This window comes from Pygocentrus nattereri, chromosome 7 (genome assembly GCF_015220715.1).
Source record: "Pygocentrus nattereri isolate fPygNat1 chromosome 7, fPygNat1.pri, whole genome shotgun sequence".
NCBI classification, from domain to species: domain Eukaryota; kingdom Metazoa; phylum Chordata; class Actinopteri; order Characiformes; family Serrasalmidae; genus Pygocentrus; species Pygocentrus nattereri.
Genome location: NC_051217.1, coordinates 32,379,045 through 32,521,619, shown reverse-complemented (window position 1 = coordinate 32,521,619; position 142,575 = coordinate 32,379,045). Strand labels below are relative to the sequence as shown.

Below are 142,575 nucleotides of genomic sequence, written 5' to 3'. Positions count from 1 at the left end.
CAAACATACATATATATGTGTATATATATATATATATATATATATATATATATATATATATATAAATGTAAATAAGGAGAATAGAGCACCTAACAGAGCTTCAGAAGATGGACTAAGGAGGTGAAGCTAAAAAGCAAGTAAATCAAGAGGTGAATTGGGGTCGCTGGGTGACAGACATGAGAATGAAGATCACAATTTGCGTAGGCTTTTTTAGAGGATCGCTCTGTGGCCACAGCACAAACAATATCCTACATAATTTAGTGGAACTTTGTGGAACATAGCGGAACCACAGCACTTCCCCATCACACACTTGGTCAAATGTTTTGCATCATCACACAGCTCTGTTGAAGCTGAAGCTGTAGATTAGCTAGCTAATGTCTGAACAAACTCCAACAACACCCAAGCAGCTCTGAAAAAAGCCCAAGAACTTGAGAAAAAGCAAGGAGAAAAGGGCGATTTTACCAAAATACCACGTGTGTGTGTTGAGAGGAAAATAAACAGACTACTCTGTAAAATATCCACTGTGTGTAACACTTTTCAAAAGGACTTAATGTATTGAATTGAGATTTTAAGAATATCATTAGTCTGTTCTGCTTACTGTTGGCCTTTGAGCTATAATGCACTTAAACCACTTTAAACTGTTTTCATAAGTTAGTTTGGCCACTAATAAATGTAGAACTACCTCCCGATTCAGATACAGTCCTTGTCTGAATCTCAAGGAATTTTGGGTAAGAGTCTGCTGCTGATGAAGTCCTCTCCAAATGGCAGCACTATGAGCGCATAGAAGACTTGTGAGTGCAAATAATGACCGTCGGAGTGCAAATGCATCAAAGTGGGCAGAGCTTGAGAGGCGAGAACTCAGGAGGTGGATATGTACTGCAAAAATACTGTATCATGTCAAGTGACATTATTTTAAATCAAGCAGGCGTATCTAACATCTCTATTTTTGAGAAGGCTGTAAGAATACTACACAATTATTTTGGGGTTTTTTTTTAAGTAAAATTATCTCACCACTGGGCTGAAGACCACAAGCAGGTCGCATAGCACCCCTTGGTGGTCCTTGGACCTATACTGAGGGGAGCCAATGGTCTCTAGTTGGCCTGTGATGGCACCTTGTCATAAAACTCAGTGAAAAGAATTGATTTAACAATAAAAAAAAAGAAATATAAAACGTTTTCACACAGTTAACAACATTAAAATATACCCCACAATAACAGTGCACAAAGGCAGGTTTGTCCGTTTTTTTGCCCTTTGCCTCTAGAAACACCTGACCTTTCAGTTGTCCACTTGCACCAATATTCTGCTGATATTCCATGGTCACTGATACACATCACTCATGTGACAGGGTAGGCCCATACATATTACTGTGTTGAAAATCCACAAAACAATGAAATTTTTAAGCAAAAATATTGAGTTTTGTTTTCTTGTGGGACTTCAGGCTTTCTAGTGACAAACAAGTGGGCCTTAAAGTGGAAAAGGTTGAGACTATTTACTTATATTAAGGCTCATACTAGACTAATGCATATATCAGGCCTTTTAAGGAACAGAAATAACCCATTTCTGATTTCTGTTCTATCCAGTTTAGGAACTTTATGTTGGGATTGATGTGCAAGAACTGAAATGTTTACCTGTTTCTGCTGAGAGAATTTTAAAATTTTGTTTCTGAGCCCAGCTTACAAATTAAGCAAGTACAATTAAACAGCTATGATGGGAGTCAACTTCAATGCAACTGCTACACAAGTATGTTTCCATTTCAGCAAAGCAGTTGTTGAAAGGAAGAGAAGAACCACTGCATTTTAAAGCAGCGGTTTCACAGGAAATTACACCAAGGTTCCACCTGTATGCGATATTGATAGAGCCAATCTTGATGGCCAATACATAAATCCCTAATTTTGTTTTGTATTTTTGTTTTGTATAGTGTATAATTTGCCTTGCCTTGCTTCAAAAATCATTAGGCAGGCAATAGATTAAGCATAGACTCATAAGAAGTTTTAAGGGTGAATTATCCTTTGACATTGGAGTTTACTTCAAAACTAGGCTTAATTCATGTCTATGAGACTAGGCCTATGTCCATTACTGACCTGAATTTTTAATAAGCTGCTTTATGAAGAGACTGTGATGCGAATGTTGACTGCAGAGAGAGTTAGCAGAAGTGACTGATTAGCTGTTCAGTAGAGTGAACTTCAAAGATGCTGTCAATTATGAAAACATCACTAGTTGGTAAAGGAAAGGCTTGCATGTAGCTCTGTGTGTTACTCAAACACATACTTTAAACTGACATATCCATCACCTCTAGTGTGTCCTAGGATATTTACTGCCATCACTTGTATCACTCATTTTAAAACAGTGACTCTGGGAAAGTCAGGTGAAAAGCAGGGATCCAAAACTTTCTGAAAAGGTTGCTCGTAATTACTGTGACTAGGCTGCTGTCTGATCTATTTTATTGTGATGGTTTGCGGAGGGAATACTGGCCCGCCTGGACCACTTATTGAAGATGTCTTTAACAGCAGTACAAGGTGCTCAATGGGCTGCACATTACTGACCCGTGACATGTGCAGTTGCTTTATGTCAAATATTTCTCTTTGAACTGCCATTCACTCTCTCCATGTTCACTGAGTTAGAAGAAGACTGTCAGCAGTGTCGCTCTGTGAGATGGGAACTATATTTAAATGTTCTGTATCACTTACTTCAGTATTTCATGTGGGCTGCTAATAAGCTACTCATTACAGATCCACCAGGATGCTGTTCCACCTCTCATGTAGGCTGTGAGTCATAAAGGTAATGAAATATTGAAGCCATTATGGATTAATTGGAATAGGTGTTAATAATATGGATACTATGTGATATAGGTATACACACCAATAAGCCCACACATTATGACCACTCCTAAAAGGGAATAATGTAAATTATCTCATATTAATAGTGCATGTCAAGGTCTGGAATATGTTAGACAGCCAGCGAACATTCGCTTCAATGTGTAAGATGCGGGCAGGTGCGAAGACCTGGGTGACTTTGGAAAGGGTCAAACTGGGTTGGAACAAGGCTTGGTGGGTGCTCCTAGTCAACAGTACCTACCGACAGTGGTCCAACCATGAATTGGTGACAGGGAGTTGGCCATGGTCAAAAGCTCCTACAGTAAGAACATGTGTATCGGAACTGCACCTTGCAGCCATGGATGATGGTCATCTGGTCAAATGGGTCTTGTTTTCTTTGTTTCTGGACAACCAGATCCATGTCCACCAGAAAGCACTGTGAGAAGAAGACAAATTGATGGAGCGAGTGTGAAGTTCTGGGCAATGTTCTGCTGGGAAACTCTTGAGCATTCATGTGGACGTCAATTTGCATGTACAACTTACTTGAACATCATAGCAGACCATGTATATTCCATTATCACAGTGGTATTTCCCAATGGCAGAGGCCTCTTTCAGCAGGATAATGTACCCTGCCACACTACTGATATTCTTAAGGAATGGTCTCTGGAACATAATGAAGAGTTTGCAGTGATGCCCTGGCCTTTAAGTTTTTCAGATTTGCGTTTGCGTACATACAAGAGTACATAAATTTTTTAAGATGTTGAATTCTTTATTATTTTCTCTATTTCAAATGTTTCTAAAGTTTCTCAGGCTCTCTGTTTTCCTGTGAAATGATTAAGAGAGGTCAGATATGATCCAGTAGAGAGCGAAATTATGCAGGCAGAACTGTGGAGCACTCATGTTAGATGCTCATGACAAGGGCCACTTCGGCCCTTTGATCTGCACTCTGTTGGCTGCAGGCCCGGCAATTTCCTGCAACTGGCTACAAAAAAAAAATGCTTCCATTCTTCTTTACAGCACATCATAGCTAATAATGATTTTGCAGACAAGGTCAAAGAAGCAAGTGTTGACTCACAGGTTGTCACAGGTTTTATCACTGTTGGCCTGTTGTTTGACTCATCCTCTTCATCTTTCAGTGTTGTGAAGATTTGTGATTAGCATGCCTGCTATCTGATCTCAGACAGCAGGAAAATGTTGTCTGGCCATGTGTGGAGGTTAATTACCTCACTCTTCTGTACACTCTAAACATCTAAACAATTTCACCTGTCAAACCGGATATTTCTCAGTGAAATATGTTGAGCAACTTAAGTATTAATTAAAGTGAAACTTTAATTAATGAAAGTGAATCTTCATCAACTTTATGAGCTTCTGGAGGCTAATGGTAGTTAGTATTAATACATTTCGACAATATTTTGTACAGGCCTACATTTTCATGAATAATGGCACGCAATCAGCTTAATAATTTTGTTTACTTCATTTTTATTTCTCGTGAATGTGTACTCTTGAAGACTGTTGATGTGAGCATTTACCTTTTCTTGTAAATGCCTGAAGGCACACTTGTTTGCCAGTAAGAGAGACCAAGTTTCCAACTCTAGAGGTGAAGGATGCCTAAGAATGTGAGCTATTTGAAAGAAGTCTGCTTGGAAGTAAGGCAGATAAGATATGTTGTACTCAATTCTTTCCCCACCCTAATGGCTCAACCACACATTCACTAATACACATTTGACAAAGCAACATATGACCAACCTTGAATTGAACTTAACTGAATCATTGTCACCTGAAAAGTGTATGATTCTTGTTAGAACATTTGCTGTGATTTCATCACTAAAAATGACTGTTATGAAACTGCATCATTATCACTATCACAGATGACTCCACCGCACATTGTACACATAAAGGAAACATTTTGCTGCTGTAATCACTTTCCCAATACTTTTTGTAGTATTTATGCTCCAGCTCTTTCGTCCAGTCTTCTAATCAGTTTTCCTGATCAGAAATGAAAAGGTTCTTCAGAATACACTATGACATAAAATGCAAATAGTCTCTCTCAGTCTCGGCTCTCTAACAGGGTAGACATTCTCCTCATCTATATGTTGAATCTCTGCTGTTGTCATTGTTGATTATGTATTTACCCCTTTTCTTTCCATATTCATGCTTCTACAAGCTTCTTTTGACCAGCAGCTCCCAGGGTTGGGCCTCAATGAGAATGCTGACGTTTTTGGCCTGGGTGGACCTCAGTATGAAAAGTCATACCTATTCAAAATATGTAAATAAAAATGAAGCGTTCACAAATGACTGACTGTACTTCTCTTTTGTGGGGTTTTATCTTGTAATCACACATCATCACTTCCTAGCGTGTTGTTAAGCCAGTCTATTTTTTCTGTCTGAAATCAGATTATATACTGCTTTAAATGAAGTACTTTTCTTTATTAAATACGTTTTTAAAAGGTTACAGGTGTTTGTGTTCATAGCTCCTTTGAGTTCCAAGCATAACTCAAACACTTTGTCTACTTCACCATAACCAGATGTTCCACCTGGTGCATTAAGTCTTTTAGGATAGACCGTTCTCATCTTAGTATTTACGAGTGAGTTTCAGTGAAGCACAATATGTACAATCTATCCTGTGTTATAATTCCGTGGAAAGCAGAACAAGACTTTCCTACTTGACTTATCTGGTGACTGACTGATTTTCCTTCAGATGTAACTATATATAGACATATAGTCTGTGATTTTGGACCTCCTGACTCTGGGTTTGACTTCCTACCCTTATGAAAGAATGGGCTTGAGATCTGGTGCCATTCTAAAATCCATAAATAAATATCTATATGCAAAAAAACAGAGTCAGTAGCCTGAAAACTGCTTTATATATACAATGCTCAATTCCAAAAGGGACAGTATGCTGTAGTAACTTATGTTTCACCTGTATTGCATTGAAAATAATATAAAAAAGAAAAAGAAAAAAAACTCTTTTGGGAACATATGCCTGGGACACATTCCAAAAAATGTTAGTACAGGAACATGTTTACTAGTATGTTAAACCAACCTTTCCTTTTAAAAGCACTCAGAAAGAACATTGGTAACTGTCGACACCCTCCAATTTCTGCTGTTCTTCCATTGTACAAGTCCATTATATGAGGCCTCCACTGTCTCATTTTGCACTTCATAATGGGCCGCTCATACTCAGCAAGAGACAAGTCTGGACTGTAGGCAGGTCTCACACTTGCACCCCCTAATTATGCAGCCATGTTATTGCACCACATGCAGAATGTTTCTTGTTGTTGCCATGTTGAAATATCAGTAGACTGCAAATGTTGCTCCAAAATGTTTTTACCATTTACCATTAATGGTGCCTTCACAGATGCGCATGACATTGGCATTAAAACATCCTATTTTATGACAAACACTGGCTTTGAAACTTTATGCTGGTAACAATCTAACTGATCTTTTTTGGCCCAGATTACACAACACGTGATATTTCCATAAACAATCTGAAAGGTTGACTCATTAGAACAAAATACATATTTCTACTGGATACCAGCCCATTTCAGATTAGCTTGAGGTCAAAGAAGTTGGACGTTAACATTTGTTTCTGGACGTTAACATATGGGCTAAGGTACACGGTACTGCCTTAACTTGCATTTGTGGGTGCAGGCATCAATTTCAGAATGAGTGTATATTTGCAAAAAACAATAATTAATATCTTGTCTTTGTAGTGTTTTCACTGAAATAGAATTTGAAGTAAATTTATGTATCACTGCTTTCTGATTTTTTGGAATTGAGGTTTGTACATCTGTACAATCTGAAAACAATGTTACCAAAACCATACTTGTACTGGCTAAAGGTGAAGTCACAGTTGCTCTAGGCATTTGAAGTACACTAAAAAGGAGAGCACTGATTTCAAGATGATATGTTCTCCACTAGATTAACTAGTGGAGGGATCTCAGTCAGTTTTAAAAACTAAAACAATTGAAACAGGTGTTCATTTGGTGAATCATCATAAAGGTTAAACAATCAATATATATATTTGACTCCACAGAAAAATTGTCTAGTGACCTCTGTCTGATAGCAAAACTACTACAGGGAAAAATTCAAAAATGAGTGTATAAGACAGACAAACAAATGTCTTTACAAGGTAAACAAGGCAACTTCAACAGTTACATAAAGTGAAACTGCTCCTAACATCTTGAAGGCAGATGTTGGCAGACTTTCACTAAAGGCATCAGTGGATGTCTTAGACCAATTAATCTATAGACGACAGGGTTAAAAAGGATAAATAAATGATACTCCCCAGCTCTAATGTAGATGAAAGTGATGGCAAAGTTGCTGCAGAGTGAGCTCCATAAAAGTTTCATGAGAAACAAGGGTACAAGTGCTGTGATATTTTTACTGTGCTTTGGAACAGGGACAGTCAGTGCAAAAAAAAAAAAATCCAAGTAAAGTGTGGGGGGTTAGACAGGAACCTGTGCAGGTCATGATGGATGTGACGTGGAATGTTTCAGAAGATTCCTGAGCCTGGGCTGTGTAAATGTGCATAGGTGTACGTATGTAAGTAATGCTGTCAGAGCGGTCGGTACATCCGAAGGCGCCACATTCTCTTGGCTCTCCCACGTCTCCTCAGCAGGTTACCAGACTCGACCCACAGGCTTGTCAGCCAATCAGCTGCCTACCCAGCATTCCTCAGACTTAAAGCTTAAAGAAAACAACTGAAAAAGAATCCTTGGCATGATACGACTGCCCTCCACCTCTCCTGTGCTTTAACACACATTTTACAGCAGCGGTCAAAGAGTAAAGGCCCTAAAGAATCAGTCACTGTCTTAATTAGACACATTAGGCATGTAGACATGGCAGTGGAGCCCATGGCAGAATTACTTGTGGGACCCACATGTGTGTAGGCCTCTGACACTTGCTGTAACAGAAGGTGGATGGTGATCACACCCCCGCCCACACACACACACACACACACACACACACCCTTTCTAAGCAACCTATCCTTCTGGGTCACAGGGGGAGCTGAGCTGGAGCCTATCCCAGCAGCCAGTAGCCATTGGGTGGAAGGCAGGAAATGCCCTGGAGAGGTTGCCAGTCCAGTGGATGGTGACCATGTAGTCAGGGCACTTATTTTTGCTGCCCAATGGAAAAACTTTTCTTTCTGTTTTCTTTTTCTCCAAAATAGTAACTTTAGAGGAGAAGTTCAAATCTTCCAAATCTTTTAATGAAAGTTAATGTAAAGAGGTTTTAGTCCAAGTACTTTTGGAGCCTTTCTATTGGTCAATTCATCATAAATATTTTTGCTGGTGTGTTTAAATGAAGCAGAAAATTAAATATCAACAAAAATGGAAATATATGGTTTTTTGGTTTGCTTTTTGGGTTTGTTGGACAGCAACAATGTGTACAAAGCATCCTAAGTTTCATATTCATTAGGATAAAAGGCAGAAACTGATGCTGGGTCAGCACTCGGATTTCCTTGTAAGTGGTAACTGAGCTGCTTGGTTTCTGTGCCAGTGAGTTCATCTTGTTGCAATGAGTCAGAATTTTGGCAATGCAGTCTGACAGGTAGTTTAAAATTCATTGGTCACATTGCAGAATGACCCAAACCAGCAGAGGGACTGAAGATGTCACAGAGAACTTAGCGTGAATAACAGTCTGTTAGTGAGAAACTTGGCAACCTCTGAAACCTGATCGGATCTTTCCGCATTCTTAGGCCAGTCGGGACTGAAATACGATGTAGTTACATCAATGCTGAGCGAAGCTCTCAGACTGAGTGCTGATCTAGGATCAGTTTTTATTTGCTGTGTTCTCTTTCTAATTTCATGAAATCATGGAGCTTTTCTGAACCTCTGTGATTGAGACTCTGGGCCACGCATCCTGGTTTCAGAATACCCTGTGAGCTGTTAGAATCCTTTACACTGTAATATTAACCCATCAGGAAAACATTAAATATAATTAGTGACTACTGGACACCACCAGGAACCACCAGAAACTATAATGGTTTCTACATTCCTTGAGTTCCTTGTTCACCACTTCCAATATTGGCACCCGGCATAGTCTTTGACTGTTGTAGCTCATTTGAGACTACAAATAAGTGAAATACATATTGTTGTGTATACACTTTGTCTTTTTTGCTGGATCACCCAGTGGCTAATCCCCTGTACCTGATGCCCATGACTGAAAAGCATAACCTGATATAAACAGTAGGTGGCAGTATACACCTAATTAAATGAAGCCATGTGTACATCCCCAACGCGGGGCTGACATTAATAATAAAAGTAAAGTGAAAACATATCCACTGACACATGTTACAGGTCGTACAAAAACAACAAAAACTCTTGCTAACAACCGGTGCAGTAACACAGTGCAGAGTAGTGTCTGACAGCGGGTTCGAGCTCAGGCCGTGCTGGAAAAAAATATTTTTTCACTCTTTCAGGTGAGGAGAAAATCATTAATCACTAGTATCTCATCACTAAGTGCACCAGAATGTAAACTACAATGGCAATTTTGATATCAATTGATACATTTGGAAATATCATGTTCACTAAGTTCACTTTAGCTAGCTCGGATGCTATAATGTTAGCATTAGCAAGACAAAAAAATTTCAATTTCTTTTAAAAATGAATTTGATAACAAATCATTGATGAACACTGATGTACTCATAGCTTTTCAAAACCCACATGGCAGCATGACTCCATCCATGTAAAAGTGGACTCCATACATGTAAGTGTGTGTGTGTGTGTGTGTGTGTGTGTGTGTGTGTGTGTGTGTGTGTGTGTGTGTGTGTGTCTTTTTAAATAAATAACTTGGACAACAGAGTTGATGACTTCTCATGAAAGTGTGCCATCTGATGGACATAACGTTCAATAACACACCAAATGTCTTATCAGCAGTACAAGAATTATATATTCTAAAACATTTCAACCACATCTTCATTATTTCACCGTAATATTTGTGTATTCTGCTTCAGAGGAAAGTGAATGACCTACACCAGATGAATTGCACTGCAAGCAATTAAGCAATGTTGGCAGAGAGAGAAAATTATCATTACTGATTTACATTTAACTGCTTTAAAGAGAATTTTTATTAGTGAGTAACATCCAGCCTCCGCTGCTCATAGAATCATATAACAGGATCTAAACTAAAGGGCTTGCAACAAGGTCAAACTACCACAAGTTTTGCAAAATGTAATTTAAACAGTGTATGTGATGAATCAGCAGAGTATATCACAGGGTGAAAAAGTCCCTTTACATTAATTTAATATTGCTGGTACATTACAGTGCAGCTGTGCAGATATGACTGGAGCATTTTATAAATTTTATCTGTTGGCTTTGACTGTGAGATGGCAGGACCTTGATACGAAGGTTTCTGTAAACATTAACTGGCAGAGATGAGAGAGCATGCGCACACATACTCACCCATATATACACACAAACATTTCTTATACAGAGAGTTAGATCGCAGACTCAAACTGGGAGAGAAGATGGCCTCCAGGATCTGTAACAGTGTTTTGGTGACCGGCTCTAACCGTGGCATTGGACTGGAGTTGGTGTGTCAATTGGCCGGGTCACCCTCACCCCCAACGCTGATCTTCGCCGGGTGCAGAGACCCAGCAGGGCCCAGAGCACAGGTGAGAGAGAGACAGAGAGCAAGAGAGAGAGAGAAACTGTATAAAAATAACAGGATTACTGGTTCATTCAGCTGTGATATAGAAAGAAAAACAGTTTGGTTCTTATCACTGATGACTATGAGAGAGAAAGATAAGCATTTCTGCGTAACTGCAGTACCTGCATTAGTACCTGTAGAAAGACAGACGTGGGTGAAAGTGTAAAAGGCTTTTTCATTGCCCATTAACTACTGTCAGTCTCCTCTGCAGGAGCTCAGAGTGCTCGCTCAGAAGCACAAGGATGTGATTACCATCATTCAGCTTGGTAAGGAACTGGAATTCTGCAATTTCCCCCTGGGATCAATAAAGGAATCTGAATCTGAATACCATTTTGAGCATGCCCTTCCATATTAAAATGAAATTGATATCAACAAATCATTGACGTACACTGATGTACTAATAGTGGGAAACCTGTACAATGCTTTTCAAAAGCCACATGGCAGCATGACTCCATCCATGTAAAAGTGGACTCCATAAATGTAACAGTGCAGACAGTCATGTTCTATTGCTGCTATTACAGTAGTTCCTAACCCTGGTCTTGGAGAACTGCTCTACACAATTTAAATGGGAATTCTCCTGATTTGCCAAGATTTCTGCATAATTCAGTCATTGAGATTGAATGGTTAGATGACCCATTGTAGAGAAACTTAATATATCCGATTAGTTAGTGATGGGGATAGGAACCAGGGTTCGTGAGGTCAACCATGCAAATGTAACCATATTATTTACTATCCAAAATAAAAAGTGAACCTACTGGGGATGCACAATGGTATCTGAATCATCTTGGTATTGCCAGACATTTGCTTAAGAATATGCTGCGCTGGACTGATATTTAATGATGCATTAATTGTGCTGTGAAAGAGTAGAATGTTTAGGGCTACTGTGCTAAAATTTTACAGCATTTGTAACTCTCTACAAATAATTGTTGCATTTCTACACTTTCTACATTTTACAAATGCTTCAATATCTGCATCAACATCTGCAAAAGCTTAACTCAAAACTATGGCTAAACAGGTATTGTTTTTTTTTTTTACAGTTCCTTACATTAGCTAACCAGGTAAGAGTGAGGTAAAAACCTCAACATACTGGATCATTATTTTGGATAATATGATGATAGTACCAAGACAGCCTAATTAAATTACACCAAAACGACAGGTTCTAGCTATTAAATTTATAAAGGGCAAAGTAAAAAGATTTGGAGTAATATAGTGGTAAATAACAACATACTCAACATACTCAATTTGCATCATGAAAGAGTTCTTTTTGAAAAGGGTTCTAAATGGCATCAAAAATGGGCTCTTCTATTGTAACAAGTTTGACATGGTAACAATAGCAGAACCATTTTATGATGCAACGGACCCTTTAATCACGCAAAGGGTTCTTTCAGTGTCAATGTTTCTATATAGAACCATTGAAAAACGGTCTTTATTAAGAGTGTAATAGACAGGCACATAATATATAAGACTGTATACCATATAACTACCCAGTACTTAAAAGGCTAAAATAAATGGGTGTAAAATGGTTCCATGTAGCACCAAAAAGGGTTCTTCTATTGTTACAACAGCAAGCTTATAACAATAGAAGAACACCTTTTGGTGCTGTATACAATGATTTTCAAAAAGGTTCTACATCGAACCATATGCTACAAATTTTTCTTCAGTCTGAGGGACTTTTTCACCATGCAAAAAAACATTTAAACATGAAATAGTTCTTTGAGTGTTCATAGTTCTGTATAGAACCATTGTCTTTATTAAAGAATGCTTAAAGAACCTTCTTTGTACAACGTGTTGGGTATTCCAGTGTAATTTAGCATGTAATACTTTGTTGGGTATTTCAGTGTATTTCAGAATCACAATACCTAAAATAATTAACTAGTACTTTGGAGTTTGTACCGCACATTTACTTGGTCATTATCTAGACCATAAGGGACTCCACTTCCTTTAACAGAGAGTCACCTCTACCTTTTATTCCATGTGTCCACAGACACCTCTAGCCCGGATAGCATCTCCCAGGCTGCTAAGATAGTGGGAAGCAAGTTGAAGGATGGCAGTTTGAATCTGATCATCAACAATGCCGGCGTGAATGTCCATCTAGAGCTGTCAAACACTGGAGACAAGGAGATGGTGGATACGTACCGGACCAATGTGGTGGGACCCATGTTTGTTGCAAAGGTCAATAAGCTTTAAAAGCAGCTTTGTCAAGCTCACAAAAGCTGCTGTGTTGTCTGGTGTGCCTTATCTGGATTATGTAATAGTATTTACAGAAACTGCTTAATGGCCTTTAGTAGTAGACAATCTGAGACTTGCAAAGTAGTGATGACAAAGCAAAATTCTGACATGCATTTAAAATCTGATTAGTTCCTCATGACCTTCCTCTGCTGAAATTTAATGTTGAATGGTGGTGACAGGACTTCCTCCCATACTTGCGCATGGCAGCATCACAGGCCGCTGATCAGACGAGCATGTCATGCCGGAGAGCAGCTGTCATCAATGTCTCCACACTGGTGTCTTCCATCCAGAAGTGCCCTGAGACGTTTGCCATGGCCCCAATGTATGCATACCGCATCAGCAAGGTGACATATAATAATTGTACACAGAATATCTCTCATTATGAGAATCATCCAAGCCACAATTATAATGGCAAGGAACCCAATAGATTTTGTGCTGTAATGATGTCGGACTCCAGATATCCATAACTTGTGAACCAAGGCCAGACTGACAGGAATGTGGAGATCTTACATGCTACCTGATCACTGCCAGCCAAGGCTGAGTTTGTGTGCGTCTTAAGTTTTGAACTGCTCTGTTGTTTTAGGCTGCCCTGAACATGCTGACTAAATGTTTAGCTGAAGATTTTAAGAAAGATGGAATTCTTGTCATGGCAATTCATCCCGGCTGGGTGAGAACTGACATGGGGGGTCAAGAGGTGAGTAATTAGACAAGCTGAGCGTGACTTACTCCACCTGCAAGTAAAATGTTAGAGCTTTTGCATTTGCTCTATTTATTAATCATGTATTTGGTTTTACAGTGAGATATAGCCATTGTCTTAGGAAAACAAGCCCTGATTAGGACATGGGTGGACATTGTCATTGTTAAAGCTTGTAAAAGGTTCATCCTCTTATTTTACCCATAGGCCCCTGTTCTGCCAGTAGACAGTGTGAAGGGCATGCTGAAAGTGATCTCCTCCCTTACTGAGGAAGACAGTGGAACTCTACTGGACTGGGAAGGCAACGGCATCCCATGGTGATACTGAAGAAGTAATACAACAAGGCATTTCCATTATTGCACTATACATATACTATTGTCTTGAAACATGTTTAAAATGTTAAACAATTTTGATTAGCTTGGTGACATTTTGGATTTTTCATTTTGGAAACTTAGGAGTGATTCAGCCCTGTCCTTTATTCTATAAACGCTGCAAACAAAAGGAATAAAACAGCACAGATAATTGTCATTTTTAGGCATTGACCAGGTTTGGTGTACAACGCAAACAATAAGAATGTAAACATTAATGCACTCTACACACTTAAAAAACGGCTCTTCAAGGGTTCTTTAGTAAAGAAAATGGTTCTATATAGAAGCATTCTTTAGGTTGATGGACAATGCACTTTAGATAGTTCTATATAGAACCATTTTATAAATCATTCTATATAGTACCAAGAAGGTTTCTTCTACTGCATTCCGTTGTCATTTGTTAAGTACTGACACCTGGAAGTTACTCTAAAGTACTGATTAAAGAATATGAAGGATACATATGTATAAATGTATATATTGTTTTGTATATATATATATATATATATATATATACATATATATATACATATATATATATATACAATATATCCTTCCTTTTCTTTAATCAGTACTTTAAGTAAAGTAACTTCCAGGTTCCTAACTTCCAACAAACTTTATACATATCTTAATGGAGATTTTAAAGGTCTGTGATAAGCCGCGCTGGTGGCATCTGACCCGATTTTCCCTGCTATCAAATGGCATTCAACGCTGATTCAACAATCCTTCCAAAGTCTGTAAACACTAGCCAGAAAGCTATTTAATTCATCGTTTTGATAGTTTTCACAATTAAATGTAGCTCAATATAATTTCTATAATAAGGGCACAGTTCAATATTCTGGTGACCGGCTCTAACCGTGGCATTGGACTGGAACTGGTGGGTCAGCACTGATCTTTGCTGGGTGCAGAGACCCAGCAGGGCCTGGAGCACAGGTGAGAGACAGAGATAGAGAGAGAAAGAGAGACAATGCTATATACAATGCAAATTTTATAGATGAATTCATAGATAATCTATATATGATTTCCACAAATTTTAACGCGTATATATATATATATATATATATATATATATATATATATATATTTAATAATCCATCCATCCATCCATCCATCCATTATCTTCCGCTTGTCCGGGGTTCGGGTCGCGGGGGCAGCATCCTAAGCAATGAAGCCCAGACCTCCCTTTCCCCAGCCACTTCCACCAGCTCTCCAAGGGGGATTCCGAGGCGCTCCCAGGCCAGCTGGGCGATATAGTCGCGCCAGCGTGTCCTGGGTCTTCCCCGAGGTCTCCTCCCAGGTGGACTCGCCTGTGACAACTCCTGAGGGAGGCGTCCAGGAGGCATCCTAACCAGATGCCCGAACCACCTCAGCTGGCTCCTCTCGACGTGAAGAAGCAGCGGCTCTACTCCGAGTCCTTCCCGGATGACTGAACTTCTCACCCTATCTCTAAGGGAGAGTCCAGACACCCTGCGGAGGAAACTCATTTCGGCCGCTTGTATTCGCGATCTTATTCTTTCGGTCATTACCCAAAGCTCATGACCATAGGTGAGGGTGGGAACGTAGATCGACCGGTAAATCGAGAGCCTTGCCTTATGGCTCAGCTCTTTCTTTACCACAACAGACCGGTAAAGAGCCCGCATCACTGCTGACCCAGCACCAATCCGCCTGTCAATCTCCCGCTCCCTTGTACCATCACTCATGAACAAGACCCCGAGATACTTGAACTCCTCCACTTGAGGCAAGAGCCTATCCCCGACCCAGAGAGGGCTCTCCACCCTTTTCCGCCTGAGAACCATGGTCTCGGATTTAGAGGTACTGATTCTCATCCCAGCCGCTTCACACTCGGCTGCAAACCGATCCAGCGAAAGCTGAAGTTCGCGGCCTGATGTCCCCAATAGGACCACATCTTCTGCAAACAGCAGCGATGTGACCCTGAGGTCACCAAATCGGACACCCTCCATCCCTTGACTGCGCCTAGAAATTCTATCCATAAAAATTATGAATAGAATCGGTGACAAAGGGCAGCCCTGACGGAGTCCAACTCTCACTGGGAACGAGTCTGACTTACTGCCGGCTATGCGAACCAAACTCCAGCTTTGTTTGTACAGGGCCTGAATGGCTCGTAGCAAAGAGCCATGTACCCCGTACTCCTGAAGCACCTCCCACAGAATACCCCGGGGAACACAGTCGAATGCCTTCTCCAGATCCACAAAGCACATGTGGACTGGTTGGGCAAACTCCCATGAACCCTCCAGAATCCTGGAGAGGGTGAAGAGTTGGTCCAGTGTTCCACGACCAGGGCGGAACCCGCACTGTTCCTCCTGGATCCGAGGTTCGACTATAAGCCGGACTCTCTTCTCCAGTACCCCTGCATAGACCTTGCCAGGGAGGCTGAGGAGTGTGATTCCCCTGTAGTTGGAACACACCCTCCGGTCCCCTTTTTTAAAAAGAGGCACCACCACCCCAGTCTGCCAATCCAGTGGCACCGCCCCCGATGTCCACGCAATGTTGAAAAGACGTGTCAGCCAAGACAGCCCCACAACATCCAGAGCCTTGAGGAACTCAGGGCGGATCTCATCCACCCCTGGAGCCTTGCCACCAAGGAGCTTCTTAACTACCTTAGCGACTTCGGCCTCAGTAATGGACAAGCCTATTCCCATGTCCCCAGACTCAGCCTCCTCACTGGAGAACGTGTCGGTGGGATTGAGAAGGTCCTCAAAGTATTCCTTCCACCGCCCAATGACGTCTTCAGTCGAAGTCAGCAGCACACCATCTCCACTATATACAGTGCTAGTGGCACACTGCTTTCCCCTTCTGAGTCGCCTGACGGTTTGCCAGAATCTTTTCGGAGCCGACTTAAAGTCAGTTTCCAAGGCCTCACCAAACTCCTCCCATACACGGGTTTTTGCCTTGGCAACAACTGAAGCCGCAGATCGCTTGGCCTGTCGATACCTGCCAGCTGCCTCTGGTGTCCCACAGGCCAACCATGCACGGTAGGACTCCTTCTTCAGCTTGACGGCATCTCTCACCTGGGGTGTCCACCACCGGGTTCGAGGATTACCGCCCCGACAGGCACCAACTACCTTACGGCCACAGCTACAGTCAGCCGCTTCAGCAATGGAGGAACGGAACATGGCCCATTCTGAGTCAATGTCCCCCACCTCCCCCGATATCTGGTCAAAGTTCTGACGGAGGTGTGAGTTGAAGATCAATCTGACAGGTTCTTCTGCTAGACGTTCCCAGCAAACCCTCACGATGCGTTTGGGCTTGCCTGGTCTGACCGGCATCTTCCCCCACCACCTGATCCAACTCACCACCAGGTGGTGATCAGTTGACAGCTCAGCTCCTCTCTTTACCCGAGTGTCCAAAACACATGGCCGCAAGTCCGATGACACGACTACAAAGTCAATCATTGAACTGCGGCCTAGGGTGTCCTGGTTCCATGTGCACTTATGGACATCCTTGTGTTCAAACATGGTGTTCGTGATGGACAAACTGTGGTTTGCACAGAAGTCCAAAAACTGAACACCACTCGGGTTCAGATCAGAGAGGCCATTCCTCCCAATCACACCCCTCCAGGTCTCACTGTCATTGCCCACGTGAGCGTTGAAGTCCCCCAGTAGGACAATAGAGTCTCCAGGAGGAGCACTTTCAAGCACCCTTCCCAAGGACTCTAAGAAGGCTGGGTACTCTGAACTGCTGTTCGGTGCATAAGCACAGACAACAGTCAGGATCCATTCCCCAACCCGAAGGCGTAGGGAAGCTACCCTCTCGTCCACCGGAGAAAACCCCAACATACAGGCACCGAGTCGAGGGGCTATGAGAAAGCCCACACCTGCCCGCCGCCTCTCACCATGGGCAACTCCAGAAAAGAATAAAGTCCAGCCCCTCTCAAGGAGATTGGACCCAGAGCCCAAGCTGTGTGTTGAGGTGAGCCCGACTATATCTAGCCGGTATCTCTCAACCTCGCGCACCAACTCAGGCTCCTTCCCCGCCAGTGAGGTAACGTTCCAAGTTCCAAAAGCCAGTTTCAGCAACCGAGGATCAGAACGCCAAGGCCCACGCCTTCGGACACTGCCCGATCCACAACACACCGAACCCCTACTACTGCCCCTCCCATTGGTGGTGGGTCGATGGGAGGGGGGACTCATGTAACTCCTTCGGGCTGGGCCCGGCCGGGCACCATGAGTAAATGCCCGGCCACCAGACGCTCGCTGGCGAGCCCCTCCCCCAGGCCTGGCTCCAGGGTGGGGCCCCGGTAACCCTGTTCCGGGCAGGGTACACAAGTCCTGTTTTTCTGTCTTCATAGGGGTTATTATGGATCACACTTTGTCTGACCTGTCACCTAGGACCAGTTTGCCATGGGAGACCCTACCAGGAGCTTTTGCTCCAGACAACATAGCTCCTAAGATCATTCAAGCACGCAAACCCCTCCACCACGATAAGGTGGTGATCCAAGGAGAGGTATATTTAATAATTCCAAGGAAAAATTATTTAAAGAAAATCTGTGTCATATTAGACTCTTTCAGACTCTCTCAGCATATTACTGGGAGCACACACTACCATGGTCACAATCTGGTTGTGGTTATCTCAAAAGGTCTCAACATATCAGTCACTGTTAAGGATGTTGCTGTGTCAGATTACTGTTTTCTTTGAAATGTGGACCTCACTAGGCATCACAGCCAGACACATTTGCTTAAAGAACTGATTTATAAATGATAGCACAGCTCCACTTTTCTTGAACAAAATGTGCTCTGCACCATGCAAACCATCTGATTCTGTTGATGCCCTGCTGGATAGCTTCAAATCTGAGCTGAAACCTTTATATATGAGCAGCTTTCAGCTCAGTTTAAAACACAACAGCTCTGCTTCACTTCTCTACAGTAACTGGACCTTCTTACCATAAGTGAATTTTTTAAATTAGATTTTCTTTTTCAAATCAAGTGTTTTTATAATGTTTTAATTGTGTTTTTAATTTCTATTATCCTACACCTCTTTAAATTTTGTTTTAATTATCTGTGTATTTTCTCATTTGTAAAGCACTTTGAATGACCGCAATGTATATAAAACACTGTAACCCTGTTTCCAAATAAGCTGGGATGCTGTGCAAAATGTAAACAAAAACAGAATGCAACCATGTGCAAACCATTTAAACCCTATTTTTAATCGAAAATAGTACAAAAACAACATATAAAATGTTGAAACTGAGAAATTGTTTTGCTTTTTGAAAAATAAATGCCCATTTTGAATTTAATGCCTTTTTGTAAATGGGTTTATATGTAAATAAGTTCGCCTTGCTTTTAGATGAGTGCAACATTGAAAGAAACGGTTGATTGAAGGGCCAGCTTTTTTCACCACAAAAGGTCAGCAAATGAGGAACAGAGATAATAAACTTATGAGGAAATTCCACCAATTTCTCAAACGATCTGCATAATTAAATGCTTAAGATGTAAACAAAGTCATATGAACTGCTCCATTCCAGACAATTTTCCTGCTCATAGTGGTGGTCATAGGAACCAGATGTCAATGAAGCATTTAACCCAATAAAAATACATACTAAGGCTTGTTATTTAGCAATTATACAGGCTAAAATGTAAAGTGGCTTATTTATTCTTAGGTTATAGAAGTGTGCAATAAATATTTGGTCCCACTGGTGGGTCTTGGCCATTTAAGGGGTTAAGGCCTCTAAAAGCTCTCTCAACAAACCTTATTACATTAAGTGGTTTCAAATATACTGCCTGAGAAATTGTTTTGAGATAAGATTTTGGCCGTTCACCACCACTGTAAAGAAACTGTACGTTGGTAATTTTCACTACAATGCACCATTTTACATCAGGCCACTTTGCTTATACTTCAATGACTGATTAATGCAGAAATTTTGAGAAAGCAGTGGTGCTCCCCTTTAAAGGCTTTGGGTTCTTGGCCTTCTTTCTTTCCTTAGTAATATTGTGGATAGTGACAGTAGGTTAGAGGGTAATTTTCCTACTTCACAGCAGCCCTATGACAATATGGCCTATAGTGACAAAACAAAAGCAACGCATTAGAGAGACTGAGTCACTTTTCAGTTACCTTCCCTTTCTGGACGAGTAGCCTTGTCCTCCGTGAGGTAAGAAGTGTCAACTTGAGCTGATGATTTGGGGACAAATGTGTCGAATAGTCAGTGACTGCCCCTCCTCCATGCAGTTCTAAACAGAGATTCTATGAAACACAGCTACAGCTCTATAAAAGTGATCATTAAATGTAGCTATCTACATTTTCTTGCAAACTATTTAATGTTTCATTCTGAAGTTCATTAAACTCTGTGAAGAAGTAAGTCAGGGTTGCACAGCTCCAGTCCAGCACAGTTTAGAGATTTCCCTACTCAGACACACCCATTTAACCTGGCAATTCACAGATGAGTATAATCAGGTGTGATGGAGCAGGTAAATCATGAAACTCTGCTGGACACCGACCTTTCAGGACTGGAGCTAACATTAGCTAGCTTTTTTTTCCTGTGGTGCTTTGCATTAATACTGTATGGACTTACACACAGCAAACACTTGCTGTGTAAGATCACCCTGGTGATTAAGGCTGAGTTAGCTGACTAAGGCCCAATTCCATTTCACCACTTGCCTCTACCACTTAGCCCTTAGCCCTCCATTTTGTTAGGTGGGTTAGGGTGTCCCATGTTGAGATAGAGGGGTAGGGCGAAGTGTTAGGGCTACATGGCCCTCCAAACAGATTTTTCAGAGGCTCATCCCAAACAGAATGTTATGAGAAAAAAGCCAGTAAGATAGCTGCGCAAATAACCAAAGAACCCCACAAATGTATTTTCTCAGTTAAAAAAATACAATAACCATTTCACCGTTTCAATGTATTGTGGTCATTTTCTTCATAAAAAACACAAACAATTACTAATAGCATGCGAATGTCTCAGTAGCTAACTAACTAACTTTCCCATTCCACCTGAAATAGTCCGGCAGTATTGACACCACAAGAGTCAGAATGTAACTGCTGCACCATTTAAAGTGAAAATCTGAACAAAAAGCTGTTGAATAGCTGACTTCAGCTTTGTAACACAAAAGAATTAGCAGTGGGCGATAATAAATAACTGTCTTATCCCCCTCTTTGAAAGCATATGATGCCCTAAATGTAATTAAATTAAATTAAAGCCCAGCAGTGAAGAGCTGGACTTTTCCATTTTCCCCTCTCCTATCACTGAAGATGGGCTGGGCCGTTTTTTTTTTTTTTTTTCAGTTCCAATGGGTTAGGGTGAAACTTGAAAACAAGGGGTAGGGCTAAAAAGAAGACATGGGATTGGTTAAATAATGGTTCTATATATAAACTTTTGGAAAATGGTTCTATATAGTACCAAAAGGCTTCTTCTATCGTTGCAAGTGTGACATCATAACAATAGCAGAACCCTTTTCAGTGCCATATATAGAACACTTTTCAGTGCAATGTAAAAACAGTCTTACATAATAACCCTCATGCTTTGAAAACATATCCCTGTGTTTACTCAACAGCTCTTTGGTTTTAGTCTCTCTGCTCTTCTGTAAATTGCTCAAGGCTTGTCCACCTGGCTGATGCACTTGCGTCTGTACCATGAACTCTTTAACCAAAACTTCTACTGTGTTCTCACCCACTACCCCCTACTTTGCTTCTGTTCCACACATCTTGTTCCATCTTGTTAGAGCAACTAACCCAACATAGGCATGTGCACCTGACAGGCTATTTATACAGGCAGTAAATCCATCTCTGATCTAGCTGAGACTTTTCTTAAACTTACTAGTCCTGGGGACCAAAACAAAGCCCAACTGTCCCATATCATCTCCAGAATTAATACAATTTACTTATATCATTTAAAAGTTTGTGCCACACTTATTTTTACCCTCTAACCAAGAGCCCAAACTATAATTCCTTCCATCCATCCATCCTCAACCGCTTAACCAGGTCCGGGTCACGGTGGCAGCAGCCTAAGCAAAGAGGCCCAGGCCTCCCTCTCCCCCGCCACCTCCTCCAGCTCTTACGGAGAGATACCGAGGCATTCCCAAGTGCCTCGTACTTCCCTCCTTCCCTCCAACGTGTCCTGGGTCTTCACCAGGGCCCCCTCCCATTGGACATGTCTGGAACACCTCCCTAGGGAGGCATCCAGAGGCCATCCTTGCCAGATGCACGAACCACCTCAACTGGCTAAGAGTCAGAACGTAGATTGACTGGTAAATTGACAGCCTCGCCTTCTGGCTCAGCTCTCTCTTCACCATGATGGACCAGTATAGGGTTCACATTACTGCAGACGCCGCAGCAATCCGCCTGTCAACCTCTTGCTCCATCCTTCCTTCACTCGTGAACAAAATACCCAAGATATTTAAACTCCTCCACTTGGGGCAAGGATTCACTCCCGACCTGGACAGAGCATTCCGCCCTTTTCCGACTGAGGACCGTGGTCTCAGATTTAGGGGTACTGCTTTTCATCCCAGCCGCTTCACACTCGGCTGCACACTGGTCCAGAGAGAGCTGGAGGTCCTGGCCTGATGACGCTAACAGGACCACATCATCAGATGTGAAATCCTGAGGCCACCATACTGGACACCCTCCGCTGCTTGGCTGTTCAGAGAAATTCTGTCCATAAAAGTTATGAACAGAATCGGTGACAACGGACAGCCTGGGCGGAGTCCAACCCTGACTGGAAACCAATCCAACTAACTGCTGGCTATACAAACCAAGCTCCTGCTCCATTTGTACAGGGACTGAATGGCCCGTAACAACGAGCCCCTCATCCCGTACTCCCAGAGCACTCACTACAGGATCCCCTGAGGGACGCAGTTGAATGCCTTCTCCAAATCCACAAAACACATGTGGACTCCCACGCACCCTCCAGGACCCTGGTGAGGATAAAAAGCTGGTCCAGTGTTCCACGACCTGGGCGAAACCTGCATTGTTCCTACTGTAGCTGAGATTCAACTATCGGTCGGACTCTCTTCTCCAGTCCAGTCTCTGCCACCAAGGAGTTTTCCAACCACCTTGGCTATCTCAGCCCGAGTGATGGATGGACCCTCGCTCGGATCTCCAAGCTCTGCCTTCTCTGGGGAAGGATCGTTGGTGGGATTGAGAAGATCCTTGAAGTATTCCCTCCACCATCCAATGATGTCCCCAGTCAAAGTCAGCAGCCCCCCAACCCCACTGTATACAGTGTTGGTCGGGAACCACTTTCCTCTCCTGAGGTGCCTGATGGTTTGCCAGAATCTTCTCGGTGCCTGTCGATAGTCTTTCTCTATGGCCTCACCAAACTCCTCCCACACCAGAGATTTTGCCTCAGTAACCACCGAAGCCACAGCCCGCTTGGCCCTTCGGTACCCATCTTTTGCCCCCAGAGTCCCACAAGCCAACCAGGCCTGAAAGGACTCTTTCTTCAGCTTGACGGCTTCCTTTACCCGAGGTGTCCACCAGCGGGTTCGGGGATTGCCACCACGACAGGCACCTATGACCTTGCAGCCACAGCTCCAATCCGCTGCATCGACAATGGAGGCACGGAACAGGGCCCACTCGGACTCAATGTCACCGGCCTCTGTCAGTATGCGGTTGAAGCTCTGTTGGATGTGGGAGTTGAAGATCTTTCTGGTAGGTTCCTCTGCCAGACGTTCCCAACAGACCCTCACAACTCGTTTGGGTTGGCCAGGTCTGTCCGGTATTTTCACCCACCATCTGATCCAACTTACCACTAGGTGGTGATCGGTTGACAGCTCCGCTCCTCTCTTCACTCGGGTGTCCAAAACACATGGTTGCAAATCCAATGACACAACTATGAACTATGAAAGTCTAACCCCTCTCGAGAGAATCTGTTCCAGAGCCCCTGCCATGTGTTGATGTGAGCCCAACTATATCTAGTTGGTATCTCTCAACCTTATACACTGGCTCGGGCTCTTTCCCTGCCAGAGAGGTCACGTTCCATGTTCCGAGTTTCAGTGGCCAAGGATCGGAACGCCAAGGCTATAAATCTTGGTTATATCACTATAATTCCTGGTTATTTTTTAATTATATCTGTCCCTACTAATCTATGTACTGAGGTAGGCCCTGTGTCTTTTATCAGTACATCATAGTTAGGCATCAGTTGACCATTCAAAATAACCAATACAGGGCTTTAACAATGCAATCAGTGTGGCCATCTGTGAATATGTCTCGAGTTCAAGATGTTCTTACTCTTGTAATACTCACTTCAACCACTGGGTGGGATTCTACTGACTCTCCACCTGCAGGCCCCACATAGTCAAACCAGGAATAATATGTCTGTAGCTGCACCTTTCTTCCCACAATTCCTTTACCTCTCTTTGTACTAGAGATCTTAATTTATCCATAATTTCTTCTCTTACTTGTCCCCAGATCTCCTGTCTTAAATTATTAACAAACTAGCGTTTATTATTACTAGACCAGCGTTCAGTCTATTTACTTTTAATTGCATGAACTGCTGCAGAATTTGCTTGGGTATCATTTTCTTCTGTTCCTCAATAGAGGGCAGTCTCATCAGCTTCTATGCACTTAACATGTGGATTTTGCCTAAATTTATTGGAGAAAACCTGAGTTTTCTGCATTCTGAATGCATGTGTTGTAGAGGAGCGTAGCAGACATTTTAAAAGTGAGGGGGACACAGTTGTAAGTTAGCTTCTGCCCACCCTGGCACACTCACACACCCACACTCCACCTGGGAGGATCAATGATCAAACTTATCATTGAAAGATATAGAATTGAAGAATATGTAACATATTTTAAATACAACAGTGTTATATCCATGTTCACTTTAATTTCAAATTTTATTTTGAATATTTATTCATACCGCTTACAATCAAAGACAAAATTAGGTAGGCTATGTCAACATAAGTTTTTTATAAAATAATAAAAGAAAAAACTAATAAATTAAGCAAGGCACAGACTTTTGTGTTCCGCTTCATATCTGAATAATAAACAAATCAGCAGATCATTCCTTAAAATTAAATAACTGGGATCAGACAGTTGTTTAGATTTAACTGGCATTTCAAAATGATGCTTGATGTCTGTGTCCACTCACTGTCCACTCTGATATCCTTACATTGTTGACCCACCTTGTAGATGTAAATTTAGAGACAGTAGCTCATCTGTTGCTGGACAGTTTGTGGTTGGTCATCCTGTAGTCCTTCATCTGTGCCCAGAAAATTTGCACTCTACCCCAATCTACAAGACGGTGCACAAACTTTCTCTCTCTCTCGCTATATATATATATATATATATATATATATATATATATATATATATATATATATATATATACACACAGTGGTGCTTGAAAGTTTGTGAAACCTTTAGAATTTTCTATATTTCTGCATAAATATGACCTAAAACAGATTTTCACATAAGTCTTAAAAGTAGATAAAGAGAACCCAGTTAAACAAATGACACAAAAATATGTGAACTCGTAGGAGTAGCAGTTCATTTAAAGGTGAAATTAGAGTGTTTTCAATCAATGGGATGACAATCAAGTGTGTGTTGGCACCCTGTTTTATTTAAAGAACAGGGATCTATCAAAGTCTGCTCTTCACAATACATGTTTATGGAAGTGTATCATGGCCCGAACAAAGGAGATTTCTGAGGACCTCAGAAAAAGAGTTGTTGATGCTCATCAGGCTGGAAAATGTTACAAAAGCATCTCTAGAGTTTGGACCAATAAAGATCACTTCAAGAGCAAGGCGTGTAACAGTCGGTGAGGTCACAAAGGATCCCAGGGTAACTTCTAAGCAACTGAAGGCCTCTCTCACATCGGTTCATGGGTCCACCATCAGGATGACACTGAACAACAATGGTGTGCATGGCAGGGTTGCAAGGAGAAAGCCACTGCTCTCCAAATAGAACATTGCTGCTCATCTGCAGTTTGCTAAAGATCACATGGACAAGCCAGAAGGCTATTGGAAGAATGTTTTGTGGATGGATGAGACCAAAATAGAACTTTTTGGATTAAATGAAAAGCGTTATGTTTGGAGAAAGGAAAACACTGCATTCCTAAATAAGAACCTTATCCCATCTGTGAAACATGGTGGTGGTAGTATCATGGTTTGGGCCTGTTTTGCTGCATCTGGGCTAGGATGGCTTGCCATCATTGATGGAACAATGAATTCTGAATTATAAATGTCAGGACATCTGTCCATGAACTCAATCCCAAGAGAAGGTGGGTCATGCAGCAAGACAACGACCCAAAGCACACAAGTTGTTCTACCAAAGAATGGTTAAAGAAGAGTAAATTTAATGTTTTGGAATGGCCGAGTCAAAGTCCTGACCTTAATCCCATTGGAATCTTGTGGAAGGACCTGAAGCGAGCAGTGAACGTGAGGAAACCCTCCAACATCCCAGAGTTGAAGCTGCTCTGAATGGAGGAATGGGCTAAAATTCCTCCAAGCTGGTGTGCAGGACTGATCAACAGTTACCGGGAATGTTAATTGCAGTTATTGCTGCACAGGAGGGACACACCAGATACTGAAAGCAAAGGTTCACATACTTTTGCCACTCATAAATATGTAATATTGGATAATTTTCCTCAATAAACAAATGACCAAGTATAATATTTTTGTGTCATTTGTTCAATTGGGTTCTCTTTATCTACTTTTAGGACTTGCGTGAAAATCTGATGATGTTTTAGGTCATATTTATGCAGAAATATAAAAAATTATAAAGGGTTCACAGACTTTCAATCACCACTGTGTATATATATATATATATATATATATATATATATATATGTGTGTGTGTGTGTGTGTGTGTGTGTGTGTGTGTGTGTGTGTGTGTGTGTGTGTATTTTTTGTTGTTTACTACAGTAAACAAAATTTATATCTTTTCTTTTCTTCTTTTTTTTTGAGTTTTAAATAAAGCCATTCTCTTAAAACCTTTACTTCATCCATTCACTTGTTTTTATTAGCCAGGGTAGTTCAAAGCTTACAGATTATTTTATTACTATAGACCTGAAAACCATTTCAGTGGCTCTGAAAGTAAAAATCCCATTCTTTTTCTCCATAGACATTTCAGAAGATCCTTGTAACTACCTACCCGTTGTGTTCATTGTAATCAATAAAATGAATCAAGGCTTGGAGGGTTATGGACACTACTACAGAGAATTTAATAATAGTAACAAGGAAGAAACCAATAAGAAAAACTGCAGCTACAGAGAAACTAAAAATACGACTTGGGGTAAAAGACAGATAACAGAGGGCCTAGCACAAAATGCTTAAAGCAGGTGCTAATTAACTTTTTTTGTGTGGTCTCCCATACCATGGCTATGGAGCCCTGCTGGTGACATCATGTATAAATAAAAATAATGCATGGCCACAACTTAGTAAGACATGGAAATGAGACTTCTAGGTGCATCCACGTCAAAATAATCGCACTTACAGTTGACAGATCTAGCAGAGCCAACATTTCTACTAGCAATGCTTGTATAAAGAGATTGCATGGACATGTATTTGCCTTTATACACCTGTTAGCAAAAACTGTGACTGAAACACCAGGCCTCAATTATCTGGGGGGGCTAGTGGACACACAAGCCTGACTAGCAAGCTGCTCCATCATTAGCCCAAACTAAATGCTGTCATTACCTCTTCAATTCCATACATATGTCTCTCTGATGGTTGCTGTCTCAATAACAACCTGGACTAACATTGACCGAGACTGTAAGTGACTACTCAGTTAGTGATGAGTGGTTGGTTACTGAAAAAAGCTTGATTTAGAGATTCAGGTAAAGGGCTACAGTTAGCATGTTTTACACTGCATGTATGTTGCGTGATCTGATTTATTAGTATCACACCAGTGAAAAGACTATCCCAGAATATCTTAATATTTCCAACTGAAATACTGGCATCATGGTCATTTTGACATCAGCATTTTTTACTATTGCTTGTCAATCCACACTGCAGGTGTTTCACTTACTGTGGCTACATTCCATCAACTGGCAAGCATGCGTCTCTTAACCCAGTAGATGGTATTTGTATTGTCTACTGCCAAAACCAACACTGCGTTTAAGTTCCAGCATCTGCGCCAATGCCAATACCGTATTGATATTAGTGCAATAGTGAGAAGGCTGTACAATTAGTGTGAGTGGAGCTAGTAAAGTAAAAAAAACAAGCTTAGATATAGTCACTCTTTTTCCTTCCTTTTAGATCAGTTAAGCCTACTGTGTAGTTTAAAGAAATGATAACATCCTAACATGACACAACCTGTGTAAAACTTATAGTGCGGATACTATCATGTTGTTTTGTACTAAAACTCTACAATATGAGGTTGTGGACATGTTACAGAGCTGAAAGCCAGCTATAATAGGCTAACTTGGAGAGCCTTGTCCAAAATCTCAGTAACAGAATATTAGCATTAACTCTACATTACTCTTTCATGTGTTCACAAACAGTGCAAGCCTGGCACCCTGGCCACTAAAACAAATGGGAACAAGTTGAATTATGGTAGTTTGCATCTGATTATCAACAATGCTGTAGTAAACAACAATCTAGTGCTGTCAGGAACATGAGAGAAGGAGATGGTAGATGCGATTTATGTCAGCGCTGGACCAACATAGTGGAACCAATGCTTGTTGCAAAGGTCAGCAAGCTTTCAAAGTGGCTCTGTCAACCTCACAACAGCCAGTTGTGTGGTTTGGTGTGCCTTATCTGGGTTATGCAATAGTGTTTGCAGAAACTGCTTCATGGTCTTTTATCAGTTATGTCTCTAAGGAGTTGCTAAAATCAAATTATAACTGTTGGCTGCAAGACCTCTACTTATACCTCCACAAGACAGCATCAAAGCCCACTTATGAGATGGACATGTCCTGCAGACAAGGAGCACCACACTGCTGTCCTCCATCCAGAGGACTATTGCTAAGGCCCAGCTTCATTTAGTCATCCATGAATAAACTGGAGACGCACCTCATGGGGTGCAGTGGCAACGCTGCCGGCTCACAGCAAGGAGGGTCTTGGATTGTTTCCCTGCCCAGACGACCAGGGTCTTTCTGTGTGCAGTTCACATTTTCTCCTCGTGTCTGCATGGGTTTCCACTGGTGTGGGACTCTTAATGCCTCAAAAGTCTGCAAATGGTTGGTGAAGGAATCAGCAAAACTAAACCTCTCATGAATAGCAAACAATCAGGCCACATTAATATATGCCAATAAAGCCATTTATCAAATAACCAGATACTCAGAACCTGAGAATCAAGGCCATATGGGTGTGTAAACCATGTCTCTTTTTTTGACTGCCCTAAACATGCTGACTAAAGATTGTCAAAAAGACGGAATTCCTGCTATGGCAGTTAACCCCCGTCTGGGTTAGAACTAGCATGGCAAGTCAGCAGGTACATAACAAAACAAGTCAATCTGAACAAACCACTCACGCCCTCTTTAAATAAAAGGTTTTAATCATGGCTTTTGTTCTATTTATTGGGTACACATATGGCCCTTGTTACACAAGACACAGTCGTTGTATTACAGATGCAAAGCTGATCTTTACTTCTTAAAGTCAACTTGAAATCAAATTTGAGTTTTTCCCTGGTTAGTTCCTATCATTTAATGGAAAACTGAGTTTAATGTAATATGTAAACAATATGAAAAGTAAGCTGCAAGAAACCTGCCTGTATTGATGTTTCAGTAATGGCATGAAAAACTTTACATTTACGTGTGTCCGGATATTCAGCCTACAACAGCTTTGCTCTGCCCATGTGTGCTAAAGCTATGAGGAGTGTTTCAGCCTGGAATGCTTTTTGCATGAGACACAATACAATAGCGAAATCAGAACATAACTTATATATATATATATATATAGATATAGATATAGATATAGATACATATATTAAAGGCACAACAACAAAAAACAGGCTGGGATAGAGAGAGATTGGAAAATGGTTGTGTAAAAAAGATTTAGTAAATAAAAAAATACATTCATTACAAAGAAATATAATACTAGAAAAAAGGAAATTGGCCCTCTGAAAGACACAGTTCCTGTTTTCTTTTTTCATCAAAATATAATGAGATTTGCCAGCCTCTAAAACATCTTTTGAGTTTGATTATGCCAATGTGCATCAGTGGGCATGGAAAAAATAATATTACTAATGCCACTGATCACTAGCCCCACCATTCATCAACAAAAATGCTCAGCAAGCTCATTTCAACTGGAAGTACATTACAGAAGAAAAATGGTTTGATTTAACTTTGACTTGACTCATCTCATTGTCCTACCCACAAGCCCACATTCTTCAAGCAGACAGTGTAAGGATCATGCTCAAAAAGATGTTCTCTCTTAATGAGAAAGACAGTGAACTGGCAAGGGAACAGCATCCCATGGTGATTTCCAATACACTTCATGGCATTATACCCTATCTGTATTGTATTCTGTAAATGCTGGAAATAAACAGTATATAAAAAGGACCATTCGATCATTTGTAAACATTGCTGGTTCTGGTGTATATTGCAGCCAGTGAAATCTAAACCAAATGCTAAATAGCAATGGACTGTCAATATTACTGAATTGCCCTGATAAGGTGATCTGGTGAGGAGCTTTCAGACAGGCTTTCTGTGTATAGTGGCAGAACAACAGTCTTTTTTTTCCTGTCACTGTCATTTGTTAGGTTGATAGATCATGATTTTCCGGAAAGTATTGTGACACTAGATTAGAAGGAAAACAATAGTGGAGATGAAAGGAGAATGAAAGAAAGGAAGGAAGATGGGATAGTGAGAGGAGGAAACAAAAAATGAGAAGGTTAGCCAATGGATGTTGCTTTTTTCCACACACTAGTGGCGCTTGTTTGGAAGCCAAATCTAACAACCCAGTCTCTATTAGACAAATGCAGAGAGTACAAGACTGACCAATGTGTAGAGTGTTTCTCCTGCAGTTCATGTTAAGGGTATATTTATTATTTATTATGATTTTCTAATAAAATGGTCAAAACTAGTGCTGCATTAAGTCAGGGCTGCCCAAATTCTAGTTCTGGTTCTTTTAAAAGTAGTTCTATATAGCCTCAAAAAAGGTTCCATTATTATGAGTAAGAGAACCTTTTTTGCTAGGAGTGTACAGCCCTTAGATTAGGGTTGGAACCAAACTCTCCAGGTGGGTATATAACCAGACTTGGGCACCATTAAATTAAGTCATAAAGCATTGATGTTAATTCAGCACTGGTGATTTTATAGAGGTGAAATGTTTCCGTCAAACTTTTCGTCATAAGATGTGTGTTGCATTGTGCTAGGGGAATGTTTGGGTGCTGCATGCCTGCCCTCTTGTGGAAAACAGTGTAAAGCATCTTTATGCTTTATGCTGGTGCTCCAAACAAGGAGAAGTTATCTCTGGAAAATGCATTTAGCCACAAATGGCTTGCTATTACTAACATGTGCACTAAGCCAGTGTTCCCAAACGCTGGTCATGAAGGCGCCCACCCTGCCTATTTTGATGTGTTGCCTGGATTAACATACCTGAGTCAATGAATGAGCTATTAAACAAGCCCTTCCAGAGTAAAAGTAGGTTTGTAAGAGTAGAATACATTGCAGGAGCAGGACTACAGCACTAAACAAACAGAAGTGTATGTTGAACTCAACAAATTGATCAAACTGTACATAAATAACACAGCTGTTTATTCAAGTTTTACAGTAAGTAATGAAATATTTATTTTTCATTGTGGTTAAAACTGTTTTTGGTTACGCCTTTGAACTATTTTAGCACATTAGCCAAATGTACAAGCAAAGGTAGTTTAGTTATAAAGTTTCTGCAGTCTTTATCACATGAAAGTCTATGGCTGGGATGTATGTCAAAAGCAAACAATCAGAAGTCAATAACAGTTACACATGTTTTCATTGGAATATAGAGAAATGTACATAAGGTAACTTACTATGGCTATAATACTGTAGTGTGTTCAAGAAATGCTTTTGCTTGTTGGTTTTAGTATATTTGCTCTTCTGCATTAATTCATGGGGTTATTCTGCTAATTGTGAAAGGCATGGCTAGATCCTCCCGGGGCGATATGTGTGTGTGGGCAGAAAAGAGTTGAGAGAGTCAGACGTGAGCTGAGTAGCATATGAGCTGGTAGTAAAGAGAACACTCTGCTTATGTATGGTGTTAATAAAGCATCTTTTCACACATGAACTGTGTGAAAGCTATAACAGCAGTGTATGCTGCAACTGGTTTAGAAGTAAAAGTTTCACCGACGTGAGAAATTCTGGTAATGTGCCAGCATCTATGCTAGGCTACATAGCTCTGAGAAGGGATGCAGCACTCTGTTTGTATAACAATATGGGAGGAAAATGTTTGCATCTTCAAGAGCCCCACTGCTACCATATTGCCTGGGAAAGCTGTGAGTGAGTGGTGAAGGGGAGCCAGCATAGTCCCCAAATTTGGACGTCATTGTGTGCCATTCCTGACTTCCATCTATTATGGGTTGCAGTGAGTGGGACAATGCAGACACTTACGTCCCGCATTTCCCAGATGAGTGTGGCTCTAGCCGAAAAGAACTGCACTGGTACTGTTTAGTAGTCGTGATGGGGTGAACATCCATACCAGACTTCTGTTACATTTCCATCAACATTGAAGCGGTTCCATGCACTGCATTGGTGGACATGAGGTCGACAGTCATAGTGGCCTGGCCAGAAGTGGTACCCGCAAGGTTGTAACCGGAAGACACAGCAGTCAACCTCTACACAGTGACCACTGAGCTGACAATGATGAGTGGGAGGAGATGGCTGACACTGACAGTCAGGGCAAGAAGACGTGCACTTAGCTTGAATAGCTGAGGTGCAAGACATGCATTCTGGAGCTGGACTTTCTGAGAAGCAATGGTTGCGTTTCAGAGGTGGCCATGTGGTGACAATGTAGCCACCAGATGTCCAGTGCCCAGTAGAACATGCAGCATCAGAGCCAGTTGTAGGATCTTTGGAGGCAGGATGTCAGGTTGAGGGCAGCATGGCTTTTCGTGGGTGTTGGATTATCTGAACACACAGCTCTATTGCTCTATTCTCCCTGAAAGTCGTGAGTGGCGCACCCAAGCAGCACCCTCATCTGCACTGGCGACACGAGGATGTCGGAGAAAGCAGAAGTTGGCTGAGAGGAGTATCACTGCGGCTGATGTCATCACACCCAGAGACACTGGACATGATGCTGTGAACTGTAAGAAGTTCTGCTGTGCCCAGGAGGAGGACATGGATACGTGCATTGCTGTGAGTGTAAGGCAAAGAAAAGAGCTGACAAAATCAGATGTAAGCTGTGTAGCAAACAAGCTGCTGATGAACAGAAAACTGCTTATTTTTGGCATAGCTGTGGCCAACAACAGCTGGACAATAAAGCACCATGCGCTTTGTCTCTTTAAATAGTGCTAAACACTGCAGCACTATTGCATACTGAGCTTACCTTAGCTATTTTCTAGTGGCTAAGCAGGCTTTCTTATTTGTTTTGCCACCAGAAACTTTCTTTAACACATGACATTTCAAGCAGGCACTTCAGCAAAAGTGGTACGAATACTAGGATGTGATATCTGCCCTCGGCTGAAACCACTGCTTGCCTCCAGAGGTCTCTCTCGCCTCAGTTCTGAGAGGTCCTTCTCACCTGGAGTCAATAGATCATTGGTAGGTTTTTAAATGAAAGATTTTTGTGTGGTGCTTCTTTGCTAAGTTTTGTTTTCCTTGTTCTCTCGGTTACATACGCTTTGCACTGTTTAATGGATTATCATGTTTGGACTGTGTTTGTGTTTTAGCTGGTAGTTTACATGATGATCCAGCACCAACACTGACACTACCATCCTACAGTCAACAAAATTAAGCATGAGCAACACATCAGCACCTAATTAAGCTAACAACAACTTTAAAATTGCACCACCATGACTTCTGCACTCCCACCACAGTGTGAGCCAGTGGCACTACCTTAAAGTCTATTCAGTAGAATACTAGTACACTCAAACAAATGAACCAACAGTGTTCTCTGACTAACAAATTAACAAAATGTCAACATTGCAGAAAAGAATTGTGTTCTCTTTAAGGAAATGGTTTACGTACAATGCACAAAAATTGATGAGCGAGCATAACGTTGATCCAAAGAGAATTCTATTTCAATGAAACCCAAACTCTGTCCACTGCAGCTGTTCATCTTTTTTGGGAGTCCAGCGTGGAGGCCATAACAGCAGTGAAACATGTTATACTCTTAAAAAGATGGTTCTTGAAGGGTTCTTTAGTAAAGCAAATGGTACTATATATAGAACCATGAACACCTAAAGAACTTTGCATGATTATAGGGTTCTTTATGTTCGGTTCCTATCACCACCACTTTAAACAATCTAAGTTTCTCTACAATTCACATTTCACACCAAACTACGCTTATATTGTGACATCTCACCGCTGGCTGTGCTGCCAGAGCGTTGGAGGTGTGGCCAGGCCATGCGAAGAGTGTTCGGGGCGATGCCGCACTCCTGGTGAGGACAGACGTTTAATGTTGATGTCGTTGCTGTTTGGTTTGGGAAGTGTTTGTGTGCTGTTTGTGCTTTGTTGATAATTAGAGTGGGTGTTGGTGTCTACCATAGCGTAAAGACGCGTGGCTAGATGTGACCTACCTGCTATCCGAGACAGTCTCTCCTGCTGCCTGTTCAATAAAAGAGCATTTGCACATGCAACGTTTCTTCTTCACTCAGACGCTACAATATTATAACAGAAATGTGGAAAACGTATAACAGAAATATGAAAAACTCAGAGACTTATTTCTTTAACGGTTATTAAAAATTAAATAAGAGTACAGAACGTGATTAGAGGCCACTAAAAAACAACATAAACCGCTATGAATTTGCTGGTCTGTGCGGGTCTGGTGCTGGTTTAGCTGGTTACCCGGTATGGTTTTGCTGGTTTTTCTAGCAGGGGTAAACGCAAGTAGACAAATTTTGATTTAATTATACTAAAGAGAGTATAATTACAGGGAATGTTTACAGTGAAAGTAGTTATTACTTTACACTTGTGTTTAAATGACTCACTGAGAGAGAGAGAGAGAGAGAGAGAGAGAGAGAGAGAGAGAGAGAGAGGGAGAGAGAGAGCTCATTGTCCACAGCACTGTAATTCACTAACGCTGACAGACCGCTGCAGTTTCCTCTGTCAGGAGGTTTTGTTGGTTTTTTTCGGCGTGTTTTGATGTGAGTGCTGATTCCTCTCGTTGCTGACTTTTCATTATCCAGTGCTTAGTGAGTGACCCTCCTGCTTGGACAGACAGGGAGGTGACTTTCATCTTCTGGTCAGTCTCCACACAGGCGGAGCGGAGACGGTTGGAGACCGTTGAGCCCATTTAACTGAATATCTGAGCATGAAAACTGGCCTCAAACTTCCCAAGGACATTATTTCACGTCGTCGCAAACGACTTTTGGACCCTCCGTTTTTGTTTACACGTCGGCAAAATTGACTTTTGCTCGTTGCGAATTGGTTAAGGTAGGACATTTAACTCTAAGAAAGCGTCTATACTGCTGAATACACATCTTTAAACCCAGATAAAAGCGTTCTTGCTGTTTTGCTTCGCGTTTCTTAGAAAGGGGTCTATTTTGTGAGGGCTAGTGTGGCTCTGTTCAGGCATGCGGTCCGCTGTTCAGTCCTGCTAGCTGTGTTAATCATTAGCCAGCACTTGTAGGGAGGATTGTGCACCAGTCTGGGATATTCCCGTTACCTTACTGAGAACACGGCCACTGAACTGCCTGACAGGCTCACCCTCTACACCTCAGCCCTTGGCTTAACTGTGCATTCAGTCTGCCCTGACCGCTCACTGTGTACTGGGTGGATCTAATTCAGGGCGATTATAGGAGCTCATTTGGAGTTTAGGGTTCACTCACAAGGTCATTGGGCAGCCTGATAGTTGTCATGACTGATCATTTACGCAGGTCAGCTCTTGTTATATTATGGTTATATTAAGGTCAGCCTCTGCAGCAGTGGTCTCCAGCCCGCTTCCTGAGGATCTAGCCATGTGGTTCCTAAACCCAGTCCTGTAGTCCTTCTTCACAGGGTGTTTTCATAGTCATATCAGTGGCTGCTCATCAATCACTCACCTAAATCAGATGGTTAGAATAGGTGAACAGCAAACTGGGTGGGATTAACACTGATCCATGTTACCTGCTTGTAGAGTCTAGGCCTGAGATGAAAAGCTGTTTATTGTTTGAATTTGGGTGTATTAGCTTTGTGTTAGAAGTGGGGGTCTACACGTTCCCAGATAGGATAGCGGACCACAGTTGCCCTCTTTTGGGCAAAGCTGGCGGCCCTCTTAGTGTTTTTTAGGCGGCCAACTGGTTTTATGCAGAATATAACACAAACTGCCACTTTTCATCACTCTTTCCACTCACAATCTAATTACTTATTTTCCTTCACTTCTTTCTTTCGTCCTTCTTTGTAAATTAGTTTAGTAAATCGTTTTAAGCTATCGCAATATCAACATTTTCAACAAAATCGTCTTATTTTTGGTCTAGTCACGTTTTTTCTTTCAAGTGGTCTGTAATGTTTATTTTCCATAAGTGCATTTTCCAAAATAAAAAGCTGCGTGCATTTAATCTGTTTATAGAGATTAACAACTATTGCATGCATGACAGTAATCTGGGTGGTCCAAGGGAAGACCAGCAGTGGCTTACAGTTAGTGGAGTGCCAACCTCAGCAAGCCTGCAGACAGATATATGCTTGCTGTCTGGGTTGCGTGTGTGGTGAGATTAAAGTCAACAGAAAAGTTTGGTCAGTGCTGCTCTGGAATGACCACAATGTGAAACCTTTTTGTTTGACTGCAGGGTCTCAATCTGACTGAGTCTCAAAATGGAGATTAGATTTACCCTATTTATCCTAGATTGTGGTGAGCAAATTCTCGGAGTCATCCACAGAATGTGAGGGAGACGATTACCCAGAGCCAACTGGTGAATGTGGCCTTTGACCTAAGCAGAATTTTTCAGTGAGATATCTACCTTAGATGCAGCCCATGACGATGTTATCTTTCTTCACAGCTCTGTATGTGAGAGCTTTTGTGTTTGCTGTGCATTGATTATGAATTGTGGGAACCAAGCTGTTATCTGCTACCTTTTATCCGCAGCATTGTACTGCATTGATCTTCCATCCAGTGTGTAGAAGATCGGAAGCCTTAAGGTTTAATATAATTGAAGTGTGTGAGTGCCTGTTATCAACACAGTTATTGCCAAAAGTAAGAAAGTGTTAATCTAATATATTCATGTGGGAATAATGTACACATGTGAGTCATGTAAATGTAAAGAATTGTATTTTTCTGGTCCTCATTTGAATGCTATTCAAATGTAGAGTGGATGTAAACTGGGAATGCAGTGCTTCTGTATGCTGATCTTTGGGGTCAAAGGGCAGTGACCTCTGACAGCTCTCGGGGTTTAAAATGGTCAACCCAATTTAGAACTTAATTTGAGTCTTTTAACCTTGGAGTGCACAGACACTTAGACCTTCGTGTTGACTGTTTGTTGTTAATGTGCTTTGTTGAAATAATGGTCACTTTTGACCTTCAGAGCTGTAATGCATCAAATTGACGTGAATACTATACCTGTGCTGTTTTTCTTACACACCTTGCTGGTTATTCATGAGCACATTCATGTAGCAAAGATTTCCCATCTGTAGGCAGTTATTAGAGTCAATAAATAGAGTCAGTATCTGGAGTTCTCCCCTTGTGGTATGCTATGTAATTAATAATATGCTGTACAGTATTTTGAATGTCAGTATCATCTGAACTTCCACATACAACCTCATTTCCAAAAAAGTTGGGACGCTGTGCAAAATTTAAATAAAAACAAAATGCAGTGATGTGCAAAATATTTAAACCCAATATTTAATTGAAAATAGTACAAAGACATCACATCAAATGTTGAAACTGAGAAATTGTATTAATTCTTTTAAATATATGCCCATTTTGATTTTGATTCCAACAACACAGTCCAAAAATGTTGGGACGGGGGCATCAAATGGCTAAAAATTGAATATCATTAAAAGATTCAGAGAATCTGGAGAAATCTCTGTATGAAAGGGACAAGGCCAAAAGACGATATTTGCTGGCCGTGATCTTTGGGCCCTCAGGTGGCAGTGCGTTAAAAACAGACATGATTCTGTAGTGGAAATCACTGCATGGGCTCAGGAACACATCTGTAAACCACTTTCTATGTAAATAATTCATCACTGAATCCACGAATGCAAGTTGAAACTCTAAAACACAAAGAAGAAACTGTATATAAGCAAACGATGCCACCTTCTCTGGGCCTGACCTCATTTAAAATAGACTGAGGGGAAGTGGAAAAGTGTCGTGTGGTCTGATTAATCAGCATTTGAAATTCTTTTTCGAAATCATGGACACTGTGTCCTCCGGACTAAAGACCACTCAGCTTGTTATCAGTGCACCATTAATGCTAAACGATATATACATGTTTTGACAACATATGCTGCCATTTTTCAGGGAAGGACTTGATTATTTCAGCAAGACAATGTAAAACCACATTCTGCATGTGTTACAGCAACATTGCACTAAACTGACCTGCCTGCAGTCCAAATCTTTCACCACTGAAAACATTAGGCACATTATGAAATAAAAAATAAACAAAGGAGCCCCTGAACTGTTGAGCAGCTGAAATTAGGAAAATATTTCACTTTCAAAACTATAGCAGTTGCTCTCCTCAGTTCCCAAACGCTTACAGAGTGTTGTTAAAAGAGGAGGTGAGGAAACATGCCCCTGTCCCAAATTTTTTGGAATGTGTTGCTGCCATCAAATTCAAAATGGGCATATATTTTTCAGAAAACATTAAAATTTCTCAGTTTCAACCTTTCATATGTTGTATTTGTGGTGTTTTCCTTTAAAAATATGGTTTATATGATTTGCATATCATTGCATTCTGTTTTTATTTATATTCTGCACAGCATCACAACTTTTTTTGAAATGGAGTTGTATATTGTAATGTCTTATCCGAGTGTATCTTTTAAAGAGTAACATGCATCAACACAACTACTGTGCTGTGTTTAATGTTAGTGCTGAGTATAGACCCATTTTAAAAAGGTTCTTTAAAGAACTTTATACAACAGGTTCTCAACTACACTGAACTGTTTAAGTGTTTTTATACATCACCGCCGTCAGAGCAGAATCTCCAGAATTTCCAAAATGTTAAGTTTATAGGTGAATGAAAAAACATGCTTAACTTTTAAGGCACTTTGATGTATTAATATTTCAATTTCAATTAATATTTCAATATTTCAATTTTAGACTATTTCAGTTGGTATATTAAAAATTTTATATATATATATATATATATATATATATATATATATATATATATATATAGACAAAATGTTTTTTTCCTGGTAGCAATGATATACATTGCTCAAAAAAATAAAGGGAACACTTAAACAACACAATATAACTCCAAGTACATCAAACTTCTGAAATCAAACTGTCCACTTGGGAAACAAAACTGATTGACAATCAATTTCACATGCTGTTGTGCAAATGGAATAGACAACAGGTGGAAATTATTGGCAATTAGCAAGACTTTGTGTGCTTTTACACTCGTGGTAGCATGAGACGGACTCTACAACCCACACAAGTGGCTCAGGTAGTGCAGCTCATCCAGGATGGCACATCAATGCGAGCTGTGGCAAGAAGGTTTGCTGTGTCTGTCAGCGTAGTGTCCAGAGGCTGGAGGCGCTACCAGGAGACAGGCCAGTACACCAGGAGACATGGAGGACGCTGTAGGAGGGCAACAACCCAGCAGCAGGGTTCACCTTTGTGCAAGGAGGAACAGGAGGAGCACTGCAAGAGCCCTGCAAAATGACCTCCAACAGGCCACAAATGTGCATGTGTCTGCAACATCCTTCAGCATGACCGGTTTGGCAGTGGGTCAGTAATAGTGTGGGGTGGCATTTCTTTGGAGGGCCGCACAGCCCACCATGTGGTCGTCAGAGGTAGCCTGACTGCCATTAGGTACCGAGATGAGATCCTCAGGCCCCTTGTGAGACCATATGCTGGTGCGGTTGGCCCTGGGTTCCTCCTAAAGCAGGACAATGCTAGACCTCATGTGGCTGGAGTGTGTCAGCAGTTCCTGCAAGATGAACGCATTGAAGCTATGGACTGGCCCGCCCGTTCCCCAGACCTGAATCCAATTAAGCACATCTGGGACATCATGTCTCGCTCCATCCGCCAACGCCACGTTGCATCATAGACTGTCCAGGAGTTGGCGGATGCTTTAGTCCAGGTCTGGGAGGAGATCCCTCAGGAGACCATCCGCCACCTCATCAGGAGCATGCCCAGGCATTGTAGGGAGGTCATACTGGCACGTGGAGGCCACACACAATACTGAGCCTCATTTTGACTTGTTTTAAAGACATTACATCAAAGTTGGATCATCCTGTAGTGTGTTTTTCCACTTTAATTTTGTGTGTGACTCCAAATCCAGGCCTCCATTGGTTAATAAATTTGATTTCCATTGATGATTTTTGTGTGATTTTGTTGTCAGCTTATTCAACTTTGCACAGAACAAAGTATTCAATGAGAATATTTCATTCATTCAGATCTAGGATGTGTTATTTGAGTGTTCCCTTTTTTTTTTTTGAGCAGTGTATAATCATTGCCTGTGCTAAGCAGCCTTTGTAGAATCTTTTTTTTTTTTTATTGGAATGCGTGTGCATTGTATGCTGCTTTTTTGTACCCTGATTTTCAAATAAACACAGTACGGTATCAGGTAGAGCATATACATGACCAAACACAGCTGAGAGAACAATACAGGAGCTGCATGAAGTTGTCTTCAAATTCTTTTATTTTACATTTCAAAAGTTCAGCCACGTCACCCCATTGCTGCGCTCCCTTCACTGGCTTCCTGTAGCTGATTTAAAACCCTAATGCTTGCCTACAAAGCCAAAAATGGACCAGCCCCTACCTACTTGATGGCAATGGTGAAATCTCGAACTGTACCACGAGCCCTTCGAGCTTCGAGTACAGCTCGGCTTGACCCGCCATCCTTCAAGGTGCACGGAAGACAAGCGTCGAGAATGTTCTCTGTACTGGCACCCAGGTGGTGGAATGAACTCCCACTGGCTGTCCGAACAGCAGAGTCTCTTGCTGTCTTCAAACACAGACTGAAGACTCATCTCTTTACACAGCACTTAAATGAGCATTGAACTATAAGCTGCACTTATTTTATTGTAGTGCACTCTGTATTGTAGTTTATTGTATTGTATCTTATTGTTATTGTAGTTCATTGAATGGCACAGAGTTCTGCGTTCAACTCTGTTTCTTTTTCTCTTGGTGTCTGCAGTAACATATGATTCTAGCAGTATCTGAGCTCAGGACTGTCTTTTTCTCTAAGCTATTGGTAAATAGCAAAGATACTTTCTCTAGATTGACAAAGCACTTCTTGTAAGTCGCTCTGGATAAGAGCGTCTGCTAAATGCTGTAAATGTAAATGTAAATTCAGTTCAGTTCCCCTAGAGGAAATGTAACTGCCATGGCAAGGGTTTTGTGTGTGCGTGTGGACGTGGGTACCTGTGCAAGTGTGTGGTCCTGCTGAACCTCCTCTCAAATAGAAGTTAAAAAGATAAGAGACAACCAGGGGCCAAGAATCTGTACAGCAAACACCATTGTATGCACTTCTGTGCAGTTTTATTGACTATCTTTTCATACAGTTATTTACCTTCCTCACAATAAAGGTCAAATGACCACCTGCACTGTGTGTGAAAAACACCCAGTCTGTGTGGATAATGTGGAACTGGCAGTGAGATGAATATCTGCTTACTACAATAAAAGAATACTTGTGTTTACTTCAGTTTACTATTAATTCACCTGAGATTCTTTGAAGATTGTTTGGCTCTGTTTCATGTCATTTCTGCAAATTCCTTAATAAAGTTGGTAGAAAACAGAGGTTAGTACTCCAAGTCCAATCTCAAGGGGTGATCAGCGTGCATGCGACATTAATACATAAAGATGTATTACATGGTCTGAAATCCGGTCCAATCTGACGCCCTGTACTGATGCCTGTATAGTCTTACAAGCCATCAGTGCGCATCTAACCAGTAAAATATGACTCTCTATACTGTATAATAACCAGTGACGACTCACCAGTCGCTGATTTGCCAGCGTCAACTTCCTCCTCCACATTTGTCTTCATGAAAATTTAATGTGATCTCTTTTCTTTTTTTCCACTGAGTCATATTTTCAGATTTTGTCTTGCTCTAACTCATTTATTACACTGATATGCCTATATTTCTAAATATATATACTGTATAATAGAAAAATATTGATATTTATATGACTTTCTCCTCCTGCTACTGAACCCTGTGAAGTGCAGGGCTGGGGACACCTGTTGCTTTCCCTAAGCGACAGGCCTGCTCATACAATTCAAACAGACTGGTATTTGCTAATAGGGACTGACCTCTCTGTGACATGTCATGGTCACTTTTCTTCCACTCTCGCATGCACACACGCTCACAAAAGCTCTTTTGTCCATTTAATGTTGTCGGTGAGGAAATGTTCCTACCTATGGCTGTGGAAGCTGTTTGTTGGCTATAGGTGTTTAGAAGCAGCTCTGGCAGCTTAGGAGAACATGAGCACAGAGCGCTATATTCAAAAAATGAATTACACGACTCATTTCAGTAATACACCTATTCTTAAGCACTCAAGCATGTGTTTTAACTTTACAAAGTTAGTTATAGATCCGCCTTATAATTTTGAGTTCTAATAGTAAGTTAATGGAATAAGAATCTGTATTACACTCTATCAACCTGTTATTTGAAGTTTAGTTAAGATTTTTAAGGCAGCCTGGTAACTACCTCTTAAGTGTTAAAAAGATGAGTGATACAGTAAATATCTAATGACATTTAAAGACTTTTTCACAATACACTGTATCTATCACAGCATTTAGTTTTTCTGATGATGGAGAAGTTGGAATGAACAAAGTACACCAGCAAAGCTTAAGCAACAGCAATCTCAAAATTAACCATTTAAAAAGGTATAGGTGGAAAAATCAAATATTTGATAAAAATTGAAATTAAAATGTTGGGCTGACGTTGAACTGATGACTTGATGCTGTGCAGTTTAGTAAATGTTGGTTGATGTTTGTGAGCTGTCTATATTTCACTATTTGCATAATAATGATTGACAGGCACAATCGTGTTAAGAGACCAGTTAAGATCTTAACTTGCTCTACCGTTTAGGAATCATATTTGTGTTAAGATGCTTTCAGGAAATCCAGCCCAGTTCAGTTCGCTGACAGAGTTGTTCATAATTTTGCTGTTGAGTAGTAGTTTGATGAATTAGATCAAACAGGACTGTACAGCGCTCGCATAATGCAGTTCAGACGTTTGGCATATAGAAAAATATCAGTGCACTCGTTGTATTCCTTAGCATCTAACTTTGAACTGACTAACTACAGTGTTAGCTTTAGTATTAGCTTATCTAAAGGAGTAGGTATCATCGCTCAGACCTCCTCCTTATTAGACATGACAATCTAAAAGATTTCCCCGATTTGTTCACAGAATCTATTTTTTTGCACTAAATTGGTCAACATTCATATTTTGTTTATTCTCAAACGTTTGGCCGCAGTGAACATCTTGTAAAAAGACGCTGAAAGATTTACTCTTCTGTGTGCTTCTGAATTTTCCTCTGTGCTACTGAACCATTTAATCTGTTGGCACAAGTGCTACTGATGCTACCAGGTAGCCTGTACTGAAAGTTTGATGATAGCAAAAATAGGGAAGAGAGTTTGTCGAAGTCTTGCTGTTTTTATAACGAGTTAAAGTACTAACGATAGGGGTGATATTCTCAGATGAGTATTGTGATGTAATTTATCACAATAACGATAATATATATCATTGTATTGCCCATCCCTAACCTCTGTCTGCCCAGTGTTTAGCCAAAGCCAATAATTTACTCTCACTGTCACAGGAAAAGGGCTTAGGCATCACAATTTACAGGAGGATGACTTTGGCCAGAGCTGTGGTCAGCTCAGTGACCCTGAAAAAGCCTTGTTCTCCCACTGTCCATCAGTTTGCCTTTCTCACGCTGTGTGTTTGTTTTCTCTTTCCTCTTGCTGTTACTTTATCTTTGATTAACTCTTCGGCTGCGTCCGTTTCTGTCTTCTAAACACACATACACATGTGCACATGTTAATGGCTGGAAGGGAAGCTGGCAGCTTCGTCCTGCTTTGTGCGGGACAGATAGGGTGATGGCTGTCAGGGGTGACGGAGGAAGAGGGGAAAGGTTTGTTGCTGCAGATGTGCAGGTTCAGGGTTCATCAGCCTGACATGCCTCTCTTCCTGCTTGATAAACTGCCAAACGGAGGGGTTCCCTACAGTGTTATGAAGCATGTCAGAAGCACTGAGGGGTGTATGTATTGTGGCCTTACAGGCACAGATGGTGATTAGTGTTTTGGTGTTTGGTTTTGTTGTCATTGTTTGTTGTGTCAAAACAAATGCCGGTTAGTTATAAAATCTTAAGGCACAGTTTTTTGTGTAAATCTTCTATGTGCTGATTTCATTTTATCTGTCCGGCTCACTATGGTGGAGCGTGATGTTCCTTAGACAGGACTGAGGGCCCTGATCGGTAACTTTATCTGGAACAGTAAAGCTAAAAACTTTTGTCTGCCCACTTTGCAGACTCTAATGTGCTTTCGAATTGTTTAGGGTTCAGAATAGGAACTCAATAAGAAGGCAAACAACCCCCTGGTTTGTAACACTAGTTAAGCATGCCAAGTGTCCAGTTTTGAGGTTTGGTAATGCTCGCTCTGAATGCCTTTTATTGACTGAAGTAGATGAAGTGCCGCTCCAGTCCTGACATGTTTGTTGTCAATAATTCACTGAAAATCCTTAGTTACTGCACGTTTGCTTTTTCACGTCTCTTGATATTGTTTTATTGTGAATGCCTGTCTAAGTTGGCCTGTGTCTGCAACCCTCTCACTGATAACGTTAGAGGAAAGATTCCCTGGGGAGTGGCCACACTGGTTCTTACATTATGGCCCTGCACTTTAGCATGAATGTGTCTAATGCATATTGAATTGAGCAGAGCTAGAAACAGTCAGTGATACACACACACGACACAATGACAGGAAATATGTGGTCAGTTTTTCCCTGCTCTGATCTGGCTTTAAATGTCTGTGTGGGCTTGACACTTCCTGGGAAAAGGGCATTATGGGTGGACACTCAAACCACACATCTATTCCACTGAAATGACCCCACAGGCCTGAATGTCAGTGTCAAAGGAATGTTTTGCAGAATGGTGGAATGTTTATATAATGCATGATTTCATACGCTTATGTATTTTATGCCTTTCTGTTCTTAATGTATAATAGTTATTAGTTACATAATGCTAATAAGTAATAATACAAAAGTAAATACAAAGTAAAAAGAGGTGATTTTTGTCTTTGTAGTCTATACACTGGTCAGTTCTGGAAAGGTGGGACTGGTAGACATGCACATGATGAACCTAGATAAATCATTCACACACATACACGTACCTGTGAGTTGAACATTACAGACTCTTTCACAATCTGTTTTTGTCTCAGCTATGTCAGCGTTTTGATTGACACAGACAGGCAGCAGATCTGCTTATTCTGTTCCTGTAGTGGTTTGTGCTGAGCTCTTTCATGATTAAAGTTTGTTCCTTACAGTGTATTAATTTTAAGTAGGACTTTCAATATCGTTTGTATGAGTAATCTAGTGATCATTTTAACAGTTAATTGTGTAATCTGTTTTTAAGCTCACACAATAGGCTTAATCGAAAAATAACACACCATCGACGTCCAACTTTTTTTTTTTAGATTTTTAATTTTCTCCACCATTTGAGCACAGCCGTTCTCCTTGACTATATGTCAGAATTTCATGATGTATGTATTTATAAAAATGCTCCAAAATGATGTGACAAACAATCCCATTATTCCTGCGGGGCTGTCATTACTTGCTGCTTGCTTTGGTACTTGGTACAAGAGATACTTGGTTTTATTTATTCATTTGTTTCTTTGCTTGTTTTTGGACAGTGATGATATTGTACAGATCCTCTGAAAGATGTCATACAGGAAAGAAATGTGTCAAATGTATTTATAAAATACATTTGAAGATGTATTTTTGTTCATTGTACTGAAATGTGTGAATCAAATGAATCAGTATGTTTGAAATGTATCCCACATATAAAGACATGCATGCCTTTACAACCTCCTTATATCTGTTTCCGTTTACTGCAGAAATCTCCTCTTTATAAGTAGCCTGAGTACCACTGCTGTGATAATGCTCATTTCCACTAGTGGTCCTATTTCAATGGAAAGAGTTGAACTGAAGATTTTGAAAAGCCAAGCTTAGTTCTCTTATTGTATCCTGTTGTCTATCTGCCAAGCTGGTAAGCCAGATGTAGGTAAACACACTTTTTCCTTTATATACGCTCACTTTATAACAGCAAACAAGTCATTTTACTTCATATACATAAAATTTATAATGCAAACGTACATGCATTCATGAGATCCTGCTGTGGGTTTACAGGTGACGGCATATGATGACCACAGAATGAATAAATAAATAATGCACATATTTATTTATTAATTCAGTGTAGTCATTATATGCCGTCACCTGTAAATTTTTGTACAGTCATTATTGCGCTGCATTTCTCATCTCAGGTTACAGATATCGGACTGTTTTATTTATTTATTTTTTTCTATTTGTATATATGCCTGTAGATAGGATCTGGTTCATTTATTCTTGTTATATGTCTACACCCGTTTATGGTTACTCTATAGTGTTGTGTGTCAGCTACTGGCTGCTAAATTTCCTTCGGGATCAATAAAGTATCTATCTATCTGTCTGTCTGTCTATCTGTCTGTCCGTCCGTCCGTCTGTCCGTCCGTGCACTGTCTATGAGTGAATTGAGTGGTAATCTCTCCCTTGTGGAGAATCTGCTAAACATGGTTATATAATGATCCACGGATACCCTGTTTAGCACTCAAATTGCACATTAATTAGTAAGCTAAACCATAGAGAATGTAAAGTTTAATAAATTTTTTAACTGAGAAATCAACGTGAATGTTTATAACCCTAATCTTCAGATGGCATGTTTTAGGTTAAATGAATACTCCAGTATTTTTCAACCTAATGCCTATCTGTACATACATACAGATTATTACCAAGAACAACCATGACACATTTCTCTGTGCTTAGTAAAAGAACAAAGCCGATAGGCAAATGCTGGAATTGTGGGGTGTTTTTATTTATTTATTTATTTTTGCAGTGTTCTGATCTTGTGTCTGCTTTCCTCATGTCTGAGTGTCTGTGTGTCTGTGTGTCTGGAAAGTGGAACGTCGTCTTCATCTCTTTATTAATTCACTGAGCGCAGGGTCAGTAAGTGAGGGAGCTGCAGGACTCTGCTCAGTAACAGCCAGATGTCTGCTTGGCTGTCTGACTCTCAGGGACATGTCTGTGTGCTGCTGTCCTCCCCTCACCTCACTGTGCTCTGTGCTTGCAGCACTGAAAAACATGCTGCATTCGTAAGATGTGTTAGTTCATTTATAACCTGGCAGCAGAGCGCACAGCTGATGAGCAATGGAATAAAAATTTGATTAAAGAATTAAAAAAAAGCATTTCCCTCACATTGTGCACTCCCCAGTCTGTAAAATCAAACCAAAACTAGGCTTCAAAAATAGACAGTTTTGCATTCATTGTCTTTGTAATGTCACAAAAAACAACACATTTACATATATTTGCGTCTTCAGCTCACAGCAGTTTAGCCCCTCGCATTCACTCTAAAGCCCTGTTGTAGTCTGGACTGCTTTTTGACTGAAGCAAAATATAAGGCAGCCAATCAGAACTGAGCTTTGTATGTATTGCAGGGTAGCTGCATGCCCTTTAGAGAGCGGCTGCAAAGACTTGTGAGTGCGTGGACATGAAACATCTTTATGAACACAGGTTCCATTCACACTTGAACCTCAGTGTACAGTGACAGATGTTAGCAGTCTCTAGGAAGTTCATGTCTACTTTTACTAGAGTCATAAAGCCGCCTATAAAAATGGCTGTGCACTCAGAGACTGGCCCCTGGCAGCACTAGAGCCGACAAAGCGCACTCTGACCACCGGAGGGCACTGTTGGACTACTGTTGCTTTTGTCTGATCTTGCTGTGCAATTTTGATTAGCCACATTGAGTATTAAGTTTGCCTCTCTCTCTCTCTCTCTCTCTCTCTCTCTCTCTCTCTTTAAGAAAGTACGTATCGTGTTACATGTTGTGAGTAGGTTGTGTGGATGAGTCTACAGAGGAAGCAAAGAAGTGTGAGCGTATTTATTTGTATGTGTAGGTGTTAACAAGGAAACCACATAAGAAAATGTACAGTAAATCAAAACATCAAGGCCTGATAGATCAGAGGCTGTGCGGAAGAGCACAAGCGACCGTACTGAACAACATGGAAAGATAACATCTAAGAGAGCTGTGGGGTGCAATGAAACCTCTCTCTTTCACTTTTTCTCTCTCTCTTCCTCTCGTTGTCTCTCTCTGACAACTCTTTAGTTGTCAGCTTTTAGGATAAATTACTTTCCTGTACCTTTAACTTTAGACAAGTATTCTGAAGCATTAAAGAAAATTGTACTGTATTGTATATGTGTTTTATTTTTCTCCGCTTATAGGCCCACTTACAACATTTCTGTATTTTTTTGTACCAAAATGATCATAGTCTTTTTTACATGGCCATTTTCTGGCCTTACTTTGTCCCTTAGAATTAAACGGATTACTGTTTCTGTTACTGTACTGATATATGATAAACAATCTCTGATTGTCCTGTATTGGGCCTCATTTGAAAAGTGCTCAGAGCTGAAACACTCCTCTGTATGAATGGGCGGGGCTAAATTGCTGCAGACTGATTAGGTGGATTTATGTAAATGAGTTGGCTCCTATTCAGTAAGCCACCTGCTAACCATATTAATGTTTATATAGATGCAGATGAAACTTTATTTTGTTTCGTTGACTGTCCAGTCGATTATCATTTCCACCAATCCACACCACTAGACTTCAGCAGTGTCTGGAAAACCCACTAAGTAAGCTCTGCAGAGCTACTGTCTTTATAAGGTTCTGTCTCCTCTGACAAGAACCAGAAGAAGACAAGCATCTCTGCCTGCACTGACCTTCACCTGTAGGCCTGCATGATTTAAAAATGAGACTGCATGGATAACTTTCTCTGACAATTTCCTTCCTTACTTGGGCTGAGGAGCATTTATGTGCACCAGTTTTGTGAATGTAGATGACAGCATTCCATACTTTAATGGGCTAGGGAGAGGCAATAAAGGCTTTTCTTTTAGAGGTTGATTTATACCTGAGAGATTTAGTTCACCATTACACTTCACCAGTGTCGTGAAAACTAGAGCTACTGTCTTTCAAGTGTCTGCCTCCTCAGACAGGAACTTGCAGCTCTCCAAATGTTCACCATCTCCTTTTGGTCTGTAGGCCTGTACAATATAAAAATGAGACTTAATGTCTTTATAACTTTCTTTGACAGCTTCCTTCCTTAAATGGGCCAAGGAGCTTCCCTGAAAGGCAATAAACTTTGAGCTTAATAAGACTCTGCAGTTCAGAGGGCAGCAGGAAACACAAAGCTGTGGCTCAACACCAGGAAACCAGCACATGGAAATAAACCAAGCAATAGTCTCTTTGTGTTGCCTTCCTTGTTTACTGTTGACTGCAGGGTAGGACTATATTGTCCAGGGCTATTCTGAGGCTTGGAGAAGGGTCATGTGCTCAGCAAAATGCTTTTGGAAAAGGGTTTCCGAGTATGGAAGAGGAAGAGTGGAAGGCAAGGTCTGTCTGCTTATCTGCTCACGCAACCGCTGAAGGCATGTAATCTGTGCTTCGCTCATCCCTGGAGTACTTTGAGTGGAATCTAATTTTAAATTTTAGCTTGGTGTTTTTCCTTTCTGTTGCTTTCTATTTGTTTCCTGCTTGCTCTCTCTTGCCGTGAATGAATGTGGCTGAAGGGGGTCAGCCCAAAGCCCAAAGAAACAACGAGTATGATCTCATTGCGGGCTGTGTTAGTGCCGTGCCCATGCATCTCCAATGCAAGCTTTTCTATTGCTTTTCTTGCTACCCTCTTTTTTAGTCCTGCTTCCCCCATTTACCTCTCTCCCTCTTTCATTCCCTCCCTCGCTCCTATCAGGATAGTCCACATTCAATGGTCCTTCTCTGCTTTCAGTAGGAGTGTTAAAGCTCTTTTGTTGGGCTTTAATTACCGGTCCTGGATCAGGTCACTTCCCCAGCTTTTATACTCCAATGGTGGTACTGGCTAAGCTGGATGCTGTGACCACAGGTCCACGGTCAGCATCTCTTTTACTCTGACTCACACTGAGAATAAGAAGGGAAGCTGTAAATGTCCATAAAGAAGACACAGAGTCCATGCACTCAAACACTCAGAAAGTGTGCTTGCTGCCCAACAAAAATTTGTGTAAACCTGGGTTTTCGAAATGCTTTTAATAAAACAATGTTTTATCTGTTGATTTACAGTAGGCCTGTGCCTGGTTAACCGTTTTGGTGCACCAACATCCCCCAGTGCCCAACGTAGATGAGCTTGTGCTAGAAACATGGCTGTTGAGCTGCACTAGTTGAATGTGCTCAGTCATATCAGATATCATCTCTATAAAAAAAATCTTTAGGACACGCTTAGACAATCTGTCAGGTTTCCGACATCAGACAAAACAGCTACTTGTCTTAAGCAAAACACAGTCTCACAATTGGATATCAGGCCAAACAACCGCAGTGTTAGCTTTACAGTGTTAGTGTTACATTTGCAAGTCCATTCTTTCTTCTCTAGGTTATATAGAGTAATAATGTTCACGGCTACCCAACACTGGTTCTGGAGATCTAGAACCCTGAAGAATTTAGATCCCTCACAACTATTCAGATGCCCCTGAAGGCCTTCAGTACCTGGATCAGGTGTGTGATCACCCTGATGTTCAACATAGGCTACTACAGTCTAGTTTGCAATAGCATACATGTTAACACTTGAAATGGAATGGGAATAGAAATGATGGATATAATACCAAATATTTTATCCCTTTGTTGTGATGGCAGCACTCAGTAGCACACTACTAAAGTGTATAAGCCACCTTTGGGCCAACATATTTTCAATATGTGCTTTTAACAGTAATTAAGTAGAAAAAAAATCCACTCTTGAGTTCATTGTTTATTTTTACATTGTCTATATTTAAGTAAAACATGCTCTTCACAACAATGCAAGACACTTTAAGAAACCTGTATCTGCAAATGATGTACAAAATATAAAAAGGTGTTGTGTGTTAATAAAACCTCTGCATGTAGTTTTCATGTTTAATTTAAAAATAAAAGTGGCCTAATTCAAATCAGAAGTAAAGATGCTCCCAAATTTTGACAGACAGATTCTGAATAGGCTCACACACTGCTACACGCCCTGTTGTGCTGGTATATTCTTTGCAGGGCGGTTTGTGTGTGTTGCCTCCATGTGAGTCGAGTTCAGACGAGATGCCATCATGCACGCTTCCTGTGGTCCCGCTGTGAGCACGCCCGGGGGACGGGGGGCTAATCTGCAGATTGTCCCAGGCCGTGGGGAACCCCACCCTCCTCTTAATCATGCAAAGGGAGCGGAGGAATTCAGGCTGGTGGTAGGGGAGATTAGGCAGGCCGAAGGGTCAAGGATCTACTCCCTTGGGCCCAGGGTTGTGGGGGTTGAATTAAGGAGGGGTCAGGAGGGGTGTAAATTAGGGGTGGTTTCAGGCTCTGATATTGAGCTCCCCATGGGACAGGTTAGAATTGAGAACAGGGCCTACATCTTCCTGCTGGGGCTTTATGTGTGGTGACAGATCGCTACACTACATTCACTTAGCAGTTATAAAGCAGTTATTTATAATGAATGAGAATAAGTTGTGTGTTTGGGTAGGAAGAGGGCCATTAGACTGCAAAGGAAAAATGTGAAACTTTATGTGAACAACATTAAAACTACAAGACAGGAGAGAATGGCAAGGTGCACTTATGGTTTCTGATATTGTGTGACACTGGTATCTATGAAAATGGACCAAAAGTACACGCTACATTCAGACAGCTGCTGCTGTTTTTAGCTTTGTTTAGTTTTTTGTGTTAGAAATAACATAGTTATATGCCAACATTTGAATACCCTGGTAGAATGACATGTGTTTGGTGATTTTCTAAGTTAAAATAAGTTTAGAAATCCCCTAAAAGAAAAAAATATACATTTTCTGTACATGTTAATGCAGTTTCTATTCATTTCTATGTATTTTTGAGGTATTTACATATATTTAAAAAAAAGCCATAATTTTTGCGCATGCCTCATTTTATGTGTTATTTTTCCCGATATGTTACATTTCTGCAAAAGTGGGTGTGGCTTAAATGTGAGGAAGTGTATTCTCTGCAGAGGATGTGTTCTTGTAGTTTTACTTGGGATGCCAAAACCTTTGCATACAATTGTAGGTCTAATTAATTACTTAACAACTCAATGAGGTTTGAGACAAGTGTGTACTATGATTGTGTGTAGACATTCAGTTGGCACATTGGTAGATATAGTCTTCTATTACTTCTTAGCTACATTAACTTGTAGCTGTAGTCCAGAACTAAAGAAGAAAACTTTGAACACCCAAAATAATTTGATGATCATCTACATTTAGTATAAGGGATAAATTCAGAAGTTCAAGACCAAAGTGATGCCAAAGGCTGCAGTTCTATTACAGCATCCAACTTCTAACACAAGGTCCACGTGCTAGTTTAAAAACTGTTCTATACTGTTTGGTGATGGAAGAAAGATACTGCAGTAGTGCTGAGTAATTGAAAGTTGAATTCTACTGATTTTTCAAAATTCCTGTGTAAATCAATGGTTAAGATGTAAACCGAGTCATTCAGAGTGGTTTGATCTGAAATGTACTGTTCTAGAGAACCTTACAGAGTCTGACTTGTTTACATTAGTGGTGATAGGAACTTTCTTGGATTTTTTGAAATCCGTTCATACCATAGAGGCAAAATAGTCCCTAAAGAAAATGTGTGTTTCAGATTTATCACTTTGTTACCATTATTAACATATAATAACTCAGAAGACTCATGTAGGTTCACTGTTGGTTTTGGATAGTAAATAATATGGCTACAAGGAAACATTGTGTCTCCTGGTTCCTATCGCCACCATTGTTGTCACATTTTGCTACAATGTACAGTTTCACATTAAAACACTCTGAATTACTTTGTTTACATGTCAGCCATTGAATTATGCAGACGTTTTGAGAGTCAGTGAAACTCCCCTCTAAGCATCACTTCCTAGCAGCTTCAGACAAAAGACAAGGGGAAGCATTTGGAATGTGAATGTTTCCAGAAGCTTCTTGAATGTTTTGCTCTTCTGGTCTTAATGCATGTGGGCTGAGTGTATATACAGTCTCCTCTAGGCCGGAAATGAGCTCTGACCCACATACACAGCCCCGTAGCTCCTGGGGGGAAGGTTTTATCACATGCTTCCCATCTGAGATTTTCCCCCCACAAACAAAGTTTGAGCTTGTGTTTGTGGTATGATAGGCGCTTGTGTGTTGAAGATGATGATGTGTGTGTAGATGTCTCAGTGACAGACTGATTTTCCATGCATGTGTGTTGTGAAATGCAAGAGGAACAGATGGGGCTAACAGGTGGTATGTAACGCGTGTGTGGGTAAGTGAGCATGTCTGTTCGTGTGTATCTCCATGTTATGGTGGGCAAATGGGGCGGCCCTTCTGGGGGCTGGCAAACTACTCAATGCAAATGCACAGCAAACGAGAAGCCTTACATAACCACTGTGGCTTCTTTCTTGCCTTCCTTCTTTCTCCACTCCCCTCCCCTCCCATCTATCTTTTGCTCTCTCTCTCTCTCTCCCTCTCTCTCTTACCAAATACTTTGGGAGTTCTTCCACTTCCTTTGCCTTCCTTAGGTGGAGTTATGTAATCTATTTAGAGAACATTTGCTGTGGCATGGAAACAAGCCTTGATTCTTGCATCTATGCACATCTTATGTGCAAAACCTGCTAACCCACCCACCACCACTCTCCTACTCCCATATGCCAGCCTTGGGCAGGGCATGTGCCAAGGATAGCAGGTGAGAGAGAGAGAGGGTGAGAGAGAGAAAGACTTTGAATGTTTCTAAATACATTTATGCAATGTTCATATCATGCTTTAAACTGCATTTCAGAAGGGTTTATTTGTGTGCAGAGCCTCACATTGGAACATGCTGTTTTGCTTTATAAAGTGTATATTGTTGCTCATATCTCCAAAATGGTAATGGTAGAGGACAGGAAACTGTAAAACTGTAAAAAGATTTTATTCAAACCTGCTTTTGATCATTTCTCTTGCTCCTTTCATCTTGAAGCATTTACACAATTCAAAGTGCAGCTGATGTATTCAAATTAGTTCAAAAAATGAAAACTTGAAAAATAGATATACACAGTTTTTATCTGATAATGTGAAATTTACAGTACATTTAGGGGTGGGGTAGGAGGGGTGGTCCAAATTTTAATATTGTGTTGAGGTTTTAGCTCTGATAAACACATGTATAATGATGACATGTACATGTATTTACAGGTATATTGTTTAGTTTGAAGCATGCAATGACACTGACATGATATCTTACATGACATTTACAACACAACATCAGACAGATTCTCTTATTTGTCTGATGTTATGTTGCACACACCTCATAACAGACGAACAGGAGAAAAAACACAGCATTCACATTATCTGTAGGCCTACAGATCCCTCAGTGATCAAACAATAAAACAAAACAATAAACCAAGCTACAGAATGGGATTAGCGTATAACTATATGTAAAATCAGTTGTCATATGCATCAAGGTAGAATGAAGCAATGGTGAACATACACAGACAGTATATGCTTAAAGTTGTACAAACAGCCCCACATGTGCGCACACACACACACACACAGGACTGCATTATTTGTTGTGAAAATGAAATCCAATAACAAAAATAACAATAATGGACGAATGGATGAAATCGCATAACATTAAAACAAAGGAGTAAAAAGGGGAGCGGTGGCAGTTTTACAAGAAGGATGTTTTTGACTGGGGGATGATGTCCCCTTACATCTGCCCTCAAATCAAGCCCCATATTTCTGCCATGTTGTGGCCCAGCGCTGAAGAAGAGGGTCAGGACAGAGAGTGCAAGACATCAGAGAGAATGCTGGCAGTTTGGAGGGGAGGGCTAGACAGAGAGAGAGAGAGAGAGAGAGAGAGAAGGAAGGAAAAGCAAAAATGTTGATGAAAGCCTTCCCCTCTCTTAACCTCTGGACATGCCCTGAGGGAGTGTGGAGAAGCAGGTCAGACGCACAGGGGTCAGAGGTCCGTGAACATGGAGGTGCAGTAGAGAGGAAAACTGGCTGTGCTGTTTCACTCAGCCGCACAGATTCTGCTGCCTAATATTAGAGCTGCACATTATATTGTTTGTTAAAAATTGTGTTAGTAGATGCCGTTTTAATTCTGATATTATAGTATGCAAATGAGTTTTCCAAACAATCATTGTTTTTACTGTTCACTGTGAGCATCGTAACCAATCACAGTTCCACATTAGTGTTGTTGTGGGTGTTTTGATAAATCATGGAATTTGTATAATCCAACAGATTTAAATGATTTTGGGCAAAAAGATGTGCGTTAATATTCAACCACATTACCAACAATATCATGTTTCACCACCTCCTCCTACCATGAAATACACCTATCAGTGAGAGAGATGCTCAGCTAGCTCCCTGATACAGTCTTTCACTCTGAAATACATCACAATATGGAAGGAATAAGCCTAATGGTTTCCAGTTCATGTTGACTTTAAGGCTTTCTTTTTAGCACCCTGCCCTTGTACGGTCCAGGTGCCAGCTGCATATGTTTGGTGTGAATGGACGTTTGTATGCTTATGTATCCCTATGTGTGCGTGTCTCAGAATGATCACTCAGCTCTCCTGTGAGCATGCTGTGAAGAACTGGCCAGAGCTGCCCTGCTGTGGGTGATAGGGAGATGTAGGCGTATTCCCGTGACAGAGGCCAGCAAGAGAATTCAGACCGGAGAATAATGGCTGGCTGGCTGTGAATAGGGCACCCATGGAGGGGGTGATGAGAGTGTGTGTGGGGGTGAAGGGGTTCTATTGATCCCAGCACTCAGCAGGGTCGCACTATCTTACACACGCAGCCAGCCAGCCACACTGACCCTCCAAACAAATGACATCATGCAGCCCTTCAGGGAGCAAAGTTGCCGCAGTAACAGCTGACCGGGGCTTGTGAGGTGAGGTATTTATGTCTTTCTGGGCATTCATGAATGGGGAGGGAGGCTTTTTGAAGAAGCATTAGCAAAACTGCACGTGTTTAAGGCGCTGAATGTTCAATAGAATACTGTAATTTACATATATGAAAATGATACGATCCCATGTATAGCCAGTAGTTTTACCACTTCTATGAAACTACACACTGTTGTGCACTTTTTATAAGATTTGGTAAACTATTTTTTTGTAGTATCTAGTTTTTACATTTACGGCATTTTGCTGACGCTCTTATCCAGAGCGACTTACAATTTGAACATTTTACACAGGTAGGCCAAGGTGGTGTTAGGAGTCTTGCCCAAGGACTCTTATTGGTATAGTGTAGGCTGCTTGCCCTGGTGGGGATTGAACCCCAGTCTACAGCGTAGAAGGCAAAGGTGTTAACCACTACACTACACTAACCAATTATAATTCATTTAAAAGCATAAAAACAGGAATGCACATTCATGTACAATCAGAATCACATGGCTATTGGTAGGTATTTGCTTTTAAAACATGATCAGAATCAGACAAATTGGTAGAGTAGGCTGATATTTCAAAGTGGTATTTGATGCCACATTTATAATATTCCAGAAAAGTAGAATGTCCAGTTGATGCTGGACTACTGTGTTAAAATGTCTCCATAGTATTCATTTTAGTGCATTTGGAACATAGGAACAAGACTTATTTCTCTCTGATGCTAATTCAGGTAGCTGTAGGCCTAATTTCCACATTTTATGAGTGTTTATGTATAACCCCAATTCCAATGAAGTTGGGACATTGTGTAAAACATAAATAAAAACAGAATACGATGATTTGCAAATCATTTTCAGCCTATATTCAATTGAATACACTACAAAGACAAGATATTTAATGTTCACACGGATAAACTTTATTTTTTTGCAAATATTCACTCATTTTGAATTTAATGCCTGCAACACGTTCCAAAGAAGTTGGGACAGGGGAAACAAATGACTGGGAAAGTTGAGGGATGCTCTAAAACACCTGTTTGGAACATTCCACAGGTGAACAGGTTAATTGGAAACAGGTGAGTATCTTGATTGGGTATAAAGGGAGCATCCCTGAAAGGCTCAGTCGTTCACAAGCAAGGATGGGGTGAGGTTCACCACTTTGTGAAGAACTGCGTGAGCAAATAGTCCAACAGTTTAAGAACAACGTTTCTCAATGTGCAATTGCAAGGAATTTAGGGAATCCATCATCTACAGTCCATAATATTATCAAAAGATTCAGGGAATCTGGAGAAATCTCTGCAAGTAAGCGGCAAGGCAGAAAACCAACATTTAATGCCCGTGACCTTTGATCCCTCAGGCGGCACTGCATTAAAAACTGACATCATTCTGTAACTGATATTACCACATGGGCTCAGGAACACTTCAGAAAACCACTGTCAGTGAACACAGTTTGTCGCTCCATCTACAAGTGCAAGTTAAAACTCTGCCATGCAAAGCGAAAGCCATATATCAACACCCATAAATGCCGCCGGCTTCTCTGGGCCCAAGCTCATCTGAGATGGACTGACGCAAAGTGGAAAAGTGTCCTGTGGTCTGACGAGTCCACATTTCAAATTGTTTTTTGGAAATCATGGACGTTGTATCCTCCGGGCCAAAGAGGAAAAGGACTGTCCGGATTGTTATCAGCACAAAGTTCAAAAGCCAGCATCTCTGATGGTGTGGGGGTGTGTTAGTACCCATGGCATGGGTAACTTACACATCTGTGAAGACATCATTAATGCTAAAAGGTACATACAGGTTTTGGAGCAACATATGCTGCCAACCAAGCAACGTCTTTTTCAGGGCCATCCCTGCTTATTTCAGCAAGACAGTGCCAAACCACATTCTGCATGTGTTACAACAGCGTGGCTTCATAGCAAAAGAGTGCGGGTACTAGACTGGCCTGCCTGCAGTCCAGACCTGTCTCCCATTGAAAATCTGTGGCGATGAATTATGAATTATGAAGCGCAAAATACAACAACGGAGACCCCGGACTGCTGAGCAACTGAAGCTGTACATCAAGCAAGAATGGGAAAGAATTCCACCTACAAAGCTTCAACAATTAGTGTCCTCAGTTCCCAAACACTTATTGAGTGTTGTTAAAAGGAAAGGGGATGTAACCCCAGTGGTAAACATGCCCCTGTCCCAACGTCTTTGGAACATGTTGCAGGCATCAAATTCAAAATGAGTCAGTATTTGCAAAAAACAATAAAGTTTGAACATTAAATATCTTGTGTTTGTAGTGTATTCAATTGAATATAGGTTGAAAAGGATTTGCAAATCATCGTATTCTGTTTTTATTTATGTTTTACAAAACGTCCCAACTTCACTGGAATTGGGGTTGTATCTGCATCAGGAAAGACATGCACAGGTGAGTACTGAAGATCACAATGCCCACAATTCCCGTATACTGCGTCCTAAGTAATAAATAAATAACAGTAACCGCAATAGAACAAAAAAAGCAAATTAACAATAATATATATTTATAAATATATTTGAAAACATTCAGTGGTTGTAGCCTGAATGTTTGCCTCAGCAGAAAGATGATTATGACACATCATAGTGAAGTGAGTTCTCAGTATCCCTTCACACTGGTCAGACTGAAGCAGTTGCTTCTGTTAATGCTTGTGTGAGTATGTATCTTCGAGGAAGCATATCTCTGTATAACTGAGTTCATCAGCAAGGCTGGCTCTCCGTTCCTCTTTCTGTTCACCATAGTTTAGTGATCATGTGCCGCTTGGCTGTTGAGTTTAGAGGAAATATAAGGTTGTTGATGGCTGCCCCGGAAGCATGACAATTTGTTGATGACAGTTAAAATCGACCATGTATGAAGTCAGCCTTGCCATTGTGGCCCCAGCATGTGTGTTCAGTGGAAATATGTAATGTATTGTTTTGCATGCTGTTGTCATGGTAGTGGTCAACCTTTGCCCGCAAGAATTAAGAAAAGCCAGACATTATGCCTTTCACAGGACACAATGTCCAACTGCAGTTTTGTCCTCTTCCTCTCATACTCTCATTCTTCTTACATTTCTGCTATTTTTAGGCTAGCTTGCCAACTGCCATGCAGGCCAAGTCCATTCCGCTTGTTTCACTGGCTCGCTGCCATACATGTACTGTATACTGTCCAGGAGGCCCAAATTGCACTGCAGTTTGTGTTTTTCCTGCTCAAACACCAGATCCAAGTAGACTTTGACTCTCAGCAAGTGGACCACAGAACTAGAGATGGGAATCACTTTCAAGCATTGCACATGGTTACGCTGGACCCCAAACCTCATCTTGGAAGATATTCTCCGCCACTAAACACTGATTTCACTTGACGTGACGGCTGGGAGCAGAAGTTCCATATACATGTTTCTTAAAACTTAAGATTTTAGCTTGTTAAGAAGTGGGAACTGCTTTGAGGATCGTGCCCCCAGGTTTCACTTGAGAAAGGGGCGAAACGAGACTCCAGTGACCCTCCCATTCTCCCCTCCCCCTCTATAAGCGCCGTGCAATGCGTGCGAGAGCAACGAAACGATTCTTTCAAACGGTCTGTTTCGATGAGTCGAATGTCCGATTCAGTGAATCAGTTTTTATTCATGGGATTTAGAGCTACACACTTACAATCTTGTCAACTGCATGTACTTTGCGTTTATTGAGCGAATCTCATATTGCCACTTGTACTCTGTAATCGCAATGCACAAACATCTAACGAAAAGATGTCAGTATACAGAGAGGAAATGTGAGTACGTCAGAGGGGGTGTTTTAATAACAGGTATGTAATACAATATATTAATGGCGTGGGTTAAAGAGTAACAGAGTGCTATTCGAGGTCAATTTTAGTCCTCAGCCTCTAACACTGCCGTAAAGGATGTGTGCCGATGCCACAGAAAAGTTTGATTCAGGCGCACGTGTGAATCGGTTCGCCAGCTTTCTGAAAAAGAAGCAAATCCAAAGAACCGATTCGTCCCCGAGTCGTTTGTCGCCAGTGCGCGTATGTGAGGGTCTTCTCCTCGGAGTACAGCCAACCATGTGCTCAGAGAAAGGTTTCCTCTCGTTTCGTGGGTTTTGAGCTGAGGACAGAGCACACTGGTATCCAGCAGCTGTGCTCGGCTCTGCTCAGCCCCCCCCCCTCTGTCTGAGAGCCGTACCCTCCTCGCCGGCTGAGAGAGAGAGTGGACGTGGTGCTGGTGGGGATGGACATCTTTTCAGTAGTGTGTGCGCTGGTTTGTCCACACCCCTCATGAGAGGCTAACCGACGGGAAAGAGCCCAGAGCCTCGCCTGCAGTAGGGAAAGTGACTCTGGAGAAGGCTGAGGAGCGGGAATTCGCGCAGTTCACTTTCTGCAGCGGAAACGTTTCCACGTAACGTTAGCGTTACTTCACGGTCTTCGTGAGAACTCGTCTGGTGCTCCTCGTCTGAATTTTCTCCTCTTCACACGGATTATTTGGAATTACCCCGATGGCGGCAGACATGTATGTGGTTTTAATTACTGCTTTGAGGAAAACTAGCTGAAGAAATAACGTAAATGCGCTGTGCCTCTCAGAGACGGGCTCTGTTTTTGACTTGGTGAGCGGTTTAGGAGAGCTGGAAAATCTGTGCGTGATAGTTCTGTGCTCCAGTGAGAGGGAGAGGGGGAGAGAGAGAGGGGGAGAGAGGTCGTTTTGAAGAGAAACTGGTTATACAGGCAGAGAGAAACGGGACAAAATTAACCTTTCATTACTCGAGTGACACGTTTTTGTTGGCGTGTTTGGACAGTTTCGTCATGCGAGGCCGTTGGTTTTGTGGAGGAGATGGTGCTGCTCTGCTCGGTGAGCGCCTGAGAGGAGAGGAGAGGAGCAGGGCTCGGGTTGATGACAAAGAAATCTTTGTTTGCTGTTTGTAATGGATGTGACAGAAATGTCGGCTGGCCACGGGTATTAATGACAAATTTCCAGTTTTCAGTTTCGAGCGAGTATTGTATAGTTGGCAGTGTCAGCGCTGGCCAGAAGCTCGAGGTGAGCAGATTTAGTGGAAAGCCGTGAGCTTTGAGTGATAACGGGAGACAGTGCACAGGGAGACGATTTCGACCAGCTTTTGGGTTTGTTTCAAGGCTCTTTGCTCCACTTCAGGCCACAGAGTTTCTCATTCTCTATGGCGGCTAATCCCCCACAATCTAATCCCTCTGTTGGCTTTTTTTTTATCCATGCGAGGGAATGCAGGCTCTCACTACTCTTCTCCTGAACTGTTTACATTCTCAGTCTGAAGTCAGCCATGACTTTTGTATGCAAGTTATCAGAAGGCTCACGTCCTCAACTGGATGTTAATCCGTGGGAACCCGCAACATGTTTGGAAATGAGGACTCATTATGCCCCCATTAAGTGAGTCTGAGTGGTAATGAAAGGCTTTCTGTGGGAATATGTATGAGAACAGCCATCAACCAAAGATTCAGACTTATTCTAATGACGAATAGTCAGTGAGGGAAAGGGTGAAGGCCAATTTACTCCATCAGACTCCCTTCACATGGAATCAGAAATGCTCTGACTTCAACTATTTAGGATTTAACCAGCCAAAAGGCTGCTAGATGGGCCCTTCCATGTGCTAAACAGGCTCTCCCTAACCGCTCTCACTGAAGGAAACCAGAGATGCGGAGTATGTCTTTGCTCCTCGTTCAAAGCCCAAACTGCCAGAAGTAAGAAGTGCTTTGCTTTATATCCAAAGCCTGACAGCCAGCAGTGCTGTTTCTGAGTCGGATGAGAGCGACTAATGAGGATATGACGGCCTTGTGTCCTGCCTCTTGCCTCGCCCTATACCCCTGTCCCAGCTGTCCCCTCAGTCTGAGCAGAACAGAGTGTGGGAACACTTCTTTAGAAACCTTAGTCCTGTGGGCTGCATCACAGACTGCACAATCCGCCTTTTGTGCGTGGCCCAGCCATGATGAAGGGGCCTAATTTGGCTAATGGGTTGATCAAGGAAAAACAATTATGAAAGGGATATGGGGGGAAAGTGTGTGTGTGTGTGTGTGGGGGGGGGGGGGGGGGGGGGGGGGCAGCCTTCAGCCTTCTGTAGACAAGGAGGTATTTAGTCTCTTACATACAGACAGTGGCCTGCTGATCACATGCCCGTTTTGCGCGTGGAGACCGCCTGTTCGATGAGCTTGTGCTTGTGAGAGCTTACTGATAGGTGTCAGCTGACAGGCCACTTCACTGATTATGGACCATCTGATATGGATGGATATATGCACTCTTATTGATTTTGCTAGTTAAGATGTTTCATTAAACCTCCATAGCACTTTGATGTCTTGTGTAGTTACAGACTTGATTGATTAATGGAATATTGTCTTCTCAGTGCATGGTTGTAGTATTGCTGTGTTATGTGTGGTATAAAAAGTAGTGTAAAATTTCATGAGCTATTTTTTGTTACATGTGTCACTTAAGTGGAGTCAGAATAAGATTATTAAAGTAAGAATTGTTTCTTAGCAGATGTATTGATCTATGGATGTGCCACCCTTAAGATTGTTATTTTCACACTAAGCCATTAAATCATCACCAAATTAATCATGTTTAACAAATCAGAAATTTATTAGCCAATTGATGTGTGGATGTTTGGATGCGCCAAGCATGTACATTATATGTATAAAATAATCTAGACACCCTTTCTAATTAGTGAATTCAACTGCTTTACTGCAGCTATTGATGACACTTCAACTGCATAAACACTGCTTGCACTGCAGGCTCCATAGAAAAGTATTGTCTTTAGAAGGGGATGCTCTGGAGAAGCTGCACTTGAGTGTGAGGTTCCAATGCCAGACCTTGGCTAAAGTGCTGTAAAGCCCTCTAGCATTGGACTGTCGTGCAGTGGAACGGCATAATAGAACAGTAATAGAGTAGTAATAAGAAGGTGGAGCATCATCGAGTAACTTGAATGAGTTGGACTGGCACTTTTGATCCAGAACTAATCATCTAGCACCAGTACCTGACCCCACTGATGTTCTTGTGGAGGAATCCAAATATCAAGTCCTCACAACAGTTTTCCAATATCTAGGGCCAATTTCCAAGACATGCATTAGGCCTCGTCTTTGGCTAAATTGCTGTTACAGCAGCAAAGGGGAACAAATGCTGTTTTATTAATAATCTTAATTTCAGGAGAAATGTTGGTTAAGCAGGTATCTACAAATTTTTGGACATATAGTGTAGTTTTGTAACTGCTGATGGCTGGCTGCATGCTCAGCAGTGGCAGCCCCTCAGAGCCTGCAGAATGTGCCTGATCCTGTTGGCTCTCAGAATGGCTGATGACTCCTTTTGTGCCCTCAGAGACTTCAAATCAAACAAAACAAACCCCACTTCATGCATTTTGTGTAACAGGTACATCATCTGTTTCATGTGGTATGTTCTTAACTTGCATGTCTTCGGAAATATTTCATTTAAGTTCATTTAACCTCTGTCTCTACTGTCTCTTTCTACCCTCTTGTCTTTCCCTTTATTCTTGCTCCTCTTGCTTATAAAGAGGCTCTTGTCTTCCCCAGAAGGAAGGGCACCCTGTCCTATCTGGCTGCTCTGAAAAGAACCTCTGGGCTTTGGAGTCTGAGGAGGACCTCATGAGGCAAAACACCAGGCCTCACTAAACTCATACCTCACTGTTATATATGAACCCTGTTACTTCTGGTTTTAACTAGGGCTGCATGATTTGGAGTGCTCATGCAATAATTATATTACTACGTTAGACTTGAAATAGAGCAGTGACTACATGATGGAAGCCTCTTGCTCTCATTCTGCGGACGATATATTGTGCAACCTCAGTCTTAACCCTCAAGACTACACACTTAATCTAAGATTTACTGACGGTACTACAGAGATTACAATGTTGCTTCCTCATTCCTTTCTGTAGGATGTTTGTCTTCATAGGAATAGGCTTGTTTATAGCATCTCTCGTGTTTAGTACGGTGGATGGCTATTATCTTTTTATAAGCGGTACTAAGATTCGACTCCCACAAAGAAAGACTCAGTTTGAGTGTTTTGAGTGGAGCTGTGTGGGACAGAATAACGCTGCTACTGTCGCACGCACCTGCCTGCTGGTCTGTGAGTAGTTATAATGAGACTTTAGCCAGAAAACTGAAGGTTTTTATTCTCTCGCACATGAACACAGCCCATCTGCTAACTCTCTGCCACTGTTCTCCTAACAGACTGTCTTCTAAGTCACAAGGGCCTTGGGCGGTCGATGGCTTCCTATGTGTTTCTTGTGACTTCCTGCCCGTCACAGGAGCTACTGTCACAAGAGCTAATTAAACATCTTCCTCATTTCCATCTCTCTCTCTCTCTCTCTCTCTCCTTGTCTTTCATTGTCTTTCGATGTACATATTTACATAAAGTATATGGAACGTCTTATTAGTACAGTTAATGAGTTTGCTTACATAGCGTGTTTACACAGTAAGTGGTTTCCAGGCCTATCCACTAATGTTTTCTCTTGCTCTTATTCGGCGCAAGCTTGACTTTATGTAACCTTTCTATCTGAACAACACTTTTCTCATCTCGTGATGTGGTGAACTCGGCCCACAATTTAAAACCCGCAATCCAGTTTCAGTTTCAAAATACAGAGCTCCATAAGCATAACTTTCTGCTCGATTGCTGAAGTAAAACTCCAGCCGGGCTGTATCAGTTCCAGCTACTGAATAAACAGGAAGCTGCAGGAATTACAGGGCTCTACAGAGAAGACCATGATGGCTACGAAGTATGACAGGCATATGAAAGCCTAGCGCCGCAGCTAATCATGGACATTTAGCCTCATGCATTTGGGTGCATGCACTGTAGCAGTGCTAATGAAGTGTGCAGGTCTATCAGTGTCCTGCTGTGGCTACTTAAAGCATGTTTGAGAAAGACGCTGTCATTAAGGTGAGATGTTACTTTCATTGGTAGAACACACAGCTGACACACAGCAGTAGTTTGACCACATATACAATGAGAAACTTTCTGTTTCATGATAAATTATTATTATAGGAAATTATTCTAAAGCTCTATAAGTGTATCATCACTAGAAATCCTGTTTATCTCCAAAATGAGAATTAAAGGAGTGGAAAAAAATCAGCCGCAGCCAAAGTTTTTATTAGTTTTATGCAGCCACAGATCTGTGCTGGATTCATAAGCCACCATGGAGGATTGTCTCTTTTTTTCAGGGAAGTCTTACTTGTCTGCTGTCATTTGTTGACTGAGATTTGTTGCTGTGAAACTCCTTGTCTCTCTCTCTGCCCCCATTTTTCTGTTTTGAAGGTGGCCGCTCTCTGTTTTATTGCATTTTTTCCATTCATTCAGGCAGTAAGACTTACCTCATACTCCTCCCTTCCAACCCACCTGTTTTACCATAACTTTTTTTAAGAATTAATCTCCCAGTGTCTTGTGGCAGCATTTTAAGATGAACACACAACGCAGTTGGAGTGAGTGGAGGAGTTGCACTAGACCCATAACTCAGTGTGGCAGATTAAGGCTGTGCATACACTACATGATTTCTAGCCTGATTTATCTCTAATTTTCATTTCTCTGGAAGAATCTGAGGTGATTTTTTTGGGAGCTTGATTGAAAGTCATTGACAGCATGGATGATCTGGTAATGTGAGGAGAAAATAGTAGATCTTTGGCCTTGTGATTAGAGGCATTTCAGTATTTTCAAAATGTTCATGAATCCTGTAATGAGACAGCTAGAGGAGAGGAAGAAGGCAAAGGGGAGTATATGTGTAACACTAGAGGAGCTGCTGCACTTTGTGTATTTTAAAACACCATTTTAGTCCAAAATCTTTCCTCAAAACTATAACTTGGGCATCAGGCATGTGTTCATAACCATGTCCATGTCACTACGTTTAGTGAGGTAGAATTCAGAGACCAGGCGTCTGGTTCCAGTCACTATTGTGAGCAGCTCTGTATCATCAAGTTTTTTTTAGACTGGAACGTTTCATGTCAAAACAACAAGACTTTGGTTACATCTTAACAGTTTAATTATACAGAAATTTCTAATAATTGATGGATTTGCCCTTCAAATGAGAGAGAATGTCTTTTCTATGTTAGGATTTCGTAAGTCATGTAGTTCATGCCCGGCTCACGCTCAGCTCTGCACGGACTTTGTGTTTAGACTGTTTGTCATTATAGCAGTGGCAGCGTATCATCAAATGCACGTCTAAAAATGGCTCATGGCCGTGTGAATATCTGATGTGCGGAGTCTAGTCGTACTCATTCTGTGAGTGTGTGTGCTGTGCTGTATGTAATTCTGGGGTGAGTGCTGATTCAGGGCTGTGTGTGTTGTCCAGCGTGTGACAGCGGAGTGTATTTCTGTAGCATGTCATTACCCTCTGCCCGGCTGGTGTGTTATTATGGAGCGAGTGCTGAAGAGAGGCAGACAGGCTGAGCATACAGCTGCTCCGTGTGACTCACTCTCTCCCAGGGCACACACATGGTAGGTTCAAACCACAGAGAAACCACACACGTACACAAACAGCACCTAGAATACATTTTATTATGCTGCAGTGTATATGCTTTCAATCATTATGTAATTCCTCTTCCGGCACCAAAATGTCTGCGTACACACAAGAGCTTCTGTGTCAAAACCCGAGAATAAACGTAGAACGTCTCCAGTTTGGTTGTATATTCATGGAATGGTGATGCTGATGTTTGTAACATTTGCAGCCGTCTGACGATGACTAAGCGACCTTTGTCATTAACGGTTTTCATGTAAATAAATCCAGAGTTTTGTTCTGTTCTACCAAACACAGGAAACGTACACTCAAGCCACACAGGTGTTTCTGACATAAGTCATTCAGTGAATGACTAACCGTGTCTTTCCTTCAGCTCATCTCCCTCTTCCCCCACCCCCAAAAGGAGCCGTGTCACTTCCTTGTGGTTGGTTAGCATCTACCGTGGCTGCTTTTAGAGGACATGGACAAAAGCCTGCGTGTTTTGGCAGGTTCATGGCACCTTGCTGGTCTGCTCGCTCAGATAATCAGATTACACATGCCAACCTTGTGTAGAGGCAAGAGAATAGGGGTGTGCTGTGGATTGTTGACCTCAGAATGACACAATACGAAGCTTTTTTGCACTTTTTATTGATTAGACCCATTTTTTCTCTCAGTTTAATCAAAGAAAGTTCCTTGGTGTTATAGCTCACAAGATTGTAAAGCTGCACTTTAACATTTTTTGTTAAAGGTGAAATAAGTAGCATTTCTCAGTCAGGAGAAGAAAAACGTTCTAAAATATTGTATCTAGAGTAGTAAGGAAGGTACATACCATGTTTGGACTGAATTCTCTTTGAATGCCCTTTCAATGCACTAGCATTCATCAGATTAATCTGCTCGGGATGGGGGCCCCAAATTGTTACATGCAATAACACAGTTCCACTAGAGAGGTCTCCAAATCCCCAAAACAAACTGTATCTTTGTTTTCTCAGTTTGTCCTAAGTAAGGATGTGCACTGGTACTCAAGTACTAGTTTAGGTGCCAGTACTGCAATACTGAAGTCTCTGTTAGGCTATTTTTTACGTTTCGTTACAGGAAAACATACAAGTCAGAAATTCAGTGAAACATGGATTTTCAAATGTCAGTTTTATGTTCTGATGTTTTATACTCTTAGTTACTACAAATATCAAGTGTCTTAGCTTGAAAGCGTTACCAATGTTTGATATCATTCCAATGTCATGATTGAGAAGGAAGAGGTAGAGTGGCTTTATTGCTTTCTTCGCCATGTACCTCAGCTGATGTTAGCTAGATCCAGAAACAATAAAATGATATTTCTGGGTTCTTAGTGTTACTTCAGTAAGATGTTAGCATATTTTCCACTGCGCAGAAAAAAGTGTTAGCTGTAGAAGACGGGCCTTATAGTGGTCAGGTCTACAATTAACTCATCTATCGCTGGCCTTTGTTACTCATCCTGCTCAACCTTGCTGATTTCTCTTGGTCGTTTTTGATTAATGTAACATTTTCAATTGAATTTTCTGTGAGCTGCTAAATTTTTGTACTACTGAATTTTTAGTCTCCTAAAACTAGTGCTATCGCTTAAAAAAAAGCCTACAGTAACTAAAACTAAGCCTTTTTGCTGGTTGTTTTTTCCATAACTACAACTAACTATCAGTTTAGTAACTCTTACAGATGCAGAATGTAGTCAGACGGAACATGCAAAGCACTCTTATTACTAGTTACTAAAAACAGTGGTGGATAGACGTCACAGCTGAGATTGGAGCCTGAAAATGTAGGGGTAGTGATGCAGCAATATGGAGTCTCTATATGGATAGTAGTAACTGAACCTTGATTTATTTCTGGTTTTAAACAAATTCACGCTATAATTTATGAATGAGGTGCAGCAAATGCATGTGCAGGAGCATCAGGCTATCATTTGTAATTATCAGTTCAATTCCGATATAGGACTGATGATCATAATTTTCCCCTTTATTAAATAATAAATAGTTACTGAATGCATTGTGCCTTGAGTGGGTGCATCTGTGCGCTGCTAACTGTTGGCCAAGGCACTTGGAAAATGCACCACAGAGCTTGAAGCTACACACGTTTTATTCTTTCATGTCATTCTTCTGCATTAATGTGTTTTCTTTTATTTGACTAAAGCACTTTGTGACCCTGCTCAGTGAGTTTCTGTGACAGAAGCTGTCCGTGGTAAACTTGGCTTTGTTCTCTGGGCAGTGTTGTTTCTGCATGTTGGTAGAAGTATTTTTGGGCAACCTGTAAAGTGTTTTTATTCTGAACTGGAGAATTTGCTAATGATATAGTGATTTAAGACAGCTGTAACATTTTTGTCAGCTTCAGCACGTTCTCTGGACATACTTGAACAATTAGTGCAGTGATTTTCTAGGGATGGGAAATGACATTGTGAAAAGATTGTTACGTGAGCGTTTTGTGGGTACGTAACAAAGATACTGTGATAAATTCTTAGTCACAGACAGGAGTTTAGATTTGACCATTTTTTCAAACTTATATTTGATGTATTTACTGTACTCTGGAAGAGCAGCACGTCTAGGCAACCCTGGGCAACTGTAAGCTAAATGTTATTGTGTTTGTAATAAATGTTACATTTATCTGTAATATTCAATTTTATAAATGCTCATGCTGTATGGCAGATATGCACATGAAAAGTATTGGAAATGGGCATCAGCCCACAATTTTCAGATCAGTGTATCTCTATGATTTTCTCATTTTGATGGTCATCCATGTTCGGATAGTGTCGTCTTGATGAAATCTGAGTGTTGGTGTGCTCGCATCCACTCTTGCTCTTTGTATTATTAAGTCATGGATATGGTTTTTCACTAGTCATTAGAAGCAGTTCCGATCTGTGTTATTCCTGTGTTCCATCATTTATTCTGTAATCCACTATAATGTCGTCATACTTAACTCCCGGTCTTGATCATCAGTATGTTAATTTACTTTACTATGAAACAAACTGATAAAATTATTATCTGATTTTTCTAGAAACCAAAGAAACTAGAGAGATCAGGGAAGCCACCTTCTGCACAACAGTATTTATATAATTTTATTTTAAGAGTTTCTGCTGTTTATTAATATGACAATTGAAACAATCATCTCATTCAGTAAGTGCTGTTTAAGTAAAGCTGTTGGAGTTTGCTTTATTGGTGCATTGTTTACCATATTAAATGATTATCAGTTACTGGAATTTTTAGATCTTCAAAATCAGTAAAAAAAAATTTCTTTTCATATCAACTAGGCCTGACTGACTCTTCCTGTTACTTAGCATAGTCTGTACACAGACTGGGCACATTCGACATCACACATTACTGGCAGCATAGGGCACCAGGGCATGCTCCCCTGACTGTAAGATTGTCTGCCTTGTTTGGACACATTGAACTATGAGCTTTGCACTACAGGCCTTCGGGCTCAGTCTGACCTCACTATTGAACCAAATTCATGTAATGGAGGAATCCAAAGTAGTCTGGTCTTGCAGTCACTAACGTATGAGAATAAAGGGGAAGTGAAGATTTCCGTGTCTGATCCTTCTCCGTCCAGTGTACTGTCCCTTAACCCCTCAGCTCTAAGATAATCCCCCCTCTTGTTTATTGAAAAAGGATGAGAGGAAATGAGGAAGGGGAAAAAATTATGGCAAAAAAAAAAAACACGGCCACTTGCATTCCCCTCTGTGAGATGCCGCTCTGAATATGAATGAGTTCTTCCCAGCAACAGGACACTTTTGGCACTAAATAAACAATCTGCTTGCATCCTTTAATTGTATTAGTGACTGAAATGTCTGTGGCGGGTGCTAACAATTTCAGAATGGAAATTTCTCATTCCAAAAAGAAAAAGGACTGAGAGCAGACTGCCCGGGCCAAGGTCTGAAATAACCTGCTAAATTTAGAAAAGCATTAGTCATTTTAGTCAGATGGTCATTTTAGTCCACATGCGGAACTTTGGCCTTGGCTGTTAGGTCTTATAAATCTCATGATGTTGTACACTTTTGTATTTTCATTTGAGAAAGATGACAAAGGCCTGAATCATCAGAATACTTTATTGATTACAGAGGGGAATTGCAGAAGACCACCTGTACCCCATAAAGAACTCACAGATTTGGACGTGTGAGGAGGGTCAGAGATCACAGCAGTGATGTCGCTGTAAGACACACAATTGCATCTGGATTTAAGAAGATAGCCGTTTGGTTAGCCAGTTTGCTCGCTTTCTTATGTGCTAAGATTCTTCTGCCACCAAGTTCTTTTCACACAGAGATTTAAGCGCGCATACAAACGAGCAGCTTGGTCCTGCCTTTGAATCATACTTTTCTTAGCTGATCCACTTGCCCTTTTCCCTGTAGCTGCTGAATTAGCATTGCTTTTGAAGTGTGGCTGTGACTGAGATTGGCCGCAGGATGTGCTGTTCCGTCTTAAACCCGCTCTGTAGGGAGCCTCCACTGGGAGATAAAAAGCAGGGTGAAAAGTTTATGGTTATGATATTTTTTTTTTCTTCATCTTCACAGGAGCTTCCTACAGGCAGTGATTAGATGCTGTGAATTTCTCCTGTACTTTTGGGTTTAAAGAAAAGAAGTGAAAGCGTAGATTGCTGGACCTCATAGCATTTCACTTAAACAAAGTAATAACATATGAATGATCCTAGACCGTCCAGGAGAGTGGTGCAAGTCATTGTTGGTGCTACATGGAGAGTGACTGCTTAGCAGTATATTAAAATGATGTTTCATATTAATTGGAGGTAGTCGAGTGGTCTTGCTGTGTTCTTGTAGTAAGAGTCCGTTGTTTCTGCTGTTACTTTTTAAGCCCTTATAAAAATGAACATGCAATTATAGCGATGAACATTTTATGGAAGTATGTCTGTATTTCTATGCTGCACTCTGTTGCAGCAGTATGGCTGACTATACTGCTGTAGCATCAAGTGACTCTTAAGCTACTTAATGACCAGCTGGGGATTAAACTAGAAGTCTTGGGTTCATGGGGGTCTAATGCTAGGATGGTTACCATCAGCTGGGCTGATCCACAGGAAGATGAATATAAGCTTGGTGTCTTCTAATATATGTACATATATGTGTGTGTGTGTGTGTTTTACTATATTTTATCCATTGCAGATTGATCCTGTTGTTTGTGCAGGTTGTGGTTAGATGTCAAATAGGTCAGTTGGGGACAGACTTCACAAATCTGAGTTCTCTACATTATTATATGATTTTATTGTACTTATTATAGCCATACAGAGCTCTAGACTAAGATTTTCCAGGACTGTCCCAGAACAATCAGAACAACAAAACATATTTTATTACTTTGTTTACATTACATTTTTCTTTTCATTATGTTTTCGTAATATGTTACGTCATTCTCAAAAATGACATGTCAGATAGTAATGCACAGTTTTAACACATGCATGCATACACTCAGACACACAGTGCATAGTACCATATCTGTGGTCAAAAAAATATGTATATGTATCATAAGCTCTGTAACCAAAGTAAAGTGATTCTTTAAGTGAACTATGATCCTGACATGCAAAACAAATCTTTGCAAAGCTTTATTCGTCCAGGTGTAAGCTGCATGTTTAAAAATGTGAACAGACACAACTGTTAGCTTAATATTAATATTACATAGGAATGTACATTGATAGGCTAAAGGAAATTAGCATTATAGTGGTAGAAAATGATAAAATACACAAAAAATGTATAAAGCGAATTAAAAAACAGTATTTGAATTAAACATTGCTGAATTTAGAGTCCATGTGTATAGCTGACACCTACACATTGTATTACCCTGTTTTACAGTCATGAAGTTTATACACACAAGTTAATCTGCCTTGAAGCCTCCCAAAACAGTTTAAACATCATTGTATACACTGTTGTTATTGTACCCAGGATGACTGGACAGGGTGAAACTGGAGCTCTGGTCTGGTTCTTATCTGCATAATGGCTTTAAGGATTTTCAATACTTTTGGAATATGTGGTTTCAGTCTTTCAGTGCCAGGCAGGGAAAACAGTTTTGCTCATTTAGAGCAGGAGCAGTAAATAAAATCTGATGGTGGTCCAGCAGGCTTACTTTCTTCTTTTCACTCTCTCATGCTCTTATCAGCCTTTAGGCAGACCCTGAAGGAGGCAAAACACTTTTGGCAGATTGTTAATCAACAGGGTTATTGTGCACGTTAAAGAAATGGAATGTAAGGAGATACCACTCTCTGACTAGACTACATTATGGAAATATTATGTGTATATTATGTAGTATGTCATTTATAAGACCCTATAAAGTTTGTATTGTAAATGTAGCATTTTTGTTTTTTTTAGGCATGTTTCTGTTTGTAATAAATATATTGTTACAGGTGTCCATTTGTTTTCTATGGAAGCTGCCTTTTTGGAGTCTTTTGAAGATTAGTCCTGGAATGTCCAAGCACACTGAAGGACTGTGTTAGTCAGCACATGAAGCTAATAAAACCTGCTTGCTACATTTGCGACTGTAACAGCATTCCCTATTGAATTGCTGCTTTCAGTACTTTCTCTGACTTTGATTTCATGACTTCTGTGAGTTTTTTATCAGTGGCTGCTCTTACAACTTTTCCTGATGTTGTAATCTGGGGATGGGGCTGCCTGCAGTCTCACTGGGACTTTTGAAGAAAGACTGGCATGTAGACTATGGGAGCTATGTGTCCTCTGAAGAATAAGAAGGGGCAGTAAACGAGTGGTGTTGAGTGAGGCCCTAAAGGCATTAGTTATATTCTTGTCCGGTTGTGCCATGGTTTTTATGCGTGTTCTGAAGTAAGTCACCTGTACAAAGTGTGTGTGTGTGTGTGTGTGTGTGTGTGTGTGTGTGTGTGTGTGTGTGTGTGTGTGTGTTTAGAGAGATTGCAGTAGGATTTTCCACCTGTTTACCTGCTTCATTAGCAAGCCACATGTCACTTCCTGTAAGTGTAAATAATACACTGTAGGATCAGTGTACTGTAAGAAAATATGGACACAACCTCAATTAACCTTAACACCTGCTCTGTACAGTCTCCACCAAATACCTTATCTTTTAAGAAGTAGTAGTCACTTAATTTAAGGGTAGATACTGAGTTGTTCTCAGTGAACAGCTGACCATGATGTGAAAGTAGGAGTCAGGTCTGAGTCACCTCTCATTCAGTTCAGCTTGTTTGTGTTGTAGGAATGAGATCAGGCGGTGGTGGTTGAAAAACACTAGTTTTCATACTGTGTTTCGGATGTGTGCTTGAAGTAGGGCTGATCACATACTGAAATTAAGGGGGCATACTGCATGCTTAAAAAGCAGCAGGACTTACGAGGGAAGGAACAGTTTGATGCATTTGATTAGTAAGTCAACACAAAACAGCGATTTAAAATATTGCATAAACATTTAATGTGTTTTGGACATATAGTATGACAATAAATGGAAAAGCATTTTTCAGATTTAGCTTTTCTTCTATGTTGAATGAGTTTCTGGTATTGATTTGGTTAGCTGTGGATGATGTGTACTTTTTGTGGTGCTCTGCCCCAAAGCTGAGAGTTTTTTCCCTTAAATGCATACTTTAAAAATGCAGAGTGCATTGGGCAGATTAGTGGAGTACTTTTCAAGCACAGCACAGCTTATGATGAATCAAATGTACTTGAAAGAGTTTAAAAGTTGTAGTCCAAATGAGCCTAATTAAGTAATTGAATTGTCAAGAAATATGAGCATGATGACATGCGTTCAACATTCATCAGCTGTTCTAAATCTATTTAAAGAGAACTTACTGTGCTCTCTTTGTAGTAAAACCTGAAATTGGTCAGTGATCTAAAATGACTGACAACATCCACAATATACTCAGAAAAGCATGTTGTGAAATTCAGCTGTCATTAATCATGACAATGATAAATGTGGTCATATTTCCCAGCACTGCTCTGCTAGAAATATGGAATTGCGTGCAACGTTTTGTGACATGGAATGTATTTTGGACCTCTGCCAGCGCATTGAAAGATTATTCAAAGAGAGCTCAGTCAAACCTTGTTGCAGGACTTGTCTTCCGAGGATGTAAGTGAATGATCTACTATTATCATCATCTTCATCACTGTAATGTTGTTTTTGCATTTGAGAAATAACATATTTTTGAGCCTGTTCATGTGACGTTAATACGTAAAAGTGTGTTGCGTGTTCTGAGAAGTCTCACAAAATCTGACCTGATGCCTCTGATTTAGCTTTTATTATTTCAGGCTGCATTTCTCTCCTGTCTCCTGTCTGAGTAATACTAGTACTTTAAACAGAAATATACATACTGTAGCTTTTACTAGACATTAACAGGCTTACAAAGATGTGTCAAATATGCATATGAATAGGTGTGTCTGTCAGAGAGAGCAACAGGAAATTTAAAACTTCCCATCCTGCACATTCCCAGCTAAACACTGCCAATTCTTTGAGAAGGTAAAATTGAATATAAATATAGAACAAAAGCCTACTTCCAAAAACAGTGGAGAAACCCTGGAGCTGAGAATGGTTAAGAGGAGATGGTGAGGGAAGAAGTGAGCATATGTGTCAGGGCTTCTGTCTGTAGCTTGGGCTCAGGTGTATCTGAGGGCATTCTCTGCTCCCCAGTGGTTCTCTGTCCTGAGGAGACAGCAGCTGCTGCTGCTGCTGGAGAGATAACCACCTCAGCTCAGCTCTCGCTCGCAGATGCTGCTGCGCTTTCCTCATCCTCTAGGCTTCATCCTCATCTCCATCCCTTTATCAGTTTGTCAGCAGCTGCTGGTCAAGGATCCCTTCTCCCTTGTTACACCTTCATAGCTCATTACAGTTTTACCCTCCACATGCCGAGGCCGCGTGGAAGGTAGCTGAGGATATTTTTCCACTCATACAAGATGGTTTCATTTAGTGATTTGTATCAAATGATTTTCGTGTGTGGAAAAAGGACTTTTTTTTCTTCATGGAACTGCCCCGTCTGAACACAGTGCAGGAGCTCGTAGTAGTCCAACACAGTTGAGTCAGTTCAGTCAGCTAACAGATCTATTCTGGCATTCCTCATACTGCTATAAATTCTTTCTTGAACTGCATGAATAGCTTGCAGCACAGAGTCATCATGGCTCAGAGTGCAGTGTTTAGGAGTATATGTGTAAACTCACCTTGTGCTTTATGGATGTCAGTGTTGAAAAAAAGCACATTCAGAGGTAGAAAATGAGATGCATTTCAAATGTAGAAAATGTCTCTAGCTCTGCAGCAGCTCCCAAAATATTCCACGCCTGGAGAAATGTTACGATAGTGAAACACACATTGGCAAATGCACAGAGGAACATGCCGTTGCTTATCATAAATGAACAAAACATCCATTTCTTGGCATTTAATGCGAATGTATGTGAATACTTGGAATCATCTGACAGCTCTGTGGCAAATCAGCCACGAATAAAGCAATGTATCCACTTTTAATGCCTTTAGGTAGAAATATGTTATCATTGCGGTAACTGAATGGGCTGCCTCCGCTGGCAGACAGTTTCTGACAAATGCAAGCTTTCATAATGTGTTTCAAAAGTCTGTCTTCAGACAGCACCTTTTTCAGCTATTTGTGCTTAAAAAACAGGAGGCGGGTTAACACGTTTGATTGACAAGGAGGTAAACTAAAACTCTTAAACATTTTGAGCAGAGCAATTTAGCTTTTCTCCTACTGTTGTAAGATTATTAATCTCTTCTGAGTGGTGTAAATGTAGTCTAAGATTTCTAGATTTCAAAAATGACAAGTGTCAGATAGTAATGCAGTTTTAACACATACATGCTTACGTTAAGAATGCACAGATGAAAAAACTGCAATTTTTCATGATACATGATGTTAAATCATGTATACTGTGTATTGTGTCATATATTGTTTACAGTATATGTATTATATTGTATGTTTACGTGTGTTGTGCTGTACGCAGAGTTGAATTACATCTTGTTACACTGGATACAATTACCATGACATTATGTGGCAATAAAAAATCAAATCAATCCACTTTTAGTTTTTCTTGAAAAAGCCGGTAGGGGTGGGCAATTTGGCAAAAATATAACATCACGATACTTCAAGACCTTTTATGTTACACCATATGTATCACAGTGAACTCAATCCAGTTGCACAGGTGTAATTATGCTTTCTTTGTAAAGAAACTTGCAGTTGCTCAGTGTTGATGTTATCCACAGAATGCTCAAAAAAACGTACTTTTGACGCCAGTTAGACACTTTTGAGCTATACTTGATGAGTGCATGGCTTTTCTAGAGATTTTATGGAAAATTCTTGTAGACTTGTCTGAGTAGGCTTGCATTCCTTTTTCCTCACAGCCCCCAGCTTGAAAACAACTTGTTTATAATAAGGTGAGCTTTGAAGGATGCTTGGTATTTAGTAGTGCCCTCTTGTGGATTTAGGACACTGAACATTGTCTTAGGAAAAAGGCATTAATTACAGTTAACATTTTCTTTCAATCTCAAAAATTACAGTTCTGAGCCCAGTTGACAGCCCTGCCACGTGCTATATAGGTATAATTGTACACCTTAAGGATGTACGCTAATATTTGAATCATATTGATATCGGCAGAGATTTGCTTAAAGACAACCATTTCAAACTGAAATTTGATGTGTTGACTGTATTGTTTACTGGATGAGAAGGATGTTTTAGTGATGCTGAGTTACTGCTGTAAAATAAATGCATGTTATTAATTTAATTGACATCAGCCCACGTTTCCCATATCGATGCATCCCTTGTAAACATGTATAGTAAGTGGACTTACAATGTAAGTATATTATATACGTGATATATTTATATTCTTATACACTGCAGTCCATCTGTTAGGTGCAGTTTTTCAGCCGCCCTGCACCATTCATTGTTGGTCAGTTTTGTCAGGCAGAGGATCGCAGAATGTGACCAGCAAGTCCACGGGAGATGTTTCTAATTTAGTGACATTCTTTGCCCCATTCATAAAGTGTACATCACAAAAGTTGGGCTGTTCAGAAGTTTGTAAAAGTGTCTGATGAATTTTTTTTGTGTTGAAGCTCTACTAGTCTCAGAAAGTCTCTATAAACTATTTTGCAGCTATATTCTGTGGTTTCAGCAGCTGAAGAAATTTCCCTTTCTTCATGTATCTTAACACTGTAGAACTATTTATAGCTTAGACAGTGCTATAATGCATGTAAATCATTGATGTCACCCTCTGCTCTAAAGGTAGTTTGCCTCAGTCACTATAAAGACTCCATAAATATAGCATCATATCGGTAAGAAGCGTGTTACACGAGGAAATGATTAGCCAGACTGTTTCTCGTAATTTCTGTCTGGCTAACCTACTGTTTGACACCTGCTGTTGTGCTTGCTGTTATCAGCTTTTCAATGAAAGGAGTGAGATCTCATGTTTATGATTTGCATGAGGGTAGAAATCATTTGAATGGGTTTACATGGTAACAGGCTCAGTTTAGGGCAGGCATGTCAAACTGAGGACCTTTCAGGCCAAAGTGCTGCAGAGATTAGCGTTTACCCTCATCTAATGCTCTGAATTCAGTTCATGAAGGTCCTGCTAATGAGCTGATGAGCTGAATCAGGTGTGTTTAATGAGGCCGTGAGCAGTGTTTTGGCCCACGAGGACTAGATTTTGACGCATGTGGTATAGGGAATGGTGCAGATGTTTTGTATGAATAAGCAGGCATCTAAGAATGGGACATTTGAATGAGATGCAGGAAATGCATCAACTGATTGTTTTTGTTTCTTCGTATCTCTTTGTCTGGTCATATTTGCATTCATGGGGTGATTTTACTGTCAACTCAAGCCACCCAAACACAGCCGTAGACTGTTAGACAAGCAGACAGGCAGCTCTGCGGTGCTGCAGCAGTTTCTCAGGTAACACACTGTGACAGGCTTTCTTTCTCCAGCCTTACTAATGCTGACAGGCTACTAATCGCCACGGCAACTACCCTATCAAGACCACAGCCAATCACCATCCACCACCATCAAACTCAGCTGCTCTTTGCACCAGCACTTCTCCAGTCAGACACTGAATTGAGGTTTGCGCTAGTTCGTGCTTGGAGTAGGCTACATCTGACATGGTTGTTTTGTCTAGTGTTAACATAGGAAAACATGCAGGACTGCATGTAAGTAGGCCTGGCCGATAGGGCAGCGTAATTGAATATTGCTGCTATTTAGCATTGATTGAAGTAACCTGATGATGATTCTTTAAAGACAGCTTGGTACATAGTATTTAATAATATGTATGTGTAAAGTTGTACTGCCTTTTGCAGTTATAACAATGGATTATTACAGGGCATTAATAATCCATTAGGCTGTGGTTGTGTGAATTGTGTCTGAGTAATCTGAGGGTAAATTGTCAAAATTGTACATACATCTTAAGTGTCTTGGTGGTTCAGGGGTTTGTGGGGGATGATTAGTGATTTCCCTCAGGCATCCATAGCTGAATTCCAGAGTGACTGTCACTTGAGAAAACAGCTTTTTTTTTTTGTTTTTTTTATTTCAGCGTGTGGACCCACTCACTCACTTGTGCATGTCTGGCGTTCTAAAGTCTCTCCATAAAGGGGAGCTATAGCACACAAGTTTTGTTGTTGTGCATCATTTAAAGAGAAGGAATATCCATGAACTCGCACCAACACTTTTTCGCAATTTTCAAAATGACAGGTGAAAACACACACACACACATTTCCTAAGCTACTTCTCCCTCACGGTTGCGGGGGCGTCGTGGAGCCTATCCCAGCGGTCATTGAGCGGATGCAGGATACACCCTGGACAGGTCGCCAGTCCATCACAGGGCAATGTTATTGTTCAGTGTTATTTAATATTAATATTGAATTTTCATTCAAGATTTTCAATAAATCAGTTCATGTTAAAAGATTAGAAGCCAAATATAGTGTAGAAAGTAAGTTTAAGCTGCAGCTGACCATGAGTATGTGTCATTCATGTGGAAGGGATAAGGATGATATAATCTATATAATAATTTTAACAAGAAAATAGTCCCCAGGCGCACATGTAAACGTCTGTGTTTATGTGGCAGCAGAGAGCTAACAAACTTTATGAATAGGTTTAATTGAACATAAAAGAACACCAGCTATATGTGCAATGCAGGTATAAGTAATTATAGCTGAATCTGTCTTAAAGCTTTATGCTCAGTGATACTCAGATACTCACATGGTTTTAATGTCCAGACACTCCTTTTAATTACTGAATTTGGCTTAAGATACACCCACTGCTTACAGAGCTTTCAACTGCCCATACCTAGCTTATATAATTGTCATATAAAGGCACTCTTGAGGAACTGCACATGAGCCTAAGGTCACCCTGCCAAATGCTAAGTGTCAGCTAGATGGCTATAAAGCTCCCCCTGGCTGTGGGCTTTGGAGCAGTGCAGCTGCATTCTCTGGAGTGATGGAGCTCCACCTTTGTGATAATTTGGAGCATTTTTTAAATCCAGATCTAATTATCCAACATCAGTACCTGACATTGCTAATGCTCAACGATTAATGCAGTTCAGTCCTCAACGTCTAGTATAAAACCTTCTCAGAGGAGTAGAGGCTGTTACTGCAGCAAAGAGGATACAAAGTCCTTATTAATTACCTTTGGAGAAACAGTGGATGAGCACTGACTATTTTTCATCTGAAGGGCATTAAAATTAGAAGTAGTAATTTGTATTTCCACAGCAACAGATGAACTTATGTTTGACAACTTTACTGTGAAAAGTCTTGAAAGCAAATTCTGTGCCGCATGTTTGTATTTTCTTCCTCTGAGACATAATCCAATATGTCAGATTGGTCAAAGGACAGTTGGATCGATTTGAACTGAATTGAATTTACATTTATGTCCCCCAGGAGACCGTTCATTTCTAAATGAATGGTTATTGTCAAAGCAGTAGACGGTGCGCTGATCATATTTTTTGTGTTTTTTATGATAAAAATATATTACCTTATTTGCTTATTGCTTGTTTGGCATGAAAATCAGCCAATTCCATTCTTGGATGATTCTGAACATGCACTCCTCATACAAAGGCATACACACTAAAATCAACATCACACACCTATAGCAACAACACGGTGAATAAAGCTTAGTAAAGAAAATAGTTAAGAAAAATAATTCACTTTCACTCTAAAGAAAGGGCCAGTATTTCTAAGTGTTGTGTGACAGTGCACCCTCTGTTTGGGTAGACCATAAGAGTCGATCGAAAAAGACCCTTAGGCCGATTTGTTATATGCAAAATAGTGTGCTACATAAAGCCAGTCATGCAAGCTCTTCTGGCTCCTTCTCACACACTCACTCACACAAACACTTGTCTGCGTCTAGACATATCCAGTGTCATAACAGCTCTGCATTGCTGGTGTCTAACTGCTGTATTTCATTCCTTATGGCTTGACGACTGTAATGTTGTGTATGCTGGTAACTGTTGCTTTCAGCTTGAACTAATGAGAAGTATTGCATAGAGCGCTCTGGTGTCTGATCAAAGAGAGCTGTTTCTTCAGTAGGATAGCGAGATACAGCTGTATATTATTTCAGACATGTCATAAAAGTCATAATGTACTTTGTTTCAAGCCCAAAATACGTGTGTAAAAAAATGTGTGTTTTTTTCTGTTAGTCAACTCAACAGCTTTTTCCTGGCTGTATAATATGTTACAGGCTCTGGGGCTGGCTTCTGCACTTGGGACAGTCTGAATTGTCCAAATATGTAAAAACCATCCACAAACATTGAATGATGTGATTTATTATCATTTTTCCTCATAGCTCTCAAGCTCTGTGTATCTTTGCGATAAATATGTTGGCACAAGTTATTTGTCTTCAGGCTTTCATTACCAAAAGCTTTATTTTCTCCATTCCCCTCTCCAGATTCATTTTGTCAGCTGTCTCACATATTGAAAACTACTCAACTCCTAAAAAATTAGTTGGAATTGGGAATGTGCATGACTACTTTTGATATTTGAGTTTCTAAAAGAGTTAATGAATGGATGTTTGGGTAGTTAACTGTAAATAAGCTTTGGATACCATTAATAGCTGATGTTAACTGATACTAATTTGGCAACAGATAGAGCTATGCATTTGAAAACGTTTTATTATGCAAAATTAGAGAAGGGAAGAGAAATTGTTTACTGAATGTGGATTAAACCTGTAGGTTTTTTGTCAAATGAGGCATGTGTAGGGGGCCTGTTCACATGAACTAAGAGCTAACACTAGAGCTAACCAGAGCGATGGTTGATGGTGATGATTTGTGGTCTCCTGCACAACGTGGATGGTGTGGCATTTCCAACATGTCAGTTTGTTGTGAGAAATGGCTTATGTAGGCTTGCACAAGAACTCGAGTAACCGTGCACATCCCTACGTGAAGTTTTTCTATTTTTAAATTGTCAGCACAGTAGTAAATACAGTAGAAGCATATAGATGATTTTACTTAAGTTGTTTTATGTTTCCAGCTGTCTAATTCTATTGGTGGATAACTTGTTTCAAGAAATAGCATTACATCTTGAAACAAGCAATATTATCAACATTATTATTAGGCTGTCTGTCACTGGAATTAGACACATTCACTGGATAAAACTACCAGAAATATTATTAGATATTTTGACTAGGTTTTAAAATTTTCCATTTACCTTTTTTTTTTTAAATCAAGTAATCTTCATTGTCATTTCTCCATATATGCTATATTCATTGGAACAGAATGTCATTCTTCAGGCCCAACGCTGCACCACACAGCAGCAGTGCATTACAGAGGACTTTACAAACTGCAGATACACAATAGTGTGAAACAAGTGCAGAAAATATAACATATAATATATATATATATATTATTATATTAATATATATAATATATATAATAATATATAAAATATAAACACCAGAAAATAAACACTCTGAACAATAAAACATGACAAATATTATACAGGACAATAAAACAATAAATGTGGGCATATTTGTAACTTTTTAGCTTTTGACAGTCGTTTGAAAATGCCTGTTGTCGTTTACATTGTGGATGAAGTTTATGATGAATGGCCCAAAATTACTGTCAGGTTACATTGACTTACATTAAAAGTAAAGTATGTTTTTTCTTCTCCTGTAAACTTACCATTTTGGAGGTTTTGTTCCGATAGCAGCGGTTTGTATACACTTGCTGTGCACTGATATGATACTCAGTATCTGTATCAGTCCAATACTTATAGTATAATCTGATGTAATCCATTAGCCTTAAGTATCACATAAATGCTTAACTAAACTTTTGCATAGTGTTGCACTTTAAATTTCATTTTGAATGATGTGTGTGTTCATTTGAAGTTCTGTGTGTGAAAACGTTTAGATGAAAAGTACCAGTGGTATTGCGTGTCATGAGTCATGTGATGAGATATGTATTTCTTTCTTTAGGGAATATTTGTTTCACAGTTTGAGTGTGAGATGTCTAGGTTAAGAAAAGTGCGTCCAGAAAATTTATGACAGCTTGTTTGTTTAAGAGAGGTATCAGCAGATTTTTGAAGTTGCGGTATCTGTATTTGTATCGGACATTAAAACGTGGCATCTTACATACATATATATTTATATACGTATGATGATTCCCTTAGAATTTTGACTAATTTTTTAATTAACTGGCATAAAGGCATTCAACATATGACTCATAAGCTATGACAACACAGGGAATTGCCCTGAATGCTCAGCCCTGATAAAGATCACCTTTGTCTGTGAAACGTCCTCCCTACCTGTATGTTGTCCATGTTTTAAATGTGTTGAAACATTAAAACCTCTGAATGTAATGGAAAAACTAGGTATTACAGTTTATTTACTGACTGCCTTTGTTAAGTGAACTAAACTTTGAGAGAATGAAATCTGTTTCACATCAGTGAAATTTGACTCATTCTATTTCTCAGGCTTTACTGCACTTCCTACACTGATGCAGCATGGTCTAAATGCGGTCGTTCCACAACTCTGAAGTAGGCGTTTCAGGTTTATCATTAGGAAACAAGGCACAGACGCTTTTGCTGGGAGAGGGAGAGGCAGGAAGAGACTGATGTCAGACCGGGAAGCACTCGGGAAACGGAGGGAGGAGGAGAGGGCTGCGGGGAGGTGGACCGCCGGCCCTTTTCCTGGCAGCGCCTCTGCTTCTTTCTTTTTCTGCCCTTTCTGTTTCATTGGGTTTCAGTATCAGGAGAGGATGAAGAAGCATAGTTGGACACCACCGCTAGAACTGTGATCTCTCTCTCTACAACTAGGGTGACTTTGTAACAACCTGAAGATTTGTTGTGACTTGTTGTGAACTATCCGGAGTTGCTGCCAGCCATGTACAGTGGATATGGAGGTACTCTTTCACTTCTTTAGGCCTTTTGTTGAGCAAAGTTTTTCTTCAGAAGATGCTGAAGGTTCTGACTGCCAGTTTCAGCATAATTTAATCTTTTAATTTTTTTTTCTTTGTTTTTCTGTGTAAGTGTGTTCAGACGTTGAGATGAGGTTCCTGGTGGTGGTGTTGGGAAACATCTGTGTTAGGGGTGTTGGGAAATGTGTGTGTCAGTACTGTCAGCTCTGTTGGTGGCCTCTGAGTAGATGAAGTTGATTGTATTTCAAGTGTTTATGGAGTTGAGGTTTTCACTGTTCTCTCCTCAGCTTGCTTGCTTGCTACAGTGTTGGATGACCGTTATACAAAAAAGATGTTTATGCTGTATAATGCTGTTATCTATTTTTTGAGCTTTGTATGTTTCCATGTCAGTGTCCATGTACATGTTTTTTTCCTAACCTAAAAGAGAGCTCAAATTCCTCAACCATGACTTTCTTTCAAAGTTTATACAGGACCTGCCCTACTGAATAAGGGAGGGAGGCCCTCCACCATTTCTTTTTCTCTGCAAGGACACTGGAAAATGCAGAGGATCCTCCCAGAAAGATAGCAGGTGGCAGTGCAGCTGACTTTTTGCTGAGACGTGCATCTCTGGGAAAGTGATAGAAAAACGATGATTCCTCAGCAGTTAAAGTGAAGTCAAGAGAGGGCTTTGCTAGCAGTTCAGCGTTCATAGAGAGATTGGAAGTAAAACCAGGGGAAGTTGATGCAGTTATTCATAGCAAGATGTTGTGTATGTTTATAGAACCCTGATTAGGAGGTTTCATTGTTTTTGTCCATCATTTTGTCTATTTATTATCTATGCACAGCAATTTTCTGTGTTTTGTTGGAGCCAAGAGGTTCTGTAGGCAGAGTTGTCGCTTGGGGAGGGCAACCAGTGGGGCCCCTCCCAAATCTCCCCAGACCCCACACTTCACAGGGCCTCACACAAGAGGGGAAATTAATTTGAATAATAATTTTATGTTTTGAAACGGATTATATATACTTAAGAATTTATGTAGGCATGATATATGTGTTTGTGAAGCACACCCAGACACGAAAGTCATTATGAGGGGACTGAAGTGTAGGTTGTATGTGTATGTAGGCCTGAGTTTAAGTCTAAAGCTTAAAAACAAAAAATGGGAAAGTGTAATTTAGGGTGGAGGTGGGTGATTTGGCAAAAATAGAACATCACTGTGCTTCAAGGCATTTCTCCATACACAATACTCATTACGATATTTAGTTTTTTAGAAGTTAAAGCAGTTGGAGCAGACCAAAATATGTAGCACTGCTCTACAATCCTATGAAAAGTAGTGCCATGAAAATACTCGAAAATAATCGAAAGTATCAGTACATTTTTTATTCAGTGCTTTGCATACTGCGCTACAAACTAATTCCAATTTACCAACCTGATTAAGCTCTCTTTGTAATAACATACAGTTTATCAGTGTTTTTAAGTGCTAACTATACCCATGATATGCTCAGAAAAGCATAATGTGACATAATTTTTCATGATAAATATATTTCCCCACCCCTAATCCAGGGTGGGGAAAAAAAGTTTAATGAAATGAGATATTAAACAGCTCTGATTAATTGAATAGTCTTCTAAAGAAAAATATGGAAAACGAGGACAGCTTTGCTGAGGTCAGCTTAGCAGAGATGCTGAGGACCCTGCATAGATTGACTCTTCTGTGGCCTTGCCACCCCCTCGAGATCACCCTGTCTGGGGGGTGTGTGTGCAGAGCCTGGGAGAGAGTGGACACCTGGTTGTATGGGCTTCAGGCTCTAATGCTCAGCGTGCCACCTCAAGGTCAGCTAACCCAAACAAACAAAGAAGTCAGTAAGGACAGAATGTAGCCTCAGGCCTTTAGCTTAGGTTTCTCCAGTGCTTGTTGCTAAAGACACTGTAAACATACTTAGCAGACTCTTACAGCTCCTGGCCAGGGAGCTTAAATGGGAATTTCACTAATATTTTCATAATTTATACATAATTAAATGGCTAAGATGTAAACAAAGTCATTCAGAGTGGTTTGATATGAAATTGTAGATTGTAGTTCTAGAGAAACTTACCAAGTCACAGTTGTTCACAGTGGAGCTGAGAGGAACCAGATGTCTGAAGAGTTTAATGCCTGTAAAAGCCCCCCTGACAGTAATGACATGAAATGGTTATGAACACTCTGCCTGAACGGTGATTTAAGTGACTTTGAGCGTGGCATGGCTGTTGGTACCAGACGGGCTGGTCTGAGTATTTCAGAAACTGCTGATCTACTGGGATTTTCACGCACAACCATCTCTAGGGTTTACAGAGAACGGTCTGAAAAAGAGAAAATATCCAGTGAGCGGCAGTTGTGCAGACGAAAATGCCTTGTTGATGTGGGAGGTCAGAGGAGAATGGGCAGACTGGTTCGAGATGATAGAGAGGCAACAGTAACTCAAATAACCAACCAAAATCTCTGAGGAACGTTTCCAACACCTTGATGAAAATATGCCACGAAGAATTAAGGCAGTTCTGAAGGCAAAAGGGGGTCCAACCTTTTACTAGTAAGGTGTACCTAATAAAGTGGTGTGTGTGTGTGTGTGTGTGTGTGTGTGTGTGTGTGTGTGTGTGTGTGTGTGTGGGTGTGTGTATATATGATATGAATTGTGAGGCAAAACAGACAACCAGGAAAGCTTTTTTTTTTTTAACAAATGTATAGAATATTATTGTGTGCTACATTTGTGTAATAGACATTGTGGCTCCTGTTTCCTATCATCGCTAAAAAGAAAAAGAGTCAGTAAGTTTCTCAATAAGTTTAAGTTTAAGTGATACTGTTTTGATCCCACAACCGGGGAAATTCCATCTCTGCATTTAACCCATCCATGCAAGTGAAACACCACACACACACTAGGGGGCAGTGAACACACTTGCCCGGAGCGGTGGGCAGCCCTATCCACGGCGCCCGGGGAGCAATTGGGGGTTAGGTGTCTTGCTTAAGGACACCTCAGTCATGGACTGTTGGCGCTGGGGATTGAACCGGCAACCTTCCGGTCACAGGGCCAGATCCCTAACCTCCAGCCCACAACTGCCCCCCCTATAATAAACTGTGTCACATCAACCTTCAAAGGTTTTTGTTTACATGTGCACGATTGAATTCTTACAGAAACACAGAAATTTTGAAAAATCAGTGGAGTTTCCCCATAACTCTTGTAGTGAGGGCCTCATGTGTTGAAAGTTTCTGGAATTTGACACAGGCACATATACACACAAACACAAAGAGTGTTGAGAGCCCCTCTTGCTTGACTAACTTCAGGAGAGTGAGGAGGTGAGGAAAGAGGATACAGGGAGAGAGACGAGAGAGGTTTTCTTTTCCTTTTTTTCTGGCCTGACTCAGAATGACAGGAAGGATATGTGGTGTGGCGCAGGTTAAGGGGATTCCAGAAAACAGCATGACCAAGAATAAGGCCAGGAATAAATAAGATAACACTGAAGCGAAATGGGCCGCTGATGGTAAGCTCATGGCACCAGTTAATGTACGCCACTTGTTGCTGTTGGGAGTGATCATCTGTGTTTCTTTTTGATCAGAATTGTGTTGTTTCTTAGCAGACTAGCCATTAAAACCACACATTGCACGATTGTGACAATGAATTCGTTTTCCTGTTTAATCATCAGCTAGACAAGACACAATACTAGTTTTTATATCTAATACTGAAACCATGAGTATCAGCTTTTGATGATTCAGTGTATGTGTCTATAAAACCTGCAAAGCTGAGTAATTGAAGCACTTCATTTAAAGGGCCAGTATCATGAAAAAAAAAATTGAAATAAGGAAGTTTGGAGTATGTACACAGTTTCGAAACGTTCTGTTCACTCTATATGGTCTGTGTATGGAAAAACATGTATGTGATCATGAGAACCAACCAATATACATATAGCCACCTATTCAGCCTAAAACAGGCTTGCTCCCCCCATTCATACAGAAGTTCTAGGGAAAGTTTCGGACTTTTTTTGAATGCGGTGCAGCCAGTTTTAGCAGAGTTCATTTATCTTGTCAGTCTTAAAGGCATGGTAACAAAACTTGTATAATTCTAAAGAGAGGAAGGAAAACAGTCATGTGAATGAATTATAACCTTTGTTGTACCTCAAGGGTAAGAAGATGTAGACTTTGGGCCCTTTAAGATAAGGTACCTAAAGGAACCATGCTCAAACCCTGTACTACACTACAAATACATAGCCAACAACATGAGCTTTTTTATTCACCAGAAATATCACATTCAGTACAAACAGACAAATGTAGTCTATTTAAAGTCCAGGAGTTTAATAAAATAAATCTCAGATTTGTAACGTAACTGTTTTTTCCCCTCTGATTTCCGATGCTACTTTATTTGCTGGTTTCAGTTGTGTGTTGATACTGTGTAGCATCGTTGCCGCATCTATTACCACGTATTGTCTGGCTTACAGGCCAGTTTCCTGGTTTATTTGCTTATAACTGGAATTTAGGTTATTGGTGCAGTTGAGTGAGTGGGATGTGATTGTCTGTTGGCTGCTGGCAGATCAGTAGCCTGACCGCAATACTTTAGTGTTGTTTTAGGAACAGCCTGGATCTTTTTGCTGTTGTTTTTGGGTGCAGCTCTATTCTCTATTCCTTGGCTCCTGTAGTCTGGGTGCTAAGTGCCTTGCCACCCCTCGTTTAGTGGCCCAACACCAAGCTTATCTGGGCTATGAATGGAATGTGTATTGGAATGGATGTGTATTTGTGTCTGGCTTCAGTAAAATGGCTGCTCGATTGTTGTCAGCCCAGTGTTATTACACCTCATTCTCTGTGAGGAATCGCTGCGCAATCTGGGTGATTTTTTTCTTCAAGCCTTCTTATTTTGTCGAACGTGTTACACATCCAGAAAGTAGTGCATTCCTGTAGTATTTTTGAAGTGTTTCTGCATTTCTGTTCTTTGATCTTGTGCAAATGAGGGGAAAATAATGCGATACGTTGAGGAATGGCTTATATAGAGCACCAACTCCCTACATCCTCTGTAAACTGGGTCAGGTTGACTGTGTATTCCCTTTCTAAATATGATGCAGCCTTTTAGATTTTCAGGTCAGTACTTCATACATTGATGCATTGATATCTATGTGTGTCATACGTGTAAAGATTGGTTTACTGTATGTGTGCAATTGAGTGCAAGAGTTTGAGTGTTCCTAGTATGTTTTTGTTAATGTTCTAAGTGAAGTCATCTACAGAGAACACACTCCTACATGTTTTAGTTCACAATTACTGTTTTTTATGCTGAATTTAATATATTGGAACAAAAGCTGTGGCACATGATGTATTTTATGGATTTTTTTTCTCCAATATATTAAAAACCAAATAAACTGTCAAGTAACAGCTGCATAAAATATCATGTTAAAGTGTGTTCTATGTAGAGGATGTTACCTTATTTTCCCTTAGAAAATCTACAAAACATGTGGTTTGACCCAGGGTGTTCAAACCTTTGTGTATGACTGTATGGTATTAAAGATTTTGGGCTGATGTGGCAGACAGATTCATATTCAACTCTCTGGAACTGATACAGTTCCACGTAGTTCTGTTTATTTCCATTATCGTTGATGACGGAAAAGAAAAATAATTTATTTAAAAAGTGTAGTGTGTCTACAACTGTAACTTTATTTGGCTTCATTTGAACTGCTGTCCTCCCGGTGGGATTTAATTTAGAATCAGACTTTTATTTTGGATGAGAAAATACTGGCAGAGGGAATCTCCAGAGAACAGGCAGCGTACAGATTGGAAGGGGAGAGAAAGGAATTGTCTGGCTTTTAAATAACACATATTTCACATGGACCTGAGCAGCTCGTTGAATAATATCCTGTGAATCTTGCATGTTAATAATAATTAGAGCCTGTTTTAAATCATAGTCCTACAGCTGAGTGTCTGGAAAAATAATTTAAAAGCACTAAAAGAGGCTGAGTTACTGGTCCCGTCATAGAAAGCATTTGAAACAGATACTACACAGTAGCAGTGCCACATTTAAACACGTTCCGCTGTCATCCGCATTATATTATCTTTAATATCCACATTTTTAGCTTGCTTTTGTTTGTTCTATAAGCTTTTGGGCTCTACAACAAGAGTTCTGCTGCCATCCTGATGCATACACTTTACCACACCCACATTCTTGCAATGCAGAAAATAGAGCAGGCTCCATGTAAAGATTTACTCGGCATTGCAGTCTGTCAGTTTCAGACCCAGTGTGATAGACTGCATAAATATGTGTGTTCATTTTGAAAACTTGGATGTGCATTTTTTCATCCATGTGTAAGTGGGCCTTCCTGTAAGTCATGTAGTCAAAAGACAGAAGCTCCGCATTTGCATCTAACATTTGGACTATAGAGTGCCAGGTCCTGTAACCAAGGGACCTCGTACAGGTCTTTACATCACTGATGAGCTCTCGGGATTGGCTAACTTATGAGAAATACTGACTGATCGCTTATTTGAGCTAAAAACAGCTGATACTAATACAAAGCTGGCCAATCTCCAGAAATTATCATGATAACAATATAATTTGATCGTATTGCCCACCTCTAATGGTCAGTGATCATCAATAAATCAGTCATTATACAGAAGTTGTCCTACCTCACTGTGAATGGTTACATATACTATGAAAACCTATCTTCAGTTATTAATCAGTTTGATTACTTTGCACTCATTATTCAGTACAGCTCACTGTGATTAGCTGCTTTGCTGAGCAAACAGGTGAACATTACTTTGAATAAACTGAAAGACAAAACCTTAAGTAAATTTAATCCGTTTTATTTTTTGATATAGCTCCAGTATACACAGAATAAAGATGAATAATGCTCTTTTGCTTTTAACTTTGTCGACCCAATAAAATCACTGGGTCTAATCTTGCCACCCAAATGTACTTTTCTGGCTATACCCCTGAGCAGAGCTGTTAGAATAAGAAACACAGCAACATTGCAAAGAAACTCATGTGCTGTTTTTGTTTGGGTGAGGCTAGTTCAGCAGCTTACATCCTATTCCAGTCATTTTGTGATGGGTGTTAGTGGGTGGCCCCCCATTTGCTTTGTTGTTCTGGAATGGTCCTAGAACAAGGCTGGACAGACAGAACAATATAGTGACCCTGATCCACAGGCTTCTGAACCTGCCGATCAGGCCTGCCTCGATTATCATAGAAGCTGATGGAAGGCCATGGATATGCAGAGGAGTTGTCCAGTTATGCCATAATCACTGGTTCTGGGCAGGACCTGTGGTATTTGTTCCATGAGTGACTCTCCAACTCAGGCAGGTAGGAACTGCACTCTACTGAGCACAGCAAGACTAGGGGCTTGAGCTTTGCGAGCTGAGGCCTATTTTTTCCCCCCATGGAAGCTTCCAGAGCTTTTTTAAGGGCGGTAGGACAGAGAGTGAAAGAGAGAGACTTGAGCCTCAGACAGACTGTGGTGAGGGGAAGTAATGTGTCGCTTGTATGTGCCTTGTTTACTTGGGGACAAGCAAGAGGAGGAGGATCCAGCTGAAGGTGTGTGAACAGGTTTTGTGCTCCTTCATCGTGAAAAGAGATTTATTTTGTTGACGGTGGCTATCAGTGGGAGCCAGGAGGCTTGCTTATACAAACATATGTTTAGAAATCATCTGCTGTTATAGCCAGCAGTAGATGTTGGTTTGTTATCCTGTTTCATTGGCATCTCCACGCAAGGGTAAAACGAGGTTATGTGAGGAAAAAGAGAAAGAGATGTCCGTCACTGGTCAGCTGCAGATGTTGTTTTCCTGGCTCTGCTGTGTCAGAGGGTAGAATATCCTGCATGAATTGAAAAAACAGCTATTTCCTTCAGGCTTTTACTGTTTCCTTTCCTGCAGGCCTGACCCAGGTTAGCAGCTTTTGTTTTTGTAGCATCTTGGTGTGTGTAGCCCTATCAATTTTTTCCCTCTAATTGATCAAGGAAATGACAGCCTTATCAGAAAGTTTATTTAAATATTTATCCATCCTTATCTCATCCTTCCCCTGCTCAGGAAACATTTCTATTGCATGATTACATATTTTGCCTAATGAACGTTTTAGACTTTTAGACTTAAATAGACCTTTCTCACCCTTCTGGTTAAATCATTTTGGAAGGGAGTGGATCCAACTGTGTGGGAGATTTTGTCTGAGGGACAAAAGTTATTGTAGCTCAGAATGAGTAATGAAGTCAAGCTTTAAAGCTGTTGTTATTTTTTTCTGTGCGACAAGCTGGAGCCTTTGCTCTCTGGGGGAAGTCTGAGGAAGGCAAGTTAGTGGCTCTTTCTCATCAGCCCCAGCTGGATGGCTCTCGGATTATCCATGGGTCATTAAAATGTATTAAAAACCATTAAATTGATTATTCCAAGGATGAAAGTGTTAAATGGCATTTAAGCTTGAGTGTCTGAAACATTTTCATTTTTATATTAACAATTTAACTAAAATATGACGTAAATTTTGGCTGCAAGTTTTTTCCCTTTATTTTAAATGAGATTTATAAAATCTGCTTTGTAAATGTAGGTATTGCATAGCCTGAATGGGGTAACAACTGTCTCAAATCAGCATTAAAAAGGCTTCTGTTTGAATTTGCTGATACCTGCAGGTATGCTGGCTCTTTCTCCAGGCACAGAGGGTGGAATTCCCTTCCCTGGCTTTGGTTCTGTCTGACTAAGTAAGCTGTACATGGCTGAAAGACTGTGGTCAGTGCGGCTAGTCATAGGTGCTCTTCAGGGGCTCATTATGGCCATTACTTGTGGAGTGGCCACATTGGAGTTCTTTATGAAGTGTTAGAAGCTTGGCTTGCATAGTTTCCTGCTGCCACTCCCATGGGTTTAAAATAAACCTTGATTTCCTTCCTCAGGCCAGCGATGCTTCTGTTTCTGAGGAACTACCCATCTCTGTTGATCGACTCACTAGAGCTCTGACCAGCTAAACGAACAAAACTAATGAAAAAGAAAACTCAGAGTGGCAAATGCTGACTCACTGCTGCACTAAAACTTCTAGTCATTCTGGCACTTTAGCATAATTGCTAAGATGTGCCTCTTAAGCAGTTTCTGGTGAAAGCCTTCTGCTTGGTACAATATATGCACATATTTATTTATTAATCAGTGTGGTCATTATATGCAGTTATCTGTAAATTCTTGTACAGTCATTATTGCACTGCATCTCTCATCTCAGGTTATAGATATTATCACAGATTGTTGTATTTTTTTCTATTTGTATATATGCCTGTAGATAGGATCTGGTATATTTATTCTTGTCATCTGTCTGTCTGTCTATCTGTCTGTCTCTCTATCTATCTATCTATCTATCTATCTATCTATCTATCTATCTATCTATCTATCTATCTAGTCTCTGTTGAAACAAAGAGTAAGAAGAGCTCTCATACATTAGCATGCCTTGAACGGAACCTACATTTGTGTTCAAGTTCCTCTTGGCTGCCTCAGGATTGGTGCGGAGTGAAGACATTCAAGGCCGGGGCATTGTAAGTGGCAGAGTCACAGTTGAGGCTCTGTGCCACAGACAAGAGGGAGAAAATAGTGGAGTGATTATTTGACAAAAAATGGGTGTGGAAATCCAAATCTCTGAGGGGAATCTGTCGACTACTTCAAAGCATGACTGTTATAATAGTGGTTTGTTATAAATGAGTCAGTGCTAGAAGTCTCTCATTTTAAAATATTCTGATACTCATATCAAATATCTAGGCTTATATATGTATTTCTGGGTTGTGCTTGTACAAAGTTTATCTAGAGTGGCTTATCTGTGTTTTGGTAGAGAACTGCATTTGTCTAAATATGTGTCACTGTTCACTGTTTCTTACCCTAACTACGGATACACCACCATTACTGATGGTTTACAAATGTGGGGCAACAATGGATGACTGTAGGTGAGAAATAGCTTTTAGGCTATGAATATGGCAAAAAGCTCACTTCACTGTTACGGTAACTTTCTCTACATATTACTTAATTACTACACAGTTCTGTATTAATAGTCGTTTGTGAATAATGGCTTATACCAGACGAGAAGTGATTCTGAGGCTATGAATATAGTGAAAAGCTTCTATTTCTTAGTGTATTTTTTCCCCTGAAATCTACTTTCTGAGTGTAGTGCAGTTAGATTATCTGCATGATAATTTTCCATCTTCTCTTATCATTTTTAATTACATTGGCTGGTTTGTTTCTCTGCTTTCAAGATTGGTGTATGTAAATGACCTTTATTGTCATTGGCTGCTTTGTATTTTGCCTAATTCAAAGAGCAGTCGGGACTGAAACACTCCTTATAGCTTGATTGTGATCAGGTGGGGCTAAATAGGTGGTAGCTCTAGGCTGAATGAGTGGGTGTATGTAAATGTGTTGATTTTCATGACATCACAAAAACAGTTAATTCAAAATACATTTCTGCAGCTTAGTTTCTGTATGTGGTATGTTTTGAAACATTAATGTTTATGTTTTCTATGAGAAGTGCCCTTCACTAGTAGATGTGCATAATGTATCATTTGTGAAATGTTATTGTAATGGAGGCTTTTGCAGTGCTGATATTGCCAAAGGCTGCAAATTTCAGCCCACAGTGTATTTATTGTGCACTGTGAGCATCCTGACCTATCGCAGTGAAAGATGAGTTTCTGAGGGTGTTTGGATGAATCAAGGTGTTTATTTAACTAAACAAAAATAAATTATTTCAGTCAATGCATTCTGATCTTTAAGGACTCATTATTGATTTGCGAGTGCATTTTAGCGAATTGTGTATCAACATCACAATATGTACCAACATAATCATAATACCATTATTTTGTCCATATTGTGCATCTCTAGTTAATAAGGAGGTTCTAAGTACAGTTACTGTAGGCGTAGCTTGATTATCATCGTCAGTTCAAGATCTCTAGGGCTTTCATTGTCTCTTCCATGTTGTGGGCAGGGCTATTCTGTCTGGGTTCGGTTCCTACCCTGGCTCAACTCAGAAGGAGTATTGTTTCTGTTAGTCACAGTGAGAGTTTGGGTGGAGATGTAGGAGGCTTTGAGATGTCTCCAGAGACAAGCCCCTGATTAGATACAAAATGAAGCAGGCCTGGAACTCAGTGATAGTTTATCTAAACTGGAAAAGACTGGTCACACTCAGTGGCAATAAGACTGCTGAGCCGTCTATCTCAGTATTCAACCATTAAGGAAGAGATTTTGCAGGGGTGGTGTCCAGGATGTTCCATAGTCAATCTGAATAGGTTTGCACTGCCTTCCTGAGCTCCTCTTGAGCTATTGTTTCCAGGGTGGAAGCTGTAAACCCACCACGCTCTCTCCAGCAACTTTTCTCCAGAGGAAGAGGGTGAAGGAAAAGCCACCGAGCGTGCTTACTTAGCAACTTAGACTGTATTGGAGAATCGTCAAGCAGTTAACAGTTGTTTACACCTAGGATTTGAGGTGGAAGATCTCCTGTTTTAATCTGTCAGTGTTAAGAATGTGCTTTGGAAAGAATGTGCTCTGACTCTCTTAACTGTGGTATATATAAACATATTTTGTAGGTTGTCACAAACCAAACCAGGAGTGTGGTCTTAGTAGCGTTTTGGGAGGCTTTTATAAGTGATGAGGGTTTCTAATGACTTTTCATACCTTTAAGGGTGGATTGTTCCCCTCCTTTGAATCTAAGTGATGGGATAAGGAAATTACAGATGAAAGGATAGAGAGGGAAGCACAGTAGATGTGTATCTTGCTTAATGTCCTGGCAAACACTGGATGCTTATGAAACACTTTAATGTGGAACAGTCCCTGTATGTCTCTGGTAGTTTTTCATCAGAAAAGCTTCCAACATTTCAGTAGAAATGACTTGGTTGTTGGCAATATGGCAAAAATGTAATATCACAGTACTTTTGACAATACACGTTTCAATAATTATATTTTTGAGATTGTTCTGACATTTGATATGTTCAAACAGGCACAAGAGAGCCAGTAGTGCCACATATAAAATGCTTTTGTATTTTTGAGATATTGTGCAGCTCTAAATTCTCTCTCTTTGTTCTCTTTGTAGTAAAACATGCTGTAAAGCTCTGATCTTATCCACAAAATGTTTGAAAAAGCATATTGTCACATAATTTATCATGATGACAATAAATATTGTCAGATTGCCCAGCCCTAGAAGGGCTTAGGATGTATTGAACAATGCATTGGTATTTTTTTTTCATCTGTATTGTTGGTGCTTTTTGTTACTTCGAACTTATTTGCAAACCTCAGAAAGACTAAATATCCTTATGTATTTATACCCCTCAGCCAGACCCAGATGGGTGTGTTTGAGCTTACTGATTGTCTGGTGTGTTGAACCCTGTGCCCTCAAAACCTCTAAATGTCTTCCCCTGTCCTATGCCTTCACAGGGAGTCCCTCCAGAGCAGTGTCCACTATGTCCCTCTCCGTGCGGCCTACGCGCCGAGCCCTTGCCAGGTCCATCACTAGGAGCCAGTCCTTTGCCGGAGTCAACTCCTACGATAAGCCCTACAGGTTAGTCCACACAGAAATATGGGCAGAGACACACAAACACTATATTCTCCTTCTTCAGTGAGAGGAGACAGTGATTACAATTACAAGCAGAGATATAACAACGCACAATATTGTGTTGCACTGTAGTTAGCTTGTGGCATGTCCTGCACACACATTACCCTTCTCTCTCAGTCAGCGCATCTGTTTCTATGCTGCTAAGATACCAGTCTGAGGAGATCAAGCTCAATTTTACTGTGCTTTTCTAAAATCTCAACAGATTAACACATTGCACATTTTAAGGCATGCCTTACTTGTTGAAGAATTTATTGAATCAAAACTTCATTGTATCATATCAACCTGGAGTGAGAATATTATGACTCATTACATCTAGATTGACAGAGTCAAGGATGTTTGTCATGTTATAAATGAAAATGAAAACACAGCAGTCCCTTAGTCACTTCCCACTTTTTCTAATGCATTTGAAGTAGGCCACTAAAAAATGGCCAGACTTTTCAGATAAGCACCAGAGTGCTTTTGCTGCCTGACTCGGTAAGCTGAATCGGACGGTACTCACTGTGATCTAGTTGGTGCTAAAGTGTGAAAGACTGCAATATTTTCACAATTCCAGGAGAATCTGACGGTCTAATGTAGAAGTGTGTTGACCACACATGAGACAGATGATTTGGGAAATTCCACAAAGCTGAAGTTTTCTCATTCTCCTCTTTACTGGTGCAGCAATTAACATTATGTAATTACGTTGCTCTGATACGTCAACACACCACAACACATCCCATTTGTTTTCAATTGGAAGTGTTTGTTTGATATAACACGGCCATGTGGTGCATGATGGGTGCGGTGCTTCGAGTTTTGGGGGTGCGGTGCATCAGAAAGTTGAGCGGAGCTGAATTGCATGTAGACGTCTACCCAATCTTAAAATTTTTCCATACAACATAGAAGACCAGTGGCAAAAGCTAAAATATTTAAACACAACCATTTAGATCTACATTTTTTACTTTTGCCAAGAAAACAATTAGTTGGATATTAATAAACTGAAATGACTGATGTTGACTGCTAGTGATCATAAACATTCATAATCTTCATCTCTTTAAATTGAACCTTTCTAATGTTATATAATGTTAGAAAATATTAGTATATTGATGCATACAGTGCTAACTTTATTATTAAAAAAATATAAAGTATTCTGCTCCATTCAAAGTAACACAAAATTTGATTAAAAAAGAAAAAAAACAAACCGCAAATAAGTGGATTGTGGATTTAGCAGCATTTTTGGCAGTCGTGTGGAGCTAGCTAGTGTTATAAAGCAGTATTGACAGGTTATCTGTGTATTGTTTTGTTTTTGCTATTTTGCAGAATACAGTATTTCTGGCTTACTTTGGCTTCTAAACATGGTTGTTATTAAAAAGTGAAGGGATGTCACAGAAAAATAATCCATTGTGATCTTAAAAGGTTTATCTAACCACTTAAAATCTCAGGCTTGCATATTATTCACTAAATCCAGGGCCTTTAATTGAAACCAGCTGAACTATTCTTAGGTTATAGAGGTGTGTGATTCAACTTTGGGCCTGCTAGTGGGCCCTGGCCATTTAAGGAGTTAAAGGAGGAGTTAAGGAGTTTTATTGCTATTTTTTATTTGACCAAAATAAACATACCATCATATATACCAAAACTGTCAGAAATTTTGATTATATTATCATATACATTTTTGGCCACACCGTAGAAACTGCTAATGACACCCCTAATACCAAGCTTACCCCTATAATAAAAAAGTCACAATAACATAATTTTCAACTACCCGCCACATTTCTGTTAAAGGGTCACACCTGACAGGACGTCCTGTAGAGCCTACATTTCCTCCCCATTGCAGAGACCCTGTGTCTGCTTAAGAAAAGAGTCTGCCTCCCAAAAGCTGCAGGCTTGCATTTTGACAGTAAAAGGAAACAGTCTCCCCTTGTGCCCCTTTTTCTTTGCTGTGGGAGTGAAAGAGAGAGATAAAGAAAGAGAAACTCTGCTGGTTCTCTTACTATTTCCAATTCACACCTCTTTATTACCAAATTCCTTTATTTTCATGTCTGGTTTTCCAGTTGAAGTGCAGTGTTTGAGTAGCATTGTTATGCTATATGTGAATAATATTGTGCAGTGATAATATTATGGATGTTGTTATCTAACAAAAACCTTTCTTTCTTGACACGACCAAAATTTTTAACCTTAACTGAAGTTGGAAAAGCAGGTTATTTAGCGTGGTACTTACAGACACATTCTGCCATAAATCTGTAATTCGGTGAGGGATTATTTCTTGTGAAAAGGAATTTAGTGACCACTCTGAGTTCCTTCCAGTAATGTTTTAGTCTGCTTACTTCTACGTTCAGTCTGTCAATATAACTGAGTCTAGCAGACTACTGATTCCCCAGCTAAAGGCTTAATGAATGTTAGCTCAGTTTTCATAAGTAATCAAATGTTTATCTCTGATTACTCAGGTGTTGATCTTCAAACTTATTATTCAGTGACTGCTATAAATGACTCAGTAACTACTATAAATGCCTCTGTAGCTAGTGTGATATCAGAAAGTTATGTGGTTATGAGAGTGGAAGGTTCCCACATACGGACCCTTGTGGTTTCAAAAGGGGTTAGTGTTGAATGAAGTGCTCCTCTGAGCCAGATATTCCTGTCATAGCAGAACATTACTCACCTCTCTCCAATTCTTATTGAACTGTCTGTCATCAGTACATGGAATAGTCACATTTCATATTCATGTGCCAGCATGTTTTGTAGAGTGTTATTGATTTTAGATTTAATTTCAGTTGCTATTTATGTTGCTCATGGTGGAGCACCTTCACTCTCTTATGCATTTGTATCAGCTGGCATGAGAGAACGGAGAACATGTAGGTGAAATTCATACCTGGAAAAAAGTGAAGTTTTCTATTTAGGACTGTCAAACAATGAACATAATTAATTACAGTTGTGTTATTTGGAATTATTTCATATTTAAAAACAGTGCATTTTGTATCATGAGTGGATAAAATAAACCTAACCACAATGTATTTATTACTTTTAGTAATCAGTAACATTTCATTGTGTAAACACAGGGATCACATAATCTATATATGAAAATCACATTGAATCACACATGAATGTGTAATGAACGTTATTTTTTATTTGGGTGTTCTCCCAAAGACGTCCTCCGGTGTAACGTTACTGATGTTACGAGTTCTGTTGGCAACAGCACTGTGTTTCGTTTAATGTTACTTCAGACTATCAGTGATAAACAATTTTACCAATGTAGTAGCTATAAATAACTTGGGTTTTATAAGTGAGTAATCAGAGAAACCTCTTGCTATTTAAAAGCTTGAATGAGAGGAGTATAGCTGCTGAATCACAGGAACATTGTGCAAGTGGCTTTAAGGATCAAACTAGAAAAATGCACTAACAGTGCTAAAAAATTGTGGTATTAATTGTTATCCTATTAATGCATTATTATCATGCTAACTTCGACAGCTGCAGTTTTGCTGTAAGGTAGCATATGTGTGTGTGTGTGTGTGTTTCAGGAGCCTCTCTGTGTTCAGCACTCCAGCGTGTGCGAGGAAGACACGATCTAGAGCAAGCAGGATGTTCACACTCTCCACTAAGTCCCCACCTCCGAAGGTGCCCCAGCCCGAGAGGCTGGATGAAGTCTATGAGGCCCTAAAGAGAGGACTACAGTGAGTATACATACACTCCCTCTCTCTCTCAGTACATGTCCAAATACTTACAGTGCTTAGAGTTCAAATTCTTACCGTACGTACAGTCCACATACTTAGAGTATTACTATTGCCGGTGGTTGGCAATTTTTTACTAATGCTCTCATATGATAAAAGTGCCTGCTATACAATAAAGAGTCATTACAGCCCACACAGTACTCAAGTCTGGACACTTGGAGAAGCCTATAAAGAACCATGAGGTGGTCTTGTGTTCATAATCCCCTTCAGGAGTGCTGATCTTCATGGTTGTAATAAATATGGGAGGAATTAATCTTTGTTCAGCTGACCTGGCACTGATCTAGGATTTGTCTTTATGGTTTAGAGCAGCACATACAGAGGACAGTTCTATCAGTAGTTCATTGTTCCTGTGCTTAGTACTGGTCCTGGACCAGAACTCATGACCTGTGTGTTAAATGTCACACTGCTGGTGTACATGTTGCTGAATATCTGGTATTTGGGCTTCCAGGTCTTACCTGCAGGTTCATCAGATGGAGCTGGACAGTTTAAACCGCCAGATGAAGGAATCCAAGAGGAACTCTCGGCTGGTGAGAACATGGGACCAACTCCCAGTCCATCCTTGTCATGCACTCCTGAGGCCACATGTATCAAATACAGATCTGATCTAGACTTAAAGGCTAACAGTACTTGTAGGACATTAACAGTAAAACTGAACAGAACAGAAGGACATGTGTGGGGATGGAGATTTAAATCTATGAAATGCAAGACTATAAATCCCCAGGGAACCTAATTCCATGATAGTTTTCTATTTGGGTTATGAACTGACCAACAGAAATGACCTGAAAGTGCTCTTGTTATATTAACTCCTGTATAGTTACCATTTTGGAGATACCAGCTTTTGTTCCGATAGCAACAGTATTTATACTCTTCCCTTGGGCTTTAAATGAATCTACTGTAAGATGAGTCTGAATCTAGGTTTTTATTCAATGATTTTGTTGCTGTTCATTTTAAACTTCTCTTTCTCTCTGTTTTTGGCCACAGGGTTTTCTTTATGAACTGGACAAGGTGAGGGGCTCTGTATTTTACATGCACTACTTGCTATTTTGTGTTTAGAATTATGTTTAATGAAGACACAGAAATGCCTGACTGTGTCTGCCTTTCTTGTAGCGAGTATGTCATATAAGGTTTATTCTCTTTCTTGCAGCAAGTGAAGGTGATTGAGAGATTCATGAGACGGCTGGAGTTTCATCTCAGTAAGGTAAGCACAGTGTTATACGCATAATGCATGATTAGAATAATGGAATTGATTTCCACTTCAGCTTAGTGAACTGTAATGTGAGGATGAAGACGTTTATACAGAAGTGTTCTTATTGAACTGGAACAGGTCAAGCATTCAGTGCTTCATTCCCAGGAATCGTCATGAGTGTGCGCATGCATATGTATGCGTGTGCGTTCATTTATGTTATAGTGTGTCGGTACCGGAGAGTATGTGTTTGTGTGTCAAATCTGTGGCTCAGGATGGAGATCAGCAGGTCCAGACTTGTGTGTGACATAGCTTAATGTACATCCTTCAGTAGCTCCACAAGCAAAATTTGGGGCAGCCGTGGGCTGGAGGTTAGGGAACTGGCCCTGTGACCGGAAGGTTGCCGGTTCAATCCCCAGCGCTGACAGTCCATGACTGAGGTGTCCTTGAGCAAGACACCTAACCCCCAATTGCTCCCTGGGTGCCGTGGAAAGGGCTGCCCACCGCTCCGGGCAAGTGTGCTCACTGCCCCCTAGTGTGTGTGTATTCACTAGTGTGTATGTGGTGTTTCACTTCACGAATGGGTTAAATGCAGAGGTGGAATTTCCCCATTTGTGGGATTAAAAAAGTATCCTCTTCCTCATGTTCTTTGGTATTTATACATTTAAACTGCACTCACAGTGCACACACTGATCAGAGACAAGGGCAGCCCCAAGGCCCAGTTCACCCTCATGCTAATCAGTAGACCCGTAAGCCTCTGATTTAATGGACCAGAGTAGCTCCAGCCAGCTGCGGGACAGGAAGGGGCCTTTGTCCTCCTCCTGTTCCTCTCCTGCTGCAGTTTCGTTTGATGTGTCATACGTTTGGTTTTAAGAGCATGTGGAACAGCAGGGGAGTGAGGAGCATATATAAGTGACAGTGTGTCTTTCTATATAAGATAGACGAGGTAGAAAACACCCCTCTTTAAGGGAATCCCGCCAATTTTTCAAAACATCTGCATAATTGAATTTTTGATTTCTTCATCTAGAGTAGTCTGATGTGAAATGTGGCATCTGTGTCTTTGTGTCTTAATGATTAAATTATACAGATTTAGAAAAATGTGTGGGATTCCCCTGTAAGAACTGTGTCCATTATTGTAAAGCTAAACCATGTTCATGAGTTTAGCTTGCACAAGATGATGCACATGCTGATTTAGTTTTTGTTTTTATTGAGAAAAAATTTTTAAAAGGGTGATAAGAAGACCCCCCCGGTAAATCTTGCTTCAGTTTGTCATATGTTTTACTGGTTTTTTGCACACAAGAAAACACGTTAGGTGTGGATGCAACTTTTTCTCTACCTTATGTCAACATACAATCAAACCTCCAGTGAGACGCCTAAATGGTTGCTAATGCTAGAAAGTCTGTAAAAGTCCAGGGAACAAATGTGTACTTTTCTGATGAAAATAAATAATATATCTGGGACAGTGGGCTAAAGGAGGCCTTTTGCCCTGTTGAGGTTTTACCCAAATTTTGCTTTGAGAAAAAAAAAAACAGACATTTTTTCTCTCACTCAGAGCCAAATGTAACGCTCTCTGAATGACTTAAATACTTTGTGAGAAGGTGTAAAAAATGTGTTCAGAAAAATTAACATGATTCCATAATTGAAAAAGATGTGTAGCATTATGAATGATGTTATATTAAAATAATGGCTCAAAATGGCTCACATTTGAATAGTAGTGCTGAAATCTCAATGTGGATAACGTGACAAATTCCTCTACATAGTGTACTGTGCAAAAGTCTTATATAAATGTATATAAATGTATATAAATATAAAACATATATACAGCAAAACCTGACAAAACATCAGCAGCACGCCTGATTTGTTTTAATGAAAGACTGATAACATGAAGCAAGTATTGGATAGTAAACACTGTGCTTCCTCGAAGAGAGCTTTGGAAACATACATAATATCACTATATTTTGTTCATTTGATTATTTGGGTTCATTCTTGTGTTAATGTTTTTGAACAAAAAAGCTGTTTCCTGTCAAGGCAGAAAGCTTAAGAGGCACAAGTATTTGTGCAGTACTGTATATAATTAGTGTTATGATTTTTAACTCTTCGTATCTTAAAAACTTGAAATGTTGCATGAAAAAGTACCTTTTGATGTTATTGAATTAAATAATAAAAATCAGTGATGGTTAATTGAAGTCTTATATGCAAACGCATATAAGAAAATTAAGTAGTATATAAGAGATTAAAAAACAGATATGAATGGAGAGGCAGGATGTTCAGCTGTCAGCTGTTGTTAGCCAAGCTGTGAATGTTTGCTCGAGAGGCCCAGCTCTGACTCCAGTTCTGACTGGCCTGTTGACTTGCAATGAGGATGTTGGAACACAGTTGATAGGCTTCTGTTAAACACCTCCAGATGAGGGGTGTGTTCATGAGTGCGTGCGATGGAGAGAGCAAGGTGGTGTTCCTGGAATGAATCTGTTAAAGGTTCTCTTTTTTCGTTTGTGTTGTAAAACTTTCAAGGTTTTGCGACCTGCTTGCTCTTTCCTCTTCAGGAGCAACTGCTGTCGTTGTTTGTGTTAATTTGTCATGTTTTTGTTTTTTTGTGTTATGGGGCTCCTACATCTCTAACCCTCTGTGACTACACACACACTTGCACGCTAATCTCTGTAGGTCCATGTTTAATCACACATCCTTTCATAATACCAGTCATGCAGGAAGGTCTTGTCAGAATTACTTTCATGTAGTGTTTTACTGGCCTGACTTCCTTGGAATGGAATTTCTGCAATATTTTCTTCTTGGAAGTGCATTTGTGAATTAATATCTTAACAAACTGCCAATCATGGAGAAATCCAAATAAGCAAACATGTTACAATTGGCACAATACTAGTTTTTTATTTGCTGCACGGTGGTGTGGTGGTTAGCGCTGTCGCCTCACAGCAAGGAGAGTCTGGGTTTGATTCCCCGGCCGGGTGACCAGGGTCCTCTCTGTGTGGAGTTTGCATGTTCTCCCCCTGTCTGCGTGGGTTTCCTCCGGGTTCTCCGTTTTCCTCCCACAGTCCAAAGACATGCAGTCAGGCCAATTGGACATGCTAAATTGCCCCTAGGTGTGAGTGTGTGAGGGGCTGTCTGTGTCTGTCTGTCTGACGGAGAAGCGGCTTAGAAAATGGATGGATGGATGGATGGATAGTTTTTTATTTTTTCTAGATTTCTTCTTTAAAAACTACTATGCTTTAAATGAGCTGTTTTAAATTGAAATACTTCACTTAACCTGAGCTGAAATTAGCCTGCTATGCTCACATCATTCAAAGACTCTTACTCAAACACTCTGCCCCCAGGAAGAAATACACAGCTGATAACATCAATCACACAATGTGAGTTTAAGCCATTTCAGGACAGATTTGTTACAGGATTGGATTGATTTTTTTTTTTTTTTTTTGCTCCGACATCCAACCTTTTTTTTTTTTTTTTTAGCTGATCTCAGTCCAGTACTGATACCTGGTATCATATGCGTGACATCTTTAATTATACTCAACGAAAAAGCTGGCAAAATCTTTTTTATTAAAGTTTTATTTCAGGCTGTTGTACTGCTCTGTCCGTTGACCCTCTGTTCTTCATGTTAAATAAGATTTTGCCTTATTCATTCATTTAAATGATGTTTATCTAATATTTGAAAGATGTTTGTGATGGTGACAGTTTTGGTGGTCTAACACGTCTTTCATGGTTGTTTTCTCTATATATTCCTGTTTTATGACTGCACTTCCTTTGCATTTCCTTATGCAAGTGGATTACTTTCCTCAGAAACGTTTCCTACTTGACAATGTAAAAAATAAAGGGTGGTCTCTGACTTTTGCACAGTACTGTGTGTGTGACACTGTCCGGTCATTGCAGAACAACAAACATGTCTGTCTGAGGGGCTACATCAAATGGGGAATGTGTGAAGTTAGTGACATAATGGAACAGCAGCTGCTGCCAGCTCCCATACAGGCTGCCTCCTGTGGAGTACTTCAGAGCTTTCACTCACACACATTTACTTCTCTTTACTTATTCATTCATAACGATGTGCAGTGAAAATCTCACTCCTTTACTTTCCCTCTGAGCAACACAAAGCCTCTCAGTAAAACCAAAGCTTTACAGCAGCTCTTTGAAAGGATGAGTGAGAGAGAGCTTTTAGTGAATGAGTTCGTCTGACTGGGACGCCGATTAAAAAAAAACAGGACAAACTCCTTGACACACTTCTCTGCTGACCTGTAAAACATGTCTCCGAGGTGTTTGTTTGCATGGTTGGCTCCTGTGTTGTTTTTTTATTTGTTTATATAGGTTATTAGAGGTTACTCACTATTGAAAATAGGGATGCACAGTGTAATCAAAATCGTATTAAAATATGATATTAATATAAAAGCTATTCGCTTAAAAAATATCAGAATTTGAATTATTTTGGCAGTGTTTAGGTGAATCAGAGTTACCAGGCTAAATTGTCTGCATTGTGTTCATTTTTGTGCATTTTAACACTGTTTAGTCTCAATTTCTATATTTTATGAACATTTATGCATCAGCAGATAATTACAGTATGAAAAATATCAGATGTTGGCATCGGTCCACAATGCCCATATCAGTGCAACCTTAATACAAAACGTACTTATTTGAGGTGATTTTCTTTATCAGTGTGTGTGTTGGCCAAATGAGGAATTTCCTGTTTGGGTTGTCATTTGTGGTTTAGTAGGTTCTGCAAATAGATCAATAAAACATTAATTATGTATGTCTGGGACAATGAGGCAACAGAAAACATTCATAGAGCAATAAAAACCCAACATAAGGAAGTAGGGGTAAAGTTGTGTGTGTGTGTTTGAGAGAGAGAGAGAAAGCATGTGTGTGTTTGTGCTCGAGTCAGGTCAATCACCATCTGGATTCTGATAGCAGTGCAATTACTTCTTCGTTCTGAGTGCACACTTCTGCACACACTCTCTGTGAAGTAATTCTAATAAGGTCAGATTTAAATTAAAGCATGTATTTTGAAAGCTGTCACAAATACTCTGTAATAAGCAGACATAAACACATACTGATTAGGCATGGAATGTATGACAGTATATTATTGTATCTTGATCAATTATAATCACAATACATGTCTGAACTTATCGTGGATATAGTCTGGACTTGAAAAACTAACTAACTAGGTTTTATTATAAGAAGAGCTATAAGAAGAGTCGGATTGGATTTAGTTCAACACAGTATGTGAAATCTTGAATAAAAATGATTGTAATCATGGTTTTTGGTAAACTTTTTAAGATGTGTCGCTTCCTGACGATATTTGTTTGTTCCAACTTATCAAACTCACATTACTTAAACTCACATTACTTATTACTTATAAACATACTGAAACTATATATTGTGTACCATAAAAATTTGTCAAGTGCTGTTATATTGTATTTTTCACCCACCCCTAATAGTGATGGTATTGTGTTTTCTGTGTTTGTGTGTAGATTGATGAGCTATATGAAGCGTATTGTATGCAGCGGCGACTGCGGGACGGAGCCAATAAGATGGTGAAAGCCTACACAGCATCTCCTGGCAGCCGTGAGGCTCGAGAGAGTCTGTCCGAGGCCAACAAGGGTTTCAAAGAGTACACTGAGGTAAAAGAAAATGAGGACTGAATATAGTATGTGTGGAGTATTTAGCAGAAATGGGTAGGCAGTGTGAGGTGTTACAGCATGCATATTAATATTTGGGGTTTTTTGGATACCAGGTTTGTGAGACGATACACACTGCAAATCACAAAAAGGATTAGATTTTATGCTACAAAGAGTTTGTTTTATCAGACCTACTCACACAAACTCAAAGTTTCCAGCGTTCTGTTAAAGGGCAGTTCCTGCATAGTTCAGTGTTAAACAAAGTCATTCAGCGTAGTTATGTATGTAGCCATTTTGCTTATCATGCAGAATGACCAGAGAACTCACACATTCTGTATTTTATGTGTTGTTATTGATAATAAAATAATAACATTAATACATTTAAATCAGTGTATTTAGTAATTAGTTAATCATTTTTCCTTACAACACCTGTTGTTCCAAATTGAGAGTTGGTAGTGAGGTCTGATTTTGTCGGTCAGTCAAACTGTCCCAGTGTTCCATCATGTCATGAATGAGTCACACACTGACACCCTACAATTGTCATTCTGGAGTGTGGGAGTGTCAGTGTTGTGTTTTGCTCTGACAAAGTTAGTGGATGAGTGGACAAAAATGGGCAGGAACAACCTAAAGAAGCTGTAATCTTTACCGAAGGTGTAATCTTTACCTAAAAGGATCGCTGCGATCATTAAAGGACTGCATTTTTCTTACATTTACTGTTTTTTCTCCTCGAGATCCCAAGAGCATCTTGTATAATGTTTTCAGTCTTATATGCCTTTAAATTTAGTATACAGTTCATCACCGTGCTCTGTGAAGGCCTAAACATTATTAAAAGTAGCTAATGATGCTGCCTCAATGTTAAAATATCTGTCTGTGAATGTGACATTGTCTGTGAATTAAATAAAAGCTAGTGGGGTTAACTTAGTTATCTTGATTTTAGGCAGGTGAGCCAGTGAACTATGTGAAACAGCTACAGAGTTATGAATAGCTATATAGATAATCGGTTTGATTAGTTTTGACAGCTTTTGCACGGTGATGTCAGTGATCTTATTGCTCAAACACTAAGTAATTAAACAGTGTTATGTCACTTGGCTTACAAACAGTAAAATTTTTTCAGTTCCGTTTTCTGACAACTGTTCTCACGTTAATCCATAAGGTGTTAGGGTTAGGGTTAGTGCCTTTATGTGAAACAGACAAATAGCTGGATATAAGTAAATGTTTTTGATTTTGTGACTGTAGCACAGCATGTGCTTCCTTGGGCTCAAGGAGGACACTGGAGGCAGGATTCTGAGCTGCAGCAGCCATTCTCTTTATTTCCACACAACATAAGCACAAAACAAACCAAACAGTTTGCTGGCCACTTTTCAGTGGCTTCAGCTAGCCAGCTAGACTTTTCAGTCCTTCTACTCAGTGGAACTTTTCAGCTCTGCTGTCCTTAGCTGCTGCTCGTCCCTCCTCTCTCTGTTCCCTCTCAGCCCTTTTTAAAGGTGCTCAAGCTGCCCGCCAGATGAGAATCAGCTGGCTCTCATTAAGGGCAGCGTGAGCACCAGAGCCAAGAGGGAACGAGAGTTCGCCGCTCCGCCTTCCTGTTACCGCCTCCAGCTGCTCAGCCGCCTGGGTTCGAATGTAGCGGCTTCACTGCGTAGCTCCTTCCTCCGGTGCCTCTTGTGCCTCCTCCTCCTGCTGCCACTCCCGTCCGTAGGGGGAGCGTGGTCTCTGCACTCTGCCCCGTCCGTACTCGCAGCTCTCTCCCTGGTGTCCTCACCGAAGTGCATCATGGCTGAGTGTTGTCTTTCTCGACCATCATCATCAGGGCCCGGGTGGCAGTCGCATGCCACAGTGACATGACAAAAACTGTGAATTATATATGGCATGAAGGGTACATTTTGAAACATTAACATGCAGCGTTAAACACTGTTTTGAAAAGTGAGGAAAAATCAGTCAAATCAATTTTCATGATATGGGCTCTATAAGGCAACTGATTGCTTAACCAAGTATTCGAGAAGAAATTATACATATAATTTTTTCGTGGACAGCATATACTTGAGTGATAACAATGCCTCTACGATGTCACATGTTGGATGTGACTGAGGTTATAGTCATTAGTGTGGTAGATGTGGCAGATAATCATAATCAAATTAAGCTGTGTTCTCTGATCTGGCTGTAGTTTCATTAAAATATGAATTTTCACTTCCATGTGTTGTTAACATGTTCGCTCTCTCTCTGTTTCTTCTGTTTTCTTTGTCTTTCTCCCTCCTTTCTCGGCCTGGGGTGTCACGTGCATCCCTTTTTTCCCTCTCTTTTCTTCTCTGAATGGATCTGTAGAGCATGTGCATGATGGAGAGTGAGCTGGAAAACCAGCTCGGGGAGTTCCACGTGAAAATGAAAGGTATGACAGAGATTTAAGGTGTTTTTTTCATTCTCTCTTCAGGACTCATTTCAAGTGTCCAACAGAATAGTAGCTGCTCATTCATGTTGATAACCTGTGTAAGTGTTCTCTGTTATGATATGTGGTCAGTTTATTCCCTTACACTTTGGAAATGACTCTCATAATTAAATGTGTACAGGTAACAAATCTGCTGACTAGTATTAGTAGTAAGTGTGCATGCATAGTGGATCTGAGCGTGTTTGTAATGGACTGATGATGAATTGTTGGTTTGAAATTATCGAATGTTTTTGAGTTATGAGAGAATTTGCTGCTGTTACAGGTCTGGCTGGTTTTGCTCGCCTCTGTGCTGGGGACCAATATGAGGTCAGTCTTTTTTTCCATTCTCTTTTTCTCTTTCTCCCTTTCTCTTTTTCCTTCTTTCATTGTTTTTTTTTCCTCCCTTTCTTTCTGTTATCTCTTTATTCTTATCTCTTTCTCTTCTCCCTTTCTTGCTCTTTTCTTGTCTTTCTTTCTCAGTTTTCTCTTTTTCACCCTTTTCCTTCTTTTGTCTTTCTTCTCTCTTGCTTCTCTGTCCATTTGTCTTATATTTTTCCTTCCTGCCTTTCTCCCCTTATCTTTCTCTTATGTCTCTCTGTCATGTTCTCTGTTGTTTTGTTGTCTACCCTGTTTGCTTTCTTTCTTTTTCTCTATTCTGTTACTCACTTTCTTGTTTTTGTTCTTTTCCTTATTTCCTCTTTTTTTGTTTTTTGCTTACTTTTCGTTTTTCTTGTATTCTCTCTGTCTCCCCCTCTTTCCTCTCTCTTCTGTGCTGTGTGCTGGTAGCTTGCTCTGCAGGAGTTATTTCTGCATGATGGCATTCGCATCATCCTTCATCAGTCTTGTGTCTCGCCTGGCAGGAGCGTGGAAGAGACAGAGAGAGAGGAACATAGGCAGTGAGATAGATGTGTTGTATTTGATTCTCAGGGTATTCCTGGCTCGTGCAGGTTTGGGTTTATGGAGGCGGAGGCTAATAGGAGAAGAGAAAGCGTCGTCAGCCCCGCCTCCAACTGATTAAAATGCACACAGTTGAGGAATGGTTGACAGGTTTATGGATGGAGTGAGTCAGCACTGCAGTATGTTTAGAGAGTGTGTGAGCTTGAGTGGAGAGAGGGAGAAAGAAGAGGGAGGAATGGGGCAGATGGAGTGATGGAGCAGAGAGTTTGGAGGCAGTTACTCTGAAGGCTGAAGCTATCGTGTCCATCTGGCATTGTGGAAAAGATGGCGCTCCCACACATACACAGATAATGCACATGTGTGAACTACTCCAGCAGCAGAGCTTTCTTACTCATTTAGAAGATGTAAGCATTAAAACTGTACATTAAAATCAGTGAATTCAGTTACAGCTTTCTGAAGGGCTCACTCAGGTGCTTCTCTCCTGAAGCTCTGTTTTTTGTTTGAGCTCCTGTGTACTGAGCACTCTGTTCTTTAGTGGTTGTCAGCTTGCTTGTGTGTGTAAAGTTATGTCTCCTGTCTGTGCTCTCCTCACAGATCTTTATGAAATACGGCAGACAGCGCTGGAAACTGAAAGGTCGGATCGAGATCAACGGCAAGCAAGTGTGGGACAGCGAGGAGATGGTGTTCCTGCCCCTCATCACTGAGTTCCTCTCTATAAAGGTACAGTCTGTCTGATGTTTAGATTTGATGAACAACTTCAAATAACAAAAACAACAAACACTTATAATCATAGTATTCCTAATAACAATTATAAGTAAATTAAAATGTAAATTAAAATTTTACTATTTACATACTGTGCCCTTTAGGAGTTATCTTTCTCCCATCTCGCTCTGTTTCTGCCTCTCTCACACACAAACACACACGCACACAAATACACTCGGAGATCACAGCCACATCTGTGTGTGAGAGATGTTAATGGTCATAACAGCTCAGTGTGAGCAGCTGGACTTTGACTTGTTTTCTCATTCAGCGGTTCCATCACCTGCAGCATATACGGGGGGGGCTCAAAAGTTCTAGAGAAAGACAGGGAGGGAAGGCAAGAGCATGGGAGATAGGAAAAGGATATTAAAAAACAGAGGGGAGGGAGAGAGGAGCCGTAGGCAAGGAATGAAGAGAATGCAGCTGATGTTTGTCAGAAGTGTTTTTAAACAGGCTGCTTAGAAAAGACGATTGCTGCAGTCCAGTACGATTGATCCCACAGGAAAGGGTAATACTGTGGGGTTTTGCAAATATAAACTCTTTCCAACTTTGATGCCTGCAACACACCCCAGCAAAGTTGGAACAGGAGCATGTTTACCACTGTGTTACATCACCTTTCTTTTTACTTTTCTTGGGAAGCCTCTGCCCATTCTTGCTCATAAAGGACTAGGCCTTTCCTGGATGATTTTTTTATACTTGATCATGATCACCTGTTTAAGATGTTTTTTAACATGTCACAGCGTATGTAGTCTTAAATTGCCCTGTCCCAGCCTTTTTGTAACACATTGTAAAGGCTTTAATTCAGTCAGTTTCAGAATAAGCATACATTTACCAAAAACAATGAAGCTGATCCGGTAAAACATCAAACTGCATAAGCATGTTATCTTTGGATTGATTTGGTTTAAATAAAGGTTAAAGTGTGGTTTGTTGTTATTTACATTTAATATACTGTCTAAACATTTTTGGAATTGGGGTTGTATCTGAAAGTCTTCGGGTCTGCCATCTAGTACCCTTATGATGCACTTCTAGAAATGCAATTTAACTGCAGACTTCAATACTCTTTGCAACTGGTGAGATGTCAACATTTAACTGATCAAAACACCTAGAATCATGGAAGCCTGGGGTGTCATTTTATGCAGCGTGCTTTGACAGTATTATGTTGATATTTTTACGACTTATACTCAGTATTTAGTAGACAATGTGACTTCTCACCCACAACTTAACTGTGCTCCCAGAACTTCAGTCCTGGCTCTTTGGTTATAATCTCTGTTTGAATTCCTCTTTAGATTCCTGCTCTAATCACAAACTGTTCTGCCAGAATTTGCTGCCCTCTCTGAATGGTGCTAGATGCTGGCAGGCTGGACAGAGTATCCAGTCACCAGACCTGGCTGTGTGATGTGCTGGTATGTGTCCCCATGAAATAAAGACTGAATAAACCTCTTTTGGTTGTCAAGGTGACGGAACTGAAGAGCTTGGCTAATCATGTGGTGGTGGGGAATGTCTTGTGTGAGACTAAAGACCTATTCGCCGCCCTGCCGCAGACCGTGGCCGTGGACATCAATGATCTAGGCACAATCAAACTCAGCCTGGAGGTCACGTGGAAGTATGTTTCCCTCGTCTTGTTAAAGGTTCCAAATAAAAACACTGATGTGAATAATAGTGACTAGTAGTACCAAATTCTTATGAGAACTACTGCTTAGGAAAATGTTTTATTTTGATGAAACTGCCTCTATTAAAAAATATGCATATATTTAAAAAGGCAAATTTGGTAAAAATTAATGAATGAAGTATGATAATGTCATAATGGGTTTACATCCAGTTAGCTCACTTTTTCTGTGCAGTATATTCAGGTACCCTACATTGTGGCTGTTGTTCATAGTCTCTATGGTCTGAATCTGTCTTTTTATTATACATGTAGTTATTTAATGTTCTAAATGTACTGATGTACAGACAAGTCTACGTTATGGAATTTGTTGCAATAACAATAACATACCCTTCATCTTCCCCTCAGTCCATTTGACAAGGACGACCAAGCCTCCACAGCCAGCACAGTGAATAAAGCTCCTACGGTGAACAAGCGTTTCTCCACCTATAACCAGAGTCCTCCAGACACGCCCTCTCTGCGTGAACAGGCCTTCTATGTGAGTGTCTTCCTCTCTGTGACTTAGCAGCTCAGATTCTGCACGCGTTCTAGTTCAACCTTCAAATTCTTCACCATTACAATTTATTTGATGCCTCAAACAAATAAGAAATCAGGTCCTTTAGGCTCCTCTCAAATGCTGAGACAGATTACTGATTTTGCCAAATTAATGATGTCAGTGTTATAATTAGAACCGTCACAATCATAAAATTTCGGCTTTAAATAATAGCAAAAACAGTAGAATTGTATTATACCATTCATTGTATGCAACCTGTAAAGTACAATCTTGAAGTGGACAAATTAACTGATTAGAAAGTCATTCAAAGCTGTTTTTTCTTGAGAATGAAAATATAAGCAGTAAAACCTTACAAGGTAAGAAAATACACAGCTGACAAATAAACAAACATTATTTGTGCTGCCCTGTACTTAGAAGTTAGAAGAGTTAAAAGTTAAAGACTTTTTGTTTGGGTGAGTTGTAGCAGACATTTTTAAAACCTGCATTTTGTCCTTACATTTTTATTTCTTTAATTGATAATACTTTACGGTTTCGCTTCTTATTGCCATTCTAGTGTGTTACATTTTAGCATATGGTAAAATCCAGTGATGGGTAAATGTACTTTTTGGAGTAGTCTTAGAGTCTTAGTGAATCCAGTTCTAGCCGTCTATTTTCACTATGCTCTCTGGGCTACAACGACTTTAGTCAGCCCCTCGGAGTTTGCCGTCCAAGCAGCGCTGGTCTCTCCTGGACGTGTTCCGGGACACGCTGGCTGAGAAGCTTTCTCAAAGCTGTAGCTGCGGTGACGTCTCCTCTGCCAGCATTGGCTCCTCTCAGTCCCACAGCCATGTAAGTGCTGCTAGCCACTAGTGTCAAGTAGATTTGTATGGCCCGAGTAGCATCTTAGCTGTCTGTAGCTAGAACTACTTATAGCTGTCAAGTAGTGCATTGGCTTTAGCAGTTTAGTTGGTTGGCTAGTCGCGTTTGGTCTATGAAGCTCTTAGAGCGCTAGAGGCCATGGTCATCAGTAGTTTGTGAAATGAAACCTTATAGAGCCTTGTAGTTGTAGGTGCCTTATACAATAAGTACAATAAGTGTTGTAGTAGCACCTTCTCGCTTTGTAGAATTGCTGTTACAGCGATACTCACACATACACAAGTGCAGACAGACATGCTATCATCTCCACATTGCGTGCAGTAAGTGTTACTGTTTTGTGAGGTGACAGAGAGGAGCTGCAGCAGAAGTTAATTAGTGGGAGCAGGCAGTGTGTTAGCTGACTGGGCCGATCGCCAGCCTCCACTCCTGAATGGAGCACTGGAAGAAGGACCACGCTAATGTCCGATGACATTGTCCATGCTTGCTCAGGCCACATCACACATTCTCTCCTCCTACTCTCTTACTTCCAATTCCTGTTACATAAAAATAATAGTGACATTGTGCACCTAATAATTTTTTTAAATCCTAATATCAATATTTTTCTCTTTCTCTTGCTGCTCTTCCTCCATTCTTGTTTCTCTCTCTCATGCTCTCACTCTCTCTATCTCTGTAGAACATGCTGAGGCGGCAGGAGGAGATGGAAAATGGGACAGCCTGGTCGAACTCCTCTGAATCCTCTGATGACTCATCCAGCCCCCAGCTCTCCCTGGGTCTACGCCACGCCCACAAGAACCTGGTCCAGCCTGAGCTTCAGACCTCCAGCCCCGCCATCGAAATCTCCTTCACTCCCCGCCAATCAACCACCTCCACGCCCATCCGCCTGACCAATCAGAAGGAGGAAGACGAAGAGGAGGAGGAACGGGAGCTAGAGAAACCCCGGGTGACCACCATCACGGTCACCACCGATGCTGCTGAAAAACACAGCATGCCAAACGGCCACGCCCGCTACTCTCGATCGCTGAGCCACATCAGTGAGAGCAGCGTGGATGCTGCATTGACAGAAAGGCCAGTCAGTGAAAGCTTGGAGCCTTCTGAGGTGTCCTCTGTGTTGGTAACTGAAGATATGATGGACTTGCCAGTTCGGGCTGAGCCATGTGTGGTCATTCCTGAGCCCCTAGAATCTGTTGGACCTAGATCCTCTATCTGCTCTGAATCTAGCTCTGAAACAGTGCTCCCTGTAGCAGAGGAGGCCTGTGACTCTGCTGCAGAATCTGAGAAGCCCACAGTACCTTCCAGGGCCAGCTCTGCCTCCTGTACTCGCAGTGAGGAAGACTCCATCTGTATATCCCCTGAAACAGAGGCCTGTTCCCAGCAGAATGACTCTGGGCTTTCCAGGACTGAGGACTTAACACAGGTCCAAGACACGCAACCTCTCCCTGCACAGGATGAAAAGCTTGTGGATAGGGCTGTGGCACAGGAAACGGTCAGTGGGCTGGAGGAGGCCCTCAATGCTCTGATTTCCTCTCTAGACGACTACAGGGGTCAGTTCCCTGAACTGCAGGTTCTGGAACAGGAGCTCAGGCTGCTGGAGGAAGCTCTAACTGTGAGTAGAATTAGAATTAACAACCATTTGTCACTGTGTTCGCACTGTGAAATTAGACCTCTGTGTTTAACCCATCCGTGCAGTGAAACACCCACATACATGCACACTAGGGGGCAGTGAGCACACTTCTCCGGAGCAGTGGGCCCAGGGAGCAACTGGGTTAGGTGCCTTGCTCAAGGGCACTTCAGTCATGGACTGTCAGCTGAGGGGATCGAACCGGCAACCTTCCAGTCACAGGGCTGGTTCCCTAACCTCCATCCCACGACTGCCTCATAATTGGATTTATGTAGTAGGACCCACTTGCTTTGTACAGTTGTTAGCCCAAATTAGAGATCCAACTGATTCAACAAGGTTTCTTAGTTAAGATGGGGGATTATGTACAAACCTCAGTCGGGAAAGACTAATTAAAGTAAGAAGCAGCGATTCATAAATTATGTTTGACTTGTATTAAATTGAAAACAGTACAAAATGCATTTGATGCTTTAACGTTATTTGTTTTGTTTTTTTGTAAATATACACAGTATGCTTTTTGAAAATTTTGGTACCTGTGGCATCTTCCAAAAAGAGTGGGTCAGGAGCATGTTTACTACTGTGTTACATCAGCTTTAATTCTAACAACACTTGATAATCATTTGGGGCCTGAAGGCACCAACAGATTCAGTCTTGAAAGATGGAATTTTTGTCATTCTTCTAGTATGATTCCACATCCATGCTGTTTTAACACATGCAGAAAGTGGCTTGCTGATGTCATGTTGCAATAAGCATGAATGTCCCTGAAAAACATTGTCCTGAAGGCAGCATTTGTTGCTTCAAAATGTGTATACATTTCACTCTTAATGGTGCCTTAACAGATGTGCAATTTACCCCTGCTATAGGCATCAGTGAGAACCAGTCGGAAATTTCACGAGCTCAAGCCAAGAGACATTAGATATATGGCTTCCACTGTGAATAGTACAGTCTTGATTTGCATTTGTGAATGCAGTGATGAACAGGGTTTTTTGATAATGGTTTGTCAGAGTATTCCTGAACCGTTGTGATATTATTTAGAAATATGTTGGTTTTTAATATAGTGCTGTCTGAGGGATCGAAGGTCACAGGTATTTAGAAGATCTGTGTCTTGTTTTTCTGACTTGGTAAAGGTCAAGATTTGGTCTAGGGCTTTTATACAATAATGTGTTATCACATTAAGGTTAATGAATACATCTACTGCTGATCGTGTGTGATCTCTGACTCCACTCTGTTTTGCTGTGGAGAAAGATGAAAGACAGTGTGAGAGTAGTCTCCTTATCTCTATTCACCCATGTCTCCAGGTCAGGCGTACCACCCTTCCTTCCACCCTGTACATATATGCATGTGGGTCCCATCAAGATTCAAGGTGTTCCTCTGCTACAATCTCTGACTCTTGATAACCATCAGCTTTTCAGACTGGAACGAGGCTTTAATGATGTTGCCCATCATTTAACATCAACTCAAATAAAAACAACAGAGGGACACGTTTTCTGTTTTTTTACATTATTCTACCACAGGCAGTTCCTGACCAGTAGGTCTTGCCACCCTAATAGGACAGTTTGAGTATTTGGAGAAAATGTGTTCATTTGATGGGTTTTGGGGGGTTTTAAAATGTTTAAAGATTATTATTTTTGTGAAAGCATTTATGGTGAGTTGTGTCTGCATGTGTATAGGGCCGAAGTCATAGTCGCTCCTCCAGCGTGAGTTTGACTGTGGAGACTGCTCTGGGAAGCTTTGATTTTCTCAACACGTCAGATCTGGAGTATGACGACGACGAGGAGGAAGATGGTGAAAGGCGGAGTGTGACAGACAGGTCAGAGCTTCAGAAATTTCTCGTCTTTGTTCTATAGTTTATGACACAGGCTACAAAAAAAGAAAGCAGTCATTGGTGACTTCCTTTCCTCGAAATGGGATCTAGGGAATTTCATTGCAGTGCACTACAGCCATCTAGTGGTCGGAGAGACAACTGCAGACTACTCATTTCCACTTTTCAAGTAAAGCATGTGACTTCTGTTCCAAACTACAAGTATTTTGATGCCCTTTTCTAATGTATGTATACAGTGGCCGTGCAGTAGCGGAGGAGTGTGTGGTAGAGGATGAAGGTTGTGTGGATCGTTGCTGGGATGCTCCCTCTGGTCCACTAAGCACTGGCTGTCTGGCTCTAGATCGCACCCTGCTGGTCCATTTGCACAGCTGCAGCTCCCAACTGTTGGTGAGTCACTTGTCTGCTCTCTTCAATCCTGCAGCCTTAATATAGTGATGGCTTCTGTCCTTTCACTTCTGGACTGCAGTCTAGTGGAAGCAAGCAGATAATAATTAGTCTGAACTGATTTTTATTTTGCAAAGACCCTGTTAATTAATATGTATGTGAACACTATAAACATTTCAAAACATACCTTTCAGTCTGCAGTCCATATAGTCCATATATGGATACTAAGCTTCATAAACAGCCTGTTTTGAATTCACTGTCATGATAATCTGTATATTTCTGTATGTCCACCTATTCAGCCTACAGCATTTTAGTCCCACCAATTCACAATGAAGTTGTGGTGACCTAGAATGCTTTTTCAATGAGGCATAATACAGCAACCAATCAGAACAGAGGTCATCTTTAGTTCTACTGATTAACAAGAGGTTGGAAGTGGTCATGTATTATGACTCTTTCTGGTACATAAGTAGACCTTAAACAAAGAAAGTAGACCTTAAACAAACAAAACAAACAAAAAACAAGCAAAACATAGGATTTGGAGTTTTAGGTCTGCCTCAGTTTTTTCTATTTATGCCACTGTCTTTGTTTAGTTTAATTCATGCTCTTAAATTTAGTTCATTTTATTTTTATTGCTGTTATTATTGTTAGTACCTGCATATAACTATATTGTAAGTTAAATTTTACATGCTGTATATTCTGTGATTGTTGATGTTGATTGTGTAGAGCTGCAGTGTTGGAGAACACTGTGTTTGACCGTGCTGTGCGTGCTGTTGTGTGTGCAGAGGTTGGGGACATTTGGGCCACTACGCTGTGGGGAGATGTACGCTCTGGACCGGCTGCTCCGGGAGGCTCGTGTACTTGAACTGATTCGACGGGCCAAAGAGAAAGCAGGCAGTGCCGACAAGCCAGAAGAAGGTCAGTCCATCAGTTCTGGGCGAGAGATTGAAATCAGGAATAGACATTAATTTCCTTGTGTGTGAACTTTTATTTTGTATATTTAGTGCCTGTTTTGATTCATAGATTTTAGTAAAATATACAAGATGAATATAACAATGAAAATAAACAAATAAATAAATGGTGTGAATATTGAATGTACTGAAATAGAAAATGGTGGCAGATCAACAGATTTTTCTGTTGTTCTTATATCCTCTCTCTCTTTCTGTGTTTGGGTGGTACATGTTTGTGTTGGGGAACAGTTGTTCCACAGTTAGAACAGTGCCAGGGGGCAGTGTTGCTATGGCGGCAGTGTACGGATGGCTGCAGTGTGTTCGACACCTCCACAGAGACCTTCCTACAGACACTGAACAACACTTATGCCAACAGATTACCAGAGAGAGGAGCTGGCCTTGCAGACACAGGTGTGTGTGTGTGTGTGTTCATGTTCGCGCAAGCGAGTGTGAACACGTTTGCTGTATCAGGTGTTGATAATGAACAGTAAGAAATGCAAATGCAGGTTTAAAATGTAGAAATTTAGGAAATGCTGCACATTGTACAGATGAAGTACATATAACAGAGTATGGGCTTTTATAGATATTTTATCATGAATTAAAATAATCTGTTCTGAGTTTATATACTTCTGTTTGAAGAAGAAAAAGTGAAATTTACTCCTTGAAAAGTGAATACTGCGTTACAAGGAGCTAAAAGGATTAGGAATATGGTAATATATAGACAAAAAGATAAACATATGTAAACCTCATTTATGTAAAGGGGTTGGGGACAAAAAAGTCATGTTCAGTGTATGTGAAGGATTTAATTCCAAAATGCATTATTTGACCCATTTTTTACCCAATATACATTGTTGAGTGTGGGACATAAATGACATGTCAATGCTATGTCACGATTAATGCCGCATTAATTATTGTTAATTATTTAAAATGTGTTTTTCATTATACATCAGGTGTTGTGCTTTTTACAAGCTTTTTATATCCAAAATTGTGGAATGAAACTCTTCAGTTGTATATTTTTGTGCTAAGCCTATTTTTTGGGAATTTTATGTGTATAAAAAAGCTTGATAAATAGAATCCTTTTATCTTTGAGATGTTCTGAACAGCAGTATATTGACTTCAAAAAGTATGTAGACATTTGTGTCACTGAAAATGTAAAACCAAGTAGTATTTATTTTAAACAGTCTATTCCAATACCATTTCTTTATGGCAAAGTATTCTTTCTACAGGCGACTGGTGTGTTTTCAGTTGTGCTCGTTTGAGAAGATTCTCACCAAAGTATTAAAGGGGAATTCCAGTTTTATTTAATGGTTAATAATGCGTAATTCAGTCTTTTGAAATGTCAACAAAGTCATTCAGTGGTTTGCTATGAAATGGTTTATTGTAGAGAAACTGGGTCAGATTTCTTTACAGTGGTGGTGATAATAACCAGAGTCACATTCTATATGACATACAATGTAAAGATTTTATTTACTATTCAACACTATCAGTAAGCTTGCATGTGTCTTCTGAGTTAATTATGTGATGTTGCTCATTATACAATAGTGTAAATTGGAACAGTATTTGGGGACTAAACTTGAGCACTCTATAGTTTTACAATGTCCTATATGTACCTGTCCCCATGAAGGGACTTTAAAAAATCAATTTTAGGTTTATTTCAAAGCTGTGAAATAGATTTACACTACATTGTAAAACAATGTCTCAGACATCAGGCAGAGTATTTATAACCATTCAATGTAATAACTGTCTATGAGGAAGCTTTTAGAGGCATTAAACTCTTCAGACGTCTGGCTCTTTTCACCACCATGTGAATTTCACATGAATGAGTCTTAACCTTTTGTTTATATGTAAACTCTGAAATGTATGGAATTGCCCTTAATTAGCGTAGCCATATGCAGTTCTGTGTTATTTATTCAGTGCTTGTTGCAATAGACAGGTTCCTTTATGTGCCTGCACTCATAAGCGACCCCTCTGCATTGATCACATTCATATAACTCAAAGGTGCTTGTGCTGTTTGTGATATCAGAACAGATAGAAACAGCTGACTGACAGGCCACTTGTTTGTGTGTGTTAGTGTTTTTGCGTTTAGTGGAGAGGATTTTAGAGCGGAGGCTGCCGAGGCGGGGCGGGAGCACAACAAAAGAATCTCTCACTATCTTCCAGTTCTGGAGTTACCTGGAGGCTGAAGGTGTGAGTGAACTGGACACACATATTGTCGAGCTGGCTGAGGAGGGTAAGCGTTTTCTGCTTTTTTTGTTTGTTTTTTGTTTGTGTGTGTGTTTGAGACAAAGGAGGCTTTGGTAGAATTTCATTCAAGGTGTGATTGACTGAAGGTGTGAACTGCTTACTTAAGTGGTTTGCATTTTTCACAGCACTCGGTTGTTCACAGTTGTTCAGGCTTGTGAAACAGAAACATTCCCAGTGAATTCAGCATATCAATGTGTCTCAGTGATACTGATTACCCCACCCATACACTCATTATCACCTAATTTGCCTCACTCTTCTCCACTCTCCCTGTTAATCTGATCTCCCACCCCCACTTCACCCATGTGTTAATTTTTATTTTTTTTTCTCAAAATTTCTTATTTCTCCTTTCCTGCAGTGTGGTTGGTGGAGTGTTTGCAGTCTGGTGAGCAGGATGTGTTGCTGAGAGCCCTGAAGAGACCCCCAGAGTGCAGTCTGAAGCGTGAGGGGCTGCAGGCCATCAGCCTGCTGTTAAGGGACCCCCGGGGAAAAGTGTGCAGCAGCGCTAGCTCACTGCTGCGCAGCCTGGCCGAACAGCCACGCCACAGAGAGCGGGTACGGCACTGGCTCAGGGACATTCAGGAGTGAAGGGCAGGTTGTGAGGCTATAAGGGGTGCTTTGGTAAACATCAATACGTGTTCTAGGTTGCAAAAGGGTTTCATTAGACAACAGCATTCAGAAATGCTTTTATCACATTTTCCAAGTTTGGAGAACTCAGTCTGAACTAAAGACCAGGAAAAACTCAAGGTGTCTGTTCAGAAAACTGGCCATTGTAGGGAAGAGAACAAAACTAAATTGATTTAAGATCAGAAAAACAGGGACTTGAAGTCAGACTGACCAAACACACACCCTCAGTTTTTTCCCTTCCTGTACCATTCTGAGTTATCTATATAACCCCATATTTGTTGTGGGACAGCATGAAGTCATTATTTAAATGTAGCCATGTTTGCAATTCTAGATCCTTTAATTGGAATTTTGTATGCTGTATACATTTTGCTGTATACAATGTATGCTGTATACATTTTGTTATTAGGTGCTTGATGGTGGCTGTGATCATTGTGCCATGACGCCTTCAGTGTCTGCATATTGGGGTTCCTTAAAATGATCGTGTTATTTTCAAATGTTGTGTGCAGGTTTGTCATCAGACTTGATGCTGACCAAATGTCTTTGTGTCTCAGGCGTTGGTGAGCTGTCTGGAGCTGCTGGAGGATGAGAGTGTTGAGACTCGCGTGTGTGGTTGCAAAGCACTCGCATGTCTAAAGGTCAGTCTGGAACGTTTGTGATGTTTGCTCTTCAGCAATCAGGAGACAGTGCTGCTGCCTCTGCCCAGCTCCACAGTTCATCCTTATCATTTTGCTTTCTACTCTTATCTACTGTGAAGTTTTCTGAACTGAATTCTTTGCATTGAGGATCTGTTTCTTAGCAGCTGTTATCTTTGGTGCTTCGAACATTGGGAAATCATATGAAAAGAAACAGTTTCATAGTGTGTGGTGCGTAACAGCCATCAACCAAATAAGATTAGCCCAGATCCTTTAGGAAAGCAAGCCTGAAGCCTTAAAAAAAATAAATAAAAAATACAAATCGTGTTAATGGAACATGATCACACACTGTACAGTGACTTGCACTGAAATCTGTCAGAACACATAGACTTGTAACAATAGGACTGACTTTCTGACTTTCTTGCAAAAACGTTTGCTATGCAAAAAACAAAGCTATGTAGTCTGTGGTTATATTTTTGATATGCAGAAATGTATAAAACGAAACCCTCCCTATTTATTTTTGTCTGACAGGCCAAAGAGAGCATCGAGCAGCTGGTGTATCTGTGCCGCACAGACAAGGAGGATGTGAGAGACGCCGCCAAACAAGCTCTGCTGGTGCTGGGTGAGTCAAAATAGAACGTGAATGGATGCAAATGAAAAATGGATAAGTAAATGAACACCAAAGGGATAGAGAGTGAGCAGCAAATGGAGGTTAAAAAAAAAGATACAGCAGCGAGAGAACAGCCACAAAAGGGAAGGAATTAAAAATGAAATAACAGGCAGCCTTTGGATAATAGAACAATAAAATTATATAAAAATACTTCAAAGGGAGTAAGGAGGGATAGGTTACTTTATTGTAGTTAGCAGAAATCTGATGGGACCTTTTTGTGTTTGTCTTCTCCAGGCGAAGAGGGGAAGTTGGCGCATCGGCACGTGGAATCGGCGCAGGATGGAGTCCCCCGCCTTTTTGCGCCTGGCAGCATGGCCAGCACTGCGTTCTAAATGCCATCATACCAGAGATACCCACAGAAACTCTATACCCATCTCTCCTGTGTACTGTCATAATCATGCCAACAGAAGACTCATGATCAAACATGCCCCCACACACTGTTGTAGAAGTACAGACACAGACATCATCGCCATGACGACTACATATGAAGATGGCGTTGAAGGTTTTATGCACTCAGTGGACACCAGGACACATGAAATCTGTATGTTGATCAGATACAATGTAGAAAGAATTCTGTTAGGAGATCCAGAAAAAGAATGGGTGGGGTGGGGTGGGCTTTACCACAAGTGTTTTGCTGCCTTATGACCTGATGGTGTTGCCTTCACAAATCATGGAAGCTTGGACCTCTGCTTCAGATTCCGAGTGGACCAAGAGACGTTACTGCGCTTTGTGCCCTGTGGCACTAGCAGTGGAATGAAGTGTTATTTTCATGCGACTACCAAGAGGATGCACTTTTTAATCTGCCTGAGTGTTTGATGAAGGTAGTTGTCCTCTTTGTAAAGAGTACTGATGTTTGGCAAATGCAAGTCGGTCGTGGGAATGGGCTCAGAAGCGTACTTACTCCTCAGGGAGGTGGGGAGACTTGAGTGTATGTGCGTGTGCTTTAAAGAGGGAGTCTGTATTAGTGTAACAGTGCCATCATTCCATACGTTCATTATATATGCTTTACTGACAAAGTACATATAATCCATTAAATGTGTACGTTTTTTAATTGTATTGTAATTTAGTTGGAAACCAACATGTTAATGCTCATCAGCAAACGCAGACTCGCTCTGAGTGCTAAACTTCACCATGCACTACCTGAGATTCGAGCCAAGAGTGATGTATCCAAAGAAGATACAGATCTGCTGTATAGAAGTTTTCATATATACATACACACTCTCTCACACATACACACACACCCACCCACACCCATATATATATATATATATATATGTGTGTGTGTGTGTGTATGTGTGTGTGTGTGTGTGTATGTGAAAATGTTATAATTATATAAATGTATAAACTATGGTGGACTTTGCCTTGGAACAGGTATAGACAGCTTCTTCGTGCATGTGATTTTTCCACTGGCCCCTTTGCGTACTGAAGGCTTATTTTGGAGCATTCCTTGAGTGCTACTAGATGCTCAGGTTCAGTGCTAGAACCTGAGATTCAGTTTTAATTTACATATTTCTTCAACTGACTTTCTGTTAAGAATTTCAGAGCAGACAAAGAAATCCTCCTCAACATGTAAGTGCCTCAAAAGACTGGGGAGTGATTATAATAAGAGACGTAGACTTTATTTAAAATTAAGAATAGCAGTTTAAAATGACAAACTGCAACACAGATTTAAGTATTTTTTTCCTTATGACATACAGATTGTGCAGCATTAAGGAACTGATTTATTGTCTTTTTTTTAATAAGAAAAGTATATTGTCTGACAGGATCTTGATGACATCAGGTGTAAAAAATAAAACACAATGGAAAAACCCTTTACTTTTTGTGCCATACTTTATTAAATCCTTGAAGATGAGAATGTAAACTTAGAATCTGCAAACATAACATTTCTTACATGTATACATGAACATCTTGTGACAGTTCCTAACATTTGATCCTTTCTATTTATTTTATTTAGTACAATTTGGAAAATTTGGTTTTAGCTGTGATGTCTCAAAAACAGTGCATGGAAATACCCCACATATAATCTGTGTATTAGCACACTTCAACAAATGACAACTTATAATAACTAACATTTGAAAAACATGAGAGTAACAGTCTGAAAATAACTACAGCACAGGGGTGGGCAATAGGATCGTATGGTCATTGTGATAACTAGGAGAACATCCTGACATCCTTAAAGAACTCAGATCAGCTGCCTGCTCATCAAAGAATTTTGGTACTCTGTGATGATATAATCAGTCTGTTTAGCCAAATTTAGTTCAGCACTGTATGTGAAACATTGATCATTCTCAGTTGTATCTTTAAATGTGGTATTTTTTCATTTCCAACCCATCAAACCTCAGGAAAACAAAATGAGTTTAAACGTCATCAACCCAGACTAAAGGCACTATATGCCAACATTTAGTTGTTTTCTTTAAGTTTTCTTTGAGAGAATTCCTGTAACTTACAACATGGAACATAGTCTTAAAACACATGATCTCATGCAGGCATTTTATTAGATATTCTAAGAACACAAGTTTGATTTCAGCTGTGTAAATCTCTCAAGTCCCATATAAATAACCAGTTACAGAACAGAGCATTGCTTTGGTTTCATCCACACATCCAGGTCTTCTCTGAGGGTTCATCGGGAGCTGATGAACCAACCATGTATGTGAGAGAGTGTGTGTGTGTGTTTTGCTGCCTTAAAAGTCCACCTCAGAAGTTCCTACTTACAACTTTGGAGGTCGTAAATATGATTCGATGTTTTGGGGTTTTTTTTTTTTGGAATTTAAGACAATCTGTTTATTTTGCATTAATGCAACAAAGTGAAGAGTGAAGATGGTTATGAGACGAGTTTTTTTCCTTCAGTTAGAAGCATCACATAATGTGCACAGGCTTGAGATGTAACAGTACGCAAGTACTGGGAACGTCCAAGTTACATTTTGGTAAAGCAGTACTCAGAATAGTTAGCTATCTGACCTTTTTAGAAGAATAAAAGAATAAAAACACCATTTAATATCTTTATTTATCTATCTATATATGTCTAATCATTCAAAGAAATTCAATCAATACTTTAAAAACACCATTAAATATATTTATCCATCCATCTATCCATCCATCTAATCATTCAAAGAAACTCAATCAATACTTTAAAACACTATTAAATATCTATCTATCTATCTATCTATCTATCTATCTATCTATCTGTCTATCCATCCATCTGTCTATTCATTCAAAGAAACTCAATCAATACTTTAAAACACTATTAAATATCTATCTGTCTATCTATCTGTATATCTATCTATCTATCTATCTATCTATCTGTCTATCTATTCATTCAAAGAAACTCAATCAATACTTTATTAACGATTTCAAAATCATGGCGGGCGAAAAACCCAGCTAACTAACTGTAATCTAACCAGTTTATCAGCGGCTATCATCACTTTTGTAGCTGACTCGGAAACTCGGGGCTCGTGAAGAACCCGAGTCCCGCGCTGACGTCAGTGCACGCCGCCCAGCCGCGCTGCTCTCTCAGACGCCGTTTCTGACGCGACGCATGATTTGAAGGCAGACTGTGTTTTAGAGTCGGAACAGCAGCGAGGTTGCAGAATTGAAAGCAGCGCCCTGCTCTGCTCCTCCTCCGTGGGTTTCTGCTCCTCCTCCGCGGGTTTCCACCCCTCCGCCGCCCCCCTCCTCGCCTTCACCGCCCCCCCTGCGTGCAGCGCACGCGCAGCAACCGCCTCGGGCCGCCATTTTGTGCGGAGCCTCTACTCTGCAAAAGCGGGAGAGGGATTAAAACCGCCGGAGGAGAAGGACGCAGTTTCTGTGCTTCGCCTCGCACCAGAGGAAGAACCGACCCCCGGGCTTTGCGTCGAATCCGACCTGAGAACAAACGAGGAAAAGCAGGTAAGACGGCAGCAGCACTTTTGGGGAAAAGGGGGGAGTTTTGCAGGAGCTTTAATCGGCCTCTAGGTGTCACGATGGGGCTCCCGGTCCGGGCGGCTGGCGGGGGGTGTTTGTCTCCCTCTATCGTTATCGAAAATTTAGCAAAAAACATTTATAACCCAGCACTTCGGAGTTATGTCCGCGTATTAAGAGCTATTGAACCTATATCGAGCGCCATTTCGGCCAGATGCCTTTTTTAACACTTCACTGTTTGCTCCCGTCTTTAGGCCAGGCGTCCATTTTCTTTTTCTTCTCTTTGTTTCCTGTCAGAAAAACCCGCCGTTTCTGCGCGCAGCCCTAGCTTAGCCAGCAAGCTAATAGGAGCAGTAAACTTGGGCTGCTTGCGACTCTCAGAGTTGCACAAACGCCACGAATATAAGTATAACACAAACCGTTGCCTTGCATTTGTTCCATAAATCCGTCTGTAAACCTCGAATAACACGCAAGCTAATTCGTTAGCCTAGCCGTGCTAGCAGGCTGTTGGCGCCCCTCCTAACTGAAGCTCCACTCAGCCCTTCCTGGCCCAGACAGATAGACGCACACACATACACCGACCCAGTTTCGGGGTACGAAAACACATCCAGTCTGATGGTCTCAGTTTTGAGCTGCCACTCTTCTTTTCTCCTCAAAAGATCACCTCATGGCGTCGGTTAAAAGTTATTTTAAAATCGCCCAGGGCCGGTTAGCACTTTGCCCGCTAGCCAGCTTGTTGCGCAGATGAAAATCCAACAAGGAAGATACGCCGCTAAATGACCCCGATGGCCAATTTACGACGACTTAATTCAAGCCACAGCTTTTCAACGCCCGTTCTTAGCAGTTTCCCTCTCCTGAAGTCATGCGAAGCTCCGTCGGTCCCGGCGGACGACGAGGTGCGTCCACTGACCGCTCAGCTCGCTTATTGAAAGACTACCTCAAGCAGCGAACGACTGAAGGGATAAAAACTGTGGAGAGCTCCCTCTACAACCCGACTGGTAGCGGTACAAAAACACGATTAACCGTCTCAGAATGCCCTCTTGCTGTGGCAGAAAATCAGCTCGCGCGTGATTGCTGATTTATGGCGCGTTTATATCGACTGATTATTTTTGCTTTCTTAAAGGCTCGTCTCGGTGAGACCTTCCAACAGTGACTTAAGCGATGAATTGGCCTCTGGCTAAACGTGAAATGGTTCAGGCTGTGTTTCTGGCGCGCAAACTAACAGAAAAGTGTCGAGGTAGCGTCGGGTGTCTCTTTTTGAACAAAAAATAGCATTAACTTTTTTTTTTCTTTCTCGTGGTCGATTATGCAGCTGTTAAACTAGCATGCCTCTTCCGATCAGTGGTATCTGGAAAATAGACACATGTAGGAAAGTCGTTAACAGGTGTCACGTTTTGCCGAAAAACTTGCATTTATGTTCTTAAATAGTATTGGAGTGGTAATAGTTCTGAAACCACAGTGTTTGAACGTTTAAATTACCTTTTTTTAATGTTTGCGTAACTTTGTCTTGGTTTTGTGTTTTAGTATCAAGAAGGAAGGTCGAGACAGTTCATTCATCGAAGGCAGATAATTAGAGAGCAGGGCTGAGACATGAAATTCTCATTTTTGGTGCAGGTAAACTCTCAGAAAGGCAGCAAGGTAGAATATTACTATTGGTATATGATAATTTTGCCTTGTTTTTAAGGTGAGTTTTGGTGGGGTTTTTTTTTTTTTTTTTTTTTGCCCACTTATCAGCAGCTCCCAGGACAACAAAGTCTATACGTTTTTATGCTCGTTTTCAGTAATTCTCTTATTATATATAACATGTAAAAGCAGACAATGTTGCGTAATTATGCTGTGTTGTACACAAGCCTTTTGTTGTGTTTTGAGTGCCATTTTCTGGCTTGCCCAAGGTGTTATCCATGGAAGGGGGACCGACAGAAGCTGTGGTGGATGAGACAGGGGATGCTTTCAAAGCCAAGGAATGTAAGACCTATCAACGGCGGCGAGAGGATGAAGAGGTGGGTGCAGAGCTGCTGCAGGCTGCTGGTCTGGAAGCAGTAGAGCAGTCATCAGCTGAAGGTGATGCGACCACTGTGGTGGCTGATGCTCAGCAGCAATTGGTGGAGGGCGTGGTAAGCGTCAACAGCAGCGTGGAGATGATGGTGATGGACTCTCTGGATCCAGCATTGCTTCAGATGAAGACTGAGGTCATGGAGGCTGGAGTGGGTGCCCCTGTGGGAGTGAGTGTAGCTGGGGCAGCACACGAGGCCACAGTTACAACCGTTGACGACACCCAGATCATCACCCTGCAGGTGGTAAACATGGAGGAGCAGCAGCTGGGCTTGGGTGAGCTACAGTTGGTGCAAGTGCCTGTCTCAGCTGTTCCAGTCACTGCTGCCACCGTGGAGGAACTGCAGGGCACTCTGGTGGATGCCACTGCAATGCCCAAAGATGGAGAACCAGTCATCTGCCACACCCTTCCACTTCCTGAGGGCTTTCAGGTTGGTCAGTAGTGATCTCCAGCATTTCTCAACCTAATTTCTGTCTACATCTGTAGTATGGGTTTGAACAATTTCAAATAGTTTTTTAAAAAAAAATTGACAAACAGCCCATTGGCCATTAGGTTGAAAAATGCTGACATTCCTTGTAAAGTAGTTTGAAGTTTTTGTCTTGTGCCCTTTAGTCTTAACAAGTTCTTGATGTGGCCTAGGTGGTGAAGGTGGGTGCTAATGGAGAAGTGGAGACAGTGGAGCAAGATGAGCTCCAGGCCCACGAGGAGCAGCCTCTGCAGCAGGAAGAAGAGGAGATGCCTGAGGCCCAGACTGATGATCCTACCTGGGCCAAGGATCCTGACTACACACCCCCTGTCAAGAAGCCCAAGAAGACGAAGAAAAGCAAACTGCGCTACAACACAGAGGGAGAGAAAGACATGGATGTGTCAGTTTATGATTTTGAAGAGGAGCAGCAGGAGGGTCTGCTCTCTGAAGTCAACGCTGAAAAGGTGGTGGGCAACATGAAGCCTCCAAAACCGACAAAAATCAAGAAGAAGGGTATGACTTTGCTTTACAATTTAAAAAAAATTACAATGTATTTGTAGATTTAGTCTGAAGAAAAAGGACACTGATTCCAAAGCACACAAATGAATTTGAGCACAAATTCTTGCTATGTTTTGTGTATCTCTAGGTGTGAAGAAGACATTCCAGTGCGAGCTGTGTAGCTACACTTGCCCACGGCGCTCTAATCTTGATCGCCATATGAAGAGCCACACAGATGAGAGGCCTCATAAATGCCACCTGTGTGGCCGTGCCTTTAGGACAGTCACACTGCTGAGGAACCACCTCAACACCCACACAGGTATCCTTTTGCTCCCATATGTATTTCTGGTTATGTTTTAAGACTAAATGTATTTAGAAATGGTGTGACTTCTAACTTGTTTTTGGACAGGCACCAGACCACATAAGTGTACTGATTGTGACATGGCCTTTGTGACCAGCGGCGAGCTGGTGCGACACCGTCGCTACAAGCACACGCATGAAAAGCCTTTCAAGTGCTCCATGTGTGACTATGCTAGTGTGGAGGTAGGTGATAATGCTGTTAAGCTGTTATTGATGTACATTGTTTTTCTTGCAGAATGATCAAGAAACTTGCTAGAGTATGTGGAATGCTCATATTTTCTTATACTTTTAATTTAAAGGTGAGCAAACTGAAGAGGCACATTCGCTCTCACACTGGGGAGCGTCCTTTCCAGTGCAGCCTTTGCAGCTATGCCAGCAGAGACACCTACAAGCTGAAGAGGCACATGAGAACTCATTCAGGTCTGACGTTACGCTACCTGTTAAGTATATAGAAGCATGTAGTGTTAACAGGATTTTAGTGCTCATCAAGGTTTTGCCTTTAACTTTCTTCCTTATTTTTTGTACAGGGGAGAAGCCCTATGAGTGCTACATCTGCCATGCTCGTTTCACGCAGAGTGGCACCATGAAGATGCATATCCTGCAGAAACACACAGAGAATGTGGCCAAGTTCCACTGTCCCCACTGTGACACAGTCATCGCCCGTAAAAGTGACCTGGGTGAGTTCCTCCTATTGAATGAGTTAATCAAATGTTATTCAGACTTTGCTTTGTCAGGTTTTGGCTTTATATTTATGTCCAAGCTTATGTGTTTCTCACCATGTAGGCGTGCATTTGCGCAAGCAGCATTCCTACATCGAACAGGGCAGGAAGTGCCGTTACTGTGAGGCTGTATTTCATGAGCGATATGCTCTGATCCAGCACCAGAAGTCCCACAAGAATGAGAAGCGCTTCAAGTGTGACCAGTGTGACTACGCCTGTCGACAGGTCAGACAGCCCAAACAATTGCTCCATTTTTAAGATCTGTACATTAGCTTTATAAATAACTTGAAGTAATCACCAATATAAAATGCCTAGTATAGATGGTGACTTATCAAACTGGCTACATTATGTGATGTCTGTCATTTTAAGGAGCGACACATGGTAATGCACAAACGCACACACACTGGGGAGAAGCCATATGCCTGCAGCCACTGTGAGAAGACGTTCAGACAGAAGCAGCTCCTGGACATGCACTTCCGACGTTATCATGACCCCAACTTCGTGCCCACCTCTTTTGTGTGCACAAAGTGCGGCAAGACCTTCACTCGCAGGGTATGCATGAGACCTCACTACTTGCACACTAAACACGTTGTGATACTGAGACATCAGACTTCAATGTAAATCTTCTTTTTTTTTTTTTTCTTGTAGAACACCATGGCAAGGCATGCTGAAAACTGTTCTGGACTAGATACTGCAGAAGGAGAAAACGGCACTCCAACCAAGAGGGGCCGTGGTGGCCGAAAGAGGAAGATGCGCTCCAGGAAGGATGATGATGATGACAGTGGTAAGTGACTTTGCTGTGGATCTTGATGTGGGTCTTAGTTTTCAGTTTAAATAAATAGTGTAGTCTTGGGTCAAGTGGCGGCAAAACTATTTGACTTCTAAAGTTTTAACTTTAACATGACCTGTTTGCCTCATGATTGACAGTACACTTTTTTTTTTTTTTTCTTTTTTTTTTTAATGATTTTCAACTTTGTCTTTCACTTATGTCAGATGAGCACGGAGACCCTGATCTGGATGACATTGATGAGGAAGAGGAGGAGGAGGAGGAAGAGGGTCTTGAGGATATGCAGATGGAAGTAGAGCAAGCCCCACCCAGTGTCCCCATCCCTGCTCCAGCTGAGCCACCCGTCAAGAGGAAGCGTGGCAGACCACCCAAAAATCCCCCCAAGACTCCTCCTGCCAAGCCTGCAACCATAACACCTGCTGGTAAGTGATGTGTAGCTTTTATTTCATATTTATTATGTGTGTTGTAACTTGGGTTTAGGAGGCTTGTATGTTAACTATGCAGAGTATATTTCTTGTGTGTTGTAGTTACTTGAACTATAGGTTTTTCCCTACGTGTGGTGCTTTAAATGTAGAGCAATTACTTGTTATAAAACGAATACTTGCGGCACTAAAATCTGATTGGCTGAGCTGCATTCAAAGCTGTTGTAAATTGTGGTATACACACACACTACTGCCTTACTGCGCCAAGTCTTGACAAATCTTTGTGCTGTTAATGAAATAATCTTTGACGCTAATGCTTGCATTGACCACGGAGTATACTGATGAAGTAAGAACACTTCTTGTTAACTTTAACAACTTGTTTTCTTAAGTAGAACTAGGCTGGTAGATGGCTAACAGCTTAAACAAGTGTTTTAAGTGATTAATTACTTTAATTTATGCTTGTGGTATTAGTATGTTTTCACTGTAAAACAACAATATAAAAGTTTAAAGTGTCACTTGAATGGCTTTCATGCTTTAAACGTTTGTCATCAAACCCAGGCCGAATCCCAAATGCTTTACATATACTCCCTAAATAGTGTGCTAGCTGTTGAAGTTTGAAATTCTTGGATGTGGCTGAATCCCAAATTTTTTTTTTTTTTTTTTTTTTTAAGCTATGTTGTGCACTGTAGGAGTGCAGGAACCTAGTATTTAAATTCCAATGTCATGGACTATGTAGGGAGCCATTTGAGCACGAGAAGAGGGCTGCCATTGGATGTTGGCACCTTTTTATACGTCCAATATACTGCAATAATAGGCCTGTTAGGGAATGGATTAAATACATTAATAACTGTTACAAGTCAAAGTAGTCATGACTAGACAAGAGTATTGATGATAATCATGATATACCACAGTGGCTTTTAGAAGTGCCCTTCTATATGTGAAAACTCTCACTTTACTGAGCATGATCAGCAAAAGTCATGTTTTTCTTCTTCAGCATACAGGTGACCCTCCTCCTTTTTGAATTTCAAATTTTTGCTCATAGAGCATGCAGAAGAAGGCTGATTTGTCCTACTATTGCTGAATTCTTTTAGTTTGTTTGTAGTTACCAAATAATCCTGTGTAGTCACTGGATAATAAGACTTAAAATGATCATTAAATTGCCTAGAGGTTCAGAAACAAATCATGTCTCTGTCTGTGCAGCAACTGCCATAATCCAAGTGGAAGATGAGGGCACAGGGGCCATTGAGAACATCATAGTGAAAAAGGAGCAGGACGGTGTGGACTCATCAGCGGCTGCTGTAGCATCATCAGGTCCTGTGGTGGAGGAGGTGGAGGCTGTAGAAGGTGGTGTGGAGACGGTGCAGCTATCTGTCCCTGAGGCTGCGCCAAATGGAGACCTCACCCCTGAGATGATTCTCAGCATGATGGACCGGTGATGTGGACACGCAAAAACCCACACACGCCCACACACACATGCAGACGTACATGTCCCTATTATGCGGTCACCTCTCCGCCTCACAGAAGACCACTCCACTCCTTTCCATGATGTCTTCATTAAGTTTCAGTCAACTTGAATTAAGTTCATTTTCCTTTCTGATGCTTAAACTTCATTAATTTGTTTATTTAGACTGATCAAGCAGTGCATGGATTTTTTTTTTCTCTCTCTTCTGTCCACCTTCATCCTTTTGGCTAAGTAGTCTATTTGTCCTGCATATAACATCTTGTGTGTGGCGGGGTTTGCAAAGATGATAAATATGGAGAGACTGAGCAGTTTGGTTCCCTAGATTTATGGTAGTGAACAACATGCATTTAGTCCCATCCCCCCCCCCCCACCTGATATGCCAATATTCCTTCAACCTTTCAGTCTGTGACATTACCATGGCAATATTCAAAAGGAAAACTTTCTGTGCCTGGTCAAGCCTTGATATTTAGAATTGCTATCACTGCTGTAGAAATGGGCATTTTTACCCCATCTGTTCCACAAATATCCTTTTTAATGTCTGACATATACGACAACTTTTATCGCTGTTGTATTTCTCATTTGCTTTCATTGATCATAATTAACAATGGTAGAGAGAGATTAGAAATGTAGCCATATGATTATCTGGCCGGGGCGACATGCATCCATCAAGTATAAAAAATTAAAAAAATCCTGCAGTTGATAACGTTGTACAAAACAAAGTTAATCTTGGCTGGTCTTGCTTGTAAATAAATTTTTATTATCTGTTTTATGAGCGTTTTAATCTTTTTCTAGTGAAACGATGACCTTGAATGCTGGGGCAATGACATTTTAAATATTAGTCATTTGGAAACATGTCACCAATGGCTTTTAAATCTCCAAGGGGTGGGGAAAGGGGCATATCTATAAAGATCATGTAGGCGAAAACATCCCCTCACCTCTCCCCACCACCACCACCTTTTTTTTTTTTTTTTTTTCCCCCCTCTTGTTTTGTCCTACAGCTTGAAATGCCACCTGTTTTTGGGTGTTATCAGCGTGCTTTTCGGGGAATAAAAGCTACTCCTTCACAATCCGTCACTTAAGGATATGAGAGAGTGGGTTTATAGGGTATCTCTGTAGAACGTGCTCCCATGTTGGTCTTGTGACTGTGTAAAAGGAGGAAAAGGGACAAAGAGTGAACAGCTTGTAAGCTCACACGCTACATGAACACTTAAACCTGTAGTTCGGTGCAGGCCAGGTTGCTGATGTGCATGTGTTTATCAGTGATGCTGACCTAAAGCAATGAGTGTTTTTGCTGTTCACTGTAGTTTTCTCACCAGTTTTGTCCAGACCATATGCATTTCACACAGTTGGGGATTGTGGTCTGATGAAGCCATTTTGATGTTCTGCAAGAACTTTTGTTTGGTCAGACTAATTTGTTTAGAAAAAAGTTTTTCATTTAGAAAAATGTCTTTGCTGAGGGTTTTTTTTTTCTGATTCAGAATGATGTTTTTCCTCTGTAATTGCAGTTCAATTGCTTTCCTTTTTGTTAAGCTCTTAATTTTAGGTTGATGGCTTTTTTTTGTACTTAGCTGTAACTGTGTGAATTTTACAATGGTCAGAAAACCAACATTATAAAGACATTATATTATGGCAGGGTGGGGCATTGAGGGCATATGAAAAGGTGGTGTGGAGAATGTATTGCTGTACAGCTAATAAAAAATATTGTCCTAATCCATTGTCATTTTCATTTTTTAAATTAATGCTCCTATATATTTAAATGAATACTTCACTGCTTTTCTTGGAACAGAATAGTCTAAATTGAACTTTAGGAAACCATGCTTGATTCCTAAAGAAGTTTACCAAAACTATAAATTTAATCCATTACTGGTAGACCTGCAACAGCAGGCTAGTGGTCCTGGGGCCTAGTGGACTAGGGCGGAAAACAGGTAATTGTTTTCAAGCCATGTGTTTGACTCCATGCCCAATCACTGATATTCACAGAGGACATTAAGCTGACCTTGCATCTATAAAGGGGCTTTCTGGCCAAAACTAGTATTAATGTTATGTAGTGTTCTGTAATTAGTTACTGTGCTCCTCAGCTTCGATTTGACAATTCACAAGCTTTTGTTTTCATGTTTTCATCCATCATTGTTTTCTCCCTACAATATCCAGCATGCATTATACAAATGTATCCCTCAACCCTTTGGTCTCTACCAAGAACCTCAGGCTAGGCCTGGGTGCTGTAGCCAGATAGTGTTGTTGAATTCCATGTTTGCAAACGGACTAGAGAGGACTAATTTACCTTTTAAATAACTTGCTAAATGTGTTAGGAAAATGGAGTCCACATTCCTTTAAGCAAGGCATATGTCCCTGTCTTTTTTTTTTTTTTTTTTTCCTCCCCCATTGAGACGTTGAGTTGAGAAGCACACGCTGAAGTGAGCTTTACATACCCCATTGCTTGTCACCTATTTATTTTACTTCACATTAATGCTTAACTGCATGATACAGAAAATGCACACTGACATGCTTTTTGGAATTCCCCTTGCTGCAGTGACACAATCAAAGGGTCTGTATCCTTATTTTTTGTTAGAATGTTTGTGCGGTTTCACATACTGAGTTCAATCATTTTTATGTGATCGTTTTCAAGCTCTCTCTGTTTTTCAGAATAGGCTGGATTTGTGCCTTGAAAACTGATTTGTAGTGAACACTGGACAGACGGAATGAAAGGTCCCGTGAGACTCCTGGGGTGATGATGGCTTTTAGCCTGTGTCCACTAGCCCTGCCTGTGGTGCACCTCAGTCAGTTGTTTATATCATGCAGCAGCAGGGTCTCACGTCCTTTTGCTTCAATAAAGCCGAGGCTCAAGCGCTGCTACTGACAGCGCGAATGTAGTATTTACTAAACTCCAGCAAATTTTGATGCTCAGAGATCTAAGCTTGTATGGGAAACAGACAAATGACTCCAACTCGCATGTGAAACGGCCTATAGCACCAATTTTACTGTGCCAAAAAATGTGTGCTTACATGTAAAGACCACAATATGAATTATATACAATAAATAAAAATAGGTTAGCCTTAAGAGTAGGATATATACATACAATTCTGCTTCTAAAATATTTGGGATGCTATGCAAAATGTAAATAACACAATCCACTTATCTGCAATTCATGTAAACCCTGTATATAATTTACAATAGTACAAAGACGATGTTTCAAATATTAAAATTTGGTATGTTGATCGTGTAAAGTCACATGTTGAAACTGATTTTTAAATTTATTTATTTTTAAATACCTGCCCATTTTGAGTTTGATGTGAGCAGCATGTTTCAGAAAAGTGGGGACAAGTACAACAAAAGACTGGTAAAGTGGTATAATGCTAAAAAGAACACCTGGTGGAACATCTCGCCACTAATCGATTTGTTGATAGGTCAGTAACATGATTACATATAAAAAGCATCCCAGAGAGGCAGAGTCTTTCAGAAGTTAAGATGGGGAGAGGTTTACTACTCTTTCTTTGATAATCAAATAGTTCAAGAATGACATTTCTCAAACTAAAACAGCAAAGAACTTGAGAGATTTCATCATCTACGTTACATAAAAGATTAAGAGAATCTGGAGGAATCTCTACACAAGGGACAATCCTTGGCCAGGATCTTTGGGTCCTCAGGTGGCACTGCATTAAAACCAGTTCAAAAGCCAGCATCCATGATAGTCTGGGGGGTTAAGTCACCGGTGCACACGGCATGGGTGACTTGCCCCTCTGTGACACCACTAATGTTGAACAACATATACAAATTTTAGAGCAGCATATGGCTGCTGTCGGAACAAAATCTCCATTTTTGTAATTTTTTTGGTTTTTGAGATAATTTGAAAATGCCTGTTGCCCTTGACATTGTGAATTTCATGATGAATGGACCAGAATGACTTAAAAAAAATGTCTGGTTCCATTGACTTACAACCCCAATTCAAGTTGGGACGTTGTGTAAAACATAAATAAAACCAGAATACAATGATTTGCAAATCCTTTTCAACCTATATTCAATTGAATATGCTACAAAGACAAGATATTTAATGTTCAAACGGATAAACTTTATTGTTTTTTGCAAATATTCACTCATTTTGAATTTGATGCCTGCAACACGTTCTAAAGAAGTTGGGACAGGGGCATATTTACCACTGTGTTACATCACCTTTCCTTTTAACAGCACTCAATAAGCGTTTGGGAACTGAGGACACTAATTGTTGAAGCTCTGTAGGTCCCATTATTTCCCATTATTGCTTGATGTACAACTTCAGTTGCTCAACAGTCCGGGGTCTCCATTGTCGTATTTTGTGCTTCATAATGCGCCACACATTTTCAATGGGAGACCGGTCTGGACTGCAGGCAGGCCAGTCTAGCACCCGCACACTTTTGCTATGAAGCCACGCTGTTGTAACACGTGCAGAATGTGGCTTGGCACTGTCTTGCTGAAATAAGCCGGGACATTCCTGAAAAAGACGTTGCTTGGTTGGCAGCATATGTTGCTCGAAAATCTGTATGTACCTTTCAGCATTAATGGTGCCTTCACAGATGTGAAGTTAGGTGTAATTTACCCATGCCATGGGCACTAACACACCCCCATACCATCAGAGATGCTGGCTTTTGAACTATGCGCTGATAACAATCCTTTTCCTCTTTGGCCCGGAGGACACAACATCCATGATTTCCAAAAACAATTTGAAATGTGGACTCGTCAGACCACAGGACACTTTTCCACTTTGCATCAGTCCATCTCAGATGAGCTCAGGCCCAGAGAAGATGGTGGCGTTTCTGGGTGTTGCTGATATATGGCTTTCGCTTTGCATGGCAGAGTTTGAACTTGCACTTGTAGATGGAGCAACGAACTGAGTTCACTGACAATGGTTTTCTGAAGTGTTCCTGAGCCCATGTGGTAATATCCCTTACAGAATGATGTTGGTTTTTAATGCAGTGCTGCCTGAGGGATCGAAGGTCACGGGCATTCAATGTTGGTTTTCTGCCTTGCCGCTTACTTGCAGAGATTTCTCCAGATTCTTGAATCTTTTGATGATATTATGGACTGTAGATGATGGATTCCCTAAATTCCTTGCAATTGCACATTGAGAAACATTGTTCTTAAACTGTTGGACTGTTTGCTCACGCAGTTCTTCACAAAGTGGTGAACCTCGCTCCATCCTTGCTTGTGAATGACTGAGCCTTTCAGTGATGCTCCCTTTATACCCAATCATGACACTCACCTGTTTCCAATTAACCTGTTCACCTGTGGAATGTTCCAAACAGGTATTTTAGAGCATTCCTCAACTTTCCCAGTCTTTTGTTGCCTCTGTCCCAACTTCTTTGGAATGTGTTGCAGGCATCAAATTCAAAATGAGTGAATTTTTGCAAAAAACAATAAAGTTTATCCGTTTGATCATCAAATATCTTGTCTTTGTAGTGTATTCAATGGAATATAGGTTGAAAAGGATTTACAAGTCATTGTATTCTGTTTTTATTTATGTTTTACACAATGTCCCAACTTCACTGGAATTGGGGTTGTACATTAAAAGTAAAGTAGGTTTTTTCCTTCTCCTGTAAAGTTACCATTTTAGACATCCAAGGTTTTGTTCTGATAAAAGCGATATGCTGCCATCCAGATGATGTCCTTTTTCAGGGAAGGCTCTACTTATTCAGCAAGACAATGCTCAACCACGTACTGCATACATTACAATAATATGGTGCCGTAGTTGATGAGTCTGGGTGCTAAACTTGTCTGCCTGCAGTCCAGACCTGCCACCCACATTTGGCTCATTACAAAAGGAATAATATGATACAAGAGACCCCAAACTTGAGCTTCTTCTTCTTCTTTCAGCTGCTCCCTTTAGGGGTTGCCACAGCGGATCATCTGCCTCCATCTTGCCCTGTCCACTGCCTCCTCTACTTTTACACCAACCAACTCCATGTCCACCTTCACTACATCCACAAACCTTCTCTGAGGTCTACCTCTTCTCCTTCTGCCCGGCAGCTCCATCTCCAACATTCTTTGACCAATATATCCACTATTCCTCCTCAACACATGTCCAAACCATCTCAACCTGGCCTCTCTGGCTTTATCTCCAAACTGCTCCACCTTCACTGTCCCTCTGATCTGCTCATTTCTAATCTTGTCCATCCTTGTCACTACCAACGAAAATCTCAGCATCTTCATCTCCGCCACCTCCAGCTCAGCCTCCTGTCTTTTAGACAGAGCCACAGTCTCCAAACCATGCATCATAGCAGGAAGCACTACTGTCTTGTAAACCTTCCCTTTCACTCTTGCTTCTATCCTTTGAGCATATATTAAAAATAACTAAATAAAAAAAAAATTCTCAGTTTCAATAACTGATATGTTGCTTTTGAACATTTTGATTAAATATAAGGCTTAAATTATTTGCTCATGTTTGCATTCTGTTTTTATTTTCATTTTGCACAGCATCCCAACTTTTTTGGAAACAATGATGTAAGTGTGGAGGGGGCAGCATATACCAGACTTTTTTCAAACTGAAATCTGAAAGTGCTGATAAAATCGTTTATTTACAATTGCATGAGTGTGCATCATTTAAAGGGGAATTCCGCCGATTTTGCATAATTACTTAATTTAATTGTTTAGATGTAAACCAAATCAGAGTGGCTTGGTGTGAAATGCACCTTTCCAGAGACATTTATGGGTCAGAATTGTTCACCGTTGTAGTGCTACGGCGCAAAAGTCATGTCTACAGTACAGACATCACATTTTATCTGCTATACGTTTTATTTGGGTACTATTTTCTTAAAACGCCCTGCATGTACCTCTCTGCCCTACACTTTTGTGTTGTTGCGTCGCGCGGTATCGACAAAATTCAGAGCCTATATGAGTGCCGTTATTGATCAGAGGAGCTGGGATAGATCATAGCTGGTTAACTGCCCAGAGTGGTGGCGAACTGTGCTGTACCAGGATAAAACATAAATGGAGAAAATACAGTACGGTGCGTCTTTTCAGTTGCCGTTACCAGAAAGCCTTAAGTTAAGTTGTGTCTAGTTAATTGTTTTGAAGCTACACACAAATTCCAACGTCTAACAGCTTCACTAGCGAAAACATCTCAAGACCAGTGAAAAAATGCAAACCGGGTTTCTTCAAATATCGGCTGCTAAAAAACGGCTGTTCCTTCAGAAACTGGAATCAAGGTAAGAAACGTGAGTGAAATAAGTCAACTGTCGTTAGCAACCTTAGCTACATGCATTACCGTTAGCCGCTAGCTTACACCAGACTGTGTAAAGCAGGCCACGCAACAAAATAACTAATAGCTAGCTATCTGCCTCGCTGTCCTACCGTATAAACTGGTAAACAGTAGTATTTCCATGCGGCCTGGGTTGTTCTGCCTCGGCGCCGCGGCTTTAGTTTCCCTCTCTCTCTCTTCTTCAAGCCCTGCAGCTCATGTTGGAAACACACCTCACCGAAGTCCTCCGCATACTCTGCCGTCTTCCAAATAAGTAAAATATATTGTTCCAAATAAACAAAAAATATGTAAGGAAGTTGTAAAAATAAACTCTAAATAAAAATATGTAAGGAAGTTGTAAAAATAAACTAAATAATAGCTGCTGCTGGCGTTAGCCGTGCTGTACGGCTGTAGCTACAAGCTAATAACAACAAAAGCAAGTCAGCTCGCGCGCGTTGATGTCAGTCGAGAATGCGGGTTTGAGAGGAAACACGAAGGTAATCCTTGAATAATAGTTTATATTAGAAATACATTTTATAACCATTCATAACCATAACTTAGCGTTCATAAACATCACTTAGCGGGATGTAGCTTTTAGAGCCATTAAATGCCTCCGACGTCTGGCTCCTAGTGCTGTAATCGTCTCCCATAGAAACGCACCTTGGTAGACTAAGTGCACCGTTGCAGAAATTAAAATTAATACAATAAAATGTTAATGGACACCTCTTTTTGCCGTTGATTTATCCCATTTTGCATTTTCGTTTTAATTTCGTCTATTGCTATGAAAAAGAAATAAGAACGTAAACGTTGCACTTTGAGTTTAGTTTTGACACGTATTCTGCATTTCACGAAGAAAAGCCAAAGCCAAGGTGAAGCTTGGATTTTATTTTCTCAGTTAGTTGGATATGAGATACCAGAACGACTGAAATGAAATGACAAATAGCTGTTTTTAATTTATTTTCATTGCTGTCACAAATGACTCGTGCTTATGTGAAAAATGAAATGGCAAATGTAGGTATTTCATTTGATTTTCAGTTTTGGCAGGATATTTGCATAGATGTTTGGAAAAAGAAATAGCAAAAAGAGGTGTGCATTAACCTTTTATTGTTTTCATTTTAATTTCTTTTTTGGCTGGATTCGTCTCCCATAAGTCTAATAGCATGGACAGTGAGTGTTTAAATACTGCAGCACTCCAGCACTGCTGCGTCTGATCCACTCATACCAGCACAACACACTAAAACGTCATGACTTTGTCAATGTATCTATGTATATATATATATATATATATATATATATATATATATATATATATATATATATATGTGTGTGTGTATATATGTGTGTGTGTGTGTATATATATATATATATATATATATATATATATATATATATATATATATATATATATATATATTTAGTTGTCTGAAGAAAACCTTGTACCTTCGAAACAGTAACTTTACAGGAGAAGGAAAAACATACATATAGTGTCTTCTTCTTCTTCTTCTTTCACCCTTTAGGGGTCGCCACCTCTTCTCCTTCCTACCTCTTCTCCTTCTACCCAGCAGCTCCATCTCCAACATTCTTTGACCAATATATCCACTATTCCTCCTCAACACATGTCCAAACCATCTCAACCTGGCCTCTCTGGCTTTATCTCCAAACTGCTCCACCTTCACTGTCCCTCTGATCTGCTCATTTCTAATCTTGTCCATCCTTGTCACTCCCAACGAAAATCTCAGCATCTTCATCTCCGCCACCTCCAGCTCATCCTCCTGTCTTTTAGACAGAGCCACAATCTCCAAGCCATACATCATAGAGGAAGCACTACTGTCTTGTAAACCTTCCCTTTCACTCTTGCTGCTATCCTACATATAGTGTGTCATTTTCTCTCCTCTTGGGTGCACTTGAGGTGGCACGGACTTAGACCACTAAAAGTGACAACAGCCCCTGATCAGTGGATCATGTCCACCTGAGAGTCGTCTGAAGATTTTCTACAAGGACC

At 40.6% G+C, this 142,575-nt stretch overlaps 3 protein-coding genes across 9 annotated transcripts; all 3 read left to right on the top strand.

The window, feature by feature from the left end:
• Positions 1 to 10,238: 10,238 nt before the first annotated feature.
• Positions 10,239 to 14,208, top strand: zgc:158868 (uncharacterized protein LOC791147 homolog). The gene is made up of 6 exons (XM_017704185.2): positions 10,239 to 10,431; positions 10,678 to 10,732; positions 12,451 to 12,638; positions 12,875 to 13,039; positions 13,279 to 13,389; positions 13,597 to 14,208. Exons 1-6 carry the CDS (start codon positions 10,285 to 10,287, stop codon positions 13,708 to 13,710), a joined length of 780 nt encoding a protein of 259 aa, XP_017559674.1. The 5' UTR covers positions 10,239 to 10,284; the 3' UTR covers positions 13,711 to 14,208.
• Positions 14,209 to 34,944: 20,736 nt separating this feature from the next.
• ripor1 (RHO family interacting cell polarization regulator 1) lies at positions 34,945 to 123,306 on the top strand. Of its 7 annotated transcripts, none has more exons than XM_037540103.1 (23): positions 34,945 to 35,160; positions 96,002 to 96,125; positions 99,668 to 99,820; positions 100,326 to 100,404; positions 100,859 to 100,882; positions 101,022 to 101,075; positions 106,529 to 106,678; positions 108,998 to 109,061; positions 109,381 to 109,424; positions 110,589 to 110,714; positions 112,208 to 112,356; positions 112,765 to 112,894; positions 113,594 to 113,737; positions 114,438 to 115,367; positions 117,050 to 117,189; positions 117,438 to 117,588; positions 118,368 to 118,500; positions 118,755 to 118,943; positions 120,604 to 120,762; positions 121,132 to 121,328; positions 121,952 to 122,035; positions 122,564 to 122,654; positions 122,937 to 123,306. In XM_037540103.1, the coding sequence occupies exons 2-23, from the start codon at positions 96,028 to 96,030 to the stop codon at positions 123,032 to 123,034; spliced, it is 3,387 nt and encodes a 1,128-aa protein (XP_037396000.1). In that variant the 5' UTR covers positions 34,945 to 35,160; positions 96,002 to 96,027; the 3' UTR covers positions 123,035 to 123,306. The 7 variants fall into 7 exon arrangements, with proteins under 7 accessions (XP_037396000.1, XP_037395999.1, XP_037395998.1 ...); XM_037540102.1 differs by lacking the exon at positions 34,945 to 35,160 and adding an exon at positions 59,962 to 60,447; XM_037540101.1 differs by lacking the exon at positions 34,945 to 35,160 and adding an exon at positions 83,489 to 83,654.
• Positions 123,307 to 126,390: 3,084 nt separating this feature from the next.
• ctcf (CCCTC-binding factor (zinc finger protein)) lies at positions 126,391 to 135,076 on the top strand. Its single transcript, XM_017704200.2, has 12 exons — positions 126,391 to 126,587; positions 128,492 to 129,082; positions 129,292 to 129,631; positions 129,765 to 129,935; positions 130,026 to 130,159; positions 130,276 to 130,396; positions 130,504 to 130,653; positions 130,760 to 130,920; positions 131,065 to 131,247; positions 131,344 to 131,479; positions 131,689 to 131,904; positions 133,105 to 135,076. The coding sequence occupies exons 2-12, from the start codon at positions 128,501 to 128,503 to the stop codon at positions 133,338 to 133,340; spliced, it is 2,430 nt and encodes an 809-aa protein (XP_017559689.1). The 5' UTR covers positions 126,391 to 126,587; positions 128,492 to 128,500; the 3' UTR covers positions 133,341 to 135,076.
• The last annotated feature ends 7,499 nt before the right edge of the window (positions 135,077 to 142,575 follow it).

Excerpts from the sequence above, each read along its gene's own strand:
- zgc:158868 (XM_017704185.2), top strand. The coding sequence starts at position 10,285 with ATGGCCTCCAGGATCTGTAACAGTGTTTTGGTGACCGGCTCTAACCGT. Across the intron at positions 10,733-12,450 it reads GATTACCATCATTCAGCTTG|ACACCTCTAGCCCGGATAGC; the intron begins GTAAGGAACTGG and ends ATGTGTCCACAG. Across the intron at positions 13,390-13,596 it reads CTGACATGGGGGGTCAAGAG|GCCCCTGTTCTGCCAGTAGA; the intron begins GTGAGTAATTAG and ends TTTTACCCATAG.
- ripor1 (XM_037540099.1), top strand. The coding sequence starts at position 91,106 with ATGTGTCGCTTGTATGTGCCTTGTTTACTTGGGGACAAGCAAGAGGAG. Across the intron at positions 100,883-101,021 it reads TTCTTTATGAACTGGACAAG|CAAGTGAAGGTGATTGAGAG; the intron begins GTGAGGGGCTCT and ends TCTTTCTTGCAG. Across the intron at positions 109,425-110,588 it reads GTGCTGGGGACCAATATGAG|ATCTTTATGAAATACGGCAG; the intron begins GTCAGTCTTTTT and ends CTCTCCTCACAG.
- ctcf (XM_017704200.2), top strand. The coding sequence starts at position 128,501 with ATGGAAGGGGGACCGACAGAAGCTGTGGTGGATGAGACAGGGGATGCT. Across the intron at positions 129,083-129,291 it reads CACTTCCTGAGGGCTTTCAG|GTGGTGAAGGTGGGTGCTAA; the intron begins GTTGGTCAGTAG and ends GATGTGGCCTAG. Across the intron at positions 131,480-131,688 it reads GGATGATGATGATGACAGTG|ATGAGCACGGAGACCCTGAT; the intron begins GTAAGTGACTTT and ends CACTTATGTCAG.